Source organism: Psittacula echo (genome assembly GCF_963264785.1).
Source record: "Psittacula echo genome assembly, chromosome: 7".
In the NCBI taxonomy this organism is placed as follows: Eukaryota; Metazoa; Chordata; class Aves; order Psittaciformes; family Psittacidae; genus Psittacula; species Psittacula echo.
The window spans coordinates 10,730,118-10,852,013 of NC_137740.1; the positions used below are offsets into that span (position 1 = coordinate 10,730,118).

The 121,896-nt window shown below is 52.1% G+C and overlaps 4 protein-coding genes across 6 annotated transcripts; 2 read left to right on the top strand and 2 right to left on the bottom strand.

Annotated features, from left to right (window-relative positions):
• Window positions 1-7,044: 7,044 nt before the first annotated feature.
• LURAP1 (leucine rich adaptor protein 1) lies at window positions 7,045-11,132 on the bottom strand (the record flags this gene model as incomplete). The annotated part of the gene is made up of 2 exons (XM_080623465.1): window positions 7,045-7,734; window positions 10,941-11,132. 2 exons carry the CDS (start codon window positions 11,130-11,132, stop codon window positions 7,045-7,047), a joined length of 882 nt encoding a protein of 293 aa, XP_080479591.1.
• Window positions 11,133-11,341: 209 nt separating this feature from the next.
• Window positions 11,342-26,749, top strand: POMGNT1 (protein O-linked mannose N-acetylglucosaminyltransferase 1 (beta 1,2-)). 2 transcript variants are annotated; one of them, XR_013957448.1, is made up of 23 exons: window positions 11,342-11,412; window positions 12,359-12,547; window positions 15,484-15,592; window positions 15,988-16,103; window positions 16,385-16,450; window positions 16,880-16,993; window positions 17,627-17,744; window positions 18,045-18,143; window positions 18,641-18,768; window positions 19,326-19,396; window positions 19,687-19,762; window positions 21,177-21,260; window positions 21,393-21,434; window positions 21,512-21,570; window positions 21,688-21,760; window positions 22,054-22,182; window positions 22,507-22,632; window positions 22,792-22,856; window positions 23,233-23,277; window positions 23,444-23,579; window positions 23,992-24,101; window positions 24,359-25,137; window positions 26,713-26,749. XR_013957448.1 is itself a non-coding variant. In XM_080623657.1 (22 exons), the coding sequence occupies exons 2-22, from the start codon at window positions 12,437-12,439 to the stop codon at window positions 24,459-24,461; spliced, it is 1,980 nt and encodes a 659-aa protein (XP_080479783.1). In that variant the 5' UTR covers window positions 11,342-11,412; window positions 12,359-12,436; the 3' UTR covers window positions 24,462-25,492. The 2 variants fall into 2 exon arrangements, 1 of the variants encoding a protein (XP_080479783.1); XM_080623657.1 differs by lacking the exon at window positions 26,713-26,749 and having other exon boundaries at window positions 24,359-25,492.
• Window positions 26,750-33,494: 6,745 nt separating this feature from the next.
• Window positions 33,495-37,235, bottom strand: TSPAN1 (tetraspanin 1; the record flags this gene model as incomplete). Its single annotated transcript, XM_080623733.1, has 7 exons — window positions 33,495-33,548; window positions 33,821-33,904; window positions 34,354-34,491; window positions 34,847-34,945; window positions 35,659-35,733; window positions 36,126-36,332; window positions 37,179-37,235. 7 exons carry the CDS (start codon window positions 37,233-37,235, stop codon window positions 33,495-33,497), a joined length of 714 nt encoding a protein of 237 aa, XP_080479859.1.
• A 7,297-nt stretch (window positions 37,236-44,532) lies between these two features.
• LOC308224150 (phosphatidylinositol 3-kinase regulatory subunit gamma) lies at window positions 44,533-117,633 on the top strand (the record flags this gene model as incomplete). Of its 2 annotated transcripts, XM_080623846.1 has the most annotated exons (15): window positions 44,533-44,848; window positions 48,768-48,863; window positions 49,105-49,182; window positions 57,171-57,302; window positions 59,957-60,158; window positions 60,551-60,636; window positions 105,978-106,089; window positions 108,577-108,675; window positions 110,153-110,333; window positions 110,821-110,946; window positions 111,709-111,851; window positions 113,022-113,198; window positions 113,777-113,851; window positions 114,228-114,398; window positions 115,840-117,633. In XM_080623846.1, 15 exons carry the CDS (start codon window positions 44,533-44,535, stop codon window positions 116,039-116,041), a joined length of 2,196 nt encoding a protein of 731 aa, XP_080479972.1. In that variant the 3' UTR covers window positions 116,042-117,633. The 2 variants fall into 2 exon arrangements, with proteins under 2 accessions (XP_080479972.1, XP_080479973.1); XM_080623847.1 differs by lacking the exons at window positions 44,533-44,848; window positions 48,768-48,863; window positions 49,105-49,182; ... (1 more) ...; window positions 59,957-60,158; window positions 60,551-60,636 and adding an exon at window positions 90,814-91,308.
• Window positions 117,634-121,896: the final 4,263 nt, after the last annotated feature.

Below are 121,896 nucleotides of genomic sequence, written 5' to 3' on the forward strand. Positions count from 1 at the left end.
GGCTTCCTTGGGGATGGAAGCAGCCCCTTCCACTCCAGCCGGGTCCTTGCTCCTTTCCTGACACTTGTTGCGTCCCACACGGCACGATTTGACTTCGCGGAGATGCTCCTGCACAAGCAGCAGCTCTCACCCAGCACCAGCGTGGCTGTCATCCATCCAGGACACTGTCCTCCGAGCAGGAGAAGGAAGGAGCCAAGCTCCCTCCTGTGGCCACCGGCACCGGGGTCTACCGGGCTGCTCAAGGCTGGGAGAAGACTGGTGAGGAATCACCCTCAGCCCGCTCCCCTCCCGGAGCCAGGACCCCTCCTTTGAAACCCCTCTTTTGCAGGGATGCAAGGAAGGATCCTGATGCTGTGCCCATCCCCAGACCAACCGAGCCTCAGGTAATGCTATGGCAGGGGGAAACCACCAACCGTCTTCCTGAGCCACAGCGTCTCACCTGATCAGCACGGGGAACCGGGCTGGCCCTGGGGCTGTGCAGGACCCCATGGCTGTAGCTGCTTTCTCTGCTGTGACCCCACTGGAACCTGCAACACGACAGGGGAAACAGCAGAGGACAGCAGTTTCACACACACACCACGTTCACCCCCCATCCCTGCATCACTGCCATCATCTTGGCACCTGCCTTGCCCTGATTTGTCAACAGACACCGCGCTAATGCTGAGCTCTGAGGATGCTCTGAACCTGTCAGAGAGTCATGAGAAGCCATGGAGCCATTTTGCCTCCAGAAACTGGAGCAAACTGTGGCTTTTGGCTGAAAGCAGCCCCTGTCGCTCCAAGACATCAGTGGCTTCCAGCCTAGGCACCCACCGCTGGAATGGTTGAGTTTTGGAGGACATCTCCAGCACCCTCAGAGCATCTCTGAAGTGGGGTGGCAGTATAGGACCAGATGGACAAGCAAACCTGAGAGAATGGGGAAAGAAGAGTTGTTTGGGGCCAGTGTAGAGTACAGCAACCTCAACTGCTCCTCTTGCCCACCAGGACCCCTTCCCAGGGCTGGGCTGTCCCCACCAACCCATCCCTTGTCCCCCACGCCCTCCAAGCAGGGTATGAGGGTCTGGCCATCCAACATCAGGAGCTCAGGGAGAAGGTCCATGGGCAGAGGTGCTGTGGGCTGCTTTGCCTGGGGGAGGTTTGGGGGGTGCCAAGGGGAAAGGAGGCTGATGAGGGTGCCAGGCTGCTCCGACTGCTCCAGTGCCTGCACCTCCTTAGTGCAGGAGGTTGCTGTTTAAGCGCCTCTTTCCTCCCCTAAGCACCTTAGGGAGCAGGGGCGAGAGATGCTGGTGCTTTTTATAGCAGCCATAATCCCCACTGCACACACTGCCTGTGCCCTCCCACCCCAAGGCCCAGGACTGAGCCTTCACAATGCAGGCTGCTGTCCCAAAACTCCCTCAAATCCGTTCAGTTCCCAATGTTGCCTCTCTCCCAGGGCACAGATCCTGGCTGGGGATAGTTGTGGCCTCAAAACCTCTTTGCAGAAGGTGTTTGAGGGCCGCAAGTGTTGCACCACTCTGCCAGTCACAGCACTCTGATGAGGAGGGACAGCCAGACAGAGGTGTGGATGAAGAGTGGAGCCACTGCCTGGCCTCTCTGCTCCATTCCAAGCCTGGAGAGAAGGGATGCGAAATGGGAGGTTTGGTGCCTGGGAGAGGCACATTTCACCTCCCATCCCTGTCTCAGTGGCCAGCACTGTGCCCCTACCCACCCCAGCCACAGTCACTCCCCCAGGACCACCGCCATCCATGGAGGACTGCAAGCAATGCAGCTTCGCTCCCATTTGGAGGCATCCCTCTGGTCCTGCTCCTGCTCCCCATCTTGTCCCCACTGGAGGTGTATCCTGACATCCCCCTGATGGCCTCTCTGTAACATATTCACTGTAATTTTCCCTTTAAACACTCCACAGAAGGGACAAAACCAGCCCAGGGGGGTGCCTCTAGGTCAGGCCGAGCTAAGACTGTGAAAGAAGATGAATTTCTCCAAAGAGCAATTCCGATTTTCCTTCCCCTCCGCACCGGGAACTGAAGGCGGGCAGGAGGTGGCGACAGGAGCACACGCATCTGGGCACACACAGCTTCTGGTGTCACCCCTGGGGTGGCACTGAGCGGGGCGAACCCAGGTCCCACTCTACATGGGAAAGGGGGGACTCTTGCCAAGTGATGGTGCATGAGTGGGAAGGACAAGGTGGCACACTGGGGACCCTGCTGGGCCAGGTGGGTGCGCACCACCCAAGGGAGGAGGAAGGGGACTCCTGGCACCTTGGCTGTGTTGGAAGGGTGACATGGGCAGGGAACCCAGCCCAGAACCTGTCCTTGTCACCGGTCCCTTGTCACACCCCTGAGGCCTCAAGCAGTCATGCTTGGTTTTCATTCTCAAGCAGGGTTGGGAAGCTCTAAAGCCAAAGGATTAGTATCCAAAGCAAAGGCCAGGCAGGGAACAGCTCCGGGAGGCATTTACCAAAGGCTCGGCTTGCTCCTGGCTTGTGCTCCAGCTTTGTCCCTGTGTTCAACAGCCTCTGGGTCACTCAGCTGCTGACCCAAGAGCAGACTCGGGGGGAAGTCGGGGGATACCATAGGAGGCTCCCATGAGACACTGGGCAGTCAGAGCATCCGCTGCCTGGTGTGGCTTCTCCAGTGTGTAATAGAGGTTGAGCACACACTGAAAGCATGCCCTTCTTTAGAAGACAGGTGGAGGAGCACCTCTTCCTTCTCAGCTGTGTCTTTGCACAAAACCTGTAGGAGGTTCTGCCTTTGGAAAGCTGTAATCCTGAGGGAATGAGAAGGAAAAGCTGGAAACCAGCTGAAAACTCAGGATACAGGAACCCTCCACTGGGCTGGTTTAACCTGGTACAGGTGAGTCCTGGGCAGGGCATAGGGAGCAGGCTGAGTGAAACCAGGAGAGAAGGAGCCGGACCACGGGGCCAGCCTGGGTGCCAGGTCCTCAGTGCCAGGACTGAATGCTGTCCTGATCTGGAGGTGGTTTTGGCATCATGGGGCTCTCCCTTGGCTCCCACCAGCACCAACATTTCAGCCTTGCCCAGGGGCTTCCCCACAGCCAAAACAGGGCAAGCTGAGAGCAGGGTTTGGGGGCCCTTCCTGTCCTAGTTGTTGGCCTTTTCTGCCCCACACTGCCTGCAATGGATCAGGCAGCTCAAGCCCAGGGCTCTGCCTGAAGCACTGCTCCTGGCAATTAGAGAACCGTGGGGTGAATGGGACACCCTCCCATTGCCACTGGTGTCACTGGGTCACTTCATTGCACCCCTATAGCTGAACACTTTCTCCTGAGGGGTTTGGTTTTCAGGCAGGTCACGCTGTAACGCAGCCCATGATCATCTCAGGGAAAGCAGTGGGCAAGACATTGTCAGCGCCAGGTTACACTTGGTCCATCTAGACCTTTTCTTACCTTCTCATGTTAGCAGTGGATGCCAGAGAGAAGCCTCAAACAGAGCTCAAAGGGTTCATTTTAGAGCAGCCCTATTACACGTTTCCTCCCAGTACCTGATCCCTGAGCAATGCACAGGGAATGGTACAAGGGGCAACATGGAGCATCTCTGCCCCAGCCCTGATGAAGGTCCCCGTGCCAGGATCCAGCCCCACTCCCCCTGTACCCACTCCCTTTGTCACCCCACAGCAGCGCACCCCACACCAGCCAGCCCACAGGGTTGTATGGGGCTGCCAGACCAAAGGCCACGGTGAGGGGCAGAAGGGCTGGAAGCCACCTCCCCTTTGACCATGGGCACCGGGCTCTTCCCCTCTGTAAAAAGGTTATTTTCCCGGTGCCTGCCCAAAGGAACTACCATAAATTGCTTAAACGGCTGCAGCACCCAGGGGATGGGTCCTTTCTGAGCCAAGCTGCATGTGGGGAGGGGAAGGCCCAGGGGAGTGTTTAATAGCTAGCAAGGGGAGTCATTGAAGTGTTTTACGGCCTCGTTAAGTCAGTCTAATCTCTGTGTATATCTTTAAAAGAAAAAAAGATGACTGGATGGTGTTTTTATTGTAAGAGGTGGGTGTTTTCTGGCACTGGCTGGGATCCTGCCTGCTTTATCTGCTTGTTTTCTTACCTAACATCAGAGCTGCACAGCCCAAGAACAGCCCAAGGGCAGCAGCAGGCAGGGCCAGGCACTGCTCCTCCCTGGGCAGTGGTAAGAAGAGAGGCTCCAGGTCTATGCTGCAGGCTGTTTCTCATCCATGGGTGCTGTGCACCCCTTTACTGCACCCACCTTGCAGCAAGACAGAGGTGCTGAGATTTGAGGGGGTACTCCGATTCTATGCGCAGCTGAGGCTCCTGTAGGCTAGGCTTAAGAGTCCTTGCTCAGGGGAACCCCAGCAAAGGCGATGCAGAGCTGCCTGACCGCTGGGTCTAGCTATGGAAGAGGAATGGGCTGGGCATTTTGTTTCTAAGGTTTCCTTACTTTATTTTTCACCTCAGCCCAGCATAAAACGTGGAAATCCTGCCAAACCCTGCTGGCTCCAGCATCCACCTCTCCATCTGCAAAAGCTCATGGTTTCAAAGCCAGGAGACGGAACGGATGCTGGGCTGGGATGGCAGGGCTGGATAAGCCGCCTGCGTTTGCTTTGGAAAGGCTGATGTTTCCACGGGCTCCAGTGGTTCTAAAGGGACCCACCCTTTAAAATCTACCCAGGAGCAAATCCCAACAGCCTCAAATCAGAGCTGTGGCTGCTCCTACCCCATGCTGGGCTGGAGAAGTCTCTGTCCCATACCCGGACCCCACTGCACACCCTAGCTGGAGGAACCTGCAGGAACCAAGGCTGCAGATGCAGAACAAGGGAAGCAAACATGACCCCAGCACAGCTAATGGGGCTAGCAAACACCTAGAAAGTTCTTCCTTGAAAATCTGGGCAGGAAAGGTATTTGTAAGTGGAGACATAGATCAGCTGAGCTCAATACACCCCATCTCCCACAGAGCCTGTCACCAGCATCCTTGCTCCCAGCAGATGTGCTCTGGTACCCAACTGCTGCAGGAAGGGTGACTTTTACGTGTCACCACCCTGATGTGAGAAGGGACAGATCCCTGGACACATGGTCTGGGTTAAAGGACTGGGGTTAGACCTGCCAGAAGCTCCACAGCATCTCACTTTCCCCTTTCCCTACAAACCCCCATAAGCTCAGCAAAGCACTGACACTGTGGCCCGGGAGAAAGGCTATCGTTTATTAAGCCAGCTATTTTTTGATGAGAACGATTTAACAGCGCTGGAGGACTTACCCTGTCTCCCCCAGGGACCCTCAGCTGATTCATGCCATGCAGGGCTAGAAAGGAAGCGGGGCGCAGCCAGCCTTGGGGGACGTGGTGGCTTAGCAGCAGCGGAGCTACACAGGGAGCCATAAGCTGCTTGTAGGCAATGGCAAGCCAAGCACAGCTGCTCCAGGGCAGGCAGATGGGATGCTCACATAGAGCAACCTGGTCCCAGTTTGCTGGGATTCCCCCAAGTCCTCAGCAGGTGCCACCTCCTGGAATTGTGGGTGTTGTACTCTCCAGGTGATCCAGGAAAGCCCTGAGGATCTGCAGGGGAAGTGAGAATGCTCAGGGGGTCTCAGTATGGAGTTTAGTTTTCACTGAAGGTGCTGCTTCAGAGGCACAAAGCTGAACCTGTCACGCACACAATCACCTTCCTAACCACGGCCAGCTCACATCTCTCTCTAGGGAGAGTCACAGCCAGGTCTTCCCTCTCTTTTGACTTCCCATTGACATCAGGAGATGGTGTCCCCACTCCCACCATGCCAGTAAGGGGAGAGCCAGGTCTTGACCCACACAAGCAGGGTAACAACAGCATTACGGTGAGAGCAAAGCTGTCACAGCACTGAGCACCCATGGCTTATCCACGCACTTGGAAGAGCCCCTCTCCTTGAAGCAGGATGCTCAGGTCCTTCCTGCATCGTCTGACAAAGGCAGCAGGCCTGCCCAAGCTCTCATGCAGCTCCAGCTTCAAGCCATGCTCTACAAGCTAGCGAGGGGTGTGCTGGGGGACGTAGTGCATGGACAGTAAAAGGCACAGGCAGAAGCCAAGGCTAAAAGGACAAAGAAGATGTCTCCAGGGCAGCGGCACTCCAAATCCACCCCGGCAGAGAAGCCCCATGTTTCTGGTTGCTGGTAGGGGGTAAAGACCTGGCACCATTCATCACACAGATGGAGAATCCCAGTCATCACCCCCATCACACTGTGTCAGGGGGAAGCACTCTCTGAGCCTGAGCCCCACAGGTTCTGCCAGGCTGCCTGTACACTGCCACATCCCGGGGTTTCCGCAGGACATGGTCCAATAGTGGAAGACAGTCCAGAAACAAACTGGGAGAACTGGATCTCCATCTCTCACTCAGCACATCGCCCTTCTCATGTAATCACATTGGGAAGGAAAGTCTGCACCATCACCCTTCCTCCACAGGGTATGGATGAAGGTGTTCAAACCAGGCAGGGCCTCACAAGAAAGAGAGTTTTAGCATTCCCCATGTGCTGAGGCCAAGCCCCAGGTGCCCCAGGTCAACTCCAACCTGGATGGACACTGACCTCGAAGACAATGATGGAAATGAGCACATCCAACAGGGATGACCTGCTGCTGGCCTTGCCCCACACCTCACACTGAGCATGCTGGTGCCACCACGGATGTGTGGGAGCATCTCCTGTCCTCTCTGGGCAGCCAGTTTAGAGGAAGGGTTCCCAGTTTTTGCAGACAGAAGGCTGAGGATTAGAGGGGAGAGGTCCCACTGCACCAGGTTTTCCCACCAACCCTTCCCTGCCACCAGCATGAAGGACCACAGGGGAGTGACCAGCCACCTGCAAGCACCATCCCAGGGCAAAGGACTAAATATATGGGGACCCACCTCATCCTCCCTCTCCCATAAATCTGCTGCAGGGCCAGCACCCCATCCCTTAGGGCTGCATCATCAAACACTGACAGGGGGTTAGAGGAACAGTGCAGCACCACCAAGCCAGCCTGTCCTCCCTTCTCCAGCCACCCCAGCTCTCCCAAGCGGAGACAAGTGAAGCAGAGCGAGCAGTTGGGAGAGCTGGAGTGGTAAGGGCGAAGCCATGGGCTACAAGAACGTCACATCATCCTGAGACTGGAGCCAGCGCCAGTGGGCATCATACTCCAAGTGCAGTTTGCTGTTGAGTTTGCAGTTCTCGAAGTCACCCTCGGCTTTCCGAGCCTTCCCATCCAGGTTCCCCTTCCCCAGCCTCTCCCCAGCCCCTGATGGCACTTTGGTGTCTCTGCCCGGTTCCACAGAGGACAGCTGCTGGCCCAAATGCCCATTGGCCACCTGGGGCTCCTTTGCAAACCGGTGATCCTGGGGCAGGCGGGGTGGGGAGACGTCCACGTGGGGCCACTCGTGCTCCGCTTTGCCCTTCTCTTGCTTTGCCAGACCCCTCTCGGGGTCGATCCTGACCCAATCCTGCTCCGCCCTGACCAGGGCTCTGCCCGATGCGGATGCAGCAGCGGTTTCGGCTGCGTTTTGGGAATACTCATCCATATCATCAGCCAACGTGTCCAGGTAGCTACCAACGGAGATGCTGTCCAGTGGGTCATTGGGGTCCTGCAGGCTGTCCCAGCTGCCCCGCCGCGAGGCTGCCTGGCTCTCCACCAGGCTGTACTGGCTGCTGGTCAGGCTGCTGCAGCGGCTGGTCAGCGTGCTCCGCTCCTCCAGCAGCCACTTCACCGCCTCGATGCCCTCATTCACCACCACCAGCTGCTGCAGGATCTTCACATCAACCGCTCGCAGGTAGGCCTGGTGGGGAGACAGAAAACAGGGGTTTGAGGGGACCAAGGTGAGCCCCAGCCCCAGCACACCCTGGCAGAGGTATCACTGTAGTGGCCACAGCTCTCCTGGGCTGCCTGATGAACAGCATGGCATGGGGGAACACCCTGCAGGGAAACATCCCAGAGGACCCTGTCCAAGACTTAGGGACACAACCATTGCAACCAATGACTCATGGTGCCTATCACCCATCAGGCCCTTCAGCGAAATAAACCCAGAGCACTTATGTCACTGTCTCCTATGGGGACAGGAGTAAGCAAGGAACTGCAGGCACTGGGTATAGGTCTGAGCCCAGAGCATCCCCCAAGCCCTAGGAGACTAGTGGCAGGGCAAGAAGACCAAGCAGGGGCATTGCTCTGAGCAGGGGTCTGTCTGGACCGCCAGCAGCTCCTCAGGCTGTTTTGGCTGGGTCTCTTCATGTATTTACTTCCCCTTTTCTAGGGTCCGATCCAAGCCTGGTGACAACGTGACAGGATCTGGAGCCCGAGATCCAAATCACTCCCAAAACAGAGGAGGACAGTGGAGTGGAACAGTCACTGCTGACCACATCACTTCCCTCACCGACTCCTGCCCCTCCAAGCTTTTGCAAAGCTTCAGTTGCTGCAGAAACATCTGTTTTCCTAAAGGAAAGCCCCGCGTGCCAAGACATTCCTGTCTGTGTGATACTGGCTGCCGAAAGCCACTGGATTTCCCCAGCACAGGACACAAATATTTTGCCAGGAAGGGGAATAAGACGGCAGTGGTGGGAGAGAAACCCATTGCAGGACAGGTACCAGCAGCTTGGGAGCTGCGGATGCCCACAGGCTGGTTCACAAACACGCTCTGTCCCCAGCACCAGCAAGCTGGGATGGAAATCAGAGTTGCCTCACAGGATCATTTCTAAGCGCAGCACACTCAGTCCCCAGCATCCGGTACCCTCAGAGCCACCCGCCTGCCCCTGGGTGACTCGCTGGTCTCTCGAGACCCACCATCTCCGATCCCACAGTGAGCGCAGCAACAAAAGCATCCGAGGAAGGAGCCTGGGAAAACTCCAGCCAGGATTTTAGCACGTGATGCCTCTCAGTCCAGAGGACACAAAAAAAGGGGCAATGATTTGTAGAGACCCAACACAAATCCGCCATCCCCTCCCCGTGCTCCTCAAGCTGGATTTACATGAAAAATAGCAGCGATGTGCCCGGATTGGGGCAGGAGCCAGCACTGGAGTGCACAAACTTCCTTTCTAGGCAAGTTATTTCAAAAACTGCCTACAATGGACTTTTCTGCACACGCTGCTGAAGCATCTGGCCTTGGCAGGGAGAAGAGGCGGGAGGAGGAAGGCTGGGAACCCTGATGAGGGGGTTCCCTGGTTTTCTCTGCCTCGCTTCAACAGCTCTGTCAGAGATGCCGGAGAGCCACCCCAAAAGCAAAAGGTGAGAAAATACTTCCCCTTTTCCATATGGTTTGCTGGAAAGAGTTGAGCATCACTTTGCTGGTACTTTAGGCCAGCCTGACCCATCCCGTTGCACCCCAAGAAACCCCCTCTCCAGCAAGGCAAGAAAAATGTGGGAGAAGACCAAGGTCCAGCTGCTCTCTGTATTCCTCCAGATGTGGTGATGCAGCACCACAGCACCAACCTTGTGCCAAGGACATTCATACAGGGGACCATCACACTCTTCCCAGCAGGGATACAGTCCCAAGAAACCTGCAGGCACCTTCATCCCTAGGGATGAAACATCCTCCTCAGAGCAAGAGGCAAGTATGGGAATTTGCTGTCTTCCCCTCTCATCACCCACTCGCAGGGCAGCTTCTCCACGGATCACTGGGATTTGCTGGTCTCTGCTGCTGGGAGGGGAGATTTTGGTTCTTGTTCATGGGGATGGGGAGATCGGGGAGCCCTGTACTGGGTTTTGGGCATTCAGGTGCCATTCCCAGGCTGCTGACCTGGGTATGAGGTGTCCTTGCTTCTTTCAGCCAACAAGAGAAGCCAGGGCTGAGAAAGCAAAAGGCTTTCTGAGCCAAGGTTAATAACACACGGCCAAAACCAGGCCTTGCAGACTGGGGTCTGACCCTGCCTGCACCTGGGCAGGGCAAACACGACGGCTACTTCCTCCTCCTCCTCTGAGCAACTCAGGGCCCACAGACCTTTCTGCTCCGGTCAGAGTGCAGGCTGGAAGCTGGCGTGGAGGGAGGATGAAAGAGAAGGGAGGATGAAAGCACGGATGGGGAATATGGAATATGGAATGGGGCAAAGCAGAGGTGCCCCGGGTGGCAGGCAGGAATGCAGGCGTATTTAGGCGGCTTCCCTATGGAAACGATGCTCATTCCCACCCACCCGGCCTGTGTGTGCACGCGTGGGAGAGTCCCTTCCCCCAGCAGCACTTGAACCCATTGCCCAATCTCACCACGTTTCCCAGAGGCGCAGGCATCGCCGGTATTTGCTCCCTCCACGGAAAGAGGGAGGCGAGAAAGCTGCCATCGACACTCCCACGATCCCCGGGAAAGGCGGCCAGAGGAGCACAACCCTTTACGAGACACCAGAGAAGCCCCAGCAGGAAGCGAACCCCGGGAAAGCTCCCAGCGATGCTTGTGCCTTGTCACTCAGGGGGTGACACCCATGGGGGTGGGGGGACCGGCCACCATGCCCTTGGAGAAGGTCCCTGCCCTAAATCCTGATCCCTGGAACACTCCGATCGCCACCGGAGCCAGCGCCTGGGATGAGGAGGGGGAGCAGGACAGCGGTGAATGAAGGGGTCCGTGAGACCCCAAGTGGGGGGGTGCTGTGTAGATCGGGAAGCAGAGAAAGACGGGGTGAAGGGCTGTTAATACATAGAGGAAAAGAAGGGACACCCCAAAATGCGGGCAAGGCGCGGGGCACTATTAGGGGGCTGTTAGGGAGGGCATGGCAGGCAGTTACCCGGAGGGGATGCAGCTATCCCGGGATGGGGGAAGGATGGAATTACCCCGGGAGGGGGAGCACTTACCGGGAGGTGGCAGGCAGCTACCGAGGGGATGCAACTATTCCGGGGGGGGGGGTTAGTTGTCAGGGGGGTGGGCAGGCAGCTACCGAGGGGACCAGTTACCGAGGGGTAACGGGGAAGCATCGCGGGCACAGCGGGCAGTCGGGGGGCACGCAGCTCCCCACGGGTGCGCAGTTACGGGGGGGCCGGCAGGCAGTGCCCCGGTGCCGCAGGACTCACCATATCGAGGCGGAGCGCCCGAAGGCGTTCGGCGAGCGGCAGGCAGGCGCCGCGGGCCGGTGCGGGCGGTGCCGGCGGCGCGGGGGCCGTGTCTGCCCGCAGTCCCCGCAGCAGCCCGGGGGGCGGCCGCCGCCCCACCTTGGTAGCCAGGTCCCGCAGGTCGGCGGGCAGCGCCTCCCCACCGCTCTCCATGCGGCTGGGGCGGCGGCGGCGGCCGCGCTGTCACCCGGACCGAGCCGCGGCCCCGCCCCGCCGCGCAGGCCCCGCCCCCCGCCTCCACCTGCCCGCACCAGCGAGGTCCGCCGGGCAGCGCAGAGCGGCGCGGAGGGGCGGGGCTAGCGCTGGACACGCCCCCTTTCGCCCCCGCGGCTGCTCTGCGGCGCCGGAAGCGGCGCGGCCCCGGTGGCGCTCAGGGTTCGCGGCGCGGCGGCACCGCGGGGTCGGGCCCGGCCTCAGCCTCCCCGCTTGGACCGTGAGTAGCGGGGCCGCGCACAGCGTCCGGGCCGCGCCCCCCCGGCTCCGCGCATGGGCCCTGCCCCGTTGCTGCTCCCCTTGGGCCTCCGGCGCCTGGCTCTCCTATCCCCCGCCTGGGGCCCCTTCGCGACTCTCCCCCGCTGCCCTGGGTCCCCCCACTCCGGGTGCTTGGGCCGCTCTGCGGTACCCGCCCGGCATCGCCGGGTCCTGGCGCTCTTCCCCTGAGGGTGCCCCGGTCCTGTGTTCCCCTCCGGGCTGCTGCTGGGGGCTCCCACCGTGCCTGGTCCCGCTGGCGGGGTCTGTGCTGCAGACAGGCCCCTGGCTCTGCCGGGCCTCTGCATTCCCCCCCCCCAGGCCCAGCAGGTTGCTCGCAGCACGGAGCCTGGACCTGGGCAAAGACTCTGCCCCAAGGGTGCTGGGATCTCCAGTGGGATTATGGCCCAGCTCTGGCTCCATGTCTGTGCTATCAGAAGCACCGTAGTGGGGATGGTGCTGCTTCATAGCCACCCTACTGCAAGTGGGGAGGATGCTTCTCCTCGCCGGGGGCCCTGCAGGCAGATATGGCCAGTGATGACACCATGATGCCTGGTGGTTTGGAGTCTGTCACCAGATCCTGCCTCTCGGCCACCTTTCCAGAGTGTGGGAGTGGTCCCACTGCACTGCAGTGGCCTCTGTAAGGTGGCCTGGAGCAGAAATCCTCACTGGCCCATGGGTTCAAGAGCTTCCCATCACCCTGCTTACAGTCCTCCAGCAGAGCCTGGCCTCCTGGATTGCTCCCTGCAGCAGAGCTAGGGGTGCTTGCAGGTGGCAAGTCTCCGTGGGGCTTTAGCTTGTGGTATGTGAGTGCCGTTCATGGTCACTGCTTGTGCCAGGCCCTGTCTTTGCTGGGGAGAGGGTTTGAAAGCACTCACCTCCCTCACTGTGCTCCCATCCCATCCTGACAGGTAGCTCCGATGAACATGAGAGCAGAGCAGCACGCATCCTGACCCCTGCTGCACACGGCTGTGCCAGCCCATGTGACTATGGACGAGTGGAAACCCAACCCTGCCGTCAAGCCCCACAAGAAGCGGAGCTGGTATCTTGCCTGGAAGTACAAGCTGATGAACCAGCGCACGCTGCGGAAGCTGTGCCAGGTGAGTCACCCGCAGGCCTGCAGCAGATTAGGAAGGATAATCTACGGGATTTGTGATCTTACGGAGATGCTGTGTGGATGGAAGTGGGTCTGCTGGCAGTCTGGGTGACCTAACATGCTGGGGAGACGTAACTTGTACCCCAAAATGTTACTTCCAGTGATTTTGTGCTCGTGCGTGGAAGGATCTGACATGTCTAGCAGCAGCTTCCAGCTGGAAATGGACCTGTTGGGTGGCTGTGGCAGGAAATATAGTTATTCAGGTGTCCTTGGGAAGCTTTCAGCTAGAAACTTGGCTGAATGCTCCCCTTCTGTTTCCGGACCCATGCCAAGTGCTATAGGGCTCAGCCTGCGGTGGAAAACCATCCTTGCCCCATTTAGTTTGCAAATCAAGCCTGGTATAAGACAGCAGGTGGACAGAGAAACTACAGCTGAGTAACAGGATCTCATGCCCCAGAGGCAGCTGGCGTCTGGGAAAGCTGCAGACTTGGTTGCTTGTGCTGTAAAACTGCTAATCCTCACCAGAGTCGGCATCCTGGGGGGTGTCTGGGGGTGTAAGCACAGGAAGGGTTTGGCCCCACAGCAGCGAGCTGCAGAAAAGGGGCTGCTCCTGAGATGAGCAGAGCTTGTGAGATCTGGCAGTTGGTTGCTGTGGGAGGGAGCAGGGAAGGGTTTTGCATGTGCCGGGGGGGGGGACGAAGGCTGGTGAGGGCTCCCTCAGGAACAGGAGGGCTTGGTCCTGCGTCCAGGTCATTCAGGCAGGCATTGCTGGGGGCAATGTTCTGGAGCCTGTCTGCTGTCACCTCTGTCCTTTGTGTCACTGCTGTGGCTTAAAACACATGAAAATTGGGCTTAAAATATGTAAACTGGAGCTGCAGGTATGAGGCAGCCAGGTCTATAGCAGCTGGGCCTCTATCAGCAGCTTTGATGGAGCCAGCCTTGCCAGACTCAGCTGTTGGTCTTGCTTAGTGCTTGGTCACCAGGGCTGCTGCCCCATGTCTCCAGTGCTGACCAGGCTGGAGGCAGGTTGGTAAGGTGGTCTTGCTGCTGGCCACCAGGAGCAGTCTCCCCCTCACTGTGAGCCCAAGGCTCTATTCTGGCCTATTTAAAAGCTTTCTGTGCACAGATCCCAAAGGTGCTCATAGTCCTGAGTCAACAGCAGATCAACAAGCCAAAATGCCATAGTGACAGTTATATTGTCATGTGTCTTATTGCTGGTTTTCCATCTTCCTCTTCCTCAGTTACTTCTTGAACCCATTTGGCTGCTTGACAGAGGTAGTAGCTGGCCAGGTAGGACAGGGATCCTGTTAGTGCCTCTCAGCAAGGGCAAGCCTGTGTGACCTCAACCCCATACCACACCTCAGAGAATCAAGGATCCTAGAGCTGAAAAAGGCACAGATTTTTAAGCAGCAAGGTGTTGGGGGCTGAGGGGCAAGGGAGGAGTCTCAAGATCACTCATGACCTGTCTCGACATCCCCTTGGCAGGAGCCCAGGCTATGAGCAGCCTCCACCAGCCTCTCCCCTCTTCCTTGTTAGCTGTGAACTCCATGCTGAGTCTTGGGGTGCTCCAGGGAAATGCTCCAAGCTCAGAGTAGGACCCTGAGCTTGCCTGGTTGAAACTGGAAACCATCTGATGGCTGGGCTAAGGGGCCAGAGTTTTGGGCCATGGATGAATCTGTCAGCAGCACATAGCAGTCAGATTTGGGTCTCTGTGGTGACTCTGCTGTGAGCCGGATGGACCCTCCTGGCCTGGAGCCTGGAGGAGCCCTGCAGCGGTGTTAGCTATGGGGGTAATAGCTGCTCAGGGCTTTCTGTCTTAAATCCAATGGCAAAGCTTCCCCTTGCAGCATGACTGTCCAGAGCAGCTTCTGAGCTCTGGGCTAGAACTGTTCCTCAACCCTGAGGCAGGGCTGTAGGTGCTGGGCAGGGACTTTGTCCCTGTGCGAAGCCCCATGGCCACCACATGCTGCTGTCACCTTTTCACCTGGGCCTTGGTTCACAAAGCTCCCTAAAGTAAAGACAGATTGCTTCAGCTGAGGTCTTATCTTTCAGTCCTGCATCCTAGACCAGCACTGCAGCTTTAAGCTTACACCTGCAGGTGGATTATTCCCCAACATGGGATGTTTGTGGTCCAAGTCTTCCTGTGTGGCTCTGTCTCAGAAAAGGCCCCTTTAGTGGGGAGTAGTTTCTGCTTTATGCTCGGTCCAAATACCAGGAAAAAGACTGAAATTGAGCAAGAGAGGAGCAAGGTGCATTTAAGTACAGGTGCTTCTGCATCCTCTTGGTCTGGAAGCAACAAGGCCATGGGGAGTGGTGATGCCTGGGAGGTTCCCGTGGACTGCTCCATAGCCCCTGGACCTTCCTATCGCCCTCTGTCTTGGCATCCATGCAGCTTGCCTTGAAGATTGCTGCAGACAGTAAGGCTGGGGGCTGTTTTCTGCAGCCTGTGGCACAGTGTGGTTTCCTCAAGTCAGACCTCAGCTTCTTCCCTTTGCCTTGCTTTAGTCGCACAGCATCTGTCCCTGGTGAATACGTCCTCTGGTTGCTGAGGAAGAGATGAGAGTAGTGATGCTGCAGGACAGGCAGAACTTAAGGTTACTGTGGGAGCTGCAATTCTGAATTGCATGCACAGACTCAACTTTGATGCAATATTTTGATGGGAACCTGCTCACAGATCTGGAAGCAGGGATTTGTTGGAAGTGGGTTAATTCTCGTGTATCAAGAAATTGATGCTCTCCAGCTGATGAAAGTGTTTCAACATAAAACTTGGTCACCTGTATTTCTTTCTCTTTGCCTTTCTCTGGAAGAAAACAGGAGAAATGACATATAATTATGATCCCTTGCAAGATCTCTTGGGGTGCCCTGCAGCCTCTGCCAAGGAAGTGGGCTGAATTTGTTGTTGTTACTTACAAGCTGCTAATACAGTGTCCTGCATTGCAGACGGGTGCTGTCCTCTTCCTGCTTGTGACTGTAATTGTGAACATCAAGCTGATCTTGGACACCAGGAGAGCTGCTTATGAGGAGGAAGAGGAGTCTGCGCAGGACTATGGTGAGGGGCAGCATCTTGCTTTTCTTTGAAGCAAGAAAACTGGAGGGAAGGAAGTTATTTCTTCAAGTCAGGACAAACTTTTGACCAGCTACAGCATAAAAGACAGGTCTGTGCATGTAGTTTTAACAAAAATCAATAGAAAAGGTTGTTCCCATTCTATCTACTCAAGGCTTCAGCACGTCTGGCTGCAGATATCTATGTGGGGATAGCTGGGGCTAGACCTGTTGTCATTCTGTATTTCCCTTAACTGCTGTCCTTGTGCATTCTTAGCCATGGTTTATTGGGCCAGGATACGTGGTGGGCATGACCTTGTGGAGGCTTGTCTGTGCTAGCGCCAAGCATGAACAAGCTAGAGGTGCCTTGGCTGATTGAGACTATGCATTTCTCCTCTGCAGATGACGAGATGCTGAATGTGGAGGTCCCTAGGCACCCTGTCAGCAACAAGAAGGTCTTGGATGTTGAGGTGTACTCCAGCAGGTCGAAGGTCTATGTGGCTGTGGATGGGACAACGGTGAGTTATCGGTGCTGGCTGACTGACTGAGCTGAGGGTGGATATTGCTGAATGAGTGAAGCCTCAAGCAGCAGGTGGTGAGAGCACTTTAGTGGTGGTCAAGATAGGACTCTGGAGGTGCTGTCCTGTGTTGCCTTCTACTCTGGCATCCATCACTGCCATCAGCAAAGACAAAATGCCACAGCAGCAAGAACTGCTTCTTCTCTGGGAGCTCTGCTGTGGTGAATGGGCAGGGAATAAGAGGTCTTGACATATGATTCTCATCACTTCTCCACTTGCAGGTCCTGGAAGATGAGGCTCGAGAGCAGGGGAGAGGGATTCACGTCATCGTCTTAAATCAGGCTACGGTAAAGCATCCCTGTGTGTCTGCATTTGTCTGTCTTATTGGGCAGTGTTTGTCCTTGCTCTTTAACTGCTGGGTGCAGGAGACAAAGGGCAGCCAGGAGAGAAGCTCCCAGATGCTTGTTTGTCTTCACTTGCCAGAGCAAGACACAGTCACCCAAACAGTCCCTGCAGTGTTTCTCTTGTGCTTCTCTGGCTGTCCTTGGGAAGCAGGCTTGTGAGGTTGTATAGTGCTGTCCTATGGACTTCATTGCGCTTCATGTCGTGTGTGAAGCCCCAAGGGCTGACCTTGCCTGGGGATTAAATTCTTGGCATACCAGAAAGATAACTCATTGTGTTACTTAGAAACTGAGGTTTCCAGGACGGATTTCCATAACACTGCATGTGCTGCCCATATAGCATTTAAGATGCATCTAACGTTTGAATACCAACAGGGTCATGTGATGGCCAAGAGGGTCTTTGACACCTATTCTCCCCATGAAGATGAAGCCATGGTACTTTTCCTTAACATGGTTGCCCGGGGCAGGATCCTGATCTTCACCATTAAGGTATGTGGTCTTAGTGTCAAAAGAAAAAGTCATCTTGAGTCAGGGTGCCCTAAAGCTTATCTGGGCAGTTGTCTCCTGAATGTCGTCAGGCATTCCCAGGGCTAAATGTCACATCCTCACTGGGCTGTGCCTCCCTGGCTGGATCACCTCCTATGTCCTCTTGCTCCCCCTGGCTACTACAGGTATTACAGTGTGCTCAGCAAGGCAGGAGAGCAAAAAGCTGTTGTGTGAGAGCCTGCAGCAATAAACAAAGGTTAGGTGGAGAATGGACATGAGGAAATATAAGGATATGGTGAAACCCTTCTGGATCTAGATGGCTGTGTGAGCAGTACTGTGCTGCTTCAGGGTTTCAAGCTTAGCTGTGTGAAGTGTTGCAGAACAAATGGCTCTGCTTGAGAATAATCTGGTCTTGAGGAAGCAGAAGTCTGCAACTACTCTGACCTCCCTGTGGGTCATGATGAAGCCACGGTTAGGTTTAGTGGCACAGAAACCTTAGCAACCTGCTCTTGAAGGTTTGTGGTTGAACAGGTTCAAGGGTAGGAGTGGGCTCTGTACCTCTTTAGTATTCATAGGAGACTTTCCTTGTCTGCATCAGGAGTCAGGCCTCAGCTGCAGGGTTGTGTTTTGTTCCAGGATGAAGGCTCCTTTCACCTCAAGGACACAGCCAAGAATGTCCTGAAAAGCCTGGGGAGCCAAGTTGCACCATTCCTGAGCTGGAGAGATATGTGGACATTTGTAGGGAAGAAGGGAGGTGAGTCTTGCATAGACTTGAAGAGCATACATGGCTCCTTATGGTGGGAGAAGCCCCGTGAAGAGAAACCCAGCCCGTGCCCAACATGCTGTACAAGCAGGGAACAAGTCGTAGGGAGTGGCAACTCTGTTCCTGGGGGTGAGGGTGGGGAAGGAGACAGAGCATATCCCTTCAGCAGCTCGCCACAGGCCAATGGGAAAAGGTGCCAAGCTGCCACCCCGAGCTACAGCCCTTGTTCATGCCCTGACACAGTGGGAATGGGCCCTTGCAGACAGTCCTGACCCTGTGTCCCTGCTCCAGGGGAAGTATACGGGGAGAAGCACGCGAAATCGCCTGCCCTATCAACGTGGGGTGACCCTGTACTGCTGAAGACAGAAGTTCATCTGACATCCGTGGAAGGTAGGAAGCAATATCTGCTCCATGGTGCCAGGTATCTCTGGGAGATGCCTGCCTGCTGGTCTTGATGGTTTTGAGTCAAAGCTGTGGGTCTGTTAGCAAGATCCCAGGATGGATGTAATGATGTTTGAGATGGGGATGGTAATTTTTAAAATGAGGCCAGCTTCCCTTCTTCAGGCTTCCATGGCAATTCCAGGCATGGCTGTTGAGAAAGGTGAGGATGGGGAAGCAGGGACATGGTCTGGCTGTTTGTCACCTCTTAAAACTAGGCCTGGTCCAGTCTTTTCTGGCTGTTGGCATTGAACAGGTCCCATTGCTGCTCAGAGAGGCTATATGATGGGGATGGCTTCTGAATGGCTCCTGGGGTTATATCTGGCATCTGGCATGAACAAGCAACAAGTGTTGCTTAGGGAGAGCCATGCATGTGGCAATGCAGCCTGGAGCACACAAGGTGAGGTCATGGGGTTGAGCAGTCTGTGTTTTCTCTGTGATGCTTCCAGATGCCGAGTGCCATTGGCCTGACACTGAGTTGAACCGCCGCAGGAAGAGGTTCTGCAGCAAAGTGGAAGGTTATGGCAGTGTCTGCAGCTGCAAAGACCCCACACCCATTGAGTTCAACCCTGATCCTGTGAGTGCAGGGGCAGAGTATTCAGGGAGGGCGGGGATGGACCAGGTGTGTTTGCAGCTCAGTTGCAGAACCTTGTCGTTAAGTACCAACTAAATGGTGCCCGTGGTCAAGGCCTTAGTCCTAGCAAAGGTAAGGTGAATACATATGGTCAGGTCATGCTGTGGTAGGGGAGTTCTCTTGCCCTATGCCTGGCCTGAGCTCCCAGAGTACCGTGGCTCTAGGGACATCAGTGTAGGCAGCAGAGCCTGTACATTTGGTGTTGAGGCAGCTGTTACAGCCTTTGGACTGTCCTTGGCACAGTGATGAAGGGTTTGGACAAAGGTCTCCAAGTGGATGCAAGCTGCAATTGGGGAGCTGGGTCTGAGGTGGGGTGAGGGAGGGAAGCTGGCACGGTCTCCAGCAGTGCTAAGTGGAGTCCTGGTTGGTTGGTGTGGTCCTGAGCCAAGGGGTAGGACTATGCTGATCCCTACCCCATGAATCTTGCTGTCGGTGGCATAGGATCATTTAGGTTGGCCTGACCTTCTCCAGCCCCACTTAAACCCATTGTTCTCTTCCAGCTCAAAGACAATAAAGTCTTTGATGTGCCTGTAGCTGTTATTGCAGGGAACCGCCCCAACTACCTGTACAGGTAAGCACTTCCAGGGGACACAGCTGGTCTGCTCTGTGCCACCAGGCATGGCCCAGGCTCTCCCCTTTGTCCTGCTGGCAGGATCCAGCCTCCTCCCAGGGTTGCATGGGGAGACCTGTTTGAACAGCTCCCAGGGTTCTTTGCCATGGGAAAGGGAAGAGCCCTGGGGTAATAGGTCCTGTTTCCTAATCATGCATATTTCCCCTATCCCAAGGCATCCATAATCCTCTGCTGAATGGCCTGGGCCCACTAGGGCTGTGTTGTGCTCAGGCCCCTTGATCTCTCCCTAGGATGCTGCGCTCCTTGCTGTCGGCTCAGGGAGTCAATCCACAGATGATCACAGTCTTCATTGATGGGTACTATGAGGTGAGAGCACTCTCAGAAGTCCCTGTAGCCAGGACCTTGGTCCCACTGGGAGTATGTGGTGCTGGCCCCATCTTCAGTAGGTGGCAGGCAATGAGCCCCTTCACCCTTCCTCCTGCTGTGGGTCACACTGCTCCTCACCCACTCCTGCACAGTCAGCTTAGCCAAGCCCTGAGTGTGGATAAAGCTGCCTTGGCCTTTTCCAAAGCCCAGGATTGACATCCCTGTGTCAGAAATGAGCTGGTTTACAGGAGTGAGGTGGTCTTGCTGGGCTCTTCCCATCCCCTTTTCTCACTTGATGACTATCACCAGCCCTTTGAGCAGGTCTGGGTGTAACACCTTGTGTCCAGCTCCCCCACGTGAAGTGAAGGAAAACAGTCCAGCTCCATTCAGTGAGAGGTGAAGAGACCCAAAACAGCCTATTGTCACAAGGCTCATGAAAGCTGAAGCCAGGTAAAGGAGAACTGGCCCTTTAGAGGGCAATGACCTTCCTGTCAGCTCAACCTTATAAAGCCCTGGAGGATCCCACTGCAATGTGGTGCTCTGGCAATGGGATGTGCCCTGGGACAAGCATGTGGGACCTTAGTAGGTCTCAGGAGTTTGCTGGCCCTCATCTCTGCAGCAGCCCATGAGGTATTGTCTGGTTGCCTTGTGATGGAGAATGGGAAGGGAGCAGGCTTGTTCCCTTGTAGGCCTCTCCCATCACTGCCAGGTTGTGGGGCTGGGGGAGCTGTCTTGTTTATGCAGGCTCTTGCTGCAGCACATCAGAGTGGTTAAAGATAACAGCATCCATTGCCATGGCAACTGGAGCAGCATCCCTCAGCTATGAGGGGGCAGCCATGCTGCCATGGTGGATACCAGGGAAAGGTTGGTGCAATGGGAGATCCTTCTCTTATGGCTAGGAGGTGGGATGGACAATAAGGGGATAGAGAAGGCATCGACGAGGCCTTCTTGGCATAGAGATGTCAGCCCAAATGTGATTACTTCTAACCCCAGTGCAGATAGGTCTCTTTCTTGGCAACTGTGAGAGAAGATGTATTTGATTGTGGTCTTGACATTAAGCAGCTAGAATGTGTTCCTGCCTATACCTGTTTTCTTTCTGCATTGTCAGTGGGGGACTGGGAATTTTGGGGCCTCAGATATTCTTGGGTACAACTTTGGATTTGCAGACTATCAGGGCTAACAGAAACTTACAGCAGTACTTAGGGCTGAAAGGCCAAGAGTTGGGTGAGTTTCTTGTTGCGGGGTCAAGAGCACAGCATCATTTTAAGCCTCACTTGTCCCCAGGAAGGGAGAGCCATGTGCAGGACATCCCACAGGCATGTTCTTCTTGTCCCAGGGAGCTGACACAGGCAGAGGGTGGGGAGGATGTATCCAGACCCACACATTTGGTGAGCTTTGTACCTTCCCATTGCAGGAGCCGATGGATGTCGTGGAGCTGTTTGGCCTCTCAGGAATCCAGCACACTCCCATCAGCATTAAAAATGCCAGAGTTTCTCAGGTGAGAGACCTTTCCCAGACCCTGGAAGAGTTATTTCCTGGGACCTGGGATAGCATTTGAGGGAGGCTGGTTTAGCCCTGCATCAGTGCCAGGTTGATGGTAACCTGGGCTACAATCTATCTTTTCTTGCAGCACTACAAAGCCAGTCTGACTGCAACCTTCAACCTGTTCCCGGTGAGTGAGACCTCTGCCCTGTCTAGCTGCTCTGCCCTGTTCCTCTCCATCCTTCTCATGTTCTTCTTGCCCTACAGGATGCTAAATTTGCTGTGGTTCTGGAGGAAGACCTTGACATTTCTGTTGACTTCTTCAGGTAAAGCTCTGGGTCCCTCTTTGGGTAGGGCATTTCCTACAAGCTCTCTTGGCTGCTCAGGAGAGGCCAGATTCCTGCCATACTGTTTGACCAGGGACTGGGTAACTTTTTCCTCAGCTTTCTGAGCCAGTCCATACACCTTCTGGAAGAGGATGAGAGCCTGTACTGCATCTCGGCTTGGAACGACCAGGTGGGTCAGGGAAGGATGGTGGAGCAGGGACACCTCTGCCCTGTGTTGTTCCCATGTCAGACTGGGGTCCAAGCTCCAATTGAAACCAGGGTGTCCCACCACTATCATCCTAAGTGGGTCTGTCTCTCCAGCCCTGGGCTGTTCAGAAGTGCCCCTGCAAATCATCCTGTCCTAGCCTTCACAGTGGCTGTCCCCTGCTCCCCATGCTGAAAGCTTCAATGGAACAAGATGCCTCCTTTATTGGTGGGGTAGAGGTGTATTCAGGGTGCTGAATGCTTCCCATAACATCACAGGGCTATGAGCACACAGCTGAGGACCCCTCGCTCCTATACCGTGTGGAGACCATGCCAGGCTTGGGCTGGGTGCTCCGGAAGAGCCTGTACAAAGACGAGCTGGAGCCAAAGTGGCCAACCCCTGAGAAGGTGAGTACCTTAGAGGGATCCTGTCTTATGCATCCCCATCTCTGCTCATCAGCAGTCTCTGATCATCATCCAGATCCTGTGGGTACAGCTCTTGGAAGGCCCCTGGCTCTCCCTGAGCTTCTACTGGGAAGGATGCCCATGCAGAATGGATCTGGGAAAGACAGCAACTTGAGGACCACATAACCAGGCACAGACCTGGCTGGAACAGCCCAGGCAGGCTGGAGCCAAAGGGGCTAGAGCTGGTGTGGGCAGCTGAAGAGGTCCTTGGATGGCCACACTACCAAGTTATGTCCCCAAGCTTGAGTGGCAGTTTTTCCTCCCCAGCTCTGGGACTGGGACATGTGGATGCGGATGCCCGAGCAGCGGAAGGGCCGGGAGTGCATCATCCCCGACATCTCCCGCTCCTACCACTTTGGCATCGTGGGGCTCAACATGAACGGCTACTTCCATGTGAGTGACCTCCCTCATCCCCCAGGCCTTATCCTGGTGCTGAGCTCTGACTTGGCCACCTTTCCAGGTAGCAGGGATGCTTGAGGTGACCTCTGAGTACTGCTGACTCCTGACCGAACCCTTTTTTCCTTCCTTCCCTCCCCTTTCTCTTCCTCCCAGGAAGCCTATTTCAAGAAGCACAAGTTCAACACAGTTCCAAATGTCCAGCTTAAAAATGTGGAGAGGTGAGTGCTGGTCAGAATGAGATCTGTATGAAACAGTTGCTTGATCTGACCCTTGTCTGCTTGTTCTGGGAATGTGTTCCTTCTGGAAGAACAGCCAGAATCTCCGGCCCCAGCACACCGGCCTTCACTGGGGAATCTTTGCAGTGGTTTTTGTGAGCTCAGGTTCAGCTATGGTGTGCTGGACATGTTGAAAGGTCATGTTTTTGCTGCCACGTCCTCCAGGATGCATGGCAGTCCCTGCTCTCCATTTATTGGTTCCAACTTGCCTTTTAATGTTACACTGGGTCAGTCTTAAATTTGGTTTTCTTGGGATATTCCGTGCTTATCAAACTGTCTGACTCTGCCCTTATCTTTGTGTTCTCTCCTCCTCCAACAGCTTGAGGAAGGATGCCTATGAGACAGAAATTCATCGGCTCCTAGGGTATGTGCCTGCAGGAAGGTTGGGAGACTGGGCAAACTAACCAGGACAGAAGAAAGAGGGGAGGTGGCCCTGGCAGCCCCAGCTGCTGCTTGCCTATCTGAAGTACTCTGCAGTGGGGATAGGGAGGAGGTGGAATACCTTCTTACTCCCTGTTCTGTGTCTGCAGTGAGGCTGAGGTCTTGGACCACAGCAAGAACCCCTGTGAGGACTCCTTTGTGCCCGACACCGAGGGCAGGGTCTACGTAATGTTCATCAAGATGGAGCAGGAAGCAGATTTCACCACCTGGACTCAGCTTGCCAAGGTGAGCCCCTTGACATGGCCCATCCAAACCACTGCATTGGTTTTGGCATCACTGGGAAACATCTGGCTGTTGTTTTTGGGTTTGCCCATGAAATGGGTGCAGCTCAGCAAATAGATTCTTGCTGTCAGTGGGTGATGCTGGAGCTCTTGGTGTTTACAGAAGGCACTGGGTCATCCAGGGCAGATGCTTGTCTCAGTGGAGAAGCCTTATGACCTCCCTGTGTGTGATAGCAACTTGTCTGATAGTTCCCATCACTTTCCTGGAAGTGATGATCAAACCCCATGTCCTAAGGAAGGGATGGGAGCAGGTTCCCCCTTTCCTGCTACTGATGGTGGCTGATGGGGTCCTGCCCTGTGCCACCTGGTGCTGTCCCCAGGCTCTGATGCCTCTTCCTCCCTCCCCACCATCCCAGTGCCTCCACATCTGGGACCTGGACGTCCGTGGGAACCACAAGGGGCTGTGGCGGCTCTTCCGCAAGAAGAACCACTTCCTCGTGGTGGGGGTCCCTGCCTCCCCCTACTCGTGAGTATCAGGGCATGGCACCCTGGGTAATGTCCCCATCCTCATGGCTCTGTTCCCTGTCCAGTGCACTGCATCATGCACTTCCTGGGGCATACCACCCTCCTTAACCAGTGTGGTGGGAGGGGACAGGATACATGCCCAGGGCTGAAGGATGCCCCAGTGGGAAGATCATGCCAGGAAGCAGTGCTATTGGGAGTTGGGATCCTGAGGGGGACCAGCACCCCTGCCCGCTCCCATCCAGCCTTTCTCACCTGCAGGTCCAAGAAGCCCTCATCAGTGACACCAATCTACATGGAGCCCCCCGCCAAGGAGGAGGGGGCAGTGGCAGTGCCAGCAGTTGCTGCGGCAGAGCAGACGTGAGACTGGCAGCGGGGAAGTGAAGGGGACCAGGGGAAGACAGAGCCACCCATGGTGCAGAGTCAGAGTTGGAGGCAGCTCTCAGATGCTAGTGACTGGACACACGCTCCCGTTTCAGGCTGCAAAATGAGATCTTGGGTTCCTTCCAGCCCCCTGTTGTGGTCTCCCTGCTCTCCCTCGCAGGGGATGGGGATTCCTCCCTGTAGATATCCCACCCCCATCCCAGGAACTTCCTTTTTTTAACACAGACTACTAACGCTGCTCCCTGTGCCCCCTGGCTGGGCAAGGCTGGAGGAAGGAGATGCTCAATTGCAGACTGGAGGGGGCCTCAAGAAATGCCTCAGCCTCCCCTTTTGGTCCCCAGGTCCTGAGAAGGCAGCATGCTTGTGTGCAAGTGCTGCAGCGTTATCAGCTGGGTGCTATTTATTAACTCTTGCCTGGCTGGTTCTGTGCCCAGAGGTGAAGAGGAGATCTTCCAGCATGTCTTCTGTCTCCTGCACGATGGATGCACCTTGAAGACTGTGTGCTGGGTTGGGCATCTCCCTGCACACTGATCTTGCTTCTTGGGCTGCAGCAGCTGGTGCAGCCCAGCTCATGGCAAAAGGGAAATGCTGAAGAGGAGCTGAATTTACTGTGGGAATGACGGGGACAGCCTATACCCAGCATGAGGAGCTGTCAGGTGCCCCTTTCCTTGCTCTGCAGCTCTGGGAGCCAGAGGTGGCTGTAGATGGAAGTGGACCAGGCTCTGTGCTGCGGCTCAGACTGTCCTCACCCACCATCTCTGGGGGGAGCAGCCCTGTTCCCCTGCTTGTGGGAGAGGGGGTGAAAGTGCCTTGGAGAGTGAGATGTGAGCAGACACAGTCACACCCTCTCCTTTGGATGGAGAGATGCTCCTTGATGGTCCTTCCCTGTGGTACTGTACCCTGTCTCTGCCTGTTCCCTGGCCAGGTACCCCCATCTTTGCTGAAGGCAGAGAGGGTTTCTTCTGAATCCCCGTCCTTACCTTGGTACGTTGAGGTGAGCCAGAATGGGCAACCTGGCTCTCTTGCTGTGGTACACCCCTCATGCAGAGGGAGGGGGTCCCTGTTCCCCCTCCTGTGCCTTAGGAAGGACCGCAGAGCCCCCTCCCACCCCCAGCCACTCGGTACTAATGTGTGTGCCCCTACTAGGGACAGCCCTGGTCCTCTTGCTCAGTACACCTCTATGTCTCATCCATGCAGCAAGAGACCTCTGCCCAGTCCCCCAGCCTTGGGCAGGGAAGCTACGCTCTGGCTTGCCCCTAGGAGGAGGATTTGCTGCTCAGCCCTTTCCCTGTGGTCGTGGGGGCTCTTCCCCTTCGTTTTCTCACTGTGAACTGAGCATCGGGGTCTACACTACACTAACTTATTTATTTATTGCTTGTGGGAATGGGAGGATAGCAGGAAGGCAGCATGGAGAGCTGTCAGCCCCCAGCCTGCGCAAGGGCAGTCATGGGAGGTTTGTCTCTTGTCCCCAGCTCCATCCTCTGTTCCCTTTCTTCCTCCCTTGGCCAGCATAGGGATACATAGTTGTGAACCCAGGAAATCTGCTTCCATGTGGCCAAAATGAGCCTTGTGTGGACACGACACAGCACAGCTCGAGTGTGACCCAGCAGCAGGGATGGATGCAGGAAGGGAATAGGAGGGTGCAGGGTGGCACCTTGAGACTACGGTACTGCGTTCAACCCTGTCCTCTGCCACCACCAGCAGTGCCCTTGGCTGGGGCTCTGCTCTGACAGCATGGGTAGAGCAGGTCCTTTCAGCACAACAGAAAAGGGACAGGCTTCTTCCCAGGGAAAGCAGCTTGCTACCATACCCTGCTTTGGGAAGACTTCTGCAGCTCTCCACCATGATGCCCTTTCCTCAGCATCTCTTCCCAAGGCCCAGTTTCCCTCCTTCCTGAAATTAAATGCACCCCCTTTCCCTTCTCTGACAGGGCTCAGGCTTGCCTTCCTCCTAGCTCCTCCTGGAGCTGGGAAGAGTGGTCCCATGGATAGGGAATGGCTAAACCCAAGCTCCCCTGCAGCAACCAGGGGCTGGGGCTCCCTGCTCTCAGCAACAGCAAGAGTTGACAGATGGGCTTCAAGATCCCCCTTCTCCGCACACTACAATAGGCCCACTGGTGCTGTTCTCCATCCTTCCCTGTTCCAGTCAGGCTCTGGTGTGGTGACCATGGTGGGGCTGGGAGTGTGGGCATCCCGGGGCTTGCTGCTTTCTGAATTGAATTATTTTTTCAGGAGTAAACATTGCAAAGCTGTTGAGCCTCGTGTGGTCCATACCTGCCCTCTGCATGGCCCAGGGCTCGGCTCCCCGTCCTCTGGTGTCACCTGGGCTCCTGGTGGCCCAGGGCTGTGCCAGCAGAGGTCCTCCAAGACGTGCTGTGCTGGATCGGAGCAGTTGGCTGGCACAGGTTTGTGAGCTGTTTCCTCCTTGGGCTTTATCACTTCTATCTTCAGACCAGCTGCCTGAGGACCTGCTTGGCATAACCAGCCCCTGTGGTCCCCAGCACCTCCAACTGCTGTCCCCTGAGAAAGTCTTGTGGCCCTTGGCTCCAGGTTTGGTGTGCCCTGGGGGGGCAGCAGGGTGAAGTGGCTGCTTGTCCTATGGTGAGGAGCAGCAAGCAGCCAGCCCTGGCACTTTTTCCCCACCACCCAGCAGATTGAGCCCCATGGGGCTGAGCTGCGGTTCTGGCCTCTCTGGTGCGTTTGGGTTTCTTTCCTTTGAGGGAAATAGTTTAGCAATAAGAACCCCCTGCCCTCGGGCACAGCAGAAGGAAGGGATGTCATAGCTGGAGGGGACAGGGCCCTTGCCATCAGAGCCACAACTGGAGCTGAGACCTGACAATTCAGGGCCAGCCCCCTGCCCTGCTCCTGAGCTGTTCAACCCTACTTAGTTGTGGCCAGGGATGCCAAAGGCTGCAGGAGGGACCTCCAGCACAACCACCTCTGCAGGGCAGTAGCTTTGCTCCTTGCCATGGGATGGGTGCGGGCAGGGGTGAGGTGAAGCCAAGCAAGGAGCAGGCTTGGTCCTGCCATGAGAACAAAGCCTTGGAACCCTCTGGGTCAGCCCTGTGTGGGTGACTTTTGCAGGCAGCCCAGGAGATCACCCCAGACTTCTGCCTCTGTGGGGCAGGGAGCGCTGGGAGAGCTGAGGGTGCACCTGCGTCTGGGGCAGAGACTACAGGACCCAAACAAAACCACAGTGGAAGAGCGTCAGCCTCCAGCACGAACCAGCCACAACCTGCATGCCGGACCGGCTGCCTCCTGCTCCCTGCAGCCAGGCTGGGCTTCTTGCTAAGCTGATGGCACCTCCCTGGGACCAGGTGCAGCTTTCAAGGGGAGCAACCCATTGCCAGAGCCTTTCTGCCCAGCCCTGGGGGCTTTGCTTGGCTCTGCCAAGTGGATCTCACCTCCTGGCAGCATCCACATCCACCTCCTGCTGAGGCAAGACCCTGTAGCACTGAGCCCCTGCCAGGGCGCTGTGACTGATGCCTAGGGGTGATGTGAGCTGAGGTTTGAGACCCACCACTTGGTGTCCACCTCCGGGAGCCTGTATTTACAGTATTTTCTTTTGGAAATGGGGTGATGATGCTAAAAGCAGGTTAACCCCTTGAAGGGGAGTGCCTGTGGCAGGCTGATGGAGAGCTTCAGCACATCACCCCTTGGGTGGTGATGATGCAAAGATTCATTGCCTGAAGGGGCTTAGTCCTGGGGAGCTTGTTGGAGGAGTCAGGTCCCTCCTCATCCTGCCTTTTCTCAGGGTCCTACTCACATCCCAGCTCAGGCCACTGGTGCTGGAGCATACCTGGCTGTCCAGGAGCTGGGTGGACAACTATCCCATCGCCTGCCCTCCCTGGGAAGACCAATCTGCCATCTCACATGGTGTCATGGTTTAAGCTTAGCCCCATGTGGCACCAGCTTGAGCACACACTGCCTAAGCTGTGGGTTCCCAGGTCTCCCTTGCCCCCCGCAGCCCGGCCTCCTGGCTTTGTGCAGCCATACAAAAGAGAACCTGTCCGGGCTGCTCCGCTTCCCAGGAGCTGGCTGATAATTAAACAAAGGCAAAACAGCCTTGGCACGAAACTTGACCTTTGCAGAGCTTGGGGGAGGAGGGGAATTTCGCATGAATTCTGGCTGTGGTTATTTGTATGCATTATGCTTTTTCAGTGAGGATCTCTGTGCTGGAGGGGCAGGGAGTGCCTAACTCCGATGATGGGCTGTGATGTCAGAGATAAAGTCCATGCTGGCCCTTCCCATGGCACATGCATCCCTCTGTGCCTCACAGATGGGGGGAAGCACCATCCAGCCACTGTCCTCCAGGATAACAGCCAAGGTCCTGGGGGATGGAGGGATCTCAGTGCTTAGGGTGTGCTGGCCCTGTCCCCATCACCGTGCAGGAGGAGGCAGTGATGCTGTGCCCAGGCCACCTCCATCCAGCTCGGGGTGCTGATCCCCAAGCAGCACCTTCTGCATTATAAAGAGCCCTGTAACACCAGGGTGCCCAAGGGGCTCTGCCTGGCTTCTCCCTTTGGTCCTGGCTGTGCCCAGCCCATCCCTGTCCCCATCCCCTGCTGCCACCTCCTGTGTCTGCACCTAAAAAAGCCCAGCGGCAAATTAATCTTCAGCTGGGTCCGTGTGATGGTTATTACGCTGTGTCCTGCTTGGCACCACGTTAATGATTAACCCCTCGTGTTCAATGTCAGCTCCTGCCTGCTGCTATCGAAGAGTGCTTCTAACACCTCCTCTGATAACCCAACAAATAACCGGGGCACGGAGCTGCCCAGCAAGCGCATCCTTGGGGCTGCGTAGGCACCCAGGATGGTTTATCTCAGGGAGGAGGAGGAGAAGAAGGGAAGCCAGGGAGGAAGGCTGTGCTGCGGAAAGGGTGCAGTGCTGCGGAAAGGGTGCAGTGCCTCCCTTCTTCCCCCAGGCCAGCCCATGCCCTTCCAGGACGTCCTCTCCTACCATATCAGGGAACGTCATGGCCAGGCTGTTGTGGTGGGTGGGGGAAAATCCCACACAGCGAGCACTCCTTGGGCAGCTCATGATGAATGAGTTGGCTTTTGCTTCCCATTCGCTTCCTTTATCAGCACTAACCTAAGGAGCTGTGATTCCTCCTCCCTCTCATGATAACCCTGTCCCCCCAGCCAGCACCAATTCCCAGGAGGGAGAGGGCAGCTCGTGTCCTAAATCACAATGTTTGCCCGTTATGTCCCAGAACGGGCAATGCTGGTGGCAAAGACACACTGTTAAGTCCCTTGGGGCTTTGGCTGGTGCATGGCACCCATCATGGCAGAGCAGTGGGTGCACAGGAACCCCATGGGGCTGCTGGGGGGAGAAAGGCAGCTCTTCATGTATCTGCCTTCCCTGTAGAGCTCCAGCTCCTCATTTTCCCCATCATGTGCCCATGAGGATGCTGCCCCACAGGAAGCTGATGGGGGATCCGGGTCCACCCAGCCTCCAGCACACACAGTAGCCTCTTCCCTATTGCTTCCAAGGGAGCAGCTTGCCCTTGAGCCATCCCACTCTCCAGGCAGGTGGAAATTCCCCACATGGGCTCCTAAAGAGGCTGTTTCCAGTAGAGAGACGTTCCAAGGCTGTTGCAGGGTGGGCGATACGGTGGCATTGGGCTGGTCCCCATCACATGTGGACTTGTGGGGCCGCAGCAGACGGGATGAGGCCGGAGATGCCACACTGTTCCAGTCTCTTCGGAGTCTGCATGCACCCATTTCCCTACACAAAACAAATCCCAGATCACAATGACCAATGCTGAGCCAACCCAAAGAGTGACCCCATCTCTGCTCCCTGCCACCCCACACACAACCAGGTCTCTCCACACCGTCCTCAACACCTCCTCAGCCAAGACAGGGGCAAACCCTACCCAAGAGAAGGGCTCAGCCACACTTCCCTTCACTCCCACCAGCTCTCCCCATTCCAAAGGGTTTCTGGCCAGGCTGGTTGTCACCCTCACAGGGGGCTATTGCCCGTGGTGGAATGGGGCAAGGCAGAACCCATGGACTGGGGTGCACAAGGGGGTGCGTGGAAGGAGGCAGCAGCAACCCAAGCTCTGGCAGGAGGCAGGGTGCTGCTCACTTGCCTGCAGTCCCTGCACAGGGAGACTTGACCCTCCTGCTGTCCCCAACCCTGTGCTATGGGTGGAAAAGAATAACCCGCATCCCAGCACACACACCCTGCCATGCAGGGCACTTCAAGCCCAAGGACACCTTCCGGGAGGGCAATAAGGAAGTTGGTGTTCACTACCCTGTTTGGCCTTGGTCTCCAATGGCACAATGATCAGCTTTTTGGGGTGCCAGTCTGGGGAATCAGGCAATCTAAGGGTTATAAGGTGCAGAGATGCCTGGTGGCACCCACTTTGGGTGGTGGGCTGGGGTGCATCCTGGGGCTGGTGTGGGACCAGCTGGGATGGGGTCCTCTGTGGATCCCAACAGCTCTGGAGGTGCTTGGCCAGTGGGAAGCAGAGAGAAGGAGCACAGTGGGAGCACAGGGGAGGCTGCCCCATCCAGGCTTACCCCCCACTGCCCCACTGCTGCCCTTTGGGCTGCCCGGGGAGCTGAGAGCCTGGTAGGGTGATGAGGAGGAATTGCATCCGGGAGGAGAAACTGGTCCTTCAGGTTTCCCTGGCAGGCGGAGGGGAGGAACCAAGCTTGTGGTTGTAGCTATTGCCAGGGCCACAGAAACTGCCTGCCCTGCGCGGGGAAACCCCGCGGCCAGAGGTGTGAAGCCAGGAGCCTCCAAGCAGCTGTGAATGACCCCGATTCCATTGCACCCTGCTGGGGTGATGGCACAGGGTGTTTGCCAGGGCCCCACTTGGCAAGGCAGCCCCATAAAGGAGCAGAGAGGGACGAGGCCAGGCCAGATGTGCCCAGCGGTGCCTGGCTCGGTGACAACCAGCTCCTGGCCACCACGACCAGGAAAGGCTTTGGGCAGCACCGGGCTCCTGTGTACCCAGAGAGGGAAAAGAGGATTCAAGGGCTTGACGTCACCCATGAGGTCACTGTTTATGGTCGGAACCAGGTTCTTCACGTGTCCAGCAAGGAGGAGGAGGAAGAGAAAGCCGTTTTATAGCAGTTTCCCCACACACCTCGCCATGGGGCAGGGCCAGAATCCGTGTCCCCAGGGCTGAGTCACCCCGGGGTGGGGAGCAGGCACCCACGCCTGTCCTGCTGCCACCCCGCTGCCCCCGACTGGGTGCTGGATGGTGCCACCGAGGTGCTGGACCCTGAGGAACTGCAGCCGTGCCCCAGTGCAGCCCCGTACCCAGTGCAGGAGCTGATAAGGGGGTGGTGGAGCAAGGCAGTGCATGGGGAGAATGTTTGCACACTGGGCTCCTGCCCCACTGCCTATCGCCTCGTCCTCAACCGCCACCGCCCCACAGCGCTCTGCCCCACAGCAGGGAGGTGGGGAACCTCGTGGTAGAAAGCGGATGAAGCAGAACAGCCACCCCAAACCACCTCACGTTTGAAATGAGCAAGTCCGCGGAAAGGGACAATTCTTCATGGACTGTAGTGATAGGACAAGGGGTGATGGGTTCAAACTGAAACAGGGAAAAGTCAGATTGGATATAAGGAAGAAGTTCTTTACTGTAAGGGTGGTGAGGCACTGGAATGGGTTGCCCAAGGAAGTTGTAAAAGCTCCATCCCTGGCAGGGTTCAAGGCCAGGTTGGACAGAGCCTTGGGTGACATGGTTTAGTGTGAGGTGTCCCTGCCCATGGCAGGGGGGTTGGAACTGGATGATCTTAAGGTCCTTTCCAACCCAAACCATTCTGTGATTCTATGAAATGGGGAAACTGAGGCACGGCAAGGGGATGCTCAAGGTGGGGTGATGCCAAAGGCAACGAGGGAGTGATGCTGGGGAAGACGGTGGCTGAAAACCCACCCATCACCCCCCATAGAAGGACTGTGGGTGCATCACAGTGGGACAATGCTGGGGGATGAAGATGCTCAGAGATGGAGCTGGGGTGGAGGGTACCACCTCATTTGGTGCTCCTGGGGACATGGACGCCAGGCCAACCCCCCCCATAACCAGCCCTGCCTTTCAAGCCAGGCTGTTGCCCAGTCCCTAAACCCACACTGCTGAGCAAGCAGCAGCTGTTGCGGAGGGCAGGGCTGTTTTGCAAGGCTCATGGTAGCCCCCGCCACTCCCGGCTGTTGTGCAAACACACGGGGCTGCTGGTTTCCAAGCACCGGAGCAGGTGAGGAGGCTGCGGGCAGCGCTGTGCTGCCTGCATGGGGCTCGTGGGGATGGGGAAGGCAAAGCAGCCCCTCACCCCGCGGTGCTCCCCAGGCACAGGCTGTTCATTGAAGCAGCACCAGGATCGGCTCCAGGTTTGTATCCAAGAAGAACAATTTAATTGGTTTTCTTTACAGCACAGAGAAAGCTCAGCCACGATGTGACAGGGGGGAGCCCCGGCCACCACAGGGACAGGGACCAACAGGGCTGTCTTCATGCCAGGGCAGGGGCACAGACCAGCCAGTGCCTCATTTAGGTGACAACATGGTCAGGGCTGACAGGAAACGTGTCTAGGGGTAGATACATCCCCATGTGAAGTGCAGTTACCAATGATTCAATGATTCAATGGAGCGTTGAGGGGGGCACGGAGCAGCCCCCACTTAGGGACACAGTGGGGACAGCATGGGAAAGGCACAGCACCTGCCTGCAAGGGTTTATCAAGGCATCGCTGTGCCACTGCCGGATCAGCAGCCCTGATCAGCCCCTGCGCTGCTTTATTTCCCTCCGGCATCAGCTAAACAGATCAAGCAGCTTCCCCCTCTTCAAAACCCGCCCCAAATCTCTATGTACAGACTCAGTGTCCCATAACAGTACAAAAATATACACGAACTCTACAGATCCCAGCTCAGTAGATCAAAACACAGCTACAAAATCACAGTGCACAAGACAGCATCAGGCCCAGGGAGCGACGGGGTCCCCCGGAGAGCACGGCACGCCATAGGAGCACCCCGGCACGATGGGGTGGCAGATCATCTCCTGCTTTGTGGGGTCATTTCTGGTCCAGGTGGCAGTACAGGTACATGGCAACCACCATGGCTGCAATCTGGGGTGGCAAGAAGAAAGTCAGCACCCATAAGTTTGTGTTGTCTCATCCCTCCACCCAGCATGGGCTTGGGTCACAGCCTGTAGCATCCATCCCCAGCACACTCAAGGAGGAAGAGTTGGGTGTACCAATGGAAGAAGGCTCAGTAGCCACCCTGGGGCAGATGGTGGGCCATGGCGCTGCACCAGCCCCTTGCCACCCAGGCTGGTCCCTGTGCCGCCACTCACCCACAGGTACAAGGAGAAGGAGCACAATGATGCTCAGGCACTCACCTCCAAGGCAGCAATGCCAGCAGCCACGCCACCCACCACACCTGCATGGGTCCTGATTTCCTCCAAGATCTGATCGAAACAACCCTGCAGGAGGCAAACACGCAGGTGAGGGTGAGCAAGAGGTAGTGATCCCCCAGCTGCTGGGGCACAGCAGCCCCAGGAAGGGAGGTACAGTATAGAGATGGAGATGGTCTGGGGGTTTCAGGGGGCAACCCAGCCGCTTCCCAGGCCAAACCACTGTATTGGGGGCAGAAAGGAGGGGAATAGGCAGGGAAATCACACAGAAAACCAGAGTGGTGCCTGGATTCATGCTCAGCTCCAGGCATGCCACCCTGCTACAGAGCTCCCCTTAGGACCAGAGCAATGGCAGCACCTTTGCTTGCCTCTACCAGGCATCCCCCAGGACTCAAGGCCCATGGGACCACCATGTCCCAAGCTAGGGCTGGAGCTACATGGGAGCTCTCCTGCCCCATACCAAAGCACACCCCAAACCAGGCTCTGCCAGAAGAGAAGAGGTGTTGGTGCATCCATACCGTGACTTTGCTTTCTGCAGCTGCCGTGTAGGTGCAGGGCTGTGTGTTATTACAGCAGGGCTCGGGGTAGGTTCCATGGTTCTTATACCAGACAGAGTCATTGAAGTCTGTGTAGTTATTCAGGCCACAGCAATGGACCTAAGAAGGAGAGAGAAGAAAGGATGGGGAGAGCATCCCTCAGGTCTCCCTCCTGGTGTCCAGGCCTGGACTCCGCTGCCCCGTGGAGGGTGTTACCCAGCTCAACCCTGGTGTTCAATGGCCTTCTTATTTTGCCCATACTCAAGCATACACAGCTCTTCCCCCAGGCATGGGACCACTGGATTCCAGCCTGGGAAGCTGATGGGAGGTGACAGCTCAGCACATGCAGGATCATGATGGTGTCCCCATTCCCATCCCGGAATGGGAATTGCCCATCCCAAAGCCCAGGTTTGCACCACTGAGCCATGCTGGGAGCATTCTGGCCCAGAGATGGGGGCCCCAGGGCTCAGCGCACCTCTCTCATGGTGACGTTCCAAATGTGCGTGAAGCTGTTATCCACCCCGTACTTATCCTTCAGGAGAGGGGTCACCACAGCCGTCAGCAGTGTCCCTGCCTGGAAGAAGAGGCCGAGAAACACCATCAGAGAAGGTTCTGGTGAGCATCACAGATCTAAGATCCCCCATACTGGTCTCAAGCTATTGGGAGGAGACCAACCAGGCCCAGCATGGCCAGGAGCACATCGCACCACATCCCTTCGGCCTGAGGACAGCTTGGCCCCTTTCCCATTAACCAGTGCTTTATGGCACCGAGGCCACTTATGACCGGTGAGTCATCCGATAAGCAGCCCAACTGAGGGAGCCAGGAATGATGTTTGCTCTGCGGTTGACTTCTCCAGTGCCTAATGAGGCAGTCACCTTTCTCCCCAGGTGGTTTCTCAGGTGCTTAATAAGGGGGTGAGTTTGAGCATGAAGCATTAGGGCTTTCCTCTCCTATGGGGCTCCTACCATCAGAGGTGGAGAGGTGTCAAGGCTGGTACTAGCTTAAGGCATTTGAAAGAAAGAAGAGGGCAAACCTTGGACCATACTGCTCATTTCTTTAGGGCAATGGGAATCCCTGTTCACTCCATCCTCACCCCAGCCAGGCCCCCCCACCTTGCCCACATAGCTGGTGCCAATAGGGTCCAGCATCCCGTCCTCCAGCAGCAGTGCCCACCTCTCAGCTTCCCCATCCATGGGCAGCACCACCAGCCCCAGCACCTCCCGTTTTCTCAAGGGGTAGGAATGGATCCCAGATTAGCCCAACGCAAGCCTCAGATATGGTACTCACAACACCTGTGTAGACCAGAGCCACCACGGCAGCAGCAACTTCAGCAATGAAGATGATCAGCACCACTGAGAAGAACTAGAATACAGCAAGAGGAGGGAGGTCAGAGCACTACAGGCTTCCCAAGGCCACAGGACACCACCTCAGAGCTCAATCCCTGTCTCATTGCCTTCAGCTGTGCTGCAGGGCATTGGCAGCACAACCTTGGGATCCTCCAGCCCTCCATATGGGGCTGATCTCTCCAGACGTGCTCCAAAGGAGACCTTTGCTTAGCACCAGCTTCTGCTTCCTTTCACCCTCACCCTGGGCAGACTTTAGGTCCAGCATTGCCTTTCCAAGGGCCACGCAGACTTCTGCCACATGGGAACATCCATGGAGCACATCTCCATGGAACAATCTGTCCCTCAGATCTCCCCCACCAGAGGCCAAGCTCAAATGATGCTTGATAAGGAGACAAGTCAGGTCCATACCATCATCAGGAGACATTTGCTCTCCTTCTGTGCTCCGTAGCACCCAAGGAAGCCGATCACCAGCAGGATGGCACCGATGGCGATGAGGAAGTAGCTCACATTCACAACCTGCAGGATGCTGGAGGAGATTGCCCCAAATATATCCAGGAACGACTGTCCATCCACTGTGACCCAGATGCCAACTCCTAGCAGGGTCCCACCACTGAGCTGGGAGGAGAAAAACAATGTCAGCTCCCAGGCAGGTCGAGATGTGTGATTTGGGGAAGGTCCTGGCACAGGTATTTCTCCCCTTTGCAAGTTCTTGCTATACCGAAGCAATACTTTATGGCCACTGAGAGCAGCTCAGGGTGTTGGTGCCACACACTTGGGGTGGCCGGATGGGTCAATATCCTGAAACACACCCCACTACCAGCACATTCCCAGCTGTGGTGTCACAGTTCCCCCTATTCAAGGCAGCCAAGCCAGCTGTGTCACCGGCCAACCCTGGCCCCAGAGGGACCCACATGTCCAGCTCGCACTGGCCACCATTACACTGCCACAGATTCCATCCAGGGAAGATACCCACTTACACAAGGGAGCGGAGGATCGAGTGAGCCCCAGAGGCTCATGTACACCCCACAAAGTCAGCTCAGGGCTGCTTCCAGCCTGCCGCAGCCCTGCCCTCCACCCGCTCCACCTTTCCCAAGCCCTGGAAGGAGCATTGAGGCAGCAGAGTTTCACCAGGGTGAGCCTGGAGGCTCTACAATCCCCCTCCCTAAGGCTTTATCCCACCACAGCCCCTTCCAGACTGCTCCATCGCTCTTGCGGAGTCAGGGTAGCTCTTAGAGCCCCACCACCTTTTAGCCCTGTGTGGGAGCAGAGGCTGTATGTATGGGGACACGGAGGGGCAGGAGACCCCACAGGGGATGGCTTCCCCAGCCCCATGCCCGGCTCAGGGTGCTCCCCAGGCCCCGCTCCCACAGTCCCCAGCCTTTCATCGCAGTTTCTCGAGGAGCAGGAAGCCGCCAGGGTCGGGTCCCCCCGGGGCAGAGACATCATCTGGGGCGCACTTACGAATATGACCAGGTTGAAGAGGATCATCATGACCTTGATAAAGGTGAAGCACCCCATCTTTGCACCTGCGGAGAGCACAGACATGATCAAGGGGGATCCCCAACCACAGCCCCCCGAAGGGCAGAGGAGGGGGAGCCCCGGGGGGCACTCCCCAGTGGCCGAGGCCGAGCTTACCTGAACGCAGACCGGTCCTAGCGCCCCGTCCCGACCGCACTGACGCCTTTTAAGCGGGCACGGCCCCGGGGCCGCCTCCGCCGCTGGATCCCCCCCGCCCCGTCCAGCCCGGCCCCGATGGGGCCACCCCCTGGAGGGAGGGAGGGAGAAGGAGGGGGGATGAAGCCACGCGTGTCCCTGGGTACCTGCTGCCTGCTGCCCTCTGCCGCCGGAGCGGCCCGACCCGGGGCATACAGGTAGAGAGGCTGAATTCTCCTCCGCGCCCATCACCGCGGCCTCTCGGCGGTGGGGCTGGGAATATGATATTCCCGTCCCAGTGCTGCTGTGAGCTGACAACACTCGAGGACAAATACCCCTGCCTGTGTCTTCGCTGAGACCCAACCTGACAGCCCCGTGACCTTTGGGATGGGGCTGTAGCCCCTTTCCAGTGCCTGAGGGGGAGGCAAGAAAGCTGGAGAGGGACTTTATACAAGGGCAGGTATTGACAGGACAAAAGGGAATGGCTTTAAACTGAAAGAGGGGAGATTTAGATTGGATATTAGGAAGAAATTCTTTACCATGAGGGTGCTGAGGCGCTGGCACAGATTGCCCAGAGAAGCTGTGGCTTCCCCATCCCTGGTACTGTTCAAGGCCAGGTGGGATGGGGCTTGGAGAACCTGCTCTAGTGGAAGGTGTCCCTGCCCGTGGCAGGGGGTTGGAACTGGATGAGCTTTGAGGTCCCTTCCAACCCAAACCATTCTATGACTCTATGACTTTGGGGGGCAATTGTATCTATTTGGGGGGGGGAGAAGGGGAGCTTCCCCCCATGGCAGATGCTGCAGCCATGGTGGTGGTACCACCCCACTGCCCTCCTCCACAGGCGCTCAGCAGCAGTGCTGGGCACTGGGCTTGGGATTTTCTGGCCACGGGCAGCCCCATGGGTTGGCCCCTGTCTGCCATCCCTTCCTGCAGGACCATGATTGTGTTACCCCATCTTTCTGGGCTGATGCTGTGCGTGTGCTGCTGGCCCCACAGCTTGGGACCACTCAGGCAGGGATCTCCAAACCTCAAATCTCCAGCCCCCTGGGCAAAACCAGGAGCAGGCAGAGGAGGGCACAGAGCCAGTTTACAAAGGAAAACCCAAAGTTGTGCGGGCCGTCACTAACTGTTGCGCAGGGAGGCAGATTTTCGCTGGAAGGGACACAGCAGGGTGACAGCAGGAGAGGACAGTGACAGCCGTAACAGATGCCAGCACTGGAGCAGGTCAGCAGAGACCTGCCATTGCCTAAGGGCTGCCAAAAGTGATTCTCTTTGGAAAGACGCTTTGAAACAGGGCTGGTTAAACAGGGCTGCAGCAGAGAGCCAAGCAGGGACGCTGCATCCCCAGGCCTGACCATGGTGGTGGTTCTTGCTCATCCAGTGTGTCTTTGGGGTCAGGAGCTTGTGTTGGACCCCTCCCCAGCACCCACAGTGTGTCCCTTGAGCTTGTCATCAAACCGAGGAGTGATGCAGGAGGGTGGGGAGCCCTCATCCTGCAACAGCAGCCAGCAAATGCAGGGTCTGAATGCTCAGCACGCTGCACCTTGCACCCAGTTCCCCCGAAACCCCACAGCAAATTCCCTGCCTGGCCATAATGATACATTTCAGCAGCATGAAGTCAGCCCCATTGGGCTCCTGCCAAAGCCCAGTGGTATTTGGGGAAGCCTTCAACCCTCCCAGGCACCCTGGGTGTTAGTGCAACTTGTGCTGGAGCCGGGGTCTTTAACCCTTTCCCCCTCAGCCCTTCCCTGCAGTAGTTGTGCATCCACTGCTGCCATGAAGCTGCTCAATGAGGGGCTCAGCTTTTATCCCTCTCCCAAAAGGGGCTGTTACCCTTCCATGCAAAACAAGACCCTCATCATATTGACCCTCTCCCAGAAATTGCCCCATCCCAGCCTGCACACAATCCCCCGCCTCAAAAATATTTTGAAGCAAATACATAAGTAGTAACTTTCATTCCCAATCATTCCCAGACACAAGGAAACTCAAAGGACCAGCTATGGGCTGCTCCATTCACCTCTCCAGCACTCAGCACCGCAGCCTGGGGTTTGGCCGCTCCCCAGCATCACCCATCTGAGCCCCATTAGGGAGCCAGGGCTGGATTTTCTGGCTCTTCGGGAAGGCTTGGCCTGACCACAGCAGGACGAGCCTGGTGACATTCCCATGTCCCTCCTACCCAGCAGGGCCCTGCCACCTCCCCATTGCCCCCATCCCTGCACGCAGCCTGCTTGGACCCTGAGCATGCCCTTTCCTGGAGCACAGGGATGCTTCTCACCAGCACATGGGTAGCACAGCTCCTCCTCAGCAGGCCTGGCTCTGGGAGGTTGAGGGCAGGACAGTGGCTGTAATCGGTCACCCCAAAGTCCTCCGTCCCCATCCCAGCTGCTAACCCATGCTGGGCACATGTCTGGTGTCAGGATCTGCACCAAGCACCTCTCCCTAGGTCTTTCTTCATGGAAAAGCTGTCAGCCCTGCTCCCTGCCCCATGCCTCTTCCCCAGGAAGGACTGGGCAGTGCGACCACACTTCCTTGTGCTGCAGCTCCCACATTGGGGGAATCCTCCCCATTTCAATGGCTGTGTGCAAAACCACAGCCTGAGTCCAAAACAAGGATTTGACCCACCTAGTGCCATGATCTCTGCCATGGGGTGTAACTACAGGGGTGATAAATGGGAGCTGCAAGTATGTCCCAGCGGTGCATCCCACAGTGTGAGTCTCTCAGGGCAAGGATCCAGCCCTGTGCCTTACGTAGCTGATTTTAATCATGACACTGTTTCTAGCTGTGTGTTAATAATGCAATTAAAGAGGGGCTCAATGACAGCTCTCTGCCTGTGTATGGAGCTGAGCTTCTTCCTGTGCATGTACCCCCCCGCAGAGAGTCCCCCTGTGCCTGCCCCACCACTGGCTGCCTGCCCGCACCCCTCCAAGATAACATTTCCTTGTTTCTCACATGTGTTCAGGCCAGAAAATCCCTCCCAAATTCATTAGCAAGGGCCATGTCGAGGCACCAGCTGCTGTAAAGCCAAGTGGGATGGGTTGGGGAATGCAGAGGGCTGCGTTGCGGGGTCATACCAGGACAACCGCATGCTGAGCACTGATGTTCTGGGGGCTGCTGCAAGTGAGATCCAGGCTGCAAAGCCTTCTCCATTGCCTCACTCAGTCAATAGGACCTTCTCCCATCATGGATTGAGGTGTGGGACCTGGCTCGGGTCAGGGTGCAGTGCTGGGGTGTGCTGACACCCGCTGCCCAGGGAGGTGGCGTTGAGGGGCCATTGGTACGCAGCACCATACAGGCTGCTCTGCCTGTAGGCACTGCAGTCTCTCTGCCAGCACCCACTCCTGGCATCTTTCCCCACTGTGAAGCTTCAACCCTGCAGAGAGAGGAAGAGCCCCAGTGCCAGCCCCAGGCAGTGCCCCAAGCCTTTCCTTATGTTCCTTGGTTTTGTTTCCAGCATCCCCAGGTGGGGATACCCCAGCCCAGGCAGGCAGTGTGGCAGTGGTGGCAGAGCAGGGATGTAGGAGCCAGCAGCTCCCAGCTGCCCATGGGCACTGTGATGGGAGGTTGTTTGAAGAAGCACTTGGCTCTTCCTCAAACAAAACCCACAGAGGCCGGAGCTCACTCCTGGGCACCCTGAGAGAAAACCAAGAGAGAGGAAGGGAGTTTTGCTGCTCCTAAAGAGAAGAGAAAGCAAAGCGTGGCCCTCTCTGGAGGGGGGAAACGGAGATTAAACCAAAAAAGCCAACTGTGAAATGTCAGCTGAAATCAAACATTGTTTCTGTGATTTCTCCAGCTGGGAAGGGCTTCACAACCTCAGTTACTCCAGCCGGGCACATTAAGGACTCTATTTACGCTCCGTTTATTCACAGCCGTGTGGCTAACATCCCAGGAAGCACGGGGTAAGTGCATCCAACACATCTTGGGGCTGGCTGGGATGGCACTGGGCAGCCCCTGGAGATGCTCCCACCAAGGGCTGTGCCTCCAGCCAGGAGAGAATGGCAGCGGAGCACAGGGACCCCAGCAAAGAGACATGTCATTCTCCCCACATAGCCCCATCCTGGGCTGGATGGACAATGAGCAACGGGAGGCTTGAAGGGGAATGTGGGATGCAAGGTGCCTCCTCCTGCACACCTCAGAAAAGCAGAGACCAGGCAAGTCAAAGGCAAAGCTCTCACTGCGATGAGTGCTGCTCATTAAGCAAACGAGGAAGGATCTGTAGCTAATCAGGGCCTGACAGGCAGCTCCTCTGCGTGCTCAATAAATAGCAGTGAAGGGCTGAAGCACCTTTTACTCCTTCATAGAGTGCTTCCTGAGGGCTCTCTGCTCATCCTGAGGGATGCACCACCTCTGGGCTGGAGTGGGTAGGGGGTTAAATTAGCAGTGTAGGGGTGAAATGGGATGAGGGGCAGCTCAGGGTGGGGGAGTTTGGGGAGTGCTGCTGCTGCAGTGAACCTGGAGTGGGGAATAAGGGGTGCTCTGGGGATGATTGGAGGCCAGGAACAAGAAGGGGCCTGGGGTAGGAGCTGGCCATGCTGGGGTGATGCTCAGCCCCATCTGGTGTGAATGAGGGGGCAATAGGACTTGGGTCCAGCAAGAGATGGTACCTTTGGCTTTGGGGGCCCTGAGGTACATTAGGACGGGAAGATGTCTGCTGCTGGGAAGGAGGGGTCTCATTCAGCAGCCTGGGAAGGGAGATGACGGATGTCATGCTGTGGTGTTCCCCTACCCCAGAGCCCTGGGACTGTATTAATTCCTGGCCTGGTTTTGGGATTGATCATAAGATGAATGGTAACACCAGGTGGTGATGCACCCAACAGCTTCCTGAGCAATAATCCTCTTCTGGGACACAGGGACACGATGGGGACAGCCCCAGGCATGGAAGCAGTCAGGGAAGGGCAGTGTTTGGCTGCTTGCAGCCAACTCTGACCCTACGCTGGCAGCACAGTGCCAGCAGGCAAGGGACAAGGGGAAGAAAAAGCCCTTTTAGTCCCCAAAAGCTGGCAGCAGGGGCCCAGCAATATGCATCTGGGGTGAGATCCCCCAGGATGCTGCTGCCCTGCATGGCCAGGCCATGTGTTGGGGGAAAAGGAGAGGGGGTTTTGCTGAAATTATGGGGTGGAAGGGCTTGTACAGTTCCTGTGTTGCTCTGCTGGCCTCTGGGCCTCAGCTTCCTCAGCCTTACTCAGCACCTTGGGTTTTCCCTTGAACCTCGTGCCAGTGTGCATTTCCCAAAGCCCACGTTTTAGGTACCATCTATTTTTAGGATGCCTGACCCGCAGCAAAGACAAGGAGCAGCTGCCAGTTTGGAGAAGTCGGTGTGAGGAGCAAGGATTAAAAGAAAACCAAAACCACTTCTGCACCTCTGGGAACATCCCATCAACCTCTTTATGCCTCACGAGCAACCACGTATTGGGACATCTTGTCCATGCCCCATTGTAACTGGCTCTGCTGAGATTCACTGGGGCACAAACCACCTCTGGGCAAAGACATTCCCAGCATGGGTGTCCCCAGGCTGGACGTGAGCTGAGAACTGATGCCCTTGTTGCATGTGACCATGCTGCTGTTGCCACAGGCTGGCTTTGTGTGTGTTCCTGCTGTGGCTGAGCTTGGCCCCTTCCACACGAACCCTGCAGACCCCCTCCAAGTTCTCTGCCCCACTAAATTTTAGCTGTTGCTTTGTTAAGGTTTAAGGATGTGGGAGCTCCTGCAGCATCACCTTGTGCTGCTTTATCTGGTACCCAGTCCGTACCCTGGGTCTGAGGACCATTTAAACGTTCAGGATGAGTGAGGAATTCCTGGGCTGGGATTCTCCATGACAGCCCCTGCCTTGTCCTGTGTGTGTTTTCTAGCCTGGCTAAGGGATGGGGTCCTCTGTGAGTGGGCCGGGAGAGCTGCCTGCTATGGAGGGGGGAGGTTTATGGTGTGCTGGTCCCATTTAGCATCCCTAAGGATGCATGGAGCCCCCCCCAGCTGTGGTTCTCCAACCACAGAGGAGGCAATTTGGGAGCAGATGCTGTATCTGAGGATGAAATCATCCACCTCCTCCTTCCATTCCCCCCCTCCCCGGTAGCCGGGCTCCCCCCCCCGCCGCGCTGCGGGGCTACCGGGGAGGAGGGACGCTGACATCACCGCCGGAGAGCGGCTCGGCGGGGCCGGGGCTCCGCTCCCGTTCTCCGCTCCCGCCGCGGGAGCCGCCGCGCCCGGTAAGGCTGGAGGGGACAGCGTGAGGGCTCTGGGAGGCGGGTGGATGGAGGGATGGATGGACACACGGACGGCCCCGCTGCCGATGCTCAGCAGCATCCCTCCATTCATCCCTCTTCCCCGGGGTCCTGCGGGGAGCTGGGGACAGCGGGTTGGCAGCAGCACAGCATTCCCCCCCTCAGGGAAGATGTATCTCATGGAGGAATATCTATAAATGCGCCAAAAAAAAGAGGAAGGAAAAACCCCAAACCCACCCCAAAATCCTACGTCTCCATCCGCCGGCTCCGTGCAGCAGTGCCAGGCTGGAGCTGCCGGAGGGGAGCTGCGTGCGGCAGGCGGTTTCTCAGCCCATATGTCTATTTTAAAAGCCCGTGGCGTGATCTCTTGCCCTACTTTCCAGACTCTTGCCGGTACTTTCCTTGCGTGCAGCCGCCGAGCCCTGCTGGCGGGAGATCCCTGGGAAGCGGGAGCTGCGCGAGCCACTGGGCTCTCCCCGGTGTCCGGAGGCTGGGATGGGGGGATAAGGTGGTGGGTGGGGGATTAGGCAGCAATTTGGTCGCTAAGACACTGCCTTTATCTCTGGCAGAGAGAGGGAGGTCCCAGCACCATGCGGATGAGACCAGGCTGTGAAGACGATGGCACATTTGGACCCCAATTAGCCTCTCTTGTTCCCCTCTGTTTGCCCTGGTGATGAAAAGGCTCCTTACCCACACCTGAGCCAACGCTGCTGAGCCCCGGGCACTGGAGTGGCTCCGCAGCCATTCCAGGGCTGGAGGTGTCAGAAGCCGCTCTCCAACACGGAGGTTTTCCAACACTGGCATTCCTATTCTGCGTGTGCAGGGAAGGGAACACTCCCATCCGCACCGGGTTGCCCCAGCACTGCCATACCTGCTCTGTGTGAGCACTCCAGGCCTTAATGCCTGGTTGGATTCCGGCAGCGTGACCCACACCACACAGCATCACCATGGCCTCCTCGGACGGGCTGCAGTACCGGGCGCTCTACGAGTACCAGAAGGACCGGGAGGAAGACCTGGCGCTGTGCCCCGGGGACGTGCTGACGGTCAGCAGGGCCGGGCTGCTCAGCAGCCCCAGCTACAAGGACGGGGACGAGCGCAGCCCCCAGGGTTGGCTCCACGGCCTCAACGAGCGCACCAAAGAGCGCGGAGACTTCCCTGGCACCTACGTGGAGTACCTGGGTCCCACACGCATCGTCACCTCCACCACCAAGGCCAGGCCACGGCCCTTGCCCCCGCCACCCGCTGGGACCTCTGCACCCTGGGGTGAGTGCTAGGGGAGAAGGAAGGTGGGCTCATATGGGTGGGTGCTCAATGCAAGATGGTGAGGGTGTTTTGGAGCCCGGGTGGGTGCTTGCATTCGGTGGGGATCCACCCTTGGGATGGGGATCCAGCCACAGAAGGAGGAGCTGCCCTGGGAATTATCCGCCCTGGTGCATTGAGGCAGCTGCGGAAGGGGCAGGGGGTACCCAGGGTATCGCTACCCCCTGCAGACAAACACACTGCAGGGATTGATCCTCACAAGTATCCCAGGCTGGCTGTGTCCAAGAGGGTCTGTGTCTATGAGAGCACAGGAGAAGATGCAGGAGCCTTTTGGCCCCCCAGCAAGGAGCAGAAAGCCCCATGATGGTTCTCGGGAATCTCTTTTCCCAACTGCTCTTCTCCCCATCACTGCGGCACCCGAATCCGGCTGCTCTCGGTGCCCGGGCAAGCACTGGCCCGCAGCCAGCTCCTGGTCTCACTGTCACTGTGTGCACGCTGGGACAGGGGATGATGTCAGCAGGCAATGGTGTTGGTTCCTGGGGGGCTTCTCCATCCCTGGGGGCTGCGGCACAGTCCTGGGGAGGGGGAAAATTCAGCGGGGCCCTTCTGGCATGGGGACCTCCGGCCATTTCTCTGCTGGGATCGTGCAGCCAGCTCTGCCCTCGCCACTCACCGCAGCCAAGTGCGCTGGGGCTGGGAGGAATTTCAGAGCAGTTGCATAATGTACCAGAGCTACAAAACAACTAAAACCCCAAAGAAACCCCCTTCCCAGTTACACAAATCCATGGTGCTTTCCTTCTCTGGGATGTGATGGAGGAGGAATGGCTCCGTGTGCGCCTGGGGCTTGGGAGAGCAGAATCACCTTTAGACACAGCTGACCCAAACCTGCTCACCTCATGGTCTGATGCCCCAGACACTCACCTCAACCAGACTGGAATCAAGGCACAGATGTGTAACTGGAGAGGCTTACCTCTGATGCTGGCTGTGCATCGGAGGTACCTTGGACTAGGGTTTAGAGGAGCACCCACTGATGAGGAGTCCATCTCCCTCCAAAATATGGTTCAAGGCCCCTTTGACACCGTGATTTAAGAGGGTGAAGACCACTTCGCCTCTGGGCTGAGAACAGCAGGACTCAGCTGGTATGGGGCAGCTCCTTCCCTGACACCATCCATCACCACATATGGGGCTGCCATGTGGGTCCTGCTTCTCAGACCCCAACACAGCACAAGAAAGATATTGGGACCCCTCTCTGCATCCCCTCACTGCAACACAGGTGTTCCTCCATGATCGATGCTCTGAGTGCACCAAGGCACCCACAGTCCCAGCAGTGCTGGTGAGGATCAGTGAGCAGCTATGTGCTGCCTATGCAGAAGGGAGCAGGCCACATTTTGGGGGGTGCCCCTGGCAAACAAGGGGCTTGAGCCCCCTTCCCAGTCGAGCTCACTGGTGCATGAGGAACCCTCTGCCCCTGGCTGCTTGGCATGCAGAACACTAACAAACTTGGTGCTGCAGTGTGGAGAACTCGGGTCAGGCAGGAGCAGACCCAAGGGCTCTCCAGCCTCATTTGCCAAGAAGCGCGAAGCCACCTTCTTGCTACCGTCCCTGCTGCCCATCACCACTGCGTCATGCCTGCCCCATGCAGAGGGTGCTAATGGGCTTCTCCCCGAGGGGCTGTGAGATGTGCACAGGGGCGTTTGTTGCCCCACAGACTGAGGCACATACTCAGCAGCAAGCACAGCCTGGCCCATGTATAAGGTGCAGGCTGCGTGTGCCTGGGGCCAGGATAACACCCTAAAAGTGTAAAACTGAGATTTATCTTTTCCCCCTTTTTATTAATAGGAAAACTCCACCAGACCCAGGGTTTGGGGCAGATCGAGGCGGGTGCTGCCATCTGCAGGACATGCTCTGGCCATGGCCTGTGTCCGGCCCCGCTGTCCAGGGCGTGCAGACACCTTAGCAGGGGACACTCGTGGCCCACGACCACGTCTTTCTGCAGCAGCAAAGCCGTGTGCACCGTTTTATGTCTGTTTAAACCCAAACCTCCTGCCTGGTGAGGTTTCCCTTAGAGTAAAAACCTCAGCATCCCCTTGACGGAAAAAGGATTTTTTAAATAGTATTGGAAAATTCTTCCCTTATTTTTTCCATTCCCAGATGGGGGTTTTGAGGGACGTGGTTCTTTGGCCATCCCAAAGGATTATTCTTCTGCAACAGCAGTGTGCTGCCTTGCGTGCCCTTAGTGCCCAATAAGCCCCTCTGCCACCCAGGGACCCTGAGAAGGATGAAGCTATGGGGTGAACCCTGAATGGGAGAGAGACCCTGCATCACCCAGTCATGCCCTGGAGCCAGGGCTGGCTCTGCAAGGAGGAATGGTCTTTATTTGCATTAAGTAACATCCTAGAACTGTCTCTGCAGTGTATCCAAGTCCCAGTGGCCTTCCAAGGGGTTCAGATGTTTTGCCCCTGCCTGGTTGTCCTGAGTGGCATCACCTCCACTTCAGCCAGGGTTGGAGAAAGTGATGCATCAGGATGCTGGTTTCCAGCCTGGCACTCTGCAGGGACAGGATGGGATAAAGCTCCAGCATGAGCTTGGGACCATTCCTGCCGTTAACAGTAAGGAGAAACAGACATTTCTTGCAGTCAGCACCTTTTCCTTGTCAGCTTGGAGGCCAAAGCCCAGTTTTCCCTAATTAAAAATCCACCCATGCAATGAGGACATTTTCCATGGGCTCCCAACCACAGACTTTGCTTTAAACCCTGAAATCTTCCCTGTTCCCACCCAAGGCACCCACACATCCCCATTAGGCAGCAGAGGGGACCCTCTTGCTAGGCTTGCATCGGCCACCGGTGAGCAGAGGTTTGCATCCCTCCCTGCTCTCCAGGCAGCACCAGGGCATCACCATGGCAAAGATGAGAGTCTGGATGCATTGCAGCCAGGTTGTGTTTTTGCAAAAGGTTGAAGGCTTTTTTTTTGTCCAAAGTCCCTTTTTTTTCTTTGTCTTTTTCACTCCTTAAATTGTTATGGGTTTCTTGGCTTCACACATGAGCTCCCTGCCTTCTGCCCCATAGCAAAAGCCAAAGACAGAATGAACCTAATGAGGGAGTTGGCTGCTCTGGAGTGTGCATCGCTGGGGGAAAAACTCACATTCAGGCTTTATTTAATTAGCTATAAGGGGGTTTATATATTTCCAGCTGAACAGACCCACTTGCCACATAAAACAGGGAAAGGGCTCTTGGCACATCAGCATTTCCAGATGCCGTCCATACCCAGGCGGTCGCACGCAGCTCTGATGTGCTGCAGCCGACAGCAGCCCCTGCCAGCTCTTCCCTGCCTGCTGCCTTCCTGGGGGGCTCAGGACCTGTAAGGAGGCGGGGGGTGTTAAATCCAGCACTGCACTGCCAGGGTCTCCATTGGGCATAACCTGCACAGGAAGGGTTTATCAGCTGGGGTGATAGGGAGCCTCCCTGGGTTTGAGCTTAACCCTGTTGTAAACACCAGAGAATCCAAGCGGGTGAGTGCTGCAGGGAGCCTTGTCTGTGGTGGGTATGGATCTGGCCCTCCGGCTGCTGCCTGGTGGCACTAAGGGCTGTGGGTGATGAGAGGCACAGCCTCGCTGCCATAGGAGGAGGGATGGGGAAGGGGTTTTGGCCATGCTCAGGATGGGACGTTCCCCATGGGCAGGGCATGGGTTAGAGCAGATCTCTGCATCTCAGCAAGCAGCTCAGCCCCCAGCGGTGACTCTTACTGCAAAAAGAGGATAAAATAAGGGAGAAGTTCTCCAAAATTGGACACACATGAGCCCAAGTGTTGGTTGTGGCTGTGCCAAAGCAGCAGCTTGATCTTGTCCTGGTGCAGCTGAGGAAAGAGGCTGGAATTCCTGCAGGCAGGAGTTTCCAAGCCCCTTCTCCACATCTTTCCATCACAGGGCTCCCTGGGCAGGCAGATCTCACTGAGCACCCCACTCTCCCGGAGCAGGCGCTGTCAACTGTGACCAGGCTCATCGAGGCACTGGAAAAACAAGGTATGGGCAGCCCTGGTGTGCTTCCAAGGCTCGTATACGGGTGCACACACTCAGCCACCCGCTCTGTCCATGTTCGGAGATGCCCCAAGGGCATCACTAAGGCCAAACCTTTCCCCACACACCCGGTACCCTGGGCAGAGAAAGGGAGGGGGGTGGTCTGAGTCCCTGCCCGCTTCCATTGTGTTGGAGGGGAGGATGTGTGGCTCAGGACTGACCCCCCTCTCTCCTGGCTGCTCCTCAGGTCTCGACAGCGAGGTGCTCTACAGACCCGGCCCCAGCTCACTGGGGGATGCTGAGCTGAAGCAAGCTCTTCTGACGGGTAAGTCCCAGAGCCACATCATTCCCCATATCCCAGGAGGGAAGAGGGTCTGGGGATGCTGCTGCCAGCTGAGCCGTGTAACCAGTCACAGCGGGGATCGATTACTGCCTCCAGCCTTCTTACGGCTCTGTAAGGTCCTGCCTCCATGCAAGCTCTCTCAATTCTTCCAATATCCTAGCTTCATGCTGCCAAGAGCGATGCAGGTGTGGGGCTGGGGCTCTTCACTAGAATCTCTATTGTTTATTTAGGGAGAAAAAGATTTTGTTTTGCAAAGCTCTAGCGTTCCTGCTTGCAAAAGAGGGCAGAGAGAAAGCCTCTTGTGGGTGAGAAAAAGGCAAGAAAAAGCTTATGTTTTAGGACAGCGGGCACGAACAGGATGGGGAGGAGGGAAACCCACTTCCCACCGCTGCTCCGCAATTCACGGCTGGAATGGCACGGGGGTGTTGGGGACGTGACGGATCCAGTGTGCCGCTCCAATCTGGGCTGGGGGGGGCCTGCATCCAGCATCTCCCTCCTCCAGGCCGCGATGCCCGGAGGGCGGCACTGTGGCTCCAGGCACGTCCCAGTTGTGCCACCGCGTCTCCCCCGCCTGCCCTTGGGACACAGCCCCGCGGGAGCCGGGCACCCCGGCTCGGCTCGGGGGGGCCGGCCGGTGGCTCTGCCAGCGCCGGGAGCCGGAGACAGCCGGGCCGTGTTGCTGGGGAGAAGGGCTGTGATGAAATCGCTATATTAAGCAGCATGACCTCATCGCTTCCCCGCGCACCGGGAGACGAGTCCCCGCCGGGCCCGGGCTGCGGAGAAGGGAGGGATGCAGGGGAAGAGGTGCTGCGGGTCCCAGCGCTGCTCGCCTGGGGGTGATGTGGGGCACAGTGCACCCCACACCCGCTCTTCTTCCCTGCTGCGGTGTGGGGAAGGCAGGGGAAGGGGTGTCCTTGAGCACAGCCGCTTCCCCCGGCCCAGATTTGCCGGCTGAGGAGGTGAAGGCGTCCGCAGAGCAATCCCCGCGATCTCGGCTGCCCTGGGCACTGGTGCCCAGGCTGGGCAGGGGCAGTGACAACAGCACGGGGAGGATGCTTTGCTTTCCGAGCACGCAGGAGTTACGGATCCTCTGCTCATCCCGCAGCATCCCCGGTAGGAACAAGGCTCCCCGGCAGCCCCACAGCAGTCACTATCGAAATCCTTCTGCCCAGCCTTGGGAGAGAACCCCAGCGCAGGGGCAAAATCCACAGGCTTTGCCAGAGCCTGTGCTGGAGCAGCTGGGTCCGCCCAGGTTTTCATCTCCCACTGCAGGACACAGCACCGGGCAGGGAATTGCCATCATGGTTTCAAACCATTTGAAAGCTTAGTAAATCCCCAACAGCCCAGAGAAACCTGATGCTCCCAAGCCCCCCATTTCCTCTAGGATCTAAATAAGCTCTTTTATTATCAGGGGGCTGCCCTGTGTGCTCAGGAACACTGAGCTGGGCAAAGCCAGAGCTCCCCAGAGCTGGCTGGAGGGTGTAGGTCATGTCATGCATTTGCTACCTCAGCTAAAGATGCTCAGCCCTCCCAGAGGGATGATCTGCAATAGGATGGGAATGATGTTCCTAATAGGGCCAAGCATCCCAGCAGAGCACAGGCTTGGCAGTCTGCATCCCCATAGCCTCCTGCAGACCAGAGACCCAGCGGTGCTGCCTCTGGTCTCTAGTGGTCTGGGGAGGACAGGAGAGCATCTCTCAGGAGAACACCAAGGGCCACACAAGCCCTTGCATTGCATTTGGTGGAGTAAAACTTCTCTGCCAAAAAATGGGAGTCTGCATGCCCCGTGCGTGAGATGGCAGAAGCGAGGGTTGTGTTTCTCTTCCTTCTGCATTCCTGATGATCCTTCCCTGCAGCACCCCATCTCTCCCAGCCCGCCTGCAAAAGTCAAGCTCCATCTTAGGGAACAAGGAGAAACCAGAGCCGGGGCTGGCAGTGGCTGGAACTGAACTGTGTCTCAGCTGAGGGGAAAACCGGGATCCCACTGGGGGTTTCAGCTTCCCTGCAAATACCCAAATCACGCTGGTGTTTGGCAGAGGTGGCAAGAAAAGTGCTAGAGAGTGCAAGGAAGAAGGAGCAGGGGCTGTAAGAGTTTGGGTGTTGCTTTTCTAACCCCTAAACCTTAAGATGCTGGTGAAAACAGGGTGTTTTCTACACTGAAAGAGCATCGGAACTTCTGGTGGGGAGGAGGAGGTTTCTCTGGGGACAAGGAGCCATGCAGGTCAGAGCGATCCTGGTTGCCCTGGGGATTGTGTCCCTGGGGCTGAGTTGTGCTTATCAAACCTTTCACCATCCCTGGCCCACTGGAAGAGTCCCTACCCATGGGGGTAAGCCTGATGGTGCACCCCCAAGCTGAACATCCCCTAGGCTTTGGGATGAAGGTTCTCTATCCTCATGGGGCTGAAGCAGTGTTGGGCACAGTGGATTTGGATGCAGCATGGCTCCATGTGGCTCTACAGCCTGGGCTGAGCCTGTCCCTATCCCAGTGATAGTGACATCTTGCAGGATGGTGGCCACAGCCTGTGCACCAAACTTGGTATTTCCATGATGGATAATGCAAGAAAAGATATTTATAGGTGAAAGATCAAGAAAGCAAAGACAGAGCTCATCGATAACAGGGGGTCTGTGAACCAAGATGCCACCAGAGCCGGTGGGTGCAGCAGGGACTGAAGGGTGGATGGGCTCACAGTCAGCTTACGCTGGCTCCAGAGGGGAATGACTTGGTTTAGGACACTCAGGGCTCGGTTCAGACCCTCACGTCCCGAGAGGAGCGCGGGGCCACGCGACACGGCTGAACACGGGAGCCAGAGTCACGTGGCGGCTCTGGACAGGGACTTAGTGGAAAGCCGCAGCCCCATGGGGGCCAGGGGGGGACTCACCAAAGCACTGCAGGGGATGAGGCAGGCAGGAGCCCTGGTGCAGCCGCAGGGAGGGGGCTATAGGCAGCAGAAAGAGAGGAGAGCACATCTTTAAATGGCAGCGGCAATGCAACGCTCATCCTGGCTGCACCCAGCGCTCCCCGCAGTGCCAGGCTGCTTCATGGCTGCGGGCATCTCTCTGCCCATCGTGCCAGGTCCACATGGTAACCCAAAGGGTTTCCAACCCCCAGCACTCCTGCTGTCCTCCGTGTGTAGTTCAGGGGCTGTTTGGAGCACAGGGGATGAGGCAAATCATGCAGTGCTTGCAGACAGAGGTTTACAAGCACCTCCGGTGCCCAGGGGTGATGTCTATTCACGCAGTGCTTGCTCAGGGCCCTGTCTGTACCCCTCTCCCCCCGAGATGTGCCAGGCAGCCTTCTTCTCAAGGCTGACATTGAACTTGGGAGCTTCTCTGGCTGGTGGGTGGGCTGGTGGGTGTTGGAGCCCGTCGGAGCACAGAGATCCAAGCTGGGGGAGGCTTGGCATGGGGATGGCTGCACAGTCCTGCAGGTAGTGTCTTGGCAGAGCTCTGCCACTGCTGAGTAGGGATGGTCTGCATCCCCATCCCTCCTCTCTGGTGGTGATAGGGCACAGGGACCCTGCAGACTGTCCCCTCTGCATGGCTCCCTGGGTGCTCTGTTGGCTCAGATGGGGCTGAACCCATTCGGTTTGGTGGCAAAGCACCGAAACCTCCCACGTTTTGGATAGCGGATGCCCTGATCCAGACTCGGGGGTCCAGCTGCAGACGTGATTACTGAGACCCTTCCCCATATGCACAGGCAGCACTATGAGAAGCCTCCACTGTTGTCAGGGCCGGTCAGGAGCCGCCTGCATCCCTGGGTGCTGGGGCGAATCCGGCAGCAGCGCAAGGCGGATTGGAGCCGGTGTCTCCAGGCGTGCCGTGCCTGCGCTGCCATCCTGCGCGCTTTGATCCGGGCCCCGGCGCAGAGCAGTCTGCCTGGAGACACGCTCACATGCCCGGGAATTAGGTCAGGTCTCGGTGGGGATTAGCGAGTGGTGGTGGGCCCCGGAGCTTCACCGGGGCTGCTGCTGGGCAGAAAGGGCTGGGATGGAGTGAAGAGCAACCACACACCGCTCCCCCCATCATCACAGCATGGATACCCAGAGAGGAAGCGTATCCCCATCCCTGGGATGCCAGAGGAGGTATGAGGCCCCCAGGGGCTCTGTTTTCCCCTGGCCAGGCTATTAACCCCACCACAATGACTTTACTCCCGAACACAAGGCGCCCCGGTGCCTGCCGCACTGCTTTTTATTTATACCTGCAGTGGAAATAAACCCCGTGTCATCAGAGCCTGGCGAGAGGCATGAGCTCATCTCTTATATTTGGTGGTGATGAAAGAAGGGTAAATAAACAGCAGCAGACACACATCCCTGCCAAACCCAGCGGGGTGAACGGGGGGTGAGATTTTGCCATCCCTTCCCGTAGCTGCTGGGAAACTGAGGAAGGGAACTGGCTTTGGGAAGCGGAGGCAGGGGACGGCAGCCTCACTGGGCACCCTTGGAAGGGGATTGCAGCACCCCTGCCCTGGCTGAGTGCAAGTCAGGGGTGAAACCCAGCTGGAAAGGTGTTCGGGGCTGCCAGGAGCTGCTGTGTATGGGCAGGGGATGTGAATGTCCTGGCAGTGCCCAGTCCCCAGCACAAGGTACCAGCGGGCTGGCTGAGGGATGTTACAGTGATACTGAATACTAGCTGGGGAGATAGCCCCTGATTTGGTGCACAGTGCCGCAGTAAACCCACACTGCGGGATGCCCAGGAGCCTCAAGTGCTTGGTCAGGTCCAGGGGAGGTACAGGTCTTTGTGCAGGTAGCATCCATGGGGATGGGAAGGTATAGCCCCAAGGACTGGACAACAAGGACATCCCTGCAGCACCAGCAGACAATCAAACCTAAAAGGTCTGGAAAAGGGTATTTAAGTCAGTATTTAAGTCAGCTCCAGATATGGGTCTGGCATCCAGGTGGGAAGAGGCTGGGAGCACCCACTGCTTTTCACTCTGGGCTGGTGGTCATCATGTGCACCCTTTCCCCAGCCCCAAATTTATTCCTGCTTTTCATCCCCCATGCAATGTGGATGCTTTCTACTGGTCCCCAGCTGCTTGCTTGCTCTGCTGGCAGGAGAACAAGCAGGTTGTGTGCTTGAGGAGGTTGGTAGGGGGGTGAGGTTGGGCTTTTGGGGTGTCTTCCTTCTATTTGTGCCAGGCAGATGGAATCCCTCCATCATTCCCTTGGGGAAGAGATGGGAACATCTGGAGAGCAGCGGGAGAGCTTTGACTCATCCTGCAGCATCATTAACTTCTTATAGCTGGTTATCATCTCTGATAAGGGGAGAGCAGTGTCCATGGGGTCAGGCCAGCATAATCGGCTGGGAAGGATCCAGGATTAACCCTTCCCCAGCTGCTGTCCGAACCTTCCCAAGCTGCTGGGACACAGCCTGTGCTGGGGAGCAGCTCGGAGCACCCCATCTTTGCTCTCAGCCTAATGGGGAGCCCAGCTCACCACAGCAGCCTCAGAAGAAGCTGGGGCAGGAGGATGCCATTCCAGGAGGATGGGGGGGCAATGGGCTAATGTCTATTTCTAGCCAAGGTGCTAAGGAAAATGGTATCATCAGCAATCAGTCCCTGTCTCCCCATGGTCTCCCCATCATGTCTCCCTCTGGATGTAAAGATGTTTTTGAGTCTTGCTTTGAAACTGGCTGAGCCTTCCCTTTGAACACCCCCCAAGCCCATGCCTAATGATGCAAATGAGCTAATTAGGCCATGGTGAAGCCCGGGGCTGATCGCCTGGGGCCAGTGCCCAGCAGCGGCCCCTTCCCTGTGCAGAAACAGCTTGCGGCTGCTCTTCCCAATCCACGCCAGCATCCTTAAGGCAAGTGACAGATCCCCACAGAAACCTCCGTGCCAGGCAGGGCAGAGCAGCCGGGCTTGCCCTGGGTGAGAAGGGGTTTGGGGTTTGCACCCTGCTGATGAGAGCAGCTCTCTTCAATGCAGCTGCTTGCCCAAGCAACGAGATGCTGAGACCCCACCCAGCAGCATCGCTGGGTTTCAGCAGTGCACTGCAGGGATTCAGCCCAAAACAAGGGTTGGAGCATCCTGTGGGATGCTGCAGGATCCCCTGCCCAGCTGGAGCCAACCTGCCAGCTCACTTTTCCAGGGCATGTGCTAGCAAAAATGGGGAATTGGCCCATAAATCCCAATAGAAATAATCCTTTCAGCCAGCTGAAAAGGTCCAGAAGATGGCTGGCTGGGAGATGGGAGCATCTGCATAGACCACAATGGGGCTGGGCTGCCACAGGTGAGCGCTGCCACAGCCCTGCCCAGCTTGAGGATGCTGGGGACAGAGTGGTCCATGAGGTGATGCTGTGACAGTGGGGGATGCCAGAAAGGCAGCATCCGCCTTTGCCTTGGGTCATGTTTGACCACTCTGGATAGCTGCCTGCCCCAGCACAGTGGCATCTGTCTCGGGCACAGCTCCCAGCAAGCCGGGTGCTTGCTCCTGGAAATGAGGTAGCGTCTCCAACAGCTGGGTTAAAGGCTTCGCTTTGGGCATTGGTCAATCTGTTTTCTCTCTGGTCTCCAAGCCAAATGGCAGGCACTGGCCATAAGGGACCTGCCATGGCTTCTTGTCCCTGAGCAGGCAGAGGAGGTGTCAGGCAGACTCCAGGGCTGCCTGGTCCATGGTGGAGATGCCCTATGGAGAGGAGATCAAGGCCAAGGTGCCCAAAATCAGCCTTTGCTGTGAGCTGGGGAGATGCTCCCCAGCCCAGCCCAGCCAGACATACCCTAGGAAACAGCTTTTCCCTGCTCTTTTGGGTTTATCACCCCAGAAGGGAGCACAGCCGCACGTGGTCAGCTGAAATGGTTGGAGACTCAAGATAGAGCATCTCCCAAGATGGCACCAACTTCAGTAAAGCTGAATCTGAGGGTGAAGATAGAAAGAGAGGAGCGGAAGGGGCCTCAGAGCAGGGCAAGCCAAACATCTCAATCACAACACACCCGGCCATTTGGGGCCTGACACCTCATCATTAAGAAAGTGCAAAATCCGTTCTTTTTTCAATGTTCTAACTCAGAAGAAGTGAGAAATTCGGTTTCTCCAAATAAACCGTTTCAAACAATCCCAAATATCTTGGGCTTTCTATTTTCCCACCAATCCCCCCAAGATTTCTCCTATGAGGAGAATTTCAAAACATTGCACATGACTCCAGTTCGAATCAAAGCCAGATTTTGAAACCTCCAGATCTCTGCAAAAGGGACCATCACCCTCCAGGCAGCCACCTCCTGGCCCGACAAGGCTGAGAGACCTCCAAGACAAACGCATGAGGCAATACCAAAGGATGCTGAAAGGGCTCTTCCCCCTGGACCCTGGTGAAGCAATGCCCTCATTCCAGCCCGGCCATGGCGCTCAGACAGATGCATCCCACTCTTTGCCTCCTGCTGGACCATGGGACTTGCCTGCTTGGAGCACTGACTCTGTCCCAAGCCCAGGCCCCTGTTCCCTGAAGCATCCTTCACCAGGGCAGCTGCCTTTCGGAGCTGGGATAATAGATGTTGGTTGGGCATTTTGGGCTTGCTGGAGGTGATGTGGGCCTTTAGCAACATGCATTGCCTGGGGAGCATAACCCTGGCACATGGATGCATTTTCCAAGAAGTTCCTCCAGGGCTGGGCTCGGCACATGGTTCCTGGTCCTGATGGCCAGAGGATGCCTTAGGGAAGCTGCTCAGCCCATCCCATAGGTGCTATCCTTCAGCGGGACCATGGTGGGATGGCAAAAGCCCCTTGTATAGTTGGATGTATAGCTCACACAAAAGGAGATGCTGCCCCATGCTTTCTATAGGCACATGGAACTCAAGGCCAGTGGAAACCTGAACAGGAATATTTGCTGGGGGTGCTGGCAGTGAAATCATAGGCTGCCATTCCTGGGAAAGGTGGGAATGGGTGGAGAAATCAGCACCCATGTCCAGAGGAAAGCTCACAGGGATGGAAGAGCTCTGAGGAGCAGCACCACGGGCTAAGGGCTCCTGCTGTGTCTCCCTGCAGATGCCTCGGCTGTGGACATGGACCTATACGAGGCCCAGACGCTGGCGGAGGCCCTGAAGTGGTACCTCCAGGAGCTCCCATCACCCCTGATCCCTCCAGCTCTCTACAGCGACTTGATCCACATGGCTCAAGGTAAGCACCGCCAGGCTCACCCTGTGCCTGCAACCTTTGTGGGGCTAAAGGAGCTTTGGGAATCACCTTTCCCAATGCACCTCCAGGATGGCTCCTCATCCCATCCCCTGCTTGATGCTGCACTAAGGAAATGGGAGCATCCCCTGTGCCGGAGCAGCACTGCAGCTTTTGGGAGCAAGGGGAGCCCTGCAAGCAGCTTCTCCCCCAGTGCAGCATGGTGCAGTGCCCGGAGCAGAAGGTGCTGCCTGCTCGGCCAGGCAGCTGCCAGGGCTGGGTGATGCTGGCCTCTGAAGAAAGCATTATTATAATAGCTTGGCTTCGCTTCCCGGGAATTTTTTGCTGTAATCTCGTTAACTCTTGGCTTTATATGGGCATACAAAATTCCCTGCTTTTTCAGCTTAGCGCTGTCAGGAAGTGCCTGTAGGTCCCCAGCCTCTGTGTAAATGTACCAGACTGACAAGGGTTTGGGGTTATTTCACTATATTTGCTCAAATAAGCAGGCACGGCTGGTACCCACACCAGCAGAGTCCCTGCTCCATCCCAACACTGAGCCTGGACCACAACCCATTTCAAATGCATCCTCACGGAGCTGCTCAGCATCTCCCTGTCCGAGGCCCTGTGGGCATCACCAAGCAAACACAAAGCCCTTGCCCACTACGTTAGCTAGGACCTGAACCCCTTGCTCTCATCACTGGTCACTGCAGTATCCTCCATCCCCATGCACCACCTCCCCATGCACAGATCATATTCTTGGCTGCCTTAAGAGGCCAGGCATGGCCTTTTCCTACTATGTCCTGGTGGGAAAAGGTCACAGGCTCTTTATGGCCTCCAGTGTGGCAGGAGGGATACATGGAAAAGAAAAGGGATAACTCACACCCTGTCCTCCCTGCCCTGCACAGAGACACAGAGCCAGGAGAAATACTCCAGAGTATTCACATAGTATTCACAGTATTCACAGAGTATTCACAGAGAAGCTGCCTTTCCCTCACCAGTCAAGAGGAGAAATCAAAGGCTGCCTCCCTTCCAAGGATAAAAACGCAATTAGGAAGCAATTAGCTGGGTTGCCTCGTTAAGTGACTTCAAAGGGAAGCGCCTTTCCCTGCAGTCTGTGCTGGAGTGCAAGGAAGGGGTGCAGGGGGAGGAGGAGGGGGCAGAACAGAGGCGAAACCAAGGGGATTTCTATGGGGCTTTAGGGAGAAAATAGAAGCACAAGTCTGTCAGGAGATGGTGCTGGGGGCTGGCAGCCTGCCCTGCAGCCAGGCTCCTCCTGCCCTGCTCCAGGCTGCGGGCTGACCACCTGCAAAAGGAGATGGAAAACATCCCCACATTCCCCATTTGGATGTGGACTTTCCCCCCGCAGCATCCCCAGGGTACAAAAAGCAGCCAGTTGGGGTAGGGGTGGCCTGAAGCAAAGCCAAACATCCCATAGGAGCTGCTTGTTGGATATGGAGGCACACGAGCATTCCATCACCATCCCAGCCGGGTTGCAGACCTGCTTTGAAGGGGATCACAGACCCCTTCAGATCTGGTGCACCCCGGCTCCAAGGATGGATGCTGGGAGCTGGCTGAGCATCAGCCAAGCCTCAGCCCTGGTGCAAAGAGCCCTGAGGAGCTGAGTCAGCCCTGGCCGAGCCGGGCTTTGAAGCTGTCTGAGGGCAATGCAGCCCTGGGGACCTCCCTGCTCCCCGCAGATGAAAGGGCCAGGCCAAGGCAGGGATGGAAGATGGAGCTCCAGAGCAGCTGCTTCCCATGCCCAGGGCAGGACTGCGGTCCCAGGCCACTGAGCTCACAGCTCACAAGATAGGGGAGCCCCGGCCAAGGCTGTCAGAGGGCACTGGAATGTGGGGGGATGCTGGTGGGAACACTGCAGGGCTGAGGGCTGCTCGGGGCAGCTGGGACAGAGGTTCTGGCAGCACCTCTGTGGTGTGCAACACCATTAGGTGCCTGCTTTTATTCACATGGGCAATTCAAGAGTCAGCCCTCCCTGCTGCTGCATCTTGGGATGTGAGACCACATTGGGAGGGATGCAGGGGCTGCTGTCAACCTAAATGTAGCTTTTTTCCTCCTAAAACCCCTTTTCCCTCCCAGTTTGCTTTTACTGCAGGGAAGTGGCTGAGCCTTTAAATCTGGCAGACCTTCCAGCTGGTGCCTATTTCCCCACCTCTGCTTTGCTCTGCCTTTCCCATGGCTTTGCTGTGCACCAGGTCAGGGGTTTTGCTGTTCTCTGTTGGAGCAGCAGTGAGGGGTGTTTAGGTCCAGCCCCTGCTAGGTGAGCAGCTTAGCCCCCCCATGCTCCCTCCCTGGCTGTGCTGAGAGAGAGAATGTGCTGAAGTCACTCTTCACTGATCTGGAGCGGTGTCAGTGGGTAAACGGGCTTGGCAGGCCACAGCAAGAAGTGGCTGATACCCTCAGAGCATCACCTGTATGGGCCCTTCACTCCCTGTGGTACCCATGTGTCTCACAGCCTGTCTGTGGGGAGGGATGGACTGCAAAACATAGTCATGGTTTTGAGGGGAAAGGTTGAGGTCAGGATTCTGGGGAGCAGAGACCTGTCACATCACATGTGCTGGTAGGAGCCAGTCTCCTATGAGAGGCGAGAGGATGCTCCAACCTCCCCACCTGATCTTTCTCCTTCTATTTCCCCTCCATTGCAGAGACCCCGGGCCTGGAGGATTGTGGCCAGCGAGCCAGAGCCCTGCTGGCCCCCCCAGCACTGCCGCAGCCCCAGGCACTGCTCCTGCGCCAGCTCCTCTGCCACTTCTGCCACCTCTGCCAGGGCACGCAGCGGAGCCGCCTCTCGCCCCGGCTCCTTGGGGAGCAGTTTGGGGAGCTGCTCCTTCGCCCCGCGGCAGGCAGGTGAGGTGCCCCTCCGTGCATGGGATGGGATGGATGAGGGAAGGGTGCCCATAGCCAGGCACTGAAACAAGCTGGTTTTGCTTGGTGACAGCCCACCAGCGGCTCAGCCCTGGGTTTTCCAAAGGGGAAGGCCAGAGCTGGGAGCCCCCATCTCTGATGTGTGACACTCTGCCATAGAATGGTTAGGGTTGAAAAGGACCTTAAGCCATCACATCACTTCTTTGCACAGTGACCAGGCCTGATGGCACACATGGGACTGGGATGTGCAGCATTGCTCCAGTCCCACTGGAGATCCATGGCAGTCGCTGGCTCCTGTCCCACGGGTGTGGGGGTCTCCGGTGGGGCTGAGCTGCTGCCACCCTCATGAATTGACCCCTTTCTTCTCCCCACAGCACTGAGACGGGCCCTGAGCTCCGTGCAAGGATCCTCGAGTCCCTCATCATGGCCAGCGAGGCAGCGGAGATACCAGCAGCTCCTGGTAAGGGATGCGCCAGCAGGAGTGAATTTTGGGGAGGTGATGGCAGCAGGTCTGTTCTGGTGACCAATGCAGTGACAGGAAGGTGTCCAGCATCTCCTGCAGTGGTGGCTCCCTGGCCAGGCACATTGTGCCCATTTCCCTTCCTCCTTTCTCCTCAGAGAGACTGGTTTTGGGGCATTTCTTTGCAGCCCTCTGAAGGTTTGCAGCTATCTCCTTGCTTAATGTCGATATTGCTGCTCTTTGGTCTCAGTGTAGTACAAGCAGATCCCAGTCCCCCATCCTGGGGTCTCGGTAGGTGCGGGTGCTCTCGGGTGCTGTGTCGTTTGTTTCAGAGAGCAGGGATCTGGCTGCAGTCTGGGAGGAAAAACAAACCAGCACAGCCATAAAATGGCAGGATGGTGCTTGCTGCAGGATCAAATCAGGGTCTGGGATTTTTGACTTGTGTCTGGTTTTCATGTGTGCAGAACTGCACTGTGTCCATTGATGTGCTGCTGCTTTCCCCTGAGGCATCCCCAACGAGGGGATGAGGATGGGTCCTTGTTCATCACCTCTTCATGCATGGGAAAGGAGCCAGGGTTGTGTGTTCTGTTGCAGATGTTAATGATTCCATGCAGCCTTCCCCCTGCTGCACTGCAGTTCTATCCCTTTTGTTACCAACACCAGAGTTTGCTTCAGCACCTCTTCTGCCCTGGTGGTTGAAGCTCCAGCCTTCTGCTGGCCACCTTCTTCTGCCATGTCCCTCTTGCTTGGTGACATCTCATGTCCCATCAGTGTTCAAAACCGCAGCGCATGTCCCTTGTGCCCTCTGCAGCACTCCAAGGATGGGAGGCATGTGGTCCATTCAGGCAGGGATGGAGCATAGGGTAGGGAAAGGTGCTCAGTGGAGCACAAACCAGAGGCCTCGAGGACCACAGAGATCATCCCTGTGGGATCCCATCTCTATGCAGCCACTGAGATCTGTCTGTGTCTCTGCACCAGCTGCCCAGAACCCTGGGAGGCAAAACTACTTCCAGCCCTCCTGCTCAGAGATATGTCAGTGCTGGCCCCAGTGAAGCCTGTCTGTCTGTGATGTATCTGGGTCCCTGTCATCACTCTGCCTCCCTGAGGGGTGGCCAAGCCAGGCAGGATTACAACTCTTAATATTCCTCGTAAATCAGCCCTTTCAGACCTGTCATCTTATTTATTGCTCTCCCACGAGTTTGTCAAGATCCATATGCCTCTTCCACCCGCTGATCCAGATGTTGGGCAGCTGCAGCCTAGCAATCCCTGGGGTCACTGCTGCCATCACTAGACCCTGTGCTGTCACCTATTGCCACCACCCCAAACTGAGCAGAGGGGTTGGGCAGCATCCTGTGGTCCTTATCCCCTTTCTGGGTCAAAATCTCCCCCATTGGGAGCCCCGCAAGTTCAGGGCAGGGCACGGAGCACTTGGACCTGCTGTTTCGCTGTGGGACTTTGGACAAGTCGTGCCACCTCCCTTCTCCTCATACCTCAAAGCAGGGATATTATTACTTGGCTGTCATCACATTAGGATGTTAGGAAGCTTAATTAAATGCCTGCAAAGCGTTTCTGAGAGCTGTGGATGAAAGGGGGCTAAATATAAAGCGCAAAGAATTATTATTAGCGGTGGGGTCGGTGCCCCGGCCCTGCTCCCGTCGCCCTGGCCCCGCTCCCTTGCGTCCCGGCACCGTGATTATTTCTGTGCGTGTGTGGAGTTGTGGCTTTATAATTATACATGTAAAATAGCTATAAATACCCTGCAATAACACACACGGCGGGTGTGTGCACATGGCACAGGAATAGGAGTCGGTAGCTGACACGGAGGAAACCGTGGTGTGACCTCATTCTGACTCAGGCATAAACATACCTTGTGTGAGAGGGCAGATGGGGGGTTTAGGGGGCTTCTTGGGGGCTGCAGGGACAGTGGCCACTGTGGCAGTGAGGGTCATGCTTTGGGTGAGGTCCGAAGCTGGCTGCCATCCCCAGGGAAGCTCCTGCAGAGTTGGGGTCCCACCTGTCCCATGTGTCCTGGGGCCGATGGTGAAGGGTTGGATGTGAAATCAATCAGGAATAGAGATGTAAATTATGAAATCTGGTTCCTGGAGGGGCTTCCTAGTGGGAATGTGCTGTTGTTGAGTTTGTGGCATCCCTTGTCCTCTTGGGGGGTCTCTGCAGGTGCCCATGTTCAGGCTGTGAAGGGGAATGGCATGGGATGGGGCTGTGATGGCTCCTGAATGCTCTTCCTAGTGATAATGTGATGCAGCATTGGGGTCATGCTGGGGGCACTGGTTCGCACGGGTCCACGCACTGGTTTGCATGGGGCAATGCCATGGATCCTCAGCAAAGAGGGGATGGAGCCTGGGGCCGACTGACCACATCCAGACCACCTTGCTGTGCTGTCCAGCAAGCCCCTGGTGCTGGGGCATGGGGACATCCCACAGCCCCATGGGGACCTGGGGGGAAGCACTGCCTACAGCAGGACCCCAGAGCTGGGGGAGGCTGTTTTCCAAGCGGGATGAGGGGGCAGGGGAAGGTGAAGGGAAGAAGTGATGCAAATATCAGCTCAGCTGAAGGAAGATGACTTCATCTCCTTTTCCTCTCCTGATGCTATTTATAGGCACTTTAATTTACTCCCCTTTGCTTTATTATCTCTCCAGCAAGCCGTTAGCCCTCAGACAGCAGGATGCCTTTACTCACCACACAGCATAGAAACCTGGAACAAAAACCCCACCAACCAACACCCCACCAGAAAACCCCCACAAAGTGGGGGCAGGATGCAGGGAAAGGCATCGGAGAGCTCGGGGCAGGAGCATCGCTGTCCTGCAGCATGGATTTCTGGAGAAAATCTGAGGATTTCGGCTCCTTTTGGGGAAAAGAATGAGAATTTGGAAAGGGAGATGCCCCCTTCTCCTTCAGAGCAGTGGACGGAGGGGACAGGACCAATGGTGCTGTGTTCCCCTATCACTCCAGAATGGGTACCACTGCTTTGCTGAACCCTATGGAGGCAGGCATCCTCTGCTTCCCTGGACCCCTGCTTTATATGGGGCAGTGGTATAATTCCAGCAGGTGGGAATCAGGCTCCAGCACCCAGCCAAATGCCTTGAATTTTGTCACCTTCCCAAAGAGCAGGTTTGGCAGCCCCATGCCATGGGGAAACTGAGGCACAACCTCCCCATGAAGTCACTCTTCCAGTAGCTCCAAAATCAAGCCCCATGCAGGGTCAGTCACTAGATGCATAGCATTGAGCTAGCACCCTACACCCCAGTGCTCCACATGGATGGAGGCCACAGGGTTGTGACAGTGCTGATGACAAGTGACAACCCATGCCATCTTATGACCACTTCCCAGCCTGAGCCTTAAACAGGCACCCCTGTGGCAGCACCACCGCCATGCAGAGCTGCACTGTTAAACCAAATCAGAAGTATCTGGCTTTGAGGCTTTTAATTAACTTTGTTCCTGATCGCTTTCTTCTGAATCCAAGGGAAGAGCCCATCTCTTGCTCTCCCTGTCTCATGTGTCATGGTGGAGATTGCAGCCCTGGATGTGCAGGGCACCAGGAGGGGTCAGGCATGGGATGCTAGGGGCCATGTCCAGGCGCTGCCATACCTGCATGGGAGCGTTCCCCTGCTTGGCCTGACACATCGGGTCCTCTGGTACACCAGGGTGCCTCTGGTTTGCATTACCCCTTGGTGTTTCATTGCTGACAGGGAGCCAGTGGGTGTTAAAAACAGCCAGGGAAGAAACTCAACTAAACCCCCCTGTGTGGAGAGCAGCATGGAGAAGCTGTGACCAAGTGATCCCCTGTGCCTGGTTCTACCTCCCCTAGTCTGCAAATAACACAGAGAAAACAAGTTAACACTGAGGAAGGGGGACTGGAATGGTGAAGGAAAGAGAGCCAGAGCCTAGCTAGAGACGTGACATTGGGAGAGCAGCTAAAAATAACAGATCCCCGAAGGCACAGGAAGGAACATGACAGGGATCTGCACTCCTCCCATCCCAGAAGACGGACTTGCGCCTCCCCAGCTGCTCTGGCCACGATGCAGCCCAGCCCGGTGGTGAATCCAGACAGGGAAAAGCCTCCAGGACAGGCAGCAGAGTGGAGCAGGGAGTGATGCTCCCACCCGCAGCAGAGGATGGGGTCCCCCAAGCACCCCAGCTGGGAGGCAGCTGCTGCCTGACCCACTTGCAGGCAGTGGGATGCTGCTGGATACCCCACGGGTGATGCCTCGCAGCTAATTTTAGCCTGTGTTCAATTAATCATGGAGAGGGAGGGATCGTGGCAAGCTCATCCGCTGCCTGCCCCCTGCTCACTGCAGGAGGGCTTGGAGAGCAGGGCTGGGGTGGGCATCCACCCCTTGGTTTGGGCTGAGAAACCAGGAGTAACCCTGTGACGCGTTCCCCTTCTCCAGCCAGCTTTAATGGGCAGCCCCTGAAAGGATGTCCCATGGCAGCCTAGGGACAAAGAAGTAGGAGACTTCTCTCAGCATCTCCTCATGCCTCAGTTTCCGCCCCCCGGCTTGCAGAGGTGGTTTTGCCAATGGGGTTTCTTGGGCTGACTACTGGTTTGAGTGGGCATTCTCCCGGTGTTCCAGGGATTTGGAATGCCTCCCTATGGTTAGTAGTGGAGATATCCAGCAAGGGAAGTTTCAGCCACCTGCCCCCGTGGCAGCCCCTTTTTCCTGGGGGTCACCAGCTTTGGCCCCTTCCCATCCCCAGGTTCTCTATGTTGGGCATGCCCAGGCCAGGGCAAAGCTGGGGCAGGAGCAACTGCATTGCTTGGAGATGAGGAAGGACCCTGGCAATGCCATGGGGATACAGGGTGACAAATTCATGGTTCCTTCTCTCCCCATAGCAATCACAGCCCTGCTCCACCGATCCCAGTGTTGAAAGCATGGCACAGCCCAGCCCTCCCCGTGACAGCAGGAACAGCTCCCAACGGAAACACGGCTCGGCTGGGATTGAAACCCTTTTCCTCCCTGCACTGCATGGCCAGGGCTGATAACAGGCTGGATAACCCCTAACATTGTGTGTGCCACCAGTCCATGACCCGCCAGGAGTTTCACTGCTGGAGAGGAAGTGCTGCTGCTCGACCAGCCGGGATTCGGAGGGAGCCTTTATGTGTGCTGGGGATGGGATGCTGGGGGGTCCTGCTGTCTGGGCAGCCTTCCCTTCTTTCTGCATGGGAAGTTTTGGGATGACTCCATCAGAGCCTCACTGGTGCAAGCCCAGGCTGCCATGCCAGGATGCACCAGCCAGATCCTGGCTCTGTTTGTGGCCATGAAAGCTGCTGTCCCAGAAACCCTGGGGGTCCAGGGAGGTTGTATGGCCCTTTGGTTCTGCAGGGCTCTCTGGATGGGGCTTTGCAGCAGGGATGCCCCTTTCTGCTCCAGAAGGCAGATTCCAGAGCTTGGGTTGGCTGAGTGAACCCTCCCCATCCTGGATGGAGCCACCAGCTTTGCTGTCACAAGCCAGTCAAACTGCAAGAGCATGTGTGCCAGCACACGTGTCCTCCCAGCTCCTGCCCTCAGTCACTGTCTGGGATGGAGTCACTCTTCCTGCTGCACTGACTCTGGCTAAACACCACCAGCAGCTTCCCAAAAGGAGATGGGAGGCTGACAAAGTGCCAGTCACACCACCACAGCAGTCACAGCAGGTTTTCCAGCCTGGCACCAAAGCCAAGAGCATCCTCTGGTGTGCAGCGGCATTTCTGTCCCCTGCACCCTGCCTGGGAGCGGATGGGCAGCAGCATGACACCTTGCTGCCCTTTTAATCAGGAGGTGCCGGAAAAGGGCAATGCTGCCATGGGAAATTCCATGCTGGAGCAGGTGGGCTAAAGGGGAGCTGATCCCTCCATGATCCCACTGGCACCCCTGGACCCTGCATCCCTCGAGAGCATCCCGGCTCTGCTCCGAAGGGATAGGAGGGGGCAGGCCGCCCGCACACACATGAGCAGCTCTGGGGAAAGGCAGGATCTGTGCTTCCAGGAGGGGAAATGAGTCATGGGAGGACAGCAGGGCTGAGTGTGGGACCGGGGTGAGTGGTGGCTGCTGTCCGGGAGGTCAGGCAGGAATGCTCTCACAGGCCTTGCCTGGCTTTACAATCTATTAATGTCACTTTGCCGCTCCAGTCGAGAGCCGCACAGGCAGCAGGAACGTTCGGGCACAGCTTGGATCAGAGCAGGATTTCAATTACAGTAATCAAAGGTGACACAGATAAGAAACCCCTGGTCTATGAAGCCGCGACAGCTGTCCTCTGGCTCAAACCAGCACCCATCCAGAGTGGCTCCATCAAAATCACTGAAGTGGTACCAGGGTAAAATTGGATTGCAAATCTATTTTCATCTGCTGGGCTGGAAAATGCTTTCCCTGTGCTCCCTGGGGAAGAAAGACACCTTTTCAGTGGAGCAGCAAGGGAGGAAGGTGCCAGGCATGGAAGACATTGTCCCCAGCAAAGGCACCGATGGCTGCTTGTGGGTAATGGAGACAGCAGCGGGAATGTTGGAGCATTGTGGTTGTGCCTCCTGCTTTCTCCTCTCTCTGCCTGGTCCCATGGGGATGCTCATGGCTGAAGCAGGGATGCACTCAGCTTGGTGACAGGGTCCCCAAAGGGATGGTCCCTCTAAGCCCCACCATAGCCAGAGCATCCCAGGCTGAAGAAAGCCTGGGAAGAGCATCAGGATGTTGGAGGGAGAGAAGAGCCCTGGGGGGCAGGAGCTGGTACCCTCCTGTCTCATCCTTGCAAGTGCCTGATTTGGTCCTGTTGAGAAGAGCCACAGGCACACTCAGAGTGGGTCACCTGCTGACTGTGCCAGCAGAATCCATGTGGGAACATGGGATGAACATGCCTGGAAAGTGCCCACCCTTCCCACTGGCTGGGGAGGATGCTCACAGCGAGAAACCCAGGGAAAGCTGCCTCCTGCTGCTGCCTTTACCATCACTTGAGCCTGTCCCTGGTTGTCATGGTCAAACCCCAACACTGCTTTTGTCTCTCAAGTCCAGGGTTGAAATCTTTTGGATGCACACTGATGCACCAGCTGAGCTCTCATACCTGCTTCTTCCTACCCCTTTACCCCTTTGGGCTCCCACCCCAGCTCCTCACCACCGCCCCATGGACCCATGAGTGACCACCACCACAGTCTTGCTGGACCCTGGATGCAGCCCATCCGTGGGAGCACCCCTGGGTCCTGTGCACAAGGGGCCCTTTTTGCCCCTGCCCCAGCTCAGCAGGAGCCAGCCAAAACACAGTGGCTCTTTCTGTGCCCACTGGCCCCGCTCCAGCCTGGCTGAGTGTCAACCACCGGCCACGGCGTGTCTCCCCCTTGGGGAGCGTGAGCCCTGTGCCGAACAGTGGGGGTTTGTGTGGGGTGGCGGGGCTGAATGGCAGGTCTGTGTGGCCAGGGAGGGAAGCGAGCCGCTTGCCTCATCTGTTTACCTGGAAGTGGAGATCGTGGCCAGGCCTGGCTGCCGAGCTGCGGGCGCTTTCATGCTGGAGCTAACAGGATGGGGAGTGCCGCGCTGCACCCGTTCCCCAGCTGCCTGCGGGATGCGGGCTGGGACACGGTGAAGCTTCTGTCCCTTGATGTGCTCGCATGGTGCTGGACTCGCTTGCTGCAGCGGGAAAGGCAGAGCCTAGGGAGGGGTGTGGGGATGAGGGTGAATGATGGGTTCAAGCTTAAACAGGGAAAGTTCAGGTTAGATATAAGGAAGAAATTCTTTACTGTGAGGTTGGTGAGGCACTGGAATGGGTTGCCCAGGGAAGTTGTGAATGCTCCATCCCTGGCAGTGTTCAAGGCCAGGTTGGACAGAGCCTTGGGTGACATGGTTCAGCGCGAGGTGTCCCTGCCCATGGCAGGGGGTTGGACACAGACAATCTTAAGGTCCTTTCCAACCCAAACCATTCTATGACTCTATGGGCTCCAGGCCATGAGAGGTGGGTGGTACTGCTGGTCATCCTCTGCCTTGCAGCATCACTGTGCCCCAGGGCTCTTACAGTGTGCCTCTCCCTGTGACCCCATGACGGCTCGGTCCCCATCTTGGCTGCATGTCTCCACACCATCCATGGGTCTCCATTTCTTGTGTTGTGCCCCTGGACTGGCAGGGTCCATCCTGGCTGCCTGTCCCCATACTGTCAGCAGTGCCCTTGGGTTAGCCAGAGCTGATGGCCACACACGAGCTGCCAGGGAGGTAAAGGGGACAATAGCGTGTTCGTCAGTGTCTGGATGCACAGGGATTAATGAAGCTGGTTCACTGTCTCCAGGGTTCAGGTTGCCTTATCTGTGTGTATCTGTTCCTACCCAGCCGCTGCTGGAGCTGCTGCCGATGCCGCACAGCTAATCCCAGAAGGTGCCAGGTACAGCAGGGATTGCTGCCATGACCTGCTCCTGCCCCCAGGCCAGCTGATGCTGGAGATAACCATACCCCTAGGGCAGCAGTGCAAGCAGTCTGGGGTTCTCAGTCTCTGGCAGTACTACACACAGGGTTGGGAGGCAGGCACTGGCATTGCCTCTTATCCTGACCTCAAGGCTTGGTGACCTTCCAGTTCTCTCTCTGTGTCTGCCCAGTTCACCTCCATTCATTCTTCAGCTGAAGAAGGCACTGCCTTACGGTCAGGGCTTAGGAACTAAGAGCTTTGGGAGCTCATGGCCATGCTTTGTGGTCACTGAGCAGATTTCTCCATGTTTTGGATACTTCTGGCATTTGGGGAGGAGTGCAGTTGGTGAAGGAGCTGGGGCACCCACAGAGGCTGGCATCTCACCAGGCAGCTTAGCACTACATTGTCCCCTGGAGACATGGGGCTGTGCCCAGACCACTCGACCTCATGCAGCATCCTTGCTGAGCATCCTCGCTGAGCATCCTCGCTCTTACCAAGTACCCAGACGACCCACAAGTCCTGGCTGCCTGTCCCCAGTGCTGTCAGCAGTGCCCTCTCACTGGCCTCTAGCACCCCTAATTCCTCCATCTCAATTTAGTCCTTCATGCCCTAGGAGGAGTATCCAGGGCTGTGCTTCGGCACCATCCCAAATTTCCGACCTGGCGTGCACAGTGCCATGGCAGTGCATTTATTTTTCCAGCTGCTTCCCTGTTTTCTTTGCAATTGGGCTCTTTTGCTGGGTGATGGTGATCATGGGGCTTATTTGAGGAGGGCTTAGCATGCTGCTGAGCATGCAGCTCACAGCGTGATGCCCACACCCTCATGGTGGCCTGGCCTGTCTCACACCCTATATCTCAAATGGCTCCAACTCTCTCTGGATGTGGCACAGAGGGAAAATCATCTCACCAGGGCTTTGGAGAGACTGTTCCGCTCTGCTCGCCCCAAAGTCACTTGGGGATCTCAAAGCCTCCCATCTCCACACTGTGGCTCTGTGTACCACAGACATGGACTGCTCAGACTGATGTCCTCGAGGCCACCAACACCGGTGCCTCTGACTCCCAAATCATGGCGTCTCTAGAGCATCTCTCCTGTCACCTCCCAGCACTGCTACATTGGGATTTAAACCTATGGGGAAGGTGGCCTGGAGAGGGCTTTGCAAGGTGGCAGGGAGAAAGATGGCAAAAGAAGTCACCCAGGGGAAAGAGCAGGGTCAGGAGAGCCCAGGCCCCCAGGACCCCTGTGTGAATGGGGTTTGGAGGGGCTGAAACTCCCAGCGACAGGGGTTTGGTCACGTAAAAAGCACCAGCCCAAGCTCACCCTGTCCCAGACAGTCTCTCTGGGCCATTTTGGGAGCAGTCCTACCATCGAATGGCCGCACATTTCTGAGGGAAGCTCTGCTCCACAGCCTCTGACAGCTGTTTCTGCAAGAGCCTTAAACAGAAACATCTGGAATGTTTCAGAATGAGAAACCTGAGCATTTTGGGGTTCAGAACATTTCCAAAGATCCAAGACAAATTCACAAGCCATCAGGCTTAACCTGAATGTGGGCTTTTCAGCCAACAGCCCTCATCCAAGTAGTTTCCTCCCAGCTTTTAGTAGGATTAGAACTGCAGTGTCCCGCGCTGGCAGGCATCCCTGTGCGCTGAGCACATCCAGCCCTTGAAACCCCTTCACGCTGGCCCCAGAGTCCATCCTGGCATCCCGATGCTGCTGCCATCACTTCCAATTTAGACCTTCTCATAGCAGAGACCGATATAGCAGCACTTTGCAGGACAGGGAGCTGGCGCCGGTGCTCTGCGTTTCCCACTCGCCAAGGCCGAAGAGCTTGAATTACTTCTTTCCAAGAAGGGTGGATTTGGTTTGCAGAAAGATAAGGGCTGGGGAGCAGTTGTTCTGCTCTTCTGAGCCTTCAGCCATCTGGAACAGCTTTTGGTTTCCTTCTGGATGCTTCTTCTATGGCCTGCATCAGCAGGGCTGGGAGAGGGATGAGGGTATTGCTTGGACACCTGAGGAGAGGAAGGGTGAGTGAATGGAGCTGGGGACACGTGAGTCTGTCCCTGCGTGCCCTCTTTGCAGGGGGGGTGAAAATTAGCCTGGGCAAGTGGAGAGCTGCTGTAGGGAAGGGTTCAGAACAAACCCTGCTGTGCTGGTTGTGGAAGTCCCCCCATCAGCCCTGCCATGGGCTCTGCCTGAGCCGCTGCCTGCCTGTCCATGAGCTCCTGTAGCTGCCCAAGGGTGGGTAAAGCCTTGTCTTCTCCATCCTCCCTCTTTCCCTGCTGGGGAGAAAAGTAAAGGCAACACCAGGGATGGACTGCCCATGGTCTGAAGTGGGAAGAGCTCTCTTCCCAAAGCAGTCTAGCCCCAGTCTCCAGGTGAGGTCTCCAGTGTCTAGTAAAGGGTTGTGCTCCTGCAGTACTTTATCCACAGGGAAGCCGTAAAAAGCATTTCCCAGTGCTCTCACTGCCTGTTCCCATGGAAGCTGGGGCAGAACTGGGTTTTTTGGGCACAGTGCTTCTTCCAACTGGAAAAGACCCTCCAGAACTCTGCCAAGGGGTGGATGTCAGCTCCCTGCATGGCTCTGAGCTTGTCACCCCTGTGCTACCTGTAACAGTCCCCCTTGTCCCCACTGGGTGCTCAGTGAGTCTGCACCAAACATTTCCTATGTGGTGGCTCTGATTCGGTGTCCCCAAGGCTGACACCCAGCTTGGGACCACGCTGCCACTGCCCAGGCTGCCTGTACCATCCTCAGCATCCAGCACTTGAAACCACAACCTCTCCGTGAGCATCCTCCCTGGAGAGGCCGCTTTCTGCAATTAATCCCGGCACGGTTTATGCTAACGACTCTCCCCACTTTAAATTATAAATGGCCCTTGGCATGTGTGCACACAAACACACGTGCGTGCACAGAGCTCCTTTAAGGCCATCATTAGCTGTAATTAGCGGGATCTGTCACTCATCTTTGGCAGTTAACGATGAGCCCTGAGTCAGAGGAATCCGGCGGCAGATAAAATAAACATGATTTCAAACAGTTTGGAAATAACAAGCCCTCATTAATCAGACAAGCCCCAAAGGGAAGCACTTGGAATAGTGGCGGCTTCTTTGCCGCTGCCGAGAGCAGGGCTGGGTGGGCTCTGTGCCGGCCTCTTCCTCCCCAGATCCCCTCTCCAGCAGGAGCAGGAGGCAGGATGCTTGCTTGCTCGCTTGGCTGACTTCATGGCAGGGCTGAGGTGTCAGAGACAGCTTGAGCAAGAGGCCTGAAAACTGTCAAAACCCACCCAAAAGGGCCCCCGCATGGCTCTTATCTGGGTGAAAGCAGCCAGATTCTGTAAGGATCTGGCCCCAAGATGTGGGGCAATGCCAGTGCAGGGGCTCAGCTCTGCGTACAGATGAAGCAGCTCTGGGGCAGCACATCCTAGGGCCACTGCTCATCCCAAGACATGAAAGGCTCCATGCTAAGGGAGCAACCTCAGGATCTGGCCATATGGGTCAGAGCAGGATGTTGGGGAAGGGGCTGTTACAAGGGATGTCTCCTAGGGAGCAAGAGAAGCTGGAGAAGTTTCTAGCTGTCACAGCTGCTGCTAAATCACAGCAAATAGGAGGGGAATGGGACACACAAGGCTGGATTATATTACAAAGGAGCAGTCCATCATGGGGTATTTAAAATAATCCGCTTAGATGCACAGTAGCAGATTTGGAGTGCTAAGGGAATTGAAGGTGCTGTGGCTTTGCAAGGCTGGATCAGATCTAGTTAAGATGCCACTTAGAACAGCACATCCCGTTCTTCCATGCTGCCTCAGGGACAGGCACATGGCTCCCACAGCCCCTGCAAGGCCACCCCAAGGCACCCAAGGTGACACTGGCCTTGTCTGATGGGTGACAATGTCCTGTGGCACCTTCCTGGGGCAGGCGGCAGGTTTGGGCTGTGCCAGCCCCAGAGCATGGAGCCATGGGCTGGATTAGGCATGAAGCAGAAGATTCCCATGAGGATCCAAGCCTGCAGAGGGGTGAAGGAGATGTAAGTGGTGCTTGGGGTCCAGGGGATGCTGGTTGTGCTGCCTGGCACAACAGCCCGGAGCAGGGGATGTCAGGAGGGAGCTATACTCAGGCTACCAAGGGATAGGAACCTCCTCTAAGGGAGAAGGTGGCAATTGCAGCTCAGCCACGGATGGGGACCTGGGGTCCCCAGTAGGCTGAGATGGGGTGTCACAGGGGGTTGCATGAGCTGTTGATACCTGCTTTGGAAGGCAGATGTTGCTGAGGATGCTCTGAGGATGGGTGGTCTGGATGCCAGCCAGGCTGCTCTACCCCTCAGTGGCCTTGCAAGCCCCACAGCATGGCTGGTGGCTGCAGAAGAGGGTGGCTCCTAATGCTGGGTCCTCTGCTGGGATCTGGGGTCAGCCTGGGGTCTGTGTGGGTAGGATCTGAGCATCCCTGAGCATCCTCACACTGCCAGGCTGAAAGTTCAGCCACATGGAACCACAAAATCATAGAATGGTTTGGGTTGGAAAGGACCTTAAGATCATCCAGTTCCAACCCCTTGCCATGGGCAGGAACACCTCACACTAAACCATGTCACTCAAGGCTCTGTCCAGCCTGGCTCTGAACACTGCCAGGGATGGAGCATTCACAACTTCCTTGGGCAACCCATTCCAGTGCCTCACCACCCTCACAGTAAAGAACTTCTTCCTTACATCTAACCTGAACTTTGCCTGTTTCAGTTTAAACCCATTCCCCTTTGTCCTGTCACTGCAGTCCCTAATGAATAGTCCCTCCCCACCATCGTTGTAGGCCCTCTTCAGATACTGGAAAGCTGCTATGAGGTCTCCATGCAGCTTCTCTTTTCCAGGCTGAACAGCCCCAAGTTTCTCAACCAGCTCAGCCCGAGAGAGGGATTTCACCCCAGAACCTTCATCCCGGGCAGACATTCCCCCAGAAGAGCATCCTTCCAAGAGCAGACACTTTCTAGCAGCCTGCTCTGGCCCACAGTGACCCTGCAGAGCCAGACCCAGCAGCAGCCTCCTGGAGCAGCACTGCTCACCTGATGTGACCCCATCATGGAGCTGGGCATCACGCTGCCCATCCACTTGCTCCCAGGGAGGGCAGAGCCCAGGAACATGCCCACAGCATCCGCGGCCACGTGTCAGATTAGGCTACAGGACCACCTGCCCCTCTCTGCGTGCCCTCTGTCCCCCCCAGCCCCACTGCAGTGAAGCACTCAAAGCGAGAGCTCGCTCCTGCAGGTTTAAACACTGTCCCCAGCTCCCCTGAGCGTTAATCCAAGGGAGGATTAAGGTTAACAAGATCCAGGAGCCACCCAGCAACTCATGCCTCCCGGGATGCACCACTCTGTCCTGGCCTCAGAGAGGGCACGGGGCCTTGCTGTACCCCTGGGGCTTGCTGCTGTCCCCCCCAAACCCTTCATCCTTTCCTCTGCCAGCATGCATCTCAATGGGATTGTGCAGCCCATGTTCTTCTCTCCCCAGACTGGGTTTCACAGGCTATCCCTGGAGCTTTGTGGGCTTTCAAGACTCTGTGAGCATCTTCCCCCTGCTCCCTGCAAGCCCTGGGGTGGAACAAGGGCAGGTATTAGCTTCTCCCCCCACCTCTCCCCTGTCCCCTGGGTGGTGTGCTCCAGGTCACTCACTCCTAGATAGCTCTGGGTTCATGATGACTAGTTTAAATGCATGAAAAATACCTTAATCTCTGGTAAACCCCATTTCTGCCTGCCTCATGTTCCCCGTAAGAACCTCTCACGCTGGCCATAATCCTAGTGAGAGGTCATCTGAGCACACTCCAGCCCTGGGGACAAGGGACCCTCTCCAGGGCATACACGAGCTCCTGGGGCCAGCATGTGGGTGCTGGTTAGCCTTGCCCAGAGAGTCCTCTGTCACCTGCAGGGGATGGTGGGAACAAGTTCCCCAGGGATGCTCTTGCCATAAGGAGGGATGGCCAGGGCAGGGAGGGTCACAGGAGGAGATGCCACTCTCCTTCTCCTGCCTTAATGCCACTTCCTAAATAGGGGGTTTCAGAAAGACCCAGGTAACTGTTACTTATTTTTATATAGTTATCATAATTATTTCTGCTTTGGGTCCCTATATGACTCATGGTAAGCCCCAGCCTCCCAGTCCCCATCTCCCCCAACTCCATCTCACCCAGGCGAGCTCCCCAGGGCATGGAAGTGAAGGAACCCCTGGCTTATGGGGTGAAAGAGGGCCCTGACTCTGCCCCAGCCCGATTTCCCCAACACCAAGAACTTCTGCTGCCTTCACCTGGCCTGACCTGCAGCCTCACAAGCTGTAATCCCTCTCCTGCTGCACCTGCAGGATCAGAGGCTGCCAGCGCCAACCCCATCCTGGAGAAGAGGGCACCAGCAGGGTGGCAATAAACCCTAATGACACCCTGGGGAGAGGAGAAGGGTGAGAGGCTCACCTCACACTCTTGGGGCTTTAAATAGGCAAAAGGAACAATCCCTGTTTGCAGACGTGTTTTCTATATTTACAAGAAGCAAGGACAATGCTGGGAAAGAGACTGAGCTGAGCTTTTAACCAGCCAGATTACACTTAGCAGAAGCATTTACCTCTGCCTCTAATCTGCCTGCCACAAAGACTTGCTAACTCCTTCCCAGATTTTACTGGAAGGCTTGAACTCTTCCTGCAGAGGAGAGAGTTTAGGGCCAGGCTGGTTCTGGAGGGCTGTGTGGGTCATGGTCAGACTCAATTTGTTCTGTCAAGCCAGTCCCGCAGGCAGGAGAGGGGCAGGCACTGGGAGCTCCTCAGTCCCTAGAAGCTCAGTGCTGGTGGCTTCAAAATCAGAGCCTGCGCAGAGCAAAAACTGGGACATTTGAGAGAAAAATGGGGGAAGTTTGGATTGGATACAAGGAGGAAGTTCTTTACTGTGAGGGTGGTGAGGCACTGGAATGGGTTGTCCAGAGAAGTGGTAAAAGCTCCATCTCTGGCAGTGTTCAAGGCCAGGTTGGACAGAGCCTTGGGTGACATGGTTTATTATAAGGTGTCCCTGCCCATGGCAGGGGGGTTGGAACTGGATGATCTTAAGGTCCTTTCCAACCCGAGCCATTCTGTGATTAAAACTCACAGAGCAGAAGTTGAGCTCTGGAGCTGGCGCCTGCAGGCACAGCCCCACTTGTTTTCAGCTGCAGAACACAAAACATCCACAGCCGGCACTTGAGTGGCCGGGGCAGGCAGGGGGAGGCTGTTACAGGATACAGCCACATTCCCCGCACCCCTTGCTGGTGTCCCCTGGTTCCCTCACACCAGAGCAGTCACATCCTCCATTGCCTGTGTTGCATCAGGCCCATCAGTCCTCAAACCACACTGATGCCTGCCGGTAGGCACTAGCACGGTGGCTCCAGGCAAGCAGGATCCATCCCTTTATGAGTATTCCCTTGCAGGATACAGCCCTGCAAGCAGGATCCATCCCATTATGAGTATTCCCTTGCAGGATACAGCCTTGCAAGAAGGATCCATCCCTTTACGTGTATTCACTTGCAGGATATAGCCCTGCATGCAGGGTCCATCCCTGTACAAGTATTCTCTTGAAGGATGCTTCACCTCTATGCCAGAAAGGGGAGAGGCAAAACTCCCAGCCCCTGGCCCCTATGGCACCCCATGGCACAGTGACCCCCACCACTGCTGGAGGCTGCAGTGCCTCATTATGGGATTCTGGTGGGATGCTTTGGGACAGGGGAACACGGATGCAGTGCAGGTGGACATCGCGGTGTCAGGCAGCACACGGCTCTGTGGCAGCCTGCAGCCGGTGCAATCTGACAGTGAAGACGGCCCAGCTGGGATAGGGGCCAGGAGAAGGGCTGGAGCAGCCACCGGCACTGGCTGCATCCCAGCTCTGCTCCACAGGGCCTGGCCCAAAGGGCTGCCCACCCTCGGTCTCACCCTGCTAGCGCTAAGCCCCAAGTGCCAGGTCTGCAGGCTGAGCTGGGAAGGAAGCGTGAGCCGGGACAGCAGAGCCCAGGCTGGAACCTCCCCTGGCTTCTGGGAACGCGGCAGTATCGGAAACTTCCCTGCCGGCACGGCTGGGCTGGAGAGGACAACGTGTCCTCTTGGTCAGACCTTGCATGGTCCCTCTCCATCCGGCAGCACCTCCTAGGGAACGGAGGGGTGCAAGGGTGACACAATGGCCACCACCATGCCACCACCACCGCCCCGGATCCTCGCACAAAGGCTGGAAGCAGGGCGCAGCAGGGGGGTTCCCAGGCTCTGCGTGCCTTTGCTTTGCTGCTCAAGTGGTTTCTGCTGTGGTTGGGGCTTTCCCTGCAGTGGAACCAGTATGAGAGACTGGGGGCTCCCCCAGGCATCACAGCAGCTTCTAACCACTGATCCAGGGTTAATGTTTGCAGCATCACCATTGAGCGTTATGCTGGGTGGCAGAAAACGCCTGGCAAGAGAGAATCCACCTCGTGTGTTTGCAAACTTGGCACTGGGTCCTGCAGCCAGCAACAATGGGGCAGCCAGACAATGGACCTGGCTGCAATAGGACCTGTGACTGCACCCATAGGGGAGCACACTGACCCCCAGTGGGTCCCAGCCCCACCAAGAGGTTTGCTGCCCCTTGGGATGTGTCTTGCAGCAATGAGTTGATCCGGTTGTGGGGTCTCAGTAGGGACTGCATTCATAGGGCTGGGGTGGCAGGTGGGGTCCCCTCTGGTGATGTGCTCCTGCCTCCTGCATGACAGCATCCAGAAATCACCTGATATCCTATGCCGAAGGTGCCCCTAGTACCTTGAAGGCATATAGGCAGGCTTCAAGGCCACCTTCTACATTTGCCCTCCCTGTGGTGAGTTTGCTCCACAAATGCCACCAGGTACATGAGGACAGTCTGCAACCAGCTCCATGCTGGGATGGGGATTGTTGATGGAGAACAAGAAACGGTGATTTGGTCATCGGATGTTTTGGGTGATGAAGATATGTGCTCTTGGGACTGTTGCCTTCCTAGCTGAAGCACATGGGTCCTGTCTCTGCCACACTTCATTACCTGCTGCCTGGCACAGGGCTGAGCAGTGGTGCTCATGTGCAGCGGTGAGACCCTCCTGTCTTAACCCACACAATCTCTGAATATCAGAAGCTTTGGCTCTGCTCTGCCATCCCCTCCAGCTACTGGCTCCCCCAAAGCCCCTTCCCAGTGGAAAAACCTCCTGAATTTCCCCTTGGAAACCAACAGCGCTGCACGCTGTGGGAGCGGGAGGGAAAGGAGGGCCATTGCTGGACCACAGGTCAGAAGAGCCAGCCAGGTTTCCTTCCTCACTGGCAGCCCTGAATTTACAGCAACCTAGCCCTGACGTGAGTGGAAAATAAGCCATCCCTAATCACGAGCTCCATGGCCTTGCCAGAGCATCCTATCCCTGCAGCAGCATCCCCCTTACAGCTCCTCTTCCCACCCCCAGCCCTAGATGGGTGTTTCCCAAGGCATCTGGCACACAGACTGGGAGGCTCTGACCAGAGGCAAACAGCTGTGTTTGGAGGCTATGAGGTGGGAAGCCGCTCTCCACCATCAGGACCTGTCTACGGAGAGCAGCAGGTTTGCAGGCAGGAGGGGCTATATCAGGAGGGGGTCCAGTGTGTATGCACATCTGCGTGTGCATGCGTGTGTGTGTTACACACACCGAGGAGCCCACCTCTGTTTCACCACTTGTATTCCTCTCCTGCTGCCTCCCTAACAAGCAGCCCACCGAATTCCAATGCCTTCTCCAGTCAGCAGCAACCTCTGGGAAATGCTGCTCCCGTGGGCCAGAGGCCAGGACAGGCAGTGCTGTGAAGCGGTCCCCTTGCTCCCTTCCTCCAGCCTGCCGGGCAAGGGTCCAGCTTGGCTTCCGCAGCGCTTTCTGCAGGCAGGGCTGGTATGTTCACCACAAGCTATAGATGGCCTGGCTGCCGCTTACAGTAAATCTGAGTAAGTTGTTTTGGGCAGCGCATTTGAAGTCCCGCAGGCAGCAAGCTGGCTGTATCCTACTGGCACAGTCATCTGCCGCAGGCGTCTCCCGTTTCCAGTGCGCCCTTTGGCTTTCCCAGCACTGATCCACCGCGCGTCAGCACCCGTCATCGGCACGAAGCCGCTTTCCCAGGGCTTTCCCCACCTTCCCGGAGGCAGACGGTGTCGCAGGGAGAGGAGTTGTGTCTGCTGTCACCCCCCTGCTTTGGCTCTGGGTGTGCAGGGAAGCCATTGAGGAAGGATGCTGGGGCTCACTTGGTCTGGGCCACCCTCTGGGCCACTGCTCAGCCACCCTCTTGCTACCTCTTTCTCCCATTGCTGCCCTCCCATCAATCTTCAGTCGAGGGACTGGAGGATTTTTCTGCTTTCTTAGGTGAATGTGAAATTTTTGCCCTTGTGAGGTCCAGGGGATGAACCTGAAGTACCACTAAAGCATTTCTTTGAGGGGTTAAGTGGGATTTACATGGTGCAGATGCCTGTTCCAGCCTTCTCAATGGATGGGTATCTCCAAGCATTGGGAAAAGGCAAGGTCTGGCTTAACCAGAAGAGTTTTTCTAAGCCCTCAGGATCATGTTTTGCATTTTTCTCTCCCTTACCCACAAGGATGTTCTCCCTACCCACTTGCTAAATGAAAACCACGGAGGTTCTCATATCACCCATGTCACCAGTGACATTGAGGCTTGACACTACAGGACTGTCCCCCATTTCACTTCACGTTTCCACCCCAAGCTCAGGGGAAGGTGAGGTACACACTGGCGAGAGATTCAGCCCTGTCTCCTGAATGGCCAAGAAGCAGAAAAGCAAGCAAGGCACTAAGGTGCCCAAGCACAGATCACCTCCCAGATGCTGACCCAGCAGTCTGGGGACATTGCCCCAGCACATGCCATTGCCAGCTCAACCCTTCCCAGCACAGGAAAGGATGCACAACAGACACAGGCAAGGGATTTTCCAGGGTGGGAGCTTGCTCCTAGTCTGGTTTTTCAGGACCAGGTTGCAAGCTTGTGAATCGGAGCTATTTTTCAAGTTGGTTCCTGCAGTGGAAGTGATCAAATAATTGTTTATACACCCGTCTGGCCCAACGGCTCATGTTCACGGAGCAGAAACTCGCTGTCAAGGCTGCTGGGATGCAGTTCCCCCAAGATGCTATGGCGTGTTTTTAAGAGGAAGATGTTGAGGCCGCAGGTGCCTTTCCAAGGCAGAGCTGCGCCGCGGTCCAGGCACAATGCCGGCCAGTCGCTGGCCACGATTCATGCCTCCTTCCTTTCCATGGAGAGTGAGGATGGAGGACATGCATCTCCATGGGAAAGTCAGGGTCTCCCAGTGGCAGATCCCTCCAGCCCCCAAAGTCACAGTGACATGAATGTTTCTATTCAGACCAACCATTTTTTCAGGCATTTGGAACCCTCTTTAATGTGTTTTTCTGTTTCTGTCTCCTTTGGGGTTGGAATTACTCTGGCTTTGTGCAAAAACCAACCCTGAAGTGCTCGGGGAGTGGAAACCTCCCATTATACTTTTGAAAAATAATATTAATCTTCCCTCTCCTTTTATGAACAGCTCTCTCCCCAGTGGCTCAGGACTGGAGGTAGGCATTTGATGTGGAAATAGCCCTTGCTGAAAGAGCCCTTTTGTTGTTTGATTTTCACAGGGCCAACTCCAAGCCGACTATGGGGGGCACTGGGGGTCAGCAGGGCTGGGACAGAAAGGGTACCCAGGAAGGACATGGGGCAAAGGGGAAGTACTGCCAGACCCTTATCCTGCCTGCCTGCCATTCCTCTGAGCAACAGGCATTTCCAGGCTTTCAAAGACAATAAACCCAGAGGAATTTCCATCCTTAAAAGGCGCCCTTCGCCTCATTCAGCTCCAGGACCTACAGCAGGTGCCCAGCCTGCAGTGAGCCAGGGTGATGGATGCAGCTCTCGGCAATCCGTCCTGCCTTCCCTCCAACGGCATGGTGGCACTGAGGTCTGTGGTCATATAAGGGCATATAGTGATAGGACAATGGGGTTTTAAACTGAAAGAGGGTAGATTTAGATTGGAATTAGGAAGAAATTCTTTACTATAAGGGTGGTAAGACACTGGCACAGGTCACCCAGAGAAGCTGTGGCTGCCCCATTCCTGGCAGTGTTCAAGGCCAGGTTGAAGGGGGCTTGGAGCAACCTGGTCTAGAAGAAGGTATCCCCTGCCCGTGGCAGGGGATTGGAACTGGATGAGCTTTAAGGTCCCTTCCAACCCAAACCATCCTACGATTCTGTGATTCTATTCTATAAGCATAACTGTGCTGGTCCTCCCGTTGACTTCTGCACCAGTCATGCCCTGTTCCCTGCCACTGCCCACAGCAGGAGCCCATGTCTCCAGGTAGGAGACACCCTTCCCTAAGAGCAGGTTTCCACCCTTTTCCCAGGGCAAGAGGGAGCTGGCATCTCCCCATCAACTGCAGAGACCAGAGGGGAATGCAAGAAGCAGGATTTGACCTTAGCTGCAGGAATGCAATGGCAGAGGGAAGGAGAGGGCACTGGCTGATCCCATCACTTGCTGGGCTCCTCAGAACATCTGTGCTGAAACCTGCTCACTGCAGGAAGCCAGGGCCATGGGACTGTGCCATGAGGATAAGGAAGATGAGCCCAGTGTGTGTGGAGGTGGGGGCAGGTTAGCTGGAGTGGCACAGACCCAGACAGCATTCACAGGTGACAGCATCCCCATCCTCGCTGCAGAGGCACAGGAGATGGTGAAGTGGTTACTCGCTTTGGGACTGAGCCTCTGTCTCCGGATACCTCTGGTGACAGGGAGCCTGGTAACCGATTTATTTCTGTTCCTAGCTCCTTGTTTAGTGGTTTTAGTATTCACCAACTTTGCCTGCTGTAGTGCAGGAGCAAGCCTTTCTCTCATTCCCTGTCTCTTCCCCTTCTACTGTTCTCTCTCATTTAATTCCTCAAAGCCCTTTTAAAGAGGCTGTTCATCTGGGAGGTATCACCTAAACCAAAGTTGTATTGTGTACGTTTGCTTAAAGTAAGATAAGAGCTTCCAAACAGTGGGGCAGTAAGGGTGGCTTCTTCAGGTACTGGCAGCTCTCAGAGAGTGTGCAGTGTCTGGGATGTGTTAACCCACTGTCTGGGATTTGCATAGGTACAATACCCCTCTTCATGTTCTGGCAGATTCTTGGCTTGGAAACTGTTGTATTAAACCTTAGACCAGTAAGTTGACCTGGTAATCAGTATCACACTATTTACTTTGTCTCTCCTCTATTTCTTTTTGGAGACAATACGCATTCTATGCTTTGTCAGCAGAAGGCAAGGTGAGTGCTCACCCATGTCCCACTCCTGGGTGCTTCAGGCACCCAGTGCTCTGGCAGCTTCCAGCTTTTCCTATGCTCTGCAAAGAGCTCACGCGCTGTGTATGCTCATGGCACTGAGAAACAAAAGGGTTTACACTTTGGTCTCTACCAACCAACATGTTGTGAGAGAGACCCACCTACCTTTTTACGCAAAAAACTTTGTCTTCAATAAAATCTGATGAAGTTGCAAGTTTTGTCTGATCCTTGAGGAACAGAACTGCCGGACATCTGGAAATCCTGGACTTGAGCACCGTGCCGGCACAGCTTAGCCCTAAGGCACATGCTTAGACAGACCAATGCTCCCAGGAGGCAGGAGACCAGCCGCACAAGTGCTGCACAGTCCCTCTGTGCACAGGCAGAAAAGCTGATGCCTTCCAAATGCTCTGGATTTGTTGCATGTTTGGAGGACATCTGTGCAGGATAGGCACTGGCTGGCTCAGGCTTCCAGCAAATGGCCAAAGGATTTACCTGGTGTGCCAGGAAGATGAACTCCACACCATGATGGCTGATCTGTTGGTGTGTGCCCACCAACAGCTATGCTACCGCAGCCAAGACCTACTAAGTCCTGTGAAATGGTGATAAAGTCTCATCTGGTGGTGCAAAGTGGTGTGGTGGCTTACAGGTTATGAGGGAGGTGTCTTCCTACATGTTTCTAGAGGATGCCTAGGACTCCACATGGCAAGCATGGCAGCAGAGACACAGAGTGAGTTGTCAGTGTCCTGAAATCCCATCTGTCCCCCAGGGAATTCATGTTCTTCTCTTGGGAACCCAGCATTATTCAACAGAATTCCCCCTTCAGGTTTGGAAATCTTCATGAGGGAAAGAACCTTAATGCAAAGGACAGACAAAACAGGTCTTAAAGCTGATGTGCAAGTTGGCTTTGCTCAAGCCCTCCCTGCCCATCACCTTGGCTGGACAAGAAAGGCATCACGTTCATGTGCTGGTTTTTAAACTATTACCCTACACAGTGCTGTTTGTTTTATTTCCCTGCTTAGTGTTCAGAGGCTGTTCTTCTTGTGCTTATTTACTGTAAAGCAAAGAAAGCCAGGGAAAATTATCTCCAAAGCAAATAGAGCCATGTTTCCATTTGGGAAAACTTAGAGGGAAAGTGCGTGTAGCTAAGCAACAATGCATGATGGTAAATGGGTCTTTTTCCAAGGCATGAATTGCATGTGGATAACTGCTAGGAAAACAACCCCAGCCAACGTGCTGCCGACGTTTGAATTTTTGGCCTAAGTGATTAATGAGAAATGAGATGGACTTTTCAATACCCTTAAGAGCATCCTGGGTTGTTACGGGGTTTTTTTCTCCCACTTCCAATCTCCACCCAAAACTTTGGGTGGGAGTTTCTTACTGTGGCTGAGCAGAACTGAGTAAGGATGCCTTTGCATCTGGACCTGAAAAGCAATGGGTCAGTTCCACTTCATCCCAGGGAAAGAGACAGGGACAAGGGGACTCAGTCATGAGAAACTTCCTTCTGCTTAGGGCTAGACTGAAGCCAGCATTCAGTCATGCACTAGCACCAAAGCTTGATCTCAACCTGCGCCTAAGCAGCACATAGGACAGCTTCACTCACTTCTTCTTCCTGGGAAACTAGATAATCTCTGCGAGAAAAGGAGAGCATTTTCTTGCTGTGAGGTAACGTGTTATGGATATATGAGGGTATTAATGCTAAGAACACTAGCTATGGGATGGTAAAAGTTTGAGAGCCAGGAATGGGAGAGTTTGCTGGAGGTGACATTCGGTTGGGGACATAAAGACCATTGTCATGTAGCCATGTCATCATGGGTGACAATGCCTGGCTCAACCCATGGGTGAAGGGTTAGGAAACCCTTCAGCTTTGCATCCTAGGGCAGGAAAACTATTGTGTTGGGGGTTATTGTCTCATAATAACAACAAACCTATAGAGATCAAGCTTTGCATTTGCAAAAGTGACCACTCATCTGGGCTTTCCCAGAACTACTCCTACCAGGAATGGTGCCACCTTCAAACCAGTGCTGGCAATTCAGCCTGAAGGTCAGCAAGTGGTTTGGCAGCAAAGCAGGGATGAGACCTCGCTTTTTGTAGACATTCTGTTGATTTCCTCTTCCTGCCACTTGCATCACTGGCTGTGATCAAAGCATACACTGCCACAGTTATTAAAAAGAACAAGTTGTTGCACGAAGGTATTGGGATTATTTCTTTCCTCCATGAATAAGGTTCTACAGTTCCTCTTAAAATCAGGGCTGAGGAATTTACAGAGTGGTTACTGTACATTCCTTGGTAAAAAAATATAAAATCTGAGCAAGTAGTTCCAGTGCATTAAAGCAATGAATAGAGGAAGTGAAAAATATTTTAGATTCCTGTAGAGTGTTACATTACAAAAATGCCCTGGTTCAGGACATTAGAACTGAGGGGTGGCTTTTTTCTCTCTCTTTTCCCCCCTGCTCTAATTTCTCTGAACTTGTTACAAGTCTCCTTCCATTTTGCTCACCATTTCCAAGCGACTAAGTAGAGAGAGGCCTGGAACGATGACAGAGATGCGAAGTGCACAAAGGGACTGGAGTGTGGTCCGATAATTCTGTAATTGGAGCTGCTTGAGGCGAAGTTTTTTTCAAGCCATTGTAAATGGGGATCACTGAAACCCTTAACAGTCGGTCTGTCAGGCTGCTTCTTTAATGGATTGCTCTGTTTAACTCTCTCTCTTTGTCACTGGCAAGATGACAAGAGAAATTAGTGTACTGGAAAATATAAGGTAACTGGCATCTCCCCAGCCCAGTTCCACAGCCTCGCAGACCCCAGGGTGCCGCAGCACCGGAGCCTGGCTCACCGGCTGCTCTGCTGCTCCATGAAGGAGGAGGAGGAAGAGGGGAGCTTGGAACCTCCTGCCCTTCCTAGGGGTAGGCAAACCTGCAAAAAATACCCTGTGGCTCTGGGATGTTGTAGCGAAGGGTATGTGGGGAGAAGGGGTCCCTCCATGGCTGCAGGTTGGGATTGGGATGGGAAGAGCACCTAAGCATCCTCACAAGGCCAAGTTGCAAACCTTTAATCAGCTGCAAACTGGCTTTGTCCTTGCCTTTACACCATGGATATGCTTGGTTTTAAGGGCAATAGGTTGATGTCAGTCTTTTGGGGGTGTTGAGTGTACGGTGGGAGCATTCACCCTTAGAGAAGATGCTCCCAGTGTGTGTGTGAGCACATGTGAGTGCAAGCATGTGCTGCTTCAGGGATTGGGGATGCTCTGACACCTCCATTGTTCACAGCCAGCCTCTGAAATTTGGCAGCGATGATGCCCCGAGGCTAGAGATGTACCTTTCGTTTTTCCCATGAAATTCCATTCTGGTTTGGCTGAGATATTAAAAAAAAAAAAAAAAAAAAAAAAGAAAATGAAAAGAAAAGAGAGAAGTTTGAAAATCGCCATTTCCCTTCTGCTGCCTGCATTCCTCAGGAAAACTTTGGCAGCCTGTCAAAACAATAACTGAACGTGAACTTTCTAAAGAGCTGGCCTGGTGCTGTCTGCCAAAGCAGCAACTCAGCCCAGCTCAGTGCAGTATGTCCTTTCCCTCACCTCTCTGGGTGCCCACCCCCTTGCACACCCATCCCTGGGCACCCTTTGGCACAGACATGTGTGCCCCCAGGCACCAGTGCGGCTGGCACATGCTGCCTGGCTGCAAAAGCCACACACACCTCCTCTTGGCTTTCCACTTCCAGCCCAACCGTTACTCCTGCAGTTCTGGGGGCAAAAACCTCTGGAGCAGTGAGGAAAGGCCAGTCCAAAGCTCACTGAGGAATACCTCAGGTCCAGCTGCAATAACCTCCGCTGTAGACATTTATCTAAATGATCTTTTTCTTTTCTTAATGCTGTTTCCTATGTTAAAAGAATGCTGTTTACAACGCAAAGCCAAGTGCTTTTAAGTTAGGAAATGCCTAATGTATGATTCCTCACAAGCTCAACTACTGTGTGCATGCATTGTGCTACGACCTTTACGTGAGCCCCTGCTTCAACCTCTTGCCTTGTCGTGTGGACATGGAAGGGACTGGGGCACAAGCTGCTCCGACAGCTGTAAATAAGACACTTCCTAACACTGAAGTGTTTCATTTCAACGTTTTTGCAGACCGCATATTATTCTTTAATACAGGTTTTTAATGCAATGTATAATTTTCAAACCAAAGCACCCGACTCGGGCACACTTGCCAGAGTTTTTCCTCACCACAGATATGCGGCCGCATCTGGGGTGGAGCAAGGCAACTGCTTTGCTGCCTCTTAGGACATAAAATGAATCTAAAGCAGAGAGGAGGAAGCTCAGTTCTTGTTAAAAACACTCAATACATTTCATATGAAGGTGCAGGAGGGTGTAGGGAGGGAAACCACTGTTACTTCACCTCCACAGGGGTTAACACTCTTAATCTGGTGGCAAATGCTTTGCAGTCTCTGGGTATTTTCAGGGCTCAGATTGTACCGTTCAAAGGGGAAGATGGCGCTTGCACTGTCCCCATGCTGCCAGCACTACGCTGGTTCAGGTAGAACCTCTGCTTTTCCCACCACCTCTTCCCCTGCCAGCAAACCCCAGGCTTAGCTTACAGCACCCTGAGACCCCAGCACAGTGTGTGAGCCAAAGCATCCAACCCTCCTGCCCTCCCTTGTCACCTCGGCACCAGGAGGTGAGAAACACACAGGAGTAATCCATTAACTAAACCAAACTGCCACAACTGGTTGATCTCATGCTGTTACTTGCAAGATGCAGCTGCCCTCATGGGAAGCTGGCCACCAATTACAGCAGACACCCCACAAATCCCAGTGTCTGTCCAGCACAGGGCTAGTAATTTCATATTGTATTTACTGCTGGCCAGGGAGTCATCCAACAGGAACACAGCTCTACCTTCTACAAGCTCTCCTCCAGCAGGCCCTGAGCTTGTGCTAAAGGTGAAGCTCATTTTTGGATCTCGGGAGTGGCCAGGAGTCTCCATCCTGCCCCAAAAGTCCCTCATCATTTTCGTGTGTTTGGCTGGCAGTGCTGTGGACTTGGCCCCCCTTCCTCCTCCACCCCTCCAACTATAAAAGCCTGTTGTGGCCTACATTCAGCTGTCGGATATCACATTATCATGGCTCGGCAAAGAGGAAACCAAGTAGTTTGGCACAAATGGCTTTTCTGTGTTCAGGCTGTTCCAGCGCGGGTCCGCTCGGCTCCTCCTGAAGCACATGGAAGTGCTCAAAACTTCAATATTTAATCTTCCCTTGAAATGCAAATTGTCAGATCCAAGGAAATGAAAGCAAGCAAATGCATGGCCATTGACGCAGGAATGTCAGGGAGGCAGCAGACGCTGTGCTCACTTCTTGCCTGTCAGACATAGTGTGGAGCACCAGGACCCTCTCTTGAGCACTGTGGCTCCTGCTCAAGTGTTGTCATTATCACCATTATTTTATTCAGTGTTTGAATGTGGCTTTTCCCACTTTGGGGTGATCTAGTGCCTGGCCAGACCTTGAGCATCTGTTCTCTGAGGGCACTGCCATGATGCTGGATGCTTAGATTTTGCACCCATAAAGGAGGGATGCAAGGGCAGAGGGGATTTTGTAGTAAGTGCCTCCCTCTCCCCCCTCAGAACCGAGCCACTCGCTCCTATTGCAAGGCAGGCACTGTAGCAAGAAAGGGAGCACCCCATGTGTGCATGCTGGAAGCCAAGTAATCCTGGATATATTATAAGCAGAGTTTTGAGAAATAAAAACACATTAATATTCTGTTCTCTCAAGGCATTATCCTACTGTTTACCATTACACACAATCCTCTGCCTTAAATTGCATCTTTGATTAAAGCAGCAATGAGAGAAACCAGCACTAATAACAAAATGTATTCTGCTTTAAATCACTAAAGTGAAAACATCAATAAGCCGTAACCATCAGTGCCGCCATGAAAATGAAGGCAACCACCATGGGAAACAGCAAGGATGAAATCCACTTTGCCAGCATAAAAGCCAAGTAATTAGGTCTTATGTGGGTGGAACTTATAATGAGGTGCAGGAAGGGGGAAAATGAATTTCAACCCAAGCCTGCATCCTCCTTCCCCCCCGCCAGAGCTGCTGATGTAAGTCTGGGGGCTGCAGTAGGGTCGGCAGGGTCCACATGAGCTGCAAAGCAGTGTTGGCACCTCCACCTCTACCTATACTCACCACCCAACCCTTGTGGGCTGCAGAGCAGCCCTGCCACACACACTATCAGTGTTTTGTACCCATGGAACCAACTTAGATTTTGCTGGAGGAGAGGGGTATGCTTCCAAGGAGCACATTTTGCTCGGAGCAAACTCAAGCTGATATGTTGTATCAGCCCAAGACACTTACTTCAACAATGAAAAAAGAAAAAAGGACTCTGATCTGGTTATTGTGGATTCATCAGTTTGTGGATGGGGATATAAAATGAATTTATACCCAGTGAGTTATTTGAATCAAAGCCCTGTGCTCCTTTGCAGCTGTCCATCCCTCGAGGAACTCTGTTACTGGAGCAGTGCTGCTCCCAATTGCTTGCCATGGAAGTTGTGATACATCAGCAACCTTCAGATCCTCTTCCCACATACTCTTACTTTGGGTAGAGCATTTCAGTTACTCAGTCTTGCAGTCACCCTCTGGTTCACTGAAGCCAGGAGTACACTTTCAGGAGCTGTCTACTCAGTGCTAAAGCAGGAGAAATTATTCATAGCTTACTCTTCCATGCTTTTAAAGTGCAAATAAAGCGGGCAACTTCAGCGCTGAGTTTTCTAACGTTCCCTGACATCTCCGCAGCAGATCAAGGTGCTCGCCTGCCCTTGTGCCTGCGACACTGGCTGAAGTCTCCAGAAAAGGCTTTTCCTGAATTTCTCAACAGCTGTCATGTTGCCTTTCTTTAAGGATCCTTCCCCATGCTAAGACCAAGGCTGACTGCCGAGCTGGCTGCAGTTCTGCCTCCCGCCAGTGCTTGTGGGCTGCGGGCTGTAGCTGCTATCGGCATGTGGCTAGGAAGAAGCCCGAGGTTCAGTTTTGGGTTTGTTTGCAGCTCGAATTTACCCCAAAGCTTGTCAGAAGCTGCCACACAGTTCGGTGCCCTTCCCTCTGCTTTTATTTTCCCCTTGGTTACATCTCCAGAATGCACATTCGGTTTCCGGAGGGTCACACTCTAGTTAGTGGACGGTTATGATGCCGTCACTCAGGTTGTTATGCAGGATGACAGGGACCTGCACAAGCAAGGCACAGAGGACAGCCCGTGTGTCTGGCAGCAACAGCGGGCAGTGCGGTGAGGTCAGCCAGCCTAAGCCCCAGCGGGATATAGGGACTCTACCTGCAAATGGCCTGCTGGGCCTGAGCCGCGGCCCGCTCCCACAGGCCTCAAAGCGGGGCCGGCCCTGGTTGGGGGTTAGCAGTTAGACCCGGAGCTGCGGGGCACCGGCCGTGGAGGAGGCGTGCACCCCTCATCGCTGTGGGTAGGGGGCATCTCCCCAGCGGCAGCATTGGGTCCGGTTGTGACGGGGACTTTCGGCCCAGCCCGGCGCCGCTTGGCCGGCACACGGTACCGGGGCACCCGCGCACCCCCAGACCCGCGCCCCCTCTCCGCCTCCGGGCTCGCCTTCCTTTGTCCCGCTTAGTAACTGCGGCTCCCAGCCAATCGCCATCGAGCCGGCCGGCTTCACCGCCAGCTGATTGGGTGGGCTGTCCGGAGCCCTCTGCCAATCCTGGCTCTCACTGCTCCCTCAGACAAAGACGGCAGCTCTGGCAACTGGGCTCGGCTCCCCCTCCCTCCCCGTCCCCCCCGCGCGTGCTCCGCGGCAGCGGCCCCTTGGCGACAGGCCAGCCGAGGGACCTACCACTTCCCCTGCGCTCCCCAGAAGGGGGGAGGAGGAGGGCTAGGAAAAAGCGGCGAGAGAAGCGGCCGCAGTGGAGAACGGGAGCTGGGTAAAAGTTAGAAAAGCTGGGAAATAAGATTTGGGTTTTATGCCAAGCTTTCTTTTGTGGGCATGTCACGCAGGCGGGAAGAGGGGTGAGGTTTTTTGCCCACCCCCTCCTTTGGCTTTGTGGAAGCGCCCACTCACACACTCACAACCCCCCCAATCCCGTTGTTCTGGAAGGGGTTAAAAAGCCGGCGCGAAGCCCCGCCCCCGCGGCGCCGGGTTGGGGGCGTGGCCTCTCCTCGGCAAGAGGCGGTTGGCGACGGTTGGGCCCCTCAGAGCCTCTTAAAATGAAGCCTAGCGGGGCTGGCCGCACCGCACTGAGCCCGGCGCTGCTGCCCGCCGCACCCGCACGGGGCCGCGGCTCCCGCTTGCGCCGCTCCGGGCCCACAGCTGGGCACGGCGCGACACGCCTCAGGCTGCCCGCCCAGCGCTGAGCCGACCCGACCCGCACCGAGCGGCCCCCAGCGCTGCCCGCCCCGCTCGGGCTCTACGCCCGCCGTTATTGTTGCCCGTCGCCCGCTCCTTTCTCTTCCTCAGCCGGCGGACTGAATTCATCCAGAGACTGAAATCGCCCCTTTTTACCCGCTTCTTCACATCTCCCACCCCCCACCGCCCCCCCCCGCGGCTTTTGTGAGGAGGTTTGGTTTTGCTTTCAGCCCGATGTTTTAAAAAAGACCCTGAATATGGCGATTTTTAGAGAGGTTTCAGGAAAGTGGCTTTTCTGTGGAAAGGTGTCTTTTTAAACAAAAAAACACTCTCTCTACGTGTATTTTATATATATATATATAACTACCTATCTTAGCTCCTGCAGGGCAGCTGCTGGGGTGGCTTGTGTGGTAGGGTTTTTTAATTAAGTTTAATTTTGCAGATTTTTCTTTTTTTTCCTAAAAGTATTATTTTAGAGCGGGGTGGATTCTTTTCGGCTTTTTTTCCTCCCCTTTTTTCCCCTCCCTCTCCATTAAAAGCCGATAGAGCCAACCTCTTATTTGTAAACCTGCCGGGACTCGGCTGTAGTGATGTACAACACGGTGTGGGATATGGACCGCGATGACCCGGACTGGAGGGAAGTGATGATGCCCTATTCCACTGAGCTGATCTTTTACATTGAGATGGACCCTCCAGGTAGGGAGCCGGAGCCTGCGTGCCTGCCCCGGCACCCCTCGCAGCGGAGTCGGGGCTACCTTTCATTCCTGCCTTCCCTCCCTTGCCCGTCCTCCCTCCTTCCTGCAGACTTTTCCCGTTTGAGGAAGGAGGGGGGGAATTTGCAGAGGGGAAGGGAAAAATACGAGTAATCTGTAGTTAAACTTTGCATAAACTTTCCAGAGACTTGAATCGCAGTCTCCTGGGTGAAAGTATTTTAATATTGGGGTATTTTTTTTGGGGGGGTGGGAGGATAACTGCGGTTTATGGTGCATTTTGAGAGGTGGATAGAGGCAGGAGGAGGGGAGCTGCTCGCAGCCCCTCTCTCGAGTCTCTTTTATTTTTTTTAAGCCTTTATTGAAAACCGTATATTTCGGCTGTATTCGCTGCTCTAGAAGCGGTTTTATTAGCCTCTTCACCTGTGTGCCTTTATGCGCCTGTAGCACTTTGATGGTAGCGATTTACCTACCTCCATTCAGTTCCAGTTTAATCGCTTTTACAGTCTCCGAGCCCCTTTTCTCGCCAGCTCTCTTCCAACATTGACAGATGAGGTGTGTGTTGTTGCTGGGTCTTGGTGCTGGGGGAATAAGACCTGGGAACAGGCTGGAATCCATCCCTGGAGGCACTGTTACTTTGATAATGCTTAATAACCTTGTTCAAAAGGGTTTAATATGACTTTTTATTTATTTAATGGTTGCCAGTGCTGAAAATGTAGAAATGTGTTTGCCCACAGTTTTCAGATGGGACAAAGTTTCTTTTGTGCCTGAAAAGTGAGGTGGAAGGCTTACGAGGAGAAGAGGTTGAGTCTTTGGTAATAAATTAAAGCAGAAATGGGTACTGGTGAAACCATATCTCTACCTGTAAGAGTCTAACAGGGTGAGAGCAGTAAGAGGATTGAAGGGCCTTTATGTTCTCTGGTCTCTGATCTGCACAGCCAAGAAGCTACAGTAAAATATGTGCTCAAAATCATAGCTGGCAGAGAAATTGATAGCAAATAATTACTTCTAAGTGGTATCTTCTGTGTGGCATGTACTGCTAGACTTTCAAAATGCACTTTTCAATCTGTGTTTGAATTGTGGTTTGTATCTCCAAGTGTGGTTTAGTCCCTTTGTTTCAGTGCAGTGAGCTCTTTTTTTTTCCTCTCCGTAAGTATGTGGTACTTTAATTAAAAGAGGAGGAGGTGATCATCCTGAGATTTTTGGATCTCAAGGACCTGTACTCACTTCCCTTGGTAACTGACGCTTCAAAAATTGGGCAGATCTCTCAGACACACAATACTGGCCACTACACTAAATTCTTGCATAGCTGACGCTACCTATTTTTAGATGTTATTCCTGAAAGCATGAAGTTCAGTGAAATCTGTTTGCCTCTGTAAATTTCAAAGGATAGCTTTCTTGTAAATGCTTTTAACTATTCAGGAGGTTAGTATTTGTATTCGCTTGTATCAAGTGAACAAAAACCCAAGCTCCATTGTAGGTGACTTCAAACAATTGGGGGGGGGGGGTGTTATTAGAAAAACTAAAGCCCCTTGAATGGCTCAGTGCAAGGAGGCTGCTAAAAGGGCTGGCCTGACTGAACTGGTCAGAAAACAATTTTCCAGTATTTCTGCAGGAACTTGGCCATGCAGCCTGACTAAGTTTACATTAAGAAGCAGCATTTCTGTCATTAATGATGGCAATATTTCCATCATTGAAGCCCTATTGTCAGGGATCAGGGCTCTGCACGGTCCAAGCACCAGTTATCAAAAGGACTTAATGTTACATGCTGGTCTCTGAAGTGCTCACTAACTTTATCTTTCATATTTTTCAACTAGAAAAGCCAGAGCTGGTAATGATGCCTGAGGTGAATCCCATGTGTATGTCCTGTTTTTGTAGAACTATAACTTTTAAATTGCAGGGGAAAGGAGGGAGAGTGTGGCAGAGGTGGCCTGATTCTAACTCATCCAGAGGTGGTGGGGTGGGAAAGCGTTTTCTTGTTTGGGATGATAGGTCATCCCTAAGGGGAGTGTGGAGGAATTTATTTGGAACGCTTAAACGCTCGGCATGCCTTGGGATAAAGTCACTGCATTTGCACCCGCTAACAACCACAACTCCATTTGGCCTGGTTCCAACAAAAATTTGTGAAGGTTTTCAGTGTAGCATTCCCCTGCGCTGTATCTGGAGTTCCTGAGCAGCTGAATGGTGGCAATATGTTTTCTCAGCAGCACACAAACTAACAATATGCAGCGAGTGTCCCCGCTGCCAAAGGAGGCAGCGCGCTCTTTTGTTCACAGAACTTGTGTGAGGAGATCCCTGGTTGGGCTTTATGCTGCAGTGCTGGACATCAACTGATACTGGGAGCCAAGTGGCTCAAATCACGCATGACTGTTGGTGATTACATTTTAGTGCATCTAAACTTGAGGCAGAAGACAAAAGCAAGGTGAACATAATGCATGGTGTCACCTGTAACCTCTAAGTCAAGGATGGGGATACTGTTTCTTGTTAAGGGCCAGTAGCTCTTTAATTTATCTTGGCAGGCTGTCTCAATACCCACCTTAGCGTGGCCCAATAATAATGCAGAAATAAAACCCTGTGATGGCAGGCAGCCTGCAGCACAGCCATAGCTTCTGTCAGGCTTCAGTGCACCTGCAGCAGTTTATCAGTGTGCTCGTGTTTTCTATCCAGGGTTGTAGGTGCAAATGGATGTTCAGAGCAGGTCCTGAAGCCTCTCTGCTAGAAGGCTTGCTCAAAAATAGTAATGAAGTCGATGCCTTGCTCACACATGAGTTTTCTCCAACTCCAGCAGAGTTGGGCAACAAGGGATTGGTAGCTTCTAATCCATCCTAAACATAGGAGTGGGACAGTTTTCCTAAATAGAACAGTGGAACTAGCGATTCAGTTCTGACAGCCTTGGAAAGCATGCCTTAGAGCAGTACAACTAATACAGGAGCAACAGCAGTGACAAACAGCGGGGTGACTCCTGTTACCTAATGCTTTTTCCTTCTGCTTGCATGTATAAATGCATAATAAAATGTATCACTGGCATAAGGTAGGATCTATATGTGGCAAATATACTAGTTGCAACTCAATAACTTCTTGTCTAAAGACAAAACTGGAACCATCAGTTGCATATTACTAACATAGTAGCTTCTAAACTTTATGACCAGGATTAATTTAGAGTATTATGGCCATAGCAGCATCATATGGTGGTTCTGGCATTAGGAAACTGGCTGTCAGGGTTCACTTGCATGTTTGTTCCTGCTGTGGGTCTTACTGTCTGAAAAGACAAGGAAAAAGGTTACTGGATTGAATTTAGTTTTTATTTAATAATATCTGTTCCGGACTGAAAAAAGTTGTTACTGCCAGAAGTTAAGTTTTTGAATGGAGGATGTGGAATTGACTGCAAAAGTTACTACAGCACCAAAAGCATTACTACCTTTGTGTTTCCTCGCTTCTAATAGGGCTAAGTAACGTCTTTCCTTCTGTAGATGTGCGATATATTATCCGTTGTGCTGATGATAAAATGTGTAATCACCGAATACATTTTGTCGCAGTTGGATGAAAATCAGTAAGAGTGTTCCGCTGGGATTTAAGATACAGATGTCAGCAAAGATATTTGGCTCAACTACAGTTTAGAGGTTACTTTCATTGTGTGGATTATGAAGAAAACCACAAGTTTAGAAGTAGGCTTACTAGTGCAGAATGGGCTCTCTCTGTGGGAAGATAATAGAGTGTTTGTCCTAAAGCTATATGAAAGATACCTTGTTGGAGCCTGTTGTGCCCAAATATGACCAACCACATTTATTACCTGATCCAGCCATCTTTTTCAAGAATGCTGCTCTTCCTTGCCTTGTGCTGGGACCAACTGTAAAAATGCTGGTGGTACAAAATCTTTTAATAATTAGGGGAGCAGCAGTAATCTATAGGCTGCTTTGCAAAAGCAGTACTGCCATTATATGAGGGAGACAAGTATTGAAGGGAAAAAGTGAATTTATTCATTATAGTTTCTATTTTCTACTCGTATATAATTTGACAACCCTTGTTTTAGGGGAGTGATACTATAACTGTAATTTGGAAAACACAGGGTTTGAATCTCAAGGGCAGCATTTACTCGGATACCAGTCGTGTTGTATCATTATCAATGTTATAGTGGAAACTGACTGTGGCTTCTCAAATAGGGTTTGTGGTATGCAGTGGCCAGATGTAGGTGAACACTGCATGTCTATGCCTGACTAGTTTTCCAGTGGGAGAACAGATGCAAATTTTAATAGCATTGTCAGTATTGTCCTTCAGCTTTTTCTGGGCTGACTCCAGAAGCTTATCAAAGTTCTTCTCCTACACGTCTTAAAAATGTGTAGTTGTACTCCTGCACGCAGTCAAAACAGCAGCACTGTAGCAGCAACTGTCTTCATTGCAAATTTCAGTCTTGCTGAAGATAATGATTTTAAATCAGCAGATGCTGGGGGTGGAGAGTTTCCTTCTTACAGAAGGCAAGTTTGTGCAGACTGTTTTAGGGTTGAGCAGGGAATAAATAAGGCTCAGTCGCTTGTATTCTGCATATCATGGGAAATGCTTTGACTTTGAGTCTCAGCTCCTATGACAACAGTGATGTGAAATGCTTGTATTCTGTTACTGTTACACCTAGATTTCTCTGTTGGCCTTTTCATTTCAAGACTGCTGTAATCACTTTTTATTTCTGATTGCATTTTCAGGCTTGGTTTTGCATTCCTAGCATTTGGTTTTCATTTTGATGGCTCTAACTGTTAAAGAATATCACTCATCAGCTTTCAATTAAATACGTGAACACAAAAATAGCATTAATATAAGGTGAAATGATGTTTTGCTTGAGATGGGAGAGCCTGCTTTAAAAGGCTGACATTTTTATTTGTCAGTATGCTTTCAGATAATGTAGAAATAGTTGGGCAGGGAAAGCTTGCTGGAGGGAGTTGTTCAGCTCTGTGTTTTTGTAAAGCTGTAGGTTTATGCAAACTAAAACATGGGAGAATGTTCTGAGAAGAAACTAAGTTCTTCACAGGTGTTTGAAGGCAAAACCTGCAACAAACATCATTTGTGCAATTGTTCTGAACAATTGTGTATTGTATGATGCCTGTACCTGACAGGAATTAATCACTGCATTGCTTCCTTCTATGTCACTTGTTTAAAAGTAGAAGGCTCTTCTTGGAGTTTCCATTGGGGAATATTGTTTTCCCCAGCAGCAGAGTTGACTTCTGTCTTTGCCATTGCCTACATGATATCTTACTCCAGAATGAAGCTATTTGGTCTTATCTTTGCTCTACAGCTTGGGAAAACAGAGAGGCATAGCTGGTCGTACACTTCTGTGCCCAGTACTAAAAGCAGTTGGGTGCCTTACATCATCCCATGTTGGTTGTTTAGTGAGTCACTTTTTGGGCAGAGAGCTAGAGAACACTAGAAACGGCAGCATGAAGAACACTTTTATCAGCATTCCCTGTATGTTTTAAAGCTGAGGCTTTATTATTGTCAAAAAGACTGTTAACTCTGTTGAAACAGGTTGCCGTAAAACTTTGGCCTTGTTAAAGCAAGAGGTCTGTTCTAGCTGGATTTTTGGAAACTCATTTCTGTAAAGTAGGTTGCTTGTGTACTAAATGCCCCTATGGAAATGGGGGGGGGGAAGGGGGGGGCTTTTGAGTTGTTGTTTTTTTTCTTCTGCTTTTTATCTCATTTCTTCTGACAGGTTAAAATCTGCACAAGGGGTAAGTAAGCAAGAATGTGCTTTTCCACATAGTCTGAACTACAGCATATGAGCTAATGCTGAGCCCCCAGTGTGAGTGGATGTTACCTCTTTAGAAGAGATTTTCATTGTTCATCTTTGCTGTGTCCTCCACTCAATAGGCAAAGACTTTGCAATATTTCAGTGAATATATTCCAGTACGTCAAGTTCTTCTAGTTCTTCTGAAGAACAGTGGCTATATACAGGGAGTTCTGTAAGAACCTTCCATCCAGCGTTCTTTGAAAAAGGAGATGAAATACTTCAACTGCTTCAGCCTATGACTGCTTCTAACATTTACCCAGAGTCTCTACCAGTTTTTGTGAATTGGAAAAATATTTATGTTTGGGTTGTTTTTTTGTTTTGTTTTAATGATAGTTCTTAGGAATGTTACTTCTTAAATCAGGTATTATTTAGAAGACTTGAAAAACATCATGTTTCTCAGCACAAAAATTTGTAGGTTTGGACAAATCAAAAAACTATCAGTCCTTATCCGCAAACAATTAAACCCCAAAACTAGAGCTGCTGCAGCAGAATTACAGGAAAAACTGCTGTAATGAGGGAACACAGCCCACCTTTAGGGTGTGTTTTTCTTCGAGTGTGGGTAGTAGGATTTACACTCAAACACCTGCCCCAGGAAAATATTTTAGAGGTGAGATGGATGAGAAGTTCATTGGCAATATTGTGCATGTAAGTTCTGTTGTCTGTTACAACCTGAATTTGTATGTTGTAATTGAATTTTCCAGGCTGTCAGTACTCCTGCTGCACTACCCTGTATAGTCATCGTGGGGACATCATAGAAATCTAGATTGTTTGCCCTCTGAGGAGCTGCTCCTAAGTGTCGAATTAGAAGTCTTTGGTGCTTGTGGCATCTTTACTCTGATTCATCTCCTGTCTCCAAATGTAGTCTCTTGAAGGATACAAGGAAGCTTGAATCAATGTTGAAGATCCTTTCTATTTTGGAGGGTAGAGTACAGTCTCACTGATAAATTTTCGGACAGTGGAAGAAGTGAAAGTGCTGCTGTGGAATGGATTTCATTAAAATATTTTGAAGATTATAGTGTACTTGAGTGAGGAGATTGGATCCATTTCTTTTGTTACACCTTGAAATCTTACCATGCGCAGTGGCTATGCAATCTGAGGCTACTCCATGCCTGTTCTGAATCTCAACTTCTACTGAGAGCACTGTGTAGGACTGCATGGTTTGGCTCTTCTGTCTCAATGGAATGTCCTTCAAGATCAGGGTTCTTAGAAAAGATGATGCATGACAAAATATACAACAGTTTTCCTCTGAATGCTTTCCTACTTTCACATTTCTTCTAGAGTGTTGATTTGAAATGCACCTTTTGATCTTGATTCAGATGGATCTCTGTTAGCAATTTAGATGGTGTTGAAATATTTCTACTTTGGTAACTAGAACATAGTTTGGCATCACGCAAGGACAGGTAGTGTATGAAGAACAATTTTACATACTGCTCTGAAAGATCAGATTTAGTGGTAAGCTGAAATAAAATGCTGCTTAAAGCTGCGTCATATGTATTTACAGCTGTATTATTATTTTTAAGTAAGCTCATGTGCAGCAAACTTCTCAGTAGTGTCAATTATTTCTGTGAATTGATTCTTCTATGAGGTTTGTACCTGACGCTTGGGTGAATGGTTGGTCTTTGAAATATCTGGGGAAAACAGCCCTGGGCTGTTTTCATTTAAAAAGGCTTTTTATTTTGACTTGGGTTGGTCTCCTAGCCACAGTGTGTGACTTCACTCTTTGTCTTCCACAACGAAAAATTAGTTCTTCATTCTCAATTACTGGAGCTCTGTGTTTATGCTGGATTTTGTGTTGTCCTTACTTTTATCCAGAATCTATTTCCATGTGTTGACCAAAGAGTGTTTTTTAATAGCTATTTGAAGGCTCTGCCTGTGGAGGGGTAGAAAACATGTCGAAGTATTTCTTTGGTGAAGGCAGTTGAAGAACCGTTTTAGTTAATAAGCGAAAAGGAGAATCTACTTGCTCCTTGCATTTTACGTTTACTTTTATTATGTAGTATTTGTGACCTGCCATTGGATTTTCATGGACTATAAAAGGTCTGCTGTGAACTTTCATCCAAAAATGTGGTAAAAGCCTGGGCCTGCTGGCTGGGAGATAAAGCTATTCCTTCCTGAAGTGAGCTGAGCATGTGATGCTGGGTAGTGACAATCTTTGAGTGATGAAGTATGGCAAAAGTTCTAAAACGTATCCAGCTTATTAATAGTGTGCTAATTATGCTTAGTAGGTAAAAGAGGGTTTATCCTTTTTATCCTCCTCATGTTAACTTTGGAACAGACGTCTCAGCCCTGAAGATCATGGAACCTCTGACACTGCTGTAGCTTGGCAGCTGTTGCAGTAAGGTCTGGGTTGAAAGGAAAACTGTTTTTCATCGAGCAGTGAAAATAATTGGGAAGTTGAGGTTTTCTGGCTTCACAACTTAGCATCTCCTCTTCATTCCAGCCTCTGTGCTATGTTACTTTGTAATACAGAAGTCAGAAGATGCCAGTGAGTATTTTCCATTTCTTCTGTCTCAGCCCGTGGAGTAAGAAGCTTTGCAAAGTAGTTGAGGGGTACTTGTATAATGACCCAAAGAATTCTGAATTGGAGCCAGCTCTTCTTTACACACTGTTGTCCATGATTCTGCAGGTGTCCTGAAGCAGATAATCTTTAACCTGTGCAGTAGCTGTGGATGCTTGTGAAGAACAGAGTGCAGCAGAAGTCTGGCAGGGTGTAGGAGCTTAAACAGCAGTTGGGAGATGTGGGAGAGGACAGGATAGCTGGGGAGTTTTCAAACAAAACAGATCTTTATCAAAAAAGCCAATTAATCAAAACTGAAATATTTCTTAAAGGTGTTGGTTTTTATGAAAGTTCATAGAAACACAAGCAAAGCTATAATGGGAGTGTTTTCATTGGAAGCCTGCCTGGATTCCTGCCAACTTGTCTGCTGTTTCTGTAATGAGATATTGAAAGACTTCAATTCTTTGAATATGTCTTACTCTTTGGCATCTTGCCTGTTTTGGGGGAGGAGAGCAAAAATGTGAGCATGCCTGAGGTTCTGTGGCCAGCAATAATGTGATCGAGTAGCTCCCTTCCTTGTCCCTTGAGGAGCTCTCAGTGCGTGCTAGCTGCCTTTGAGGAAGGGCAGTTTCGAAGGGCACTGGTGCTCAGTGCTTTGCAAAAGGGGTCTTGGCAAGAGAACTGAGAAGCTGAGATGTGGAGCTGCCAAGATCACTTACCTGCCAGTGGTGAGGAATGAACTGCTGTCAGCAGGTGTGTGCGCGATGCTCCTCTTTGTCAGGTGGAGGATCTCTCTGAAAGCATGGTGTCTCACTGGTCTGGCTTGCACACCAGGCACACAGTGTCATAGGAATGGGGTGCAAAAAGCACCTTTGTTCAGCGTATGCTTTTTTCTCAAGTGTCTTGAAGGGGGTCTTGTGCAGCAGGGAAAAGTATAGGACTATTAAGGGAGGGAAGGATTTTGAGGCTTTGCCTTAAAACTGTTACAGAAATTGAGAAAAGTGAGAAATTAAGACTACAGAGAGCAGTCAAAGATTGAGAGACTTTTCTATTTTTCAGAAAGCTAGCCTACAATTTCATTCCAAGTCTTCATCTATACCTTCTGTCCTTAAGGACTCTGTCATGACAATGTTAGCTGGCCTCACCATGGATAGTATGCATGTTTCCATGTAATGGAAATGACATTTTCTAGAGCTTTATATTGCAGTTTGTAGGGTATCTACTGTACATCCGCCTTTTTGAAGCTGAGTAACTGTCTTGGAAATCCTCTGATCCGTTTTCTGCTTGTCACAATGTGGAAGGAGAGTAGACTGAGACTATCACAAAGAAGGTTGTAAATGAGCTCATGGAAATGCTGAGTGAACTAAAATTTTCTCATCAGAATACTTGGTAGTTATGATTATTTTAACCGTTTAAACCTGCTGTGTTTTTAAATATCTGGCCTGCAGCTCTTGGAAAATACTAGAAGTAGGAAGTTATGGTGCCATTCTTGCGATTAAGTGGCACCTTCCTTAAAACTGCAAATTAGAGTTGAATTAACTGGCAGGTTCATCATGTATGCAAATACTGCAGCCAGAGAAGTTTAGGCTGCTTGACTGGGTGTTGTGTGGATGTAGCACTTGCAGACCCAAGACATTCCTCTCTTTTCATTCCGTTTGAATTAGTTCCATTGGAAACCTTCATGCATAGGGATCAGTGGCTCTTAGAACATGTAAACTTTTGAAGTTTTTCATTCAAAAACCTGACTGGGGAAGCTGCCTGTTTCATGAATGTCATTGTGTACTTCGCTGAAGTTAAACTCGGGATTAATATAGGCTACTATTTTATGTAAGAGACTTTAAAAAAAAAAATACAATGGTGTTAAACTTCAGCACTTGACAGCTTTCTTGGTTGTCTTGGTGTTGGAGGTGGTTTGAATTTCAGGGAATCAAGTCAAATAAATGTTGAATAGCCTTTATAAAAAGCAATTCTATGCAGTCAAGAAAGCATCAAAAAAAATTACCTTGGCAAAGCCTAATCAATAGGCTTTTCTCTCTGAGGACCTGTGCTGTGCTCTGCAGAGCAGCTCAGCTGAAGCTACCTGCTGGAGCCAGCAGAGCAGCCTTCCGGGCCCTGACGTCAGCAACATCCGATCCAGGGTCCAGCCCGCATTGGCTGCTGTTGCCTCCACTCCATCACCAGCTCCTTTTCTTATTTTTGCCCTTCTAAGTGACACTGATCAGGGATTGGGATTTAGCTCAAGCTAGGCTGCTTGGGGAAGCTAGGAAGAGGGGTCTAGAGTTGCTAAAGAAAGAAAAAGCAGGGATGTCTGCTAGTACATGAGGAAGACCCAGTCTGCTGTCGTCACTGTGTGCCAGGCAGTCACGGAAGGCTGAACCTGATTTTGGGAATGCAGTCATGTGGAATTGAAAAGGTCCAGCTGAGCTGTTGTCTCTTGGGTTTTGGAAAGATTTGTGCTGTAAAGCTGTCCTAGGGATGTGGTAGGGGAAAGATGCCTGTGTATCCAGTGCTAACAGCAAATTCTGTATTAGAACAGATAGGTCCATTGTGCTGTTAATCACTTCTGATCAATGTTGTTTCTCTCCCAGGAAAAAAGAGGCAAGAAACCATGAGGATCCTTCACTCTAATCAGAGCTTGTTCTGAGATAAAGTAAGATTGTGCCTGTGGCTAGATCAGAATTGCACCCAGTGACATGGAAAGAAACACGGCTGTTCTTGAAAGGGTTTCTGTTGACTTCAAGCCAGCTTTATTTTACCATAGGATTTTAGCTCTGTAATGTTCATCAAAACTGGGTTGTTTTTTTTTTTAATTTAAATAAAAATCTCTAGACTCTTTAAAGCTCTCTGTAGCATCACACAAAAACATCACAGGATTTCTCCTAGCAGGGTGGCTAGGACTGTCTAAGTACTAGTAAAAACTATTTTAGGATGCCTCATGTAGCAACCCATTGAGCCAGTGTTTCGAGAGCAGCAGTAGGGTGGAAATAGGGTGGATAGGGTGCTCTGTTACAGTAGACTTGCCATAGTATTACCAAATACTCCCCTTCTATCATCACAGGTTTTGGGCTGTGGGGTTTAAACTACCTTTGTGCTCTGTTCTCCATTTGTACAGGCTACAGTCATACAGCCTGAAAGGCAAGCCAAGAAACACTGAAGTGGGTGGGCATGTTAGTCTACTGGGTAAAGCAATAGCCAGGCCTGGTTCTGTATCCAATAGGGGAAAATCTATTATGACTCAAAGAGCTCAAAGTATTGAAAGTAAGGACTTGGGTCTATAGCTTTCTGGAAACAGGATCCACCCTTGCAAATACTTTTTTATTTTTAAAATCTGCAAGCTATTAAAAAGCATTTTTCAAAAGTCTATTGTGAAAAGGACTGGCTTCCATGAGTCAGGTTTTACAGGAAGTAGTCCAAGCCTTATTCTTCTCCCTGCAATTTCCTTCCAGTTTTCTTGTGCAGAAGGAAGTTCTGCAGACAAAACCCTGATAGTGAGAACTGATACCTACCTATTAAGGGAAAGAAGGAGAAAACCTCACCTATAGTAAGGACACTTGGTGCAATGTCTAGTGCTTTCTGTCTGTATGCCAGACTCCCATTCCTTACCTTTCTGGTCTTTGTTAGTTTGCTTTTCTGTGCCCAGTGCTTTGGAGTGAGCCTAACAAAGCTGCTAAATGATTCCACAGTATATAAAGAAGCAAGACTTAATCTTACAAGGAGGGCTAGAGAAGTATTGAAGTACTCTAGGGAATACTTGAATGGCTCTTCTAGAAAGCCCCTATTACCATTGTAAAACAGGCTTTTACACTGTAAAATACCTTGAAGTATTTGATACGTCCAAGCCTGAACTTGCAAGACCCAGTGAAATAATTGCTAGTGCTGGTATAGCTTTCTAAGAATTCTCCATGCTGTTGTATGTGCTTGGTGATGACTCAGAATTAGCAAGATTCTGGAGTAGATCAGAACTTCTACAGGTTTTCTGAACTCAGATTTACTGCCATGTGCAGGCACTGATGAGACTCAGAACCACTGCATCTGGCCTGTTGTATGTAAGGTAGCAGAGTCCAGATATGAGGTGGGGAGGAGAGAGGATGTGAATCACAGAATCCCAAGGGTTGGAAGGGACCTCAAAAGATCATCTAGTCCAACCCCCCTGCAAGAGCAGGGTAACCTAGAGTACATCACACAGGAACTTGTCCAGCCAGGCCTTGAATATCTCCAACACAGGAGACTCCACAACCCCCCTGGGCAACCTGTTCCAGTGCTCTGTCACTCTCACAGTAAAGAAGTTTTTCCTGATGTTCATATGGAACCTCTTATGCTCCAGTTTACACCCATTGCCTCTTGTCCTATCACTGGACATCACTGAGAAAAACCTAGCTCTGTGAAGACATTTTTCTAGAGAATTCAGGAACTTTGAATGGGGGAGGTGGAACGCCATAAATACAACTGACTGTTCAGGCTTAGCCTAGATACATGCTCCTCTGTCTCCACAAAATAGGATGGGGCTGGGAGCTTCAAGCAAAGTAAGGTTACAACTGTCATACTCTCAATGGTGCCTTGTACAAATACTTAGGTGCTATACAAACAACTGTAGTAGTTGAGCTAGGAATAACCGAAGCCTGCTAACCAGGAAGCTACTTCACTGAATCCAAAGGTTTTCACCTTCCTTTTACAACAAGACCTGTTATTGCCTCACTAGATATGTGTGCACCTGAAAGTTCCCAGCTCACCCCATAAAAAGAACCTGTATGCTATGGTTTAATGCTCATTCCCGCAGAATGAATGCTGCTATCTGAATCAGGTGTTTGGTCAGCAACCCCAGGGTGCAAACGTCTGGGTCAAGGTTCAGATTTAGTTTAGATTGGCTCGATTAAAGTATCTACTGGTTTGTAAGAGAACAGTAAAGTTACTGTGTTGGATATTCAACATGAGATGGTATTTAGAAGTGCAGATGGAACACTGTTTTCTCTTCTTTAATGTGGGAGGTGTGTCTTGGAGGTGAGCAGATGGATGGTGCCAAGTAGCACACCTCTCAGCATTAAGCCATTCCACACTGGAGGTGGAGATCAAAATCTCCTTTCTGCTCCCTTTATTTGTATTTCTTCCTGTATGCTGGGATCATGTGCATCTGAAAGATGGCTGTTGTCAGTGTGTCAGGCCTGCTTGCTGATGCTTGTGTAATCTGATGGCTTAGGACACAGGGCTGGAGCACAGATGTTCAGGGTCTGACTTAAAAATGTGCTAGTAGCAAATTAATGTGTGTAGTTGCTTTCTTACTTTGAATTCAGATGTGACCTGTCCCTGTAAAACACTGTCTCATGAAATGCCTGAAAAATACTCACTTTCAGTGGTAGTGTTCTTGATGAAGCGTCCAACCTCTGCAAAGCAGGGGAGGGCACTCAAGACATCTTTCTGAAAGAAAATAGTACCATTTCTGCTGACAGACAAGTCTCTACCGATACATGAGCATGCCTGTGGCTGCTGAATTACTCCTGATACAGGGCTTACATTCAAGACCATTATGAAGTTGTTTGAGCAAAAACTTGCCAAATAGAAAGAGCTTCAGTGCATTGTATTCCCTTGCATTGTGTAACCTATTTTGAGAACTGAAATAAAAGCCTGTTTGTCTTGAATTCAGAATAGGGGAGTTCTGGGCAGGTATGCACAAGGCCTACAGATTTGTAGTTCTGCTGGTCTTTTAGAGGTTTGTAATATCACCTTTCCTGTGATAAACACTTTACCTATGTAAAGAGGTCATTATTAAATGTGTGTACCAAATGTCCCCTTCCTTTATCACCTCCTGTCTGGTGGCATTGGGAGTCATAGCTTTTGTGCCTACAGGAGCCTAAATGACACATCTAGTATGAAGTATGAACCTTGGGTCTATGATGGGTATGCCACTGCCCAGCTATCACTTCTCTCACTTGCATTTTTTCCCTCTAAAGAAGAGTCCACCTGTTTGCTCTTCCAGGTTGCCATAAGGAGTGATGGTACCTGAGCAACAGGAGTTTTTCCATAGTGGTGCACAACGTTCTCCAGGATGTGGCTTTCAAACACAACATGCCTTTGTAACTTGTTTGGAGTTCTAGGCAGTGATTGCCTGCATAGTCATGCCTGAGACAGTCTTCCTTTTAACAAAAACTCATGTTTCCTCATATTCCACTCCTTTTTCTTCCCTCACGTACATGTTTGGTTTGAGTACTAGGAAATCAGGGATCACAGTGCAGCTGTTGATTTCAAAATTCCTTAAAAATGGCAAATTCCATTTGAGAGAGCTTGAAATCCAAGATGCATGTTTTCTCTTGCCTTTTCACTGTCATTTTATTAACAGTTTAGTGATTATTTTCCTCTGCTTACCTTTCTTTAATATGTTCTTCATTTTCAGCTCTTCCTCCAAAGCCCCCCAAACCAATGACTCCAGTCAATACAAATGGAATAAAGGACAATTCCAGTTTTTCTCTGCAGGAAGCAGAATGGTACTGGGGGGACATCTCAAGGTAAGCAATATTACTAAAATATATTAACATGTCATTAAAAATAGAATAAGCTTGCTAAAGAGAAAAAGAACATGCCATTTCAGGCAGCATTTTACAAGAGGGAAATGCTTCAGAACTAATACTTGGTAAAGCACCTAAATGAAAATACTTGACTGGATTCAAGGCTTGTGCTTAAGTTGTTACTGTTGTGGTGCAGATATTACCAGTCTTGGAGACAGTTATTCTGGGTTTGTAAATTTCTCCAGATACACAGAGTCTTTAAAATAGAGAAAATTAGTTCACTCAAAAGAAAAGTGCTTCTGAATATGTTAACTAATAAGGGTTTGTAAGCATACAACTCTGGGATGCATGCAGTTCAGCAAAATTTCCGCAGGAGGCTTGCTCAGAATAAAGAGTTTCATTCTTATTTTTGGTTTCTTTAACATTTGGTTACATTTGCATGTGTATTAATTTCTATTACATGTTGGTATAAAAATAGGTCTTACAAATGCTAACCATCACCAGCTATGCTAAGCAAATGATACAGACGCATAGCAAATAAGATTTACCTCTTAAGAAAACCCTTTTCTGTGTGCTTGTGAAAATAGATGGGTTGGGATAAGTTCAGAAAATGAAGTGCCAGGTTTTATATACTTAATTGCATAAAAGAACTGAAGTGTCCAGTCATCCCTTTCTCTCTTAAGGCACTTCTGAAGAGTCTACATTTGGATCAGTAATGGGAAACATGAGCATGCTGGGAATGTGATCAGGAATTGCTCAGACTTGTGCACATAATACTTTGAAACACTTTGCCAGATAGAGGCAAGAAGAGCATGTTTGCCACAGTAGGTCATTGACATTCTGAGAAGGAAAAAAAAGTTTCCATATCTTTATTGTACCACCCTTATCTTTATAAAGCAAACCTGCATAGATCTTGCTTTTGAAGGGCCTCGGCAGTGATATTTTTCTGATAGATATTAATTCTAAATCACAGTAAAGTGACAAAACCTGATCCCAAACCCCACTAGGCAGGGTTTGTTTAAAACTGCTCAATATTGGTATCACTTTATTGACTCTGGATTTGTTCCTCAATTAACAGTGCACGTGATGGCAGGAGCTAATGCAGTACAAATCACATTGGGGTGGCTTTATTAAATTAAAGTGTGATACACACGCATGTAAAAATGGAATTATTTACAGCCCTAATTTGACAGCCAGCAGGTATGGACTGCATCAAGCTGTCAGGGCAGGAGCAATGTCTTCTTCAGTCAAGAGCTTGTGCTGAAAATGTTGTCATGAGCTCCAGGGTGCAACTCATGGGCATAAGCCCAAGCCCTTAGAGCGTATCTAGCCATTCAAAAAGGAGAAAGCTGTTTGAGTTAACTGTGGCCAATGTGTAAAATATTCTGAGAGGAGTAAGTGGATATGCAGTTGATGCTTAGCAGGAGTCAATTTTATAAACAGAATGGTTTACAGGTAGCTGAATCAAAACTAAGGCTATTTTGTAAGAATACTTTGGTTCCTTAGTATTTGAACAAAAAAGCTGCTGTTGATTTTTCTTTTTAAGACGCAAGTAGGCTTCCTGCCTCACTTAGATAGTGCTGAGGCTACCAGATAAATTTTAGTTTCCAAATATTCAGTTTCCAAATGATGTATTCAAATTTGTTTAGTGCCTCTAATCCTGTAGGGAGCTGTTTATAAAAGTGAGGTATAGAATGAGTGAAATAGTTAAACCTGGCAAGACACTTAGCCTTTCAGATGAAATACTTTTCTTAATGCTTACTGGTACTCACTTTTACGAAACTGTTTCTTCATTTGGCTTAAAGTTCTGGACTTGAGTATCCTTTTGCTTCAGTTGTAAATAAGGAAAAGTTGCACTGAAGCTAGCAAGGTTGTAGTGGTTTAAAACTACAGTAAATAAGATCAGAGTTAAGCCAATAATGAGTCTCTTGAGACTAAAACTGTGCTAAACTCTAGACACCTCTGAGCTATGATGCTAGAGACCATTTCTTAAGAGGTCAGGAGTGGCTTCTCAAAGGGCACCTGTTTCCAGTGTGGACTTTAAAACCTGAGCAGATTACAGGGAAAGGTTGTGAACTCTGAGACACAGCTGCTACTGTTGCTTAAACAGAGACTTCTTCCGAAGTGGCAGTTGACTGCAGCTGCTATTTTTTAGTTTAACTACACAAGTTCAGACTTGTTTTAGATGGCCTAAAAGACTGGAGAGCCTGAGTGTGAAAGAGAATTGCCTGTTATTTTGAAGACTGAACTCTATGCATGCTGGTGTTCCTGCCTCCAATGCTGATACCTGTGACAAAGATGATCCCATCCCTGGCAGTTGTCAAGGCCAGGTTGGACGGAACTTTGAACAACCTGGTCTAGTGGAAGGTGTCCCTGCCTGTGGCAGGCGTTTTGGAACTAGGTGATCTTTAAGGTCTTTTCCAGCCCAAACCATTCTATGATCATGTCCTTAGCACTTGTAATTTTACCTTTCTTTCCATTCTCCAGGGAAGAAGTAAATGACAAATTACGAGACATGCCAGATGGGACATTCCTGGTGCGTGATGCATCAACTAAGATGCAGGGAGACTACACCCTGACATTACGGTAAGCACTGAGCAGTTGTAGTCCACATAGAAAACCCCTGAGTAGCTAGTTGCTATACCAGTGACAGCAGTGGCTGTGTAAAGCTGACATGGCTCAAGTTGAAAGATGTTCCCAAAGGAACTGCATTTCACAGAATGAACAAATAAATAGCCAGGTCTGGTAGTTGGTTCTGTTCTGTGCATTGAATCCTGTCGCTCACCAAATACTACTGTGATGATCTCTGCGTAGATTAGATGGGACTCAGGGAGGAGAGCTACTCAGTAGTGCTTCATAGTGTCAGAATTGCTGAGGTAGAAGGTATTTCTAAACTAGGTCTTTGATTAAGGGGAGTGTGTTGAGTATCTCATCAGTAAGCAGCTCTGGAGAACTGAACACAGTAAAAAGGGGGCTGTAACTAGATGATCTGTGAGGTCCCTTGCAGTCAAAACCATTCTGTGATTCTGTGACATATTGAACTGGAGCCATGTTGCTTTCTTCATTAAAATTGTCTGCAAGTGGCAGACTTCCCAGAGCTGCCCCAGCTCTGTCTACTGCAGTTAGGCAGCAGACCTCATGTGACTAGCTGCTGGTGCCTTGCCCAGCCTGTCCAGCCACTTCCCTCTGCCAGACTCCCAGAACTGGTTGTTAGAGGGAAATGGGCAAGGTGCATAAGCCACTGCTGCTGTAGCACATCTTTGGGAGGTGCTACGATACAGTAGGTATTTGATCTTGCCATGAAATTCTGTTGTCTAATGACAGGTTTGACCCCAAGGGTGTAGCTTAAATTATACTTTGACTTTGACCTTGAAGTTCACAGCTTGTGCTCTCTAGGTTTGGCATGATTTGGTTATTTTGCTGAATGCAGATGTCTTTGGGAACCAAAATTGAGAGTGCAGAAAGGACAGGATATTGTCTAAATAGTCTGCTGGTTAAAAAAAAGGAAGAAATAAGCACTATATTTTTGGAAACCACTAGAATGTATAAATCTGGATTATGTAAAGTCCTAAACTTGCAACCATCTTCTAATCCTCAAAGAGTTTTGTTTAGGTTTGTGTATCCTGTATTAGCAGCCATAACTCAAAAGACTTGTTAATCACTACATAAATGTATACTCAGTTGTATACTATTAGTGACCCCAAATTGCAGGAAATTGTGGGTTTGGGTTTTCATATGGCTCCTCTATTTAGCCTTCAGCATACTTCTTTTCCCTTGCAAAACTTCTGGCAATGCTAGGTCTTAAACACCATGAGCTGGCTGCAGAATGAACACATAGGAAGAGATTTACTTTGGGCTTTGCTCCTGTTCAAATAATATCTGATCATAATTCTGTGTGTATTGACTCTTAAACTACCTGATATCTGCTAGTATGTGAAGAATCATTATGAAGTGTACAATGTCAAAGCCACTTGCTCAGGAATTTCACTGGTATCTTTGTTAGCAGCCTTAGTGTTGAAGAGGGATAGGTGTAAAACCTCTAAATGGCTGTGCCACTTTACAGGAAGGGTGGCAACAACAAACTGATAAAGATCTACCATCGAGATGGGAAATACGGCTTTTCTGATCCACTGACGTTTAATTCAGTCGTGGAACTGATCAACCATTACCGCAATGAGTCTCTTGCTCAGTATAACCCGAAGCTTGATGTGAAGTTGATGTATCCAGTGTCTCGGTACCAGCAGGTAAGATCTTCATCAGGCCCCAAAAACTACTAGTGCAGACAAGAAGTAAATTGCAAATGCGTATATAATGTTGTTTTCTGTATGTGAAGCGTGATTTATTTTTAACTGAAAAAAGTGAGTTTCCATATTTGAGCTCACTTTGCTCATAATAACGGGTACTCTGATTTTTTAACTTCAGATTCCGATCAATTTATTTTTCCTTTCTCCAATAGGGGTTAGCCATCCTAGAGCTAAACTGTAGTGTGTTTTTGGAAACACAGTACTTTGGCGTAGTTCTTTGTGTCCCATAATTTCTACTGTCTGTAAACTGTGGAACTTCTTGCATGGAGAAAGGGGGGTTTTAGATGCAGTGTTTTTGTTCTGTAGAAATCTGATTATAAAAATTATGCTAATGTAAGATGCAAATGTGCATAAGTGGACAAATGAATACTCTGAAGGAAAAGCTGCTTTGCTTGAAGACTTCTTAATGGCTTTTTGTATCACACAGGATCAGTTGGTGAAAGAAGATAATATAGATGCAGTAGGTAAAAAGCTTCAAGAATACCATGCTCAGTATCAGGAGAAGAGTAAAGAGTATGACAAATTGTATGAAGAATATACTAGAACATCGCAGGTTGGTTCTACTTTAGCTATCTGTAGAGTCTGTTTCTTGTTGCTTAAAAAGTAAAGGAAATTATTTTAACCTGTTGCAGCTAATAAAGGCAGTCCAAGGTCAGAAAATGCAAGGGAAAAAACCTAGTAAATTGTGGAATAGAGCAAGGTGGTTTCAGTGAATATTAGCTGTTGTCAGTAGACCTAGAGGTATGGTGTGTGGCAGGAAGAAAGAGGAGCTGAACTTTGTAGTATAAGGTAGAGTGGTGATGAAGGCCATCACCTGCAAGCTTTGCACTGCAAACTTCTTTCTTGGCTGCTGAGTATTTCCAGCTGTTGTATGCTGTAGTGTGAATTGTAGAGGGGCTTGTCCAGGTTTTGTATAAAGACATGTTCAAATCAGTTACCAGATATTATGAGTTAAGGAAGTGTGAATACAGTATTTGGACTGCTTCTTGTAAAATAAGTAGCTCATACATGGGGAGGAGGTTTGCTGGCAGTTTTCCTGCAAACTGAGATGGAAAATATGACTAAAATATTTGAGGGGTTTGCAGCCTAATGGAGAGCATCATGTGGGGGAGGAGGGTAGACTTACAGGGAGTAAGTCTTCTCTGTACTTCCCTGAGTCTGCTTGGATATTTGACTAAATTTAACTGATCAATCATGTTTTGACTTGGGGGTGGGGGAAGTTCATGTCAGTCAATTTTAAGGAACATAATTGAGTCTTGCATTGTGTATTGCCTCATTCTTGCATGAACAAATGATGGACTCTTTCCTCACATAGGAAATTCAGATGAAGAGGACCGCAATTGAAGCATTTAATGAAACTATTAAGATATTTGAGGAACAGTGCCACTCACAAGAGCGATACAGCAAAGAATACATTGAGCGGTTTCGCAGGGAGGGAAATGACAAAGAAATCGAACGGTAGGCTCTCAAGTTGTACTTGCTTATAAGGAAGAACAAGTGTCCCCATTGGCACTACCATGAAATTTTTATTAATATTGTATCATATAAATCACTTAATAAACTCAGTCTTTTCTCTGAGACCTTCCCCCATGGTGTCTGGACCTTCAGTAAAACCCCGTTCTGTTGATGAATTGCGTTGTAGACAGAAGAGGTGGGAGATCTCTGGATTATTCTCTGTCTTGACTTCAGTAAATCAAGTTACTGTGATGAGGACCAGGAAGAGATCAGGAAATAATAATTTAGTTTGCTTATCCCACTTGTATTTGGATTTGCTCAGAATATAATTCCAGAAAACCTTTACTTGCAAACTGTGAAATGTACATAGATCTGGTAAATCTTGTAGGCCACGGTCAGTTTTAATCACTTCCAAAGAAGATCAGTATTTATTTGTAACTACTTGTTAGTGCATAGTCGTCATCTAACAGACATTCAGTAAGGGCCTCTTTTGAAATTGCCCTTTCGTGAAGATAATAGCAGGAAAAGACGTATGTGTCTGGGTCTTCGAAGAGATACCAGGTATAATGACTAACTTGACATAGTGCTTTATGAATCATGGTAAGGTAACCTTAAGGAGATTTTCAGACTGAAAACAGTCACCTGTAACAATCTTGTTATGTGATTGTGGTGCTACATTCTGAGTAAAGATCGATTAACAGGGGAAATATGTGATTTTCCTGAATTGTACCAAACCTGCAAACTTACCTTGAATAAAGAGACAGGCAGCATTACTTCCTGGTAGCTCTTGATCAGGAACTGAAGTCTGCATCTGAAGTCTTGCTAGTACTCATACCTATGGTGGGATTGCATAATTGATATACCAAAAAGTGAATCTGACAGTGAGGGAAGAATCTGTTCTAGCTTACCTTCTGAAAGATGATTTGTTCCTGCATCTCTGCCAGAAGGAAATATATTAAGGTAAATGGAAGGTTCAAACTATGTAAAAAGTTGTAGCCTTCTGGCAAGAGGTCTTTTCTGGTGCTCTTACAGTAATTCTCAAGTTAAGATGAGGCAGTCAATGGGAGAGATTGCTATTATGGTAGTTTTTGTGATACTGTTATGTAAGTGCTACTGTTAAGGGTCAGTCCTTCTAGACTGGTTTCAACTCTCAAATATTACACTTGTTTGCAGGATCATGATGAACTATGAAAAATTAAAATCACGCCTGGGTGAGATCCATGATAGCAAAATACGCCTGGAGCAAGATTTGAAGAAACAAGCTCTGGACAACAGGGAGACTGATAAGAAAATGAATAGTATCAAGCCTGACTTAATTCAGCTCCGCAAAATCAGAGATCAGTATCTTGTGTAAGTAAGCCTGACCTGTACCTCAGAAGAGTGTTTCTGATGAACCTGATCAATGGCTGTTTCCACTGCAATAATGGGAATTTAATTCTCTTTTCATAACCAAAGTTCTGTGTGTGCTAAGGTACTACGTTCTGGCATGGGATGTCTGAAGCAATTGGTTGGCCTTTTCATGACTTCATTAGAGATTTCAAGAGCCTGCCACCACTAGGTGCACATTCTGTAACTTCTGTAAATAAAACATTCACAAGTTGTATTCCACTTCTTTTCTGGACTGCATTGTGCAGAGGCAGTACCTCTTCCTCAGTTCAACAACCCTCTTCTTTCTCCATTAAAGAGATTACTTCATGGCTTCTTTTTGCTGTGTCCAGTAAAGAAGGCATCTCAGAAGATGATGCAAGGAAGTGCTTTTATGGTATCTATGTTCTTTCTTATGGCGTTTGCAGCTGGAGAATTAGCCAAGCCCCAGACTGTTTTGTTGTGTTATCTTGTGTCTAAGCTTCAGCTTGCTCAGTAAAAAAAACCCAAACAACCATACATGTACTGTAAAGTAATGTATTAATGCTTTCTTTTTCTGGCAGATGGCTCAATCACAAAGGGGTGAGACAGAAGCGAATAAACGACTGGCTGGGGATCAAAAATGAAAATATTGATGAGTAAGTGTCACTATACATATGATTTTACTGAGAAGTGTTCCATTAATAAGTGTTTTCTGTTGTGGGAATCAGTAATACAAAACACTAGTCCTCTCAGTAAAGGACTAGAAAAAAGAACTGCAGAAAAAGGGAGAAGTTCTTGGGAGGAACTTTGTGACACGAGACAGCAACTTTGCTGAAACATAGAGGATTAAACAAAGTTGGAGCAATCAAGTTTATAGTTGAAGCCTTTAATATCTGTCCATTAGGAGTCTGACCTCTCAGTTTGGGTATGTTCTGGTATTTCTTTGGATGACTTCTGCAGAAATAAATCACTCTGTTTATTAACTCCTTTACTGACCTCTGGTTAAGTTAACAAATTTTATTTCTGCTTCAGCACATACTTTGTGAATGAAGAAGATGAAAACCTGCCACATCATGATGAGAAAACTTGGTTTGTTGGAGATCTCAACCGTATCCAAGCAGAAGACTTGCTCTGTGGGAAACCTGATGGAGCATTTCTAATTCGTGAGAGTAGCAAGAAAGGGTGTTATGCTTGTTCTGTGGTGTAAGTCTATTTTCCTTTTTGTTCTAACTACTCAATTCTACCACATAAATCTCTACCACTGCTCTTTATTTTGGAGAACAAAAGCCAGGCATAGCCTAGGCCTACCCATTGGAATGTGTTAAGTGTTTGCAGGAAGACTAGCATGGTAAAAGCTTTGTTGCAAAAAATGTGCTTTGAATGTGCAGTAACTGTAGTCCTAGCAGTCTCTGCAGACACCGCAGTAGCTAGTACAAAATTCTGAAGTATCCCAACTTGAAGCTCTACACTCTTACATAAATTAAGACCAAATTCTCCCATATTCTTCCCTGACAAGGAACACATGGGAAGAAGGTAAATGAGTCTGTAAAGCTATAGTGTCTTCTGTTCTCATTTTCAGACATGCCCAACTGTAGATCTTGTATGTTTAAGTTAACAGTGAAGCTTCAGAGGAGACATTATTTGTGAGCCATATTTTTTATGACATTCACACAGCCTTGCATTGATTTCTTGTGTTTCTCTTCATTTTGTGCTGGTGTAATGGAGGTCAGAAATACTCTGATTCCATTATCTAAAAATCCTTCAAGCCTGCTCCAGAGTGCAAAATGGCTTTCACTGATTTATTTCACATGAAGTTAATTGCTTCTGAAAGCAAGTCCGAGAAATGAATATGCGAAGGTATATGACCTCAAAGTAACTGAAGATTGTAGTATTTGCTACGTTCAAGATACTGTTTGTCACTGTCACTGAAGTGACTGGCCCATCAGATGCTTTTGCTTGGTTGGTATTGTACCACAAGCTAGGAAAGGGCTAGCATAATGTAACCTGTTCCTACATGTGACTTGGATTATAATAGGCTCCAGTACAGGGATAACATAATACTCAATCTTTCTGGCACATAAGTTTTTTCTAGCAGCTTTGGAAATACTGTGTTGCAGTAACTGCTTTGCCAAGTTAGGGACTCAGTCTCTATGACTTCAGATAATGAACCAACTTGAACTCATGCCATGCTTCACATCAAAAAAATGCACACTGAAGCCTAGTGCTGCATTTCGTGAAATACTCTTTAGGCCTTAAGAATTTGTGGGCTTTAGCTGCTTCACTTAGTGGAAAGGTATCCAGATAAGTTGAGCTCAGAGTCATGGCTGAGTTTAGGTGCTTATCTTCTTGGTTAAGCTCTTGACTGTTTTTTTTTCCAAGAAACATTTGGAGAGCAATGCACTAGGAAACTGTACTGCTGGGGTAGAAAGGCCTCTTATGTGGATTATTATGCAAGAGTGTTTAATCGCATGCCCTGAAGCACTGTTTCTTCACAGACTATATTAATCTCCTCTACTTGCATCTACTGGATCCTCCATTATGTAATTTAGTGACTGGCAGGGTTGCTGTGTTAGTTAATCGTTAATAGACTGTCACTTTGGGTTTGTCCTTTGATGTTAAACTCTCCTGTTTCTTTTCCTTGCAGAGCTGATGGAGAAGTGAAACACTGTGTGATCTACAGCACTCCAAGAGGTTACGGGTTTGCAGAACCGTATAACCTGTACAGCACACTTAAGGATTTGGTTCTTCATTACCAGCAGACATCCCTTGTCCAACACAATGATTCCCTAAATGTTAGGCTTGCCTATCCTGTCTACGCACAGATGCCCCCCTCTCTCTGCAGGTAAATTTTGGGGAGGAGGAAAGTGTTGGCTATCTTGGATTCTTTTCTACAATTTTTATTAGAACTTGGAGGGCATTCTTTCTCCTTAGACTGCTTGTTTTGCACAAGAAGTGATTCTGTGAATGTGAATCAAAAAGAGGCCTAGCAGCAACAAGATGACAACTTGGGTGTAGGTGTCCTGGTGCTACCTTAAAAGCTCAGCTGTGCTTTTACACTGATACTTTTGTTTCCTTATGAGGGGAATAAACTCAACACAATGCATACAAAAATACTGGAAGCAAAACATCGTTTTATGGAGATAATTTTTTGCCAGGCACCTTCAGTGGAACCGTCAGTGGAACTTCTGATCGGATTTTGTTTTCTCTTGTTCTTGTAGAGACAATTTGAAGCCTCTGTTTGAGGCATCAGTAATGTCTTTCAGTCTTAAACTCCCAAGAAACTAGGGGGAAACTTTACCACAGCAATTCTTCTCTGTTAATTTTAGCAGCTTCAGTGCGATTCAGCCGAACTTCCGAAAGAGGGCTTGTCTTGAGGTAGCATGGAATTTGGTGAGAGAAGACCAAAGGAATTATGGGAAAGCTTCAGGCTTTTAATTTAAGCAGAAAAATGCTTGTAAAGAAAAGTTGCTTTATTTTTTTTGCCAACAGTAACAAAGTTTTGGTTTCAGTGGCACTACAGGTCTTCACTTAAAGGAAATGTTTATAACCAAACTGAACACACCAAAACTTTGTTCATTGCTAGATTGAGCACTTACAGGGAAGGTTGCATTAGCATCTGCACATATTCTCTACACCAAAACTTGAAACAAATAAAAGGAAAAGCTGAAGATTGTGTGGCTTCAAAACACTAGGTTTGTCTGATCTGATGTAATTGCTCACTCTCCTCTTTCTTCACCCCCTTTTCCTCCCATTCCTCAGCTTGGGATTCTGTTTTCAGTTTTTAATGATACTGTGCTTCAGAATGTAAACCAGAATGAAGCTTGTGCTCACCTGTTGCAGTTGTGTTGATGAACAATGGCAGACTCTTATAACACTTGATTTTGGTATAAAGAGGTAGGTGCAATCGAATGCTTCTGGATGGCTTATTGCTCCAGATTCTTTCATCAGGTGTAGCCATTTCCAGTTGCACAGAAGTGAGAATGCTAATTATAGATCTCTTCTAATTTATTGTTTGAAAGCTAGGTTCTGAACTCTCCCACCACTGCAGCCAAGCAAGATTTTACACTGGCATAATCTAAATTCCCTTGTAGTTATTGGACATGATGCAAAACACAGGAAGAGAGCTGTACTCCTCAGTTACTGGATGCCTGGTACCATCCTTTGACAAGGGCTGCTGTCAGATACTGGAGGGAGTAGTCCTGGGCTTCATCATGTACCACAACCATCCAATAAATCCCCTCACTTGAAATATAAAAAGCAGCTTATTTCCATTCCTTAAAGTTTCTAAAATGAAAAAGAGCTAGGTTTGGCAAACTGAACCACTTGGCATCAAAGCACAACTGGCAAAGTAATTGTTCAGTGTGCAACCTTGAAGGTTACTTTTGTTCCTATTGCTGGAAGCAGTTCCTTTGCAGTGCACCCATTGTGCAGGACAGGAAGCAGACAGTCATGCAGGTCTGAGAATGCTGTAGACCTATTTCTGACCCTTAGACTGATTTCCTGTCCAAATGTGGTGGGTTTTCATTTCTGTAATGCCTGGGCAGCAGTGCTAGGCTTGTTGATGCTTAATGTTTACACTAGAAGTATTATTTCTCTGAGTGCTGTGACTTTGCAAGCAGGGAGGTGACAAGGCTGGAGCCCTGGCAGCCACTGCAGGAAGGGTAGTCTGGTTGCCTGGTATGCCTGTGAGATGTTTTTTTGCACTAATAACCCTGACTCATCCCAGGCACTTTCTAATCAGGCAGGGAATTCTGTAGATGCCACTTTTCTAATTACATGACACACTACAAAACTTAACCAAAACTTTATGAGAGAAGAAGAAAATTCATTCAAGCTGCTTTGTCAAAGTGACCCATATCTGTTTGTGTGCCCTTCTCTACCACTTTCCCAAGAAAAGGAAAATTGAGACACAGCCTTTTCTCTTAGTGAAAATCTTGAATGGATTCCTCAGTGGTATATGGACGTGGAAATTTTTCTTTTTAAAGAAACTTGCCCTACCTCTTGGATAATTTGCAGTTCTAATCTGGTAGCTGTAAAGCTGTCATTCTCACACCTCTTATGCATCTCGTGTTCCCTTGGTGCTGGGCTGAGTCCAAATGCCTGATGAGGAAAATCAGTTCAAAGGCACAAATGATAGCCAGGTGCCTCATGCCTGTGGAAAAACCTGTGCAAGAGGAGTGTCTGTTTTCTCTGCCCTTGTGATCTGTCTGGGCTCTCCTCTTATTTGCAGCGTGAACATTTGAGGCTGATGGGGCACTTATTTCTGGTCTCTGCTTTTGTGACAGAGACAACCTGGCTGAAGTTTCACATCTGCGCCATTTTTAGGTAGGGTTTGGTTTTGTTTTAAACAAATGCAGGTCTGCATTCAGGCTCATAAATCCTGGCACACCCTCGCAGCACTGACAGCAGCAGGATAGCAGAGCGGGGCTGTTTGAAGTTCCCCCATTGTGGAATCTAACTGATCCTGTGAGGTCTTGGGCCAGGCTCTGGCCCTATCTCTGCCAAGGTAAATACAGTGTAATTCCATTGGCGTCTGTGAAGGTAGCTTTGCTTTAAAGTGGTGTGAGTGAGTTGGGATTCTTGGCCCCTCACTCTCTGAGATCTCTCTGCTGATCACAGGTGATGTATTTGCTGTGAAGGATGCTCTCAGAGCCAATAAGCCATCTTGAAGCATTCTTTGAAATTCTGCTTTGCCCAAGCCTCCAGATCAGGGCTATGGGCAGACAAAGCCCACGTTCCTCCTATTTGGCTCTATTACCTCAGCAGTCTCTCTGAGGCTGTGTTTTGCCACTCTATCTCTGTATTTGGTCTTAGGCATCTGAAGTCCCAGCTGCTCTGATTGCTCCTCTGACTCTTGTGCTGTTGCACAGATTCTTTCTGCAGCCCTTTTGCCCTTGCAGAGCAAGTGGAAGTCGGTGTAAAACCAGCTGACATGTGTAGCTGGTGTGACCCATGGGGTAGGGGCTTGGTCCTGTTGTGCTCATTGTGCTCAGCCTACTTCTGTTTGTTCAGTAGTGTTAGAGCTGTGAGAAACCCCATGGCTTCCAGGAGCTGCTCTATACTTGCATGACTGAGAAATCAGAAGTAGGCTTGTGAGCTGCAGGATTAGACCGTACTAGGAGAAGCAGCTGCTAAACCTAAAACAAATACAGGACATGTGGACATAAAGACAACACACAAGAACTCAAGCTCTTTTAAAACAGTCAGATGTGAGAAGGTTTTCATTTTAAGAGTCAAAACATCAGGAGGAAAGGGGAAATAGTCTCACTGTTGTAGCAGCTGTTACCAGACTGCAGTTAGAGGAGTACTGATCTCACTGACCCATATTGTATTAAATATATATGTAGAATTAAATAACTTTTTGCACAGTGTTAAATGGGGGTGGGGGGTGTTGAAACTCAAATATGCACAGTTTCTTCTAATCTGTTTTGAAGTATATTTGCAGGGATCAGGGGTGATTCAGTATTTTGTATCTATATGGATGGAAATCAGGTCTACTTCCACAGTTGCCATTGGCCCCATTGCATCAGCCACCAGTGCCATGTTTCTGAACTCTGTAAGTTATGAATCTTTTCCCACTAGTTTCCTTCTTGGTTACAAGTAATCTTAGAATGGGAAGAACCAACCTAGAAACAGAAGGATATCCCAGCAGACACTTCACTGCTATGTGAAGCAATAATATATGGTTGTCCACCTTATGATAATGGAGTGCTCTAGATTTGGGGGTTGTATTTTGGGGTTTCTTTAGTTGTCAGCAGCAGCAGATTGGGTCTCTGCTTTGCACCATTGGTAGTTGCAATCTAGAGTTGTATCCAGCACACCCCTCTGTCTTATGCCAAAAATAAAATGCTCTTTCCACACTCATCTCTCTTGATGTGGCACATGGTCAAGAAGTTTTCCATTTAATGTGGTGGGCCTGATTCTTTTCTCACTGACACTAGTGTAAGCAAGACTTCCACGACCAAAAGCCATTCCCAGGAAAAGAGCTTGTGTTTAATCATACCTGAATTCTAGTCACAGCAGGGCAAAAATCAGTCTATCCTTCAAAGAGCCAGGCAACTGTAATAGGGACTGTGGAAACTGATGTTGACACTTAGTGCTTTTTTGGGGAGGACAGGGGAAGGAGGAGGGCCTTGGTTGTCCCAAATCCTGGCCTCTCTGCAGGCTTAGGTGGCACTATGTCTGTAATTGAAGGTTGTGGCTGTTTAGAACAGCAGAATTGCTATAGGAGTGTCATACCTTGTAAGTTTGGAAAAGCCCCTTCTTTGGTACTTGAACAATCTTGCTTCTGTTTTTGAATGTCTGTTTATTTTTTACTTTTGTTACACTAACAGGGAATAAAAATCTGAAATGTTAGTGAGTCTTGTATGCTTGCTGCATTGTGCAGACATGAAACAGGTACTGCTGGTGAATGAGGAGGGGTAAGAGACAGATTCAAAATGCAGTTTTACAAAGCACTATGATGGGGTGGGGGTTGTTTTGTTTAGACCATATTTAAAATCAGGTTTTCTTAAGTGTAGTTTCCTTAATGTTGATTTGCAACCTCTGCTTTTGGAGCAGCAAAATCAAAATAACATTCCTGAAGAACAAAGATGCTGTGAGAGGAGGGGTGTTAGGCTTGCTCAAATTCAGCTTTAATGAAGAGGAAGGGTCAGCATCCTAAAGCATCCCTCTGGTTGTAGTTTGATGAAGCAGTAGACAGACCATGAAGTAGGACCTCTGCCTTGAACCACAAAAGAAAGAGGAGATGCCAAAGCAGACCCTTCCCTTTGGAATAATCAGTTGTACTCTCCTTAAATGTGCGTGCAAGGAGATGGTTAGGAAATCAGTAGAAGTCCTTAAGAGTTACTCCTCTTTCTGTATCAGAAGGAAACTTGCATTGCTGATCCCCTCATTTCCCTTGGCACAATGTGTGCAGCCAGGAGAAGGGTACCGAGTTACTAGCCTAGATAAACATGGGCCTGTTCATGAAGCAGCTTGGCTAGTTAAGTACTGCATGAGGAGTAGCTTTGGATGGGGTTAGATGAAGTTTGTCCAACATTTTTGTGAATCTTGCATTCTGTGGGCAGAAATATTTTCCACCAAATGGGAAGGGGGAAAAAAAAATCCCTCTTGAAATCGTTTCAGTTCCTTCCTGTTTGTTCACAGAGGCAGATAGGGAGCTTTAGCTTGTTAACTGTTCAGATGATGACAGTGCTTGAAGTGCTGGTCTTTGGGGCTAGCTCCATGCAATTAATGCAGAATTTGCTTTTTTTTTTTAATTGCTATTGGCATTGACTTAATATATTTTAAGACGAGACTCAGCATTTGTTCTAAAATTTGCCTTTAAAAAGTATCATGTGAACTTCAGAGGCAAAAAAGAAAGTGAGAACGGGCCCTCTTTGAAAAAACCACCTCTTTGATCAACCTGTATTAGAGAAAGCAGCTTTAATTTGATGCCCCCCTCTACCACCTTCCCTTGGGATTGCTCCTGCGAGATCAGCGTTGGCCAACGCTGTATTCAGCAGCGCTGTATCCATGTGCTTTCCAAGTGGTTTTAGCCAAGAGGCTTAGGATTGTTTGGAACAATGATTGCATCCAAAGACAAAAAAAGGCTCCAAGAGTGAATACCCCCCCAGCATCAGTCTCATTGCTTCAGGGGAGTTGTAGGATGCTGGGGCCAGCCACAAGCTGCCTCTGGGTCTGCTTTGGCTACAGTGGG

Coding starts and splice junctions, on each gene's coding strand:
- POMGNT1 (XM_080623657.1), top strand. CDS start 12,437: ATGGACGAGTGGAAACCCAACCCTGCCGTCAAGCCCCACAAGAAGCGG. Junction 16,104..16,384: donor TGGCTGTGGATGGGACAACG/GTGAGTTATCGG, acceptor CTCCACTTGCAG/GTCCTGGAAGATGAGGCTCG. Junction 21,435..21,511: donor CAACCTTCAACCTGTTCCCG/GTGAGTGAGACC, acceptor CTTGCCCTACAG/GATGCTAAATTTGCTGTGGT.